The following is a 139309-nucleotide window of genomic DNA, read 5'->3' as shown; positions in this document are numbered from 1 at the left end:
ATTAGCTACTGTTGCTCTCTACCAGTGAAGCGGACGTCAGCTAGTTAATCACAAAGCCCAGTTGTTGAAAGTTGTCCATGAGGACATGCTGTATGTGGTTAGGTCGGGGCAAATTCTCCGCAATTCAGTTACTCCGTTCATGAATGATAGTAAAGGTTAATCAGAGGCTACTGTGGTGAAACAGCATTAGCTTCTGCAGTTATTTTGGTGAAAGTAACACAAAAGGCGTGTCATCAGTCATGCATTACCCTGCACAGACAGTAATATTGTAAGGTCACCTCATCCAACTCCGAGCAAGACTTTGCAATATTCAAAAATCTTTTGTACTTTTAATGTAAATATGATGACAGACTTTTTTAGTCCTACAAAAATAAATGCTTCATAATAAATAACTAAAGGTGTCTTGTGGATACAATCCGACTATGTCTCTGTTCTTTATAAGCATTTTATACGCACCAGTCAATTGCTGATGATTTGAGATTGGAATAGGCACTAAAGCTTTGTTGCCACTGTGCCTCTGTAACAAACAAACCTGCTGAGCTCCTCTCTTGACAATCGCGGAGGAGCCTCATGTAGCACTCGTGGCCGCCCTGTGATAGCGAGAGCTGATGAATCCATGATAATCCCCCTTTCATCACACCCCGTCCCTCTCTCCCCAGCTGCCTCGCCTGTGGCTGTGAATACCCGCCTGTTCCGATGTAATACCCGCCAACCGACCCCCATCTGCTTTCATCTTGGCTAACCGCGCCACCTTGATGTTGGAGTAGTGCTTAATTTGGAGTGGTTAGAGCATCAAAACAAATCTGCAAGTCCAAACAACCCCCCGCCACAAAAGGTCACCTGTGAAGGTGACGCCGGAGTGCGTTCGGGTGTCTTTGTCTGAGCATGCACCTGACAAATTTGTTAATGTTTGCATCACAAAAGATATGTTTAGTGAAAGCTGAACAGAGGGGTATTCCCAGATGTGGTGCACTGCAGCAAACCACTGAAACCACACGAAACTGTGAGTGATCCAAAGCTATATTTCCTGCACTGCTGCATGGATCCCTCCTCTCGGTTCAAGACAGTCAAGGCGAGGTTTAATGAGCAAATTCCAGCAGCTGACATTAAAACTGCGGAAAAGAAGAGTCTCTCCTTTGCCTTCCTCTGGGACACATTGTTAAATGATGGAAAATACAAAGGGATGGCCGCAAGTTTAATGAGACAGAGGAAGTCCTCTTGCCACCCCTATTCATCCTCTCCCTCTCCTCCTTCCTCCTACAAAGGTCTCATCCAGGTCAGACTCACACAAAGGGCCAGCAAATAATGGATCAGGGTGCATTACTCTCCAATCACCTTTCTTTAATGATGACCTCCCCAGCCTCCTCTGTCCTTCTTATTCCACCCTCTTCCAAACCTGTCACTAATCCTACATTAGTTTTTTAGCCTGCTCCCCCCTTTAATCATAAATCAAACAGTGTATCAAAATGGGAGAACAGATGGCGGCGACCGCAATCCATCAAAATACCGGAGCTGAGCGGGGGGAACTGAATACCTGATGAGGAGCCGTAACAACACAATGCAACAATATTTGCTGATCAGGTCCATTTTTCTTTGAGGTGCTGTTTTTCAGTGCTGTAAACCCACTGACCCAGCTTCTCAACGCGACCACACCACTTTGTCATTCAGCAGAGCCTCATGGATTTTGCATCTAATTGGTGAAAAAAGTTTGTTTTTGATAGACTGCCGCAGCGGTGTGTTGATTCGATAACATTGAACGTGGGAAACACGCTCATTAAATATGCAAATTCAATCACTATTCTTAATCAAGTGGATGATGAACCAAAACTCTGGGTTGGGTTTTGCTGATGGGACCAAATAGCAACATATGAATCCAATGACTGTTTGCAGGTATATGGGTGTATATACTGCATTATACAGTATATTATATGATATATAAGGAACAGTTTGACATTTTTGGGAAGACATTTATCTACTTCTTTTACCAGAGCGAAGACAGAGAGGTTCACCACTCTCAGGTCTGTAAAGTTGCTCGAGCCACCAGCCGCTAACTTATCTTAGCATGATGATGGGAAGCAATGAACGAGTTTCAGAGATATTTACACATTTTGTTCTACAACATAAAATACATCACTAAATGTCCCACAGTTAAATTATAAAGCGCCTTCATGTCTTAAATCGTCTTTCACATTTAGGAAAACTCCTAACATTGTCATAATAAACATATAATGGCTACAGACCATCTGTACACAGCGGCCATTTTCCCTCTGACGTAGCGATCAGGATGGGAAGCTCCAATGTCATACTGTGTTAAAACTGGGAGGGACCTCGGGCCATATCTCCAAGTAAAACAACATATTTGATGACCCATAAGGTCACCTGTCAAATTCTTTAAGCAGCTCCAAACATAGCTGCTAACTGCTGCTAATTGTTCAATTAACTGTCCAGCTAGCAGTCGTGTTAGCTGCCTGTACTGGGAGCTCGGAGCGTCAGGGGAGTGTTGGTACTCTTTTCTACTGGGCTGTTTCTTGAGGTACAATATGACTTGGGACAAGCTAGTTAGCATGCTAATGTCAGTCGATTTCTCTGCAACACAAAACATAAACGTCATTGAGTTAATGTCAGGTCTGTTATTTCTTTATTTTGTGTTGATAATTTTATTATTTATTACATTTTCAACTAACAGTCTTACATATTGCACATTCAAATAAGTGTTCAAGATGTGTGTTGATATTTGAGCCATTCCTGTCATATCCTGTAGCGCTATTGAACAGTGATGTTGGCTAGGAAGTGTCTGAATACTAGTAGTAAAGGGTTTTTAAGTGTGTTACCCCAAAATAAAGTCGACTGTCCCCTAGATTCACTTTGCATCATCTTTTCAGCTGCTGATCGATCAGGGAGCCGTGAAATGATAACAATTTGTCACATTCATTTAATTTATACAACTTGCAATCGAGAACATAGCAGCATAGCATTAATCATAGCATTTGAGTGTGACGTCAGAGGAAAATGTCGATATGGTCTATTGTTAATTCTCACAGCTGCCAAGCTACCGTGGTCATGTTGGGAAATTTTGGGTGCACTTGTTTTTGACAAGCTCGCTAATAGCGTTATCGTGTTTGTGTGTGTGTGTATGTGTGTGTGTGTGTGTGTGTTTAGCTAGTTTGACAGACAGATGGGCCGTCCAATCATTTCATTCGGGCTAATTTAGCTCGTTGGATGAGCTTATTGGACACCAGATGTTTTAATTTTAGTTCACTGATTGCTGTCAGAACATTGAGACGAATTTAACAAAGATGCTGCTGAAACTGCTTACCAACTCTTGTTTGAAAACATACGCTCACCACCACAGATGCGTCACTCGGTATTCTCTGTTTTAACAATGTATATCCTCTTGGCGATACAGCTGCCAGTGTTGCTGAGCTTTGAGAGTCTGCCGAGTGCTCTGACTCCGTCCTCCGCAGCGCCCTTTACTGCCCTCCAGGGAGCTCCCTTTGAGCCTCTCTCCATTCAGAGGGACAGGAACCGAAAATGACCCCCTTCATCTGGCAGAATGACAACCACTGACAATGATGACTATCCTATTTGACATGGGGCGGACTCCAAAGACATTTTTTACTCTCCTGTGGCCAGCTGTTGGCCCCAACACTCCTGTGCAGCTTCAAAGAGGGGTGAACAAAGTCTGGACTGGGAGAGGAGGGGGGGCGGTGTGATGGAGAGGTGCGGGTATCTGGTGTGACAAGCCAAAAGGGAGAAGAAAAAAAAAGAAAATGGCACCAGGTCCCTCTCGTTTTCTCATAAAGCACAGCAGGCTTCGACTGCAACATGTCAGCGAGGGACAGCCGTCAGTAATGTCACACATGATATCATTTTAGCAGCCACACAAGGGGTGGACATGCATCAGGTAGCTTAACGCGGAGCAGCGGGAGATTTTTACGCTCCTCCTCTCGCAGTGATTAGTTTTTACAATCAGCGCATGTAAATTGGAATCCAACCGGCGGCCCATCAATCACACACCCCGGCTGCAGCCTATTGAGCTGCTCGGCACGTGCCAGTAGACATATCGTACAGTCAATTTGCTCTCTGACACTCGGATATATCTCTGCAGCAAAGGTATACGGGGCACATTAAGAGCATTCAGCTTCCATCTGCACTCGAGGAGGAGAGCGGGCTGCCTGTCACAGGGGCCATTTGTCTCAGGAGGAGCCGGAGAGCAACTTTCAGCTGTCTCATTTAGTTGAAGAAGGGAAATTACTTTAAAACTAGCGTGTGAGGTGTGTTTCAGGATTAGTGTCTCATGATAAATGAGGTCAAAATGTTTTTTTTCTAATGTGAGTTTAAGGCAGAGAAATTTTTTTTATTTATGTTGTTATAAAATCAGATTTCAGATCTAAATAAATAAACTAAAATTTTATTTTTTTAAAAAGCCAAATGCTAAGTGTGTATCAAAGCAGTGGTTATATCTGTGCAACCCAGTGCTGACCTACATTTGATTTGCCTTATATTGATTAATTCATGAAGTGATAATATTGAGCTCACACTGTGGCAGCAGGGGAGACCCAAGTCATTACTCATAAACCCATGGATCTGGATACAGTTTTTACATAGGTAATGTGTATTTATGTCCTACTTTTTAAAGGACGAGTTCGCCCAAAAGAGAGAGCACCAATGTCAGGATCTACTCATCCCCCCGTGCCGATGGAAAAGTCGGGTGAAGCTTCAAAGTCCAAAACAGAGTTGCAGCATTCTCCTAAGCAACTGAGGTAGATGGGGACTTGTTTTAGTTTGTAACGAGAGAACAGCTTGCAACCTACCAGACACAAGGTACGTGATTTCTGCTGCTAGGGGTCCCTTTGAGTGCATTACTATGTGTTGGTTGTTACTACGCGGTTTAAGGTGAATAAAGGTAGCACGGGAAAGGCTACAGGTACTTTTTTTACAACACTGACAATTACTGACTGCAGATGTTTTACAGATGTGACGGACAGATGAAGGGGCCTTTCACCAAAATAACATCCATCTGCCAACAAGTCCTTGTTATCAAGGTGAGGGGTCAGCCGTTGGAAGTGATATCGCTAATGCTACTACAAACTGCACACACAGCTCGCTCCTTAAGGCGCTGGTTCACTGAGTTCATTGTGTTTAGCAGTCTGGAGAAGTGGATGCAGTCTCTCTCTTCTCTCTCACCGAATCATTCCCCCGTACTCAATACAACGGAATGATTAATTAGTATGGCCGGCAGCTATAAAGGGTCCAAATAAGTTGTCATCACCGGTCCCGGGGGTGTCTCTCTTTGCTGTAGTTCAGAACAGATCACACTGCTATTTCCCTCGTGAAGACCTTGCAGTCACGTACCCGCATATATATATATATATATATATATAAAGCTATCCAGAAACTCAGGGGGGGGTTAACTTAATTTGTGGGTGGCAGAAGCAACACCAGTGATTCCTATCTTTGATTGAAGAAGTAATCAGCGGTGGTGGTGAAGTTCAGTCCTTTAATATTCTGATCACCCTCCGTCTTCACACAGAAATCTGTCCGTTGCCATTTAATAGCAGCACAGTGCAGGAAGGGGAGAAAGTGCAGTCATTATTTTTAAAGGAGGCATTTCAGTCTGACAGCAGGGAAGTAAACTGGGAACCCCCCTCGCCTGGATCTCTGGAGAACTTCAGCTGTGATTTCCCTCATAACAAACTGGCTGCAGCAGCCGCTCGACAATCAATCACAGCATTGGAGCGTGCATGTTTAAAACTTATGACATTCCTCACTGTAGCTCCCTATAAACACCTCGGCAGGATTCCTGATGTTTCCAACTCATTAGTCACATGCAAACGGCAGCGTTTTTGAACTTATTTGATACAAACTGAAATACAGTGTTTGTCTTGTTAATCGAACTTGAATCTCTCTCAGAGAAAATGAGAAAGCAAGAGCAAACTTTACCTCACATATAATTTCATAATTCATCCCCTGTTCTATAAAAGACGATCGGGGGTTTATGGCACAATTAGGTGGCAGCAGAGAATGCTGGACATGACATCCGTCATAATTAGTGACAGTGGTCCCTTAATAGCGGTGAGTAATATGCCGGGGAGGAAGGAGATAATATGAGATTGTAGAGGTGGTGATGACTGAGAATTAGAAAGGACCGATGTAAATTGCTCAGTTTAAGATTCTTTCAGATCCAATCAACATTGAGCCATAAAGGTTGTACAGTATATATAATTGCCTTTTAATGCTGCATAGAGAACAGGAAGGTCTTGTCTGTAAAAGGGTCACTAAATCTGAAAGGGTACATTAAAAAACGTTTATTAGCATTAAATTGAAGTTTAATTTATCTAGATTTAACGTACTGCGATTTTGTGGGGGCGAGCACTGTACAAAATACTGCTGCTGCAGAAGAGGTCTGTTGATAAGAGACCTCATCCATGTTTCTGTACCAAATGTGTCAAATGTTCAATTTCAGAAATGTTCCTCCAGAAAGTGTTTAGGAGCGCGTTTCAAGCCATTTAGAGATGATTTGTACCTATTTGCAGTGACGCTTTTTCCAAAAGTTTCAGATAGTTGGACTTAGTGTTAGTGGCAGTAAACTGACTTCAGTCAATGACTAGACCTAAGATATTTGTGAAAAATAGAAATTACACCAAAATCCAATAAATGCAGGTGCGTCTAATCCCACTAGTAACAAAAGACATTAAGCTGTTAGATTAAGTTGGACCCAAATGCAAAACACTAAGATAGCCAGGGAAAATGTAGGCAAGATAAGGAACTCAAGGTGAGCTTTTGTTAACAAAAGCTGAGATAATTCACAAAGTAAAATCCAAAAACCAGGAAGTGTACTTCTCAAAAGTAGCCAAACAAAAGCTAAACAGAGTACAATGTAAAGCAAAGAACAAACTAGTAAAAAGAAACGACAGACAAGACACAGGTGGACACAGGAAAAGGGCTGGAAATTAAACCATGGGAGGAAATTCAAGCAAAACATGACAGGAGAGGGTAAAACTTCAAAATAAAACGAGAAACCACAGTCACAAAACCAGAATCATGAGAAATGCTGATGTCAAAAATAGTCATCAGCTGTAAGTGAAGCACGCCCAGGTCTCTACCAAACCCTCACTCTTACCTTTTGAATTTTGTATTTCCCTCATTTTCTTTGTCTTTATGTAGGTGAAACATATACACATAAACATTGACATAGTTAATAACATTGTTAAAAATAATGATAAGAATAATAAGAATTTATATCCATACTTTTTTTTTTCACGTTTTTTTTACCAGCACTGGTGATCTTATCATGTAGAATAGATGTATAGGTTTAATTAAGTTGCAGTTTCCCATTCTGACCTCCAGAGGGCGCTGAACAGTCGTGATGGTAAATACACTCTGGTCCAAAATACAGAATAGAATAAGAATCAGTAGAGCTATCTGTATTGTTTCCAGTGAATTTATTTATTATTATTTAAATATAACATAACATTAATTAAAAAAACACATATATACTTTCAATTCACTGGTAATTAGCTTTGCAAATTAACTGTATGCATGTTTTGATACATACACTTATTTTCTTATTTATTTAGTTATGTAGCTCAGTTTGAAGCCACCATACTTCATCAGATGATACACGGTGGGGCTGAGGGTCAGGGTCTCAGACATTAATGGGAATTGTTTTTTTCATGATTTTTTGAGGAAATAATCCAAATTTGAGTTTTCAGTTGAATTCATAAAACAGTTCCACACTTACATAGGGAATATTTAAAAAAAAGTAGATGCATTTTCCCTCCAACCGATTAAAGAATGTGTCACATGAATATGATGATTACACACAAAAGACACTGGACAGCTCTTTGAAAAAGTGAACCTTCAGTCCATGTGGTGAACAGTAGATGGCAACCACAGCACCAACAGGCCTTTTCAGAGTCTTTTCTCATGAGCACTCCAGAAGAGGAAGAAGGAGGAGGAGGAAAAAGGAGGAAGAAGGTGTGTATTTAAACAAGGGTGTGTTGCTCTCTGTTGGAGACATCTGAGGCGACATCAGGACACAGTTTCATGTGTTGTGAGCTGGCAGCTTTACTACACTGATCAGGTTTGTACTTCTATTAACTTTATTATTTGGTTTTCCAGAAGTGTTTTGAGGGTCATGTGTGGTGCTGCACAGAACAGCTGCCACACACTGAACTAAAGTCTTCTGTTACAGCCACCAGTCTGTATATATCTGCTGTAGATTGTTGGATCAAAGCCTCATGTGAGTGTTTCTTGTCGTCTTCAGTCTCGTCAGATGTGTGGATGATGGATCACAGCAGCAACAACAGTGTGACAGAGTTTCAGCAGCTGTGGGGAAGCTGGAACACCCTGTTGGACCGAGTTCATGACGACCCCAGGGTAACGTCTCTGTGCCTTTCCCTACCAGGAAATCAGAGCTTTACGTGTCAGCTGCATCTTCATCTTCCTCTCTTGAACAGGTATCACAGCTGATGAACACAAGGATTGGGCAGTACCTGAGCAGCCACCCTGTATTAGCCCTTGCAGTGATGCTGTTCGGCGCCATGGCAGCACTGCCCGTTGGACTTTTCCTCACTTTTGCTCTTGTGACAATCACAGTGTCTGCAGTGGGCTTTGTTTTCTTTGAAGGTAGGTGTAATCCTGTCCAAACTAATGTTTTTTTTTTGTTTGTTTTTTTATGACACTCTACCTGGCAGTGCTTTTATTCCTCAAATCATCTCTCTCTGTTTCTGTCAGCGGTCCTGTTGTTCGTAGGAGGGGTGAGTCTGCTGTGCGTGCTCTCCGGCATCGCCTTCTTCTCCGTCGTGGTTTCATTCATCTTCAACGTGTTTTATATCGCCGTCTCCACCATCCTCAAATCCTATTACCCCCATCTGACAAAGGTAATGTGCTGGAGAAGAGTTATTTTATTGTAGCGCCAAAGTTTTTGTTTAAGCACACTTGGCCCTTTTTGTGTGATATATTACCATTTTAGACCAAACTAGGCTCTTTTTAGTCACTTGTGTTTTTGACAGCAACCAGAGTGTCTGATATTAAATGAACTTGAGTGGTAAAAGTACTATTCTGGGAGTAAGTATCAAACATAGAAGTAAATCATATGTATATTTAGGCTCCATGCATGCAGCGACTGAGCGTAACAAGTACAAATTTGAGGTACTTGTACTTCAGTTGTCTATTTCTATTTTCTGCCCCTTTTTATAATGGAAGCAAATGGTGCACTTTATACTCTGTACATGTGTCTGATGACTTTAGTTCCTAAATTGCATGTTACATCAGAGCCAAAATAGTGCAGTTTTTAATTAATTTGTTAAAAAATCATCCGCGAACAACAGACAGACATGCAAAGGACGGGACATCAGCTCATGGCATCAACTACAAATGCTCTGCACCAGACCATCCGTTTCTTCACAAGATAAATTGTTCCCCTCTAGACGTATATCCACTGAAGCTGTCCCACTGTTCATCGACCTTGTCATTTTTACAGCTCAGCCTTCCTCGCGTCTTTTCACATGATACATTTTCCCTCATTTTTACCCCCCACATTATCCGTGTAGGAGTCTGAGGCCCCCTCTAACACCGTAGAATCACCCGAGCGCAGTCTTTAATATTCTGAATGCAGATTTACTTAATTTCAGCTCTGCAGTTTTGTCCCAGACGTCCAGAATGTTCCTTCCCATTCTGAGTGCATAAATGTGCCATTTAATTTCTAACATAGATTGTCTTTAATTTGGTCAATTCTGTTGAGTCTTGTTGGAGTACAATAGTTCTTTTGATACTTAAATACATTTGATATCAGACACTTTAAGACTTTAAAACTTAAGTATTATTCATAGGGGCGACTTTCACTTTTACAAAAGTAATATTTGAACTTTACTTTTACACACTGTACATGCATGTATTTATGTATACAATCTGGTCCGGATCTACATCAGCATTTTCCTGATCATTGGAATCAGTGTTGTTTTAATCCGGTAGCTGATAAAAATAACTACATTTTAAAATGTGCTGTTTTGGCTCTGATGCAGCAATCTGCAAAATAACTAGTGACTAAAATTATCAAATAAATGTAGTGGAGTTAAAAAGGAACATTTAGTAGTATTTGCCTCCGAAAGTGTCAGAAAATTTATATATATATAAGCGAAGCAGAGCTGAAACTAATAATCAACTGGGTGTCAACTAATACATTTATCGGCAGCTTCTTTCATAGTCGATGAATCGGTTTGAGTTAAAGGTCAATGATTTGTTTCCAGCTTCTTAAATGTTAGATATTTTATGGTTTCTTTACTCTTCTATGACAGACATAGACTCTGGGTTGTGGACAAAACGAGACATGTGAGGACGTCATCCTGATACTCATCCTCTGCTCTAAAATGGTCATATATCACACACTCATTCATATTAAAATCTGTGACATTGTTCCCACATTGAGTTCCTTTTCTTCTTCTCCAGCGAGGTAAAGTCCAAGAGATGCAGAGTGAAACGTCAAAGCCACAGAAAGAGGAGTAGCTCAATTCTTCTGCTCCTGTCCGTCGGCTCTGAATCACTGAGGCCTCAAATCAGCACTCCTGAACTCCTGACGCTTGATTGATGCGACTCGGAGGACTGTTGAATGTACTGCATGGTGTCCTGCAGCTGTAACATATTTTCTAAGCACAAAGACTCCCTTACGTTTACTGTATCTTTTTATATAAGGTAAAATGCAATAAGTATAAAACGCCTTCAGCAGCCAAAGTTTGGTACAACTTATCTTTCAACAGCTTTAATATTCAAAAAGTTAACTTAGTTTCATCTTATTGGTAAATGTTCTAACTGAACGTGTTTTTAAAAACAGCAGCTTAAAGGAAAATGTCGACTTGTGTACTTTATCCAAAGGAGCCATATGCACCATCCTCATTGTGTATGTTTACACAAGCCAAATTGCACTACAAAACAACTGTTACTTGTTTGTATTTGCTGTTACTTTACATTTGTGATGCAGCCTTGAATAAATTCTCATCAGCATGAACATGCGTGTATGTGCTGTTGTCTTTTTGTTCAGAGTTGAAGGAATGTATTGGCCTTGAATATATACATGTATAGAGGATCCACCTATATACAGTCCCTGACAAAAGTCTTGTCGCTTATCCAAGTTGTAGGAACAACAAATAATAACTTGACTTGTAGTTGACCAAATGGAATCAGAAATGGCTTATATGAAAGGCCTCTAGATTATGCTTATTATACCAAAATAAAGTTGTGTATCATTCATAGAGTTTAATCATTTAATTAAGACAGTTTTTACATGCTACAATAACATCAGAACATAAAGTCATGGTGCCTTGGGAAAAATAATGAATATCGTGTATGATTCCTATGAGTCTGGTGACTGGGCTGGCCAATCCTGGAGCACCTTGACCTTCTTCGCTTTCAGGAACTTTGATGTGGAGGCTGAAGTATGAGAAGGAGCGCCATCCTGCTGAAGAATTTGCCCTCTCTTGTGGTTTGGAATGTAATGGGCAGCAATAATTTCTTGATACTTCAGGCTGTTGATGTTGCCATCCACTCTACAGGTCTATTGCACATCCACATACTGGATGCAACCCCAAACCATGATTTTTGCTCCACCAAACTTGATTGTTTTCTGGGTGAATCTTGGGTCCATGCAGGTTCCAACAGGTCTTCTGCAGTATTTGTGGCGATGGGAATGCAGTTCAATGGATGATTCGTCAGAAAAATCAATCATCTGCCACTTTTTCATTGTCCATCCTTTTCTGCAAGCTGTGGGCCTTGGCAAATGCAACGCGATTTTTTTGTTGTCTTCTGTTTAATGCTGGATTTTAATCCTCTCCTCTTGACGTTTGGGTATATTGAAGATGTCTGCCACCTCAGCAGCAGACTTGGTCTTCAGGCACTTTGGTCTGTGATTGAATCGTGTTGTCAGAGGTCATGTTGCACTTCACATGAAGGTCTGGTGTGCTGGGGTTCTTTTTATACACACCTGGGAATGTCTTCATTACAGTATTTGTCACAGGTGGAGCTCTAATCTGTGATTGGTTGAATTGGTTGAAAGACACAACAAGACATTTGTACAAGCAAAATCTGACCTTTCTGTCCTAATTGAATGATAAAACTCAATGAATGATACACGACTTTAATGTGTATAAAAGCATAATCTAGAGGCCTTTGCCTTTCATATAAGCCATTTCTGATTCCAACTGATCAACTACAAGTCATTAATTGTTGTTCCTACTTGGATAAGCAACTGTACAGTATATATACTCAATGTGTATTTTGCTTATGAGAGGACAGAAGTCATCTTTTTTGGGGATAGATCGAGCTCCTAAGCATGTTATGTTGTGTATATGTGTGGTTGTGTTTCATTATGACCCCTTTTCCTGTCGTTTGTGTCAAAGACGAGGCTTCTTTGGGTGGGATGGTGTCAGTAAACTAGTCGGTACACGTGTTTATACCTTGATAGCAATACACACTTTGCGTGCCTCATTTATTACATGTAAACGTCGCTTACATGGTGAAGGGCACATTTTGCTGCTAAAACTAGCTAGTGTTCCTTCCTGCAGACATATAAACGCGTTTCCTGGCAGATTACTACCACCCGTCTTTCAGCGAAATTGTGTTAAATCTTTGGTGGCAGTGTTTATCACGTAATTACAAACAACTAACAGCTTACAACACAGATCCAAAGCAAAGCTACCATACGTGCTTGCGTGATTTCAAGAATGAAACAACAACACTGGAAGGTGATTCTCATAAAATCTTTAATGGAGGTGATATCATGCAAAAAAAATTTTAAAAAATAAAAAAATTACAGAGCTGAAATAATCCTTTAGCAATAACTAAATTTGAAAAAGGTTGAAGTTAACAATAGAGCTTTAAATTTAATTTAAAAAAATGCACCCATTGAACATCGTGATCACCCCTCCTCAATTATCGAGCAGCGCCACTGTCAGATCTGTTTTAGCTCTTCACACCCCAGACACACAGCCAACATTGATTTGAAATATCACAACCAGTCAAAAAGTGCCGGATGATCCTCCCGCCAAATATCTGCACATTTCTCTGTCCCAGCGCGAGAAGTGTGATCATCGTTCAGTCGTCCATTATTGCTTTACTCTGACAAACAGACGAGTCACTGCTGGGAGGTGCTCATGAGTTTTTGTTACTTGGCGTGCAGCGAAAGCAGAAACAGACTTTGTGCTCTATGTACATCCACGCGTGATGTAACACTGTTTTTAAGATTGTACGAAATCTATATTAAAGCTGCGGAACAATCGGTGCATTTTAGGTTCTTCATACAAGTGAATAAACACATGAAAAATTAATGTCAAATTTAAATGGAAACCTTTTAAAAATACTGACATATATGACAAAGACTGCTGGCATTTACATGGTTTATTTATCTTGTGGGTTAATCTTTATTTTTATCTCCTTTGAACCCTGCTTACAAAAAAAAGTTTAGATTTTTTTTAAATGAGAGTAACCTGTTAAAATGTTGTTTTGAGCAATTCTAGAAAGCAACGCTTTTACAAAATGGATGCGCGTGTTGGTGTGAAGCGCTTGTTGTTGGCCTCCTTAAATGACTCCAAGAGAGAGTACGTGTATTACAGTATATGTGAACGCTTATCTAAACAAAACAAAAAGTAAAAAAAAAAAAGAAAGAAAGAAAAGAAAACATACTGTGAGAAAGCAGACATAATCCTCTTCAGGCACTCGGATACATTACTCTTTATCTCACTCTTTAATAAGACTGTACATTTGTGCATTTCATTACCAAGCCAAACAAGGTACTTCTCAGAGTCGACCCTATTTGTGACATTATAAAAAAAAATAAAAAATAAGCGAATACACCTCACATGTAGGAAAAAAAAAAAGAAAAAAAAAAAAAGAAGCCTTTTCTCCTAGTTGAACAGCAATGAAAAAGAAGTTTAAGGCAAGACGCTGAACACAGAAATCCAAAGGTTGACCTGGCTCGATCTTTGTTCAGCTCTGGTGTTTGTTGGCATTTACCAGTTCCATCAGCAATCATCAAGAAGACTAGTGTTTTTTTCCCCCGGTAGTTGGCTCTCTGTCTCAGGCATCTTTTGCTGTAGGTCACGAGATTCCATGATGTCATCTCCACACCCCCTGAGTCTGCTGGGAGTCGCCGTCTCCTCAACGTTTTACGCCGGCAGGCTCAGCTTCTTGCCTTTCAACACTGAGGGGGTGAGAAATCAAGTGAGTAATCATTTTGGACCTGAAAATTCATTATTTCACAATCATGTATTTAATGAAAAGGAATACTTGTATCCTGAATGTTTCTACGAGCTCTGTAGATGTATTACTTGGTAAAAAGATTGCGTCCTTTAACTCCCGGTGGTTTTACACTACATACTTCCAGGAACTATGAAGCGACGGGAATTAAAACCCTCAGACACCCTCAGACTGTTGGCGATCTCAGCTGACATCACAGTTACACTCATTCTTTTTAAGTGAGAAGTTAGTGGTATCATGTGAAACTAGACAATTTAAGGCATCTATTGGTGCAAATCCGGTCAGGTTCTTTGGATACAACTGAGTCTCCTCTTTACAGGGGGAAATGAGTTTTGAGATTTAAAAGGAGTTTTCTGACTATTTCTGCACACTAGGGTCCCTTAACAGTCTCGGAATAAGATAAACAGGGTGTGACTGGAAAACTGAAACTCTTGCGGCTTCAACTGTATTCATGTTTGATGATGTTAGTCTCTATAGTAGCAATTTCATTGTAATGAGACCATCATTTTGAAACATGTCCTGACTGTATAAAATTACCTGTTGTGACCACAAGGTTAATCACAGCCTCATGAAACTTTCCAAACACAAACTACAGACCTAGAAAACTAAGAGGACATATGGCTTCTCTTGTTAAGCTGACATCAAGGAGGTTTCTTGGCAGCTTCCAGAACAGACTATAATGTTCTTTTCAATTCTTGAGTTGTCAAAAATGCACCCTATCAGTGTAACAAATTGTGTCAACCCCAAATGAGAGGCCAGTTTAAAAGACATTAGTTGAGCATGGAAATGGCCACTATATACTTCCATCATACTATTCTAGGCCCTTATAAATTCTAATCATTCAAAGTTTGACTACATAGATTTCTCACCAGAAAGACTTGATGCACCGTTCTGAGCTCCATCAGTCTCACGTTCACTTGCACGCCATCTTTCTTTATCTCACCCTTTCAGTCCGAAAGCCAAACACTTAACTGTTCATTTTGACTCGTTTGATGTCAATAAATATCAGGAAGAAAAGAAACTTCCTCCTACCTAATACTGATACAACAAAATAACGCCTAACTAAAGAACATTTCCTGGACCATCACAACAACAACTGTCTTGACTTTACTCATGTGCAGTTTTATTTCCTAATGTGGCTATAAGGAATGGAACAAAATCCTCAGTGTACAGTGGTTTCAGGGCAAAAAAGCGTTATTAAGTTGTCATCTTTAATACAGTCTTTTTAGAACATAAACCCCCCTTTGTGTATTTCCTTGGAGAGCATTTCCTTGCTGAGCTACTTTTGGGGGACGGTAATGAGAGAGAAATCCGCACTAATATGACCGTGACTGTAGAAAATAATCACTTTGTTTGTGAAAATCAGACTGTTAAAGCCCCACATTAGCTACAGCTGAACTTTAGAACGAGGCTTTAGCAGCGAATAAAGACTGTAGTTTTTATCTCCCATCTCTTTTATCAAAGTTACTCTAGGAATGGATGGCTTCAGGGCTGGTGTGGACAGGAGGAATCGACACTCTAGTCACGCATACACACATGTGAGTGTTACATAAAGATAATATTTCTTTGTTTCATCTGCCTTATTTTCTGCTTGCCATAACACATTTAAGAGTAAACCCACCTTTAGTGACATAAAGGTAGAAGAAGTCGCAGTAGAGGACAGTCTGGACCACTCCGGCCACAATGGCGATCATGTCAAAGAAGCCTTCAAAGTAGTAACGCCAGATCCAGTTGAAGAGATAGAGGGCCCGATACAGGCCCAGGCAGAACAGGTAGTGGGTGGTGATTGTCTCCGCCTCGCCTGTCTTGCTGATCATGAAGAGCTGAGGCAGGATTGCAACTGACTCCAGGTAGATGGAGAACGTCCACAGGATCTGTAGACGGATAGGTTGAAGTTTAAATGTGCCGAAATGGGAATTCTCAGTTCGTTACCAATGTTTTATGCCACGCTGTGACGAAAAAAACAGGACGTCGAACCCACCTCCAGGAAAGAGAAGTCGTGGTTGATGAGAACAGCGAGACCTCCGACAGGAACGACGAGGAACTCCACTCTGAAACTGTCATGGTTGCCGTCATAGGTGGCCCTGAACTTCATGTAGATCAGGTAGACTGTGGCATACGCACATCCGATGTAGATCACCTGGGTAAACAACAAAGAACAGCTCATCATTTACGGCGCCAAGGAGAAATGTGGGACCAGTACGAGAGCTGAGGCTTGACTGGTGTCTTACCTTCATGCTTGTGTTATAGAGGGAGATGAATGAGGAGAGCAGATCCAGGTAGCGAGTGGTGAACACTATGGCAAACAGGATTTGGCTCTTTCCGGAGATACCTTAAGGAAAAGTAATCAGATTTGCCATTTAGGTTGAGGCTCACCGTCAGCAGCTTCAGAGGAGCTTCACAGGTCATTCGGACAAACATGAGTCACAAAGCTGCTCCGTATTGAGCAGTGACATCTACTGGAAACATGTGGGAGATGTAACTTCAACATCAGCAATCATAGAGCTCAGTCAAAATATGTTTTCTCCCCTTTGGACTTTAATTACATTAACGCCCCTAATTTGCAGTCAATATTAGCTGTTTACCTCCCACAAGTCGGTTATGTTTTCACCCCTTTCAGTTGGTTTGTCAGCAGGATTACACAAAAACTACTGAATTGATTTCCATGAAACTTTAATGGGGGATGGCTCTCTTCCCAGAATAGAACCCATTAACTTTCGGTGCGGATCCAGACAAAGGCACAAATCCTGCTTAGTTTTTTTACACTTTCTTTAACATTGCAAGATAGGCCTTTTTTTCCAACATTTTTTGTGGATTTCCCTGCACGGATCATGATTATAATCTGGCAGACTTAGATGGCTGGTAACTATGAGTGAGAACAATTTTTAATGCTGATCCAAATAAAAATACAGTCTGAGCAGATTCAAATATGTTTTATAGGCAGAAACCGATGACCCCTCAGGTTGACAGGCACAAAAAGCATCTCAAGTGCATGGATTGATGTTCTTGAAATCAAAACAGTACATTTGACATCGCAGGGCATGAAGTGTGTATAGGTTTGTCTCTGGGTCAACCACATCCTCTTACAACATTATCTTGGAAATACAATTACAGGCAGAAACAGACTGGCAAACTGTCCAAAGTGTTCCCCTGATTCTCACCAGTTCGTGCCGGGATTGTCTCCTGCCCACTGCAAGTCAGTAAAGCATAAGCACATCCTGATCCTACATTTAGCTGCACTTGATAGATTTTTGGGTGCATGTGACCAAAATAGTGTCACGCCGGAGCACTGCTTCATCCTCTCTTAGCATCTCTGTCTCTTATTTCCCTCCTCGGTTTGAATGGCATGCTCTGTAAAATGTAGCGTGCAGGGCTTAAGACACAAGAAGAGGTTTTGGCTGGCAGCAAACTCAAAACTTATCATCTCTGATGCATATTCATCAAAAATGTATGCACTTTATTTAGCTTAAACAGTCATTGTGTCTCTCTTTAGTGTAATTCTACTGTTGTTCTGTCATTCTACTCCATATACATAAAATCTACTGCATGTCTGTCTGTCCTGAAAAAGGGATCCCACCACTGTTGTTTGTTGCAAAGCTTTTACTTTATATCAAAACCAAGGGATAGAGGATGTTATGCAAATTGTAAAGCCCTTTAAGGCAAATAAGGCATAAACTGTAGATTTAGCTACAACTACGGGTAATCACGTTCACCTATATCATACGTAAACATTACAACCTCTTCGCTTGACCTTACATAACCTTATTCAACTTTGAACCTCCAGTCATAACTCTGGCTCTGTGAGCTAATCACAGCACCGCTTCCTCATAATAACCCTAGTAGGATCCACCGCTGTGGCCCCAGAAATCACTGTAATCTGTGTGGCTGAAGCTGCTGTTTACTATTAATACATGCCACACGCTTAAAAGAGTGATAGAAACTCAGCATGGGTGACAAAAGTCAACTATCAAAGCAGGTTAGCTACTTCCGTAGCGTCTTCTAGAACGCCACGTCAGAAGCCAGACCAAAAAAATCGAGCACCAACCCACAAATTAACAGAGCAGGAGTGCATGGATGGCCGATGTGGAAAGAAAGCCAAATCAACATGTGAAGCTGTAGAGAATGGTGCCCCCGAAATATGATTAAAACATATATGACAGTTTTATGAATTTGCCTATTTATTTACTAAACAGTAACCACTTAAATGACCACAAACTCCCTCACCCATAATTTAGCTAACATAGTTGACTTACACCAGCTATCAGTACAAAGGAATCTGATGCTATACTATATTTGGATAATCTTGCCTCTAATTTCAATATTTAACCATCAAAGTTAGTGAATATGGCAGTAGTGTAGGAGTGTAATAGGTGCTGATGGCTGTTTCTGGTTTGCCTACTGACTGCTAACGCCGTTAGCCTTTCACTCAAATGAATGAGTAGGAAGCCTTAGCATGTAGCTAACGTTAGCTAGCTCAGATGAACGGCAATAGTAGCAATTTAAAACAGGCAAAGTTCACCGTTAGCGTTCAGGAAACCACACTGTAGCGTATGTAATGAATATTACAGCTAGCTCTCACCTGCACACGACCTGCTTTTCCATATTTTGAGTAGCAGGATGATGATAGCAGCCAGATGAGAGAGGTCCCCTAACAGCCTGAAGATGTTCATCGTTGCAGGTTGAAATAACAGACACAGCTAGGGAGCTAACGCAGGTGTCCCTCTTTTTTCGTCAGGAGTGGATCGTTTCACACCAAAAGCTGCCCTGCGGGAATGCGTCCTGCTCTCAACTTAGTGGCAAACCGGGCTGCGGGATTCACACGATTGAAAATATGGCGAGAGTGCAGGTCGACGTGGAAGGGGGCGTGGGGATACACACGAGAAAGGCTCTGATTGGACTAGAGTCTGAGCGACAGCACCAGATGACCCGCCCACAACGAGCTGTACAGAGGAAAAGTGGAGCCCAGTGGATGAAGGAGGGATGATATTACACTGGGTGGGACAGCAACGTTAGAGTATATTCTTCACAAGGGCACTGCATACAATAACTTCAGAAAAGAAAAGTACTGTATCACAAGTAAAATCATGGTTTCAATCATTTCTTTAATGAACAGGTATAGTACTTTATATTATATTGTTATACTGTTTTAAATTCGTGTTAACTGTGTACAGTATCATGTTCATATGTATATGGTAGTTTATTCTATTCTATTTCTTACCTTTTAATTATATTGTTTATTTTATACTATTGTTATTGTTTTTTTCGTTTGGCTGCTGTGGCAAACACATTTCCCCGTTTGTTGGACAATAAAGGAATACTGATTCTGATTCTGATTATATGCACCATAGCATGATATCTTCAGTGTTCAAAGTACCCTAAAGTAATACTTGAGTAAAAGTTTGTTCAAAATATTACTTTGGTAAAACGGAAAGTCACCCATGTATAGTACTTAAGTAAAAGTCTCAAAGTATCTGATATTAAATGTACTCGTGGGCTTAAAAGTTAATCTTACTTAGAGTATTTTTGTGATTATCACAGTCAGCCTGATGCAGTATGCAATCTGCAAAGCAACTTACTATAACTAAAGTTATTAAATACATCTAGTGGAGTAAAAAGTGCAACATTTGTCTCCAAAACGTCGTTGAGTTGAAGTATGAGGTACAAAAAAGTAAAGTACAAATACCTCAAAATTCTAGTGAAGAACAGTACTTTAGTAAATGTACTTAGTTACATTCCATCACTGGATAGTACACTATTCAAAATGAGTGAGGGATATTTGGATATGGTTGCATATACGCATGTGCATGAATATGAACAGAGGTCAAATTGATGTTTTGCTTTAATTTTTGGGGACCAAAAATGTACATAAAACACAAAATAAATATTCAGCATCTTAGGAGATGGCTCACAGTCTCACCAGTAGCAGTAGTATTGCCTGCTTTCACTTTTGTGAACATGTCCTCTACATTTCTCACTTCATTTCCTAGATTGCTCCATCACCTACACACAGTCTACTTGTTCCTACATTTTCCGAAGTTCGCTGTTCATATTAGGAAATAACAGGCAGATGGGTGGACAAATCCCACAAAATGCCAGTTTCAACATAATGTTGCTTTAAACCTGAAATATGGAAATCACAGTCATCATTCTCTTGGCATTTTGTGCTGAATTCAGGCTGTCTGTGTGCAAATGTTTTCTGTGATTTATCCAGTTGTTTTTTTTCCTGGTAATTTACCGTTGTAACTCTCCCTCGTAAATCTGCGATCTCAGTGTGACCAACCTGGTTAAATGAAGGCTATTTAAAGCAAATAATAAACCGAAATATCTCAGTTTTCTTTTTTCAAATCCATTCAGCTGCAGAGGAGAGGAAGTAGGGAATTACTGTTGAGGAAATGCAATAGACTTACTTCCTATGTTGTCAGCCGTCATGAGAGGAATAATGAGATCATTCACAAGCTGTTGTGGCACTGACATGGAGCGGTTGTTATGGATGTCTCTCCTGCTCGCCAACCAGCCCGTCACAGGTAACACGTCTTTATGTATTTTTCCTATTGTTCAACAACTGCTCAGTGATTTCTCTCACACATTTCGGGTTTTAAATCTGTTCAATTTCTCCCTTCAATCACTCCAGAGAGCATGAAAGAAGCAAAGAGCTGCTTGTCACAGCCGAACAAGGTGATCTGGAGGAAAACAGGACAAGGTGTTACTCTCCCTTGTACCGTAACTCCACCTTGTTCAGACAAAGACTTGCAGTTCGAGTGGTTTTTCTTCAAAGAAAATGTCCATCTTCGTCTTACATCGCTGAACAATCCTCTCAAGTACGTGCCCAACGGAGCATTTTTACACATCAGCTCGCTTCATGTTAATGATAGTGGGATTTACCACTGTGCTGCAGTGACACATGGAGACTCAGCACTCGGCTCACAGCACGTAGGGTCAGGGACAACGCTTGTGGTGAGAGGTAAGAGAGAAAACTGCTTTTAAAAGTCAGGCACTGACGTGTTGATTGAGATGAACTGGGACAGATTTTCTTTTTGGTTTCAGAAAAAATTAAAATAATGGTGAGGGACATTCTTCTGTGGCTGTCGTTTGTCCTGCTATCCATCTACAGCCTGGCAATAGCAACACTTATCATAAAGAAGGTGAATAATGTACAGATTGTACAGATGTAACAGATTTATTCTAAATTGTATGTTTTGTTAAGATCTATCAAATAAGACGAGAGATTTACCCGCTCTGTCCCTCTCTGTTCTAGCATGGCTGCAAAAAGAAACACAAATCTGACAAGGTTTGTACAGAAGAGATTTTCTGTTTTAGTGTGTTTTTTGTTCTGACATAGTCGGGGAAAAGCCAAAAGAAGTAAAAAAGAGGAACAGGAACCAACGCATCTGTAAATAATTGGCCAGGAAAGACCTCTTGCAACACCACAGAGCAGATGTTCTTTGGCTTTTCGAGTACATTAATTGATATAAATGAGTCAAGGTTACTCTGTTTAACAAGAGATGTCTTCTTTCCAGAAAAACTCAACAAAGACAAAACAATTCCGTGACGTGCTGCAGGAAATGTACAGCAGAAGGAACCTGGAGAGGAGCAAACAAAGTGTGAGCAGAAGTCGCTCTCCGGCTGAGGTAAATCTTATTGCGGCAAGTCACATTTAGTCAACAGACAGATTGAGTAAGCGTGGAACTTCTGCACCGCCTGTGGTACAGCATGGATGTGATTGTCCTCTTATTAAATAATAATAATAATAATAATAATAATAATAATAATAATAATAATAATAATTTTCTCTCATTGCAGGCTGCCAGCACTGACCTGGACAGCTCAAACGATGACATCTATCAAAATGTCTGACTGTCGTTAACAGACATCAAACCACAGATTTCGGACCGACATCATCTGGACAGAGAGGAAATTTCAAAGCAATGAAACGCCTGATGGGAGGACGAAGTTATGGGACTAAGGAAATGAGAACTGCTGCAGGGGTAGTTGTGTGCCGTCTCATCTTCTCCCATGAATTGAGACATATCAACCACAACAAAAAGGTCCCGAGTCATTTTCTCTTCATTCGACAGACAGGCAGCAACGGTAGTTTTATCTACATTCTGTTGATTGTGATCAATATTGCAGCACCTTCAGCAATTTCATTCTTTTAAGAACCACAGCAGAGTTTACCGTTCCTTCCGTACGTTTAGGTCAATAAGCCGTTTAATTTGGGAATTGCACTTTCAGGAAAAGAGAGTAAGAAGTAGCACATTACATACATTTACATTCTCAGGACACAGATCACATTGTTCAGTGATGAAAGTGGAAATCAGAAGAAAAATAGTAGTCCAGCAGTGCAAATACAGAAAGTCAAGTAAGATTAGTTCCCCCCCCCCCCCGCCATTATTGAGCAACACATATGGAAATCATAAACATGTACAAATATTATTCTGATCATAGTTCAGTATAGTTCACAGTTCTACAAAACTCTCTTCTAATGAAAAACTTTGGAAACCAAAACTGAGAAGTTCAGTCAGATGTAATAATTGTAAACTATTAAATGACGTGCACATTTCAGATGACTTTATATGACAATACAGCATATGATAAACAGTGTTAAAATAACATTGAGTGAGAAATTGGTGCTTTTTGTAACCCGACACCCTTTCAGCTTTGGAGCGCTAACCAAAATCATTGAATATTGTTATAAACTTGTGTTTCTATGCAATAATCGGTGAGGCCTGGCCCCCTGAAACACTGAAACACTCTGGTCACATTTAGCTTTTTTACCCTCCTAATTCTTGTCTCATTTGTGGTTTAATAAACAGTAAATTCATCACATTCAATGCTCCACAGCGTTATATTCAAAGCTATTCTTCAAGCATATGAATGAGATACGTTGGAGAAACGCATGCTGAGAATACTGAAATAGCTTCTTCTTCACTCCCTTAATTACAGGTATTCAGGGGGGAGGCCTGGAAAATAATGACGCACCGTTCTCTGTGTTAAAAGTCAGTATACAACCAAAATTATTCTGAAGCTGCTTTGTTAAGGCATAAAGTTGCATAATGGTAAGAACGAAAATATTGCAGTCTTGATGCTGGAGTGTTTTTTTTTAATGAGCAATCGTCAACTTATGATAAACTTACATTAAGGCAACATTTCACAACCTGATATGTTTGTGAGGAATCTCTCTGTGTCTTATTCTGTACAAAACTAAATCCAAAAATATTTGTTTACTGCATAGTTTCCACTAAAAGAATCCAGTCAGACAACATTTACAACTATTCATGTATGAACTGTAAAGTCAAAGTGGGTGTTTACATGTCTAGATGCTTTTTATATACATTAAAAGATTCAATAAACTTTTGGCGGTCAGCTGAGGTGTTTACCATTCACACTAACATCGGAGTGAGTTCTTCCCTTTCTGCCGTTCTGTCTCTACTGCAAACTGTCACATAAGGAAACTCCTTTAAGGTTAAAGGGTGACAGCCATGATTTCACATTACAACATGAATGTTTCTCAAGCACTGGTTATAATTTCAAGTAAAACACAAGTCTGTATAAGGCCCCACGGATGTGAGAATACACATCACAGCATGTTTGCAGTATTTGTTCAGTTGTTTAGTTAAAAAGGTGCATTATGTAAGAATTTGCCACCAACTGGTTGAATTCTGCACCTTTTTGATATTAATTTTGGGGTTGTCTTGGGATGCAAGAGAAATCTCAGAGAATCATTCCGATAATAAAAGTGAAATTAAATCAAATATGAGGGACATTTTTCCACCTTGTTTCTTCTGGTGAAGCCCTAGGACTTGAAATTGTATCTGCAATTTGCAAATGACATGTGATGTCACCAGCGACTGCAATACGGTCCCAAATTCATATCTCCCAACATCAAGATATAGCGTGTAAACAGGTTAAATCAACAATGCCCTTAATAAAACAACCAAAATCAACCCTGGAATGTTAAAAGTCCTTGACTGAAAATTATACCCATTAATATTCTCTACATTAACGTACATATCTTCCTCATAACATGGTGTGGCATGTGATCCTGTATAGGAGGTAGTCAGTGGAAAGTAACAAGCCACTTCATCTTCAACATCCAGGTTCCTTTCATCAACTTGTCTCGGTTCAAGAGCTCTGACCTTTAGGTGCTAAAGCTTCATAGACATGATCTTTTTTTCAATTGGCTGTTACAAAATTCTCTGCAGCCAGCTTCTCTATCAGTAGGCCGCACAACAATTTCAGTCAAATTCTGAAGCATTTTAATTTGCATTCAGTTTAGACAAATACAGTTCTTTTCTGTATTTTTCACATGCCTTCTGAGGAATCTGCCCTTTTATTTCAGAGCACAGCCATCATGGCATCATGTTCATGCTAATGACCGGCTAAGGTCAATATCTGACATTTAACAAAGTATCATGATCCCTGCTGTGTTTGGTCCAGTTATCCACTTATGTTTGAAAAGGATAAGACAGTTAGTGAAAGTAAAGTTACAGACTCATCACCAGGCCTTAGATAATGTTTGTAGAAATCTAAAAAGACGATTATGTACGTGTATCTACTTGTACGTGTACTATATATTCTCTAAAATATACAGTAATTCACACATTCATTCAACAGAAATTCCGACATAACAAAGAGAAGTTTCCTAGCTAAAGCAAAACCATCAACCATCCATGTTAGCCGTCAACGTACTTTATGTCAACTGTGTGACTGTTGCGTATGGAGAACGGTGTCCAAGCCAGGGCTTGCATGGCAGCAATGACCAAGGGCACCAGACAAACCAAGTAGAACATGACACTGTGGAGACTCTCCAGATCACTGGGGAAGAAAGAGGAATAATGTTACTACGCTGTCATCACAATTGCTGTTGTATATCAGATGTGTGTATAGACTTTTCCCGTCTAAGATACTGTGTATGACTCCAAAGCAAACGCTGAATAGGATTTGAATTTATGCAATTATATTACCAGTGACCTTTGAAATAAACGTTAGTCAGGACTTAGAGCGCCATCTCTTAATCATTTACATGTAGTCAGTTGAAGATAATCTTGCTGCTGCTTTAAGGTTTCTGGTGGAGAAACAGTAACACAAAGAGAGAAGTTTGTACTTAAAAGGCTAACTTTGGAAACTGCTCACTTAATTTAACTGCGTGCATACTTTGGGCCACAGAGTGGTTGGTAACATAAAGAACACACCTTTATAAAACATACACATTGAAGGCTCAGTGCAGTCTTTATTTTTCAAAGTCTAGGGAAGCTTACAAGCCTGGGTTGATCCTGAATCAAAACCACACATCAAACTCCACAGAATGGTTAACATTAACAATTAGAACGTTAGGTTTCAGTAGGGAAAGGTATCAGTTATAGTTTGAATATTGGGGTTTTGAGGCAAAAAGCAGCAACAAAATCTCTGTACCTTAGATTTGCATCCTTTCCTGCGTCCTTCAGCTGTTCATACCCAAACTGGTTGAGGATATTAAGTGCTAGCATAGGAGCCAGAGATTGACCCGGCTTTGTGAACAAAGCATTCGTCCCAAACACCATGGAAGAGAGGGGGGAACTGTAAGAACAAGCATTTGGTATTAGTATTTGGTTATTAAATGTGCATTTGCCTGATTATCTTGTTTTATGTATTACTGTAAAACACAAATGTTTAAACACAATGGAGCACGATAGTGTTACCTGCGCTTGTACTTCTGCAGGTCTGTGTCAATGATGTCAGCCAGAGGCAAGCCAAACAGACTAAAGGTTGCTTGGATTAGGATCCTGCAGGTGAGTTTAAAGGGAAAAGGGTTGATATCATTCCTTATATTGTTACATTAGAACAAATATTAGAAGTCATTTAATCTCTTACATGTTAACTGTGAGGAAAAATGCCAGGATGTAGTAATGCTGGGGCCCGAGTGCTAGCATGATCACCGCCATTCCAGCCTCCAAGTAGAAGGTGAAGAGGATGATCTTATAGTAGCCAAGACCGTGGAGGAGATTCTGACAGGTCAAGACCAACAGCTGGGAAGGAGACAAGAGGTGAGGGACATATGAATGCAAATAAACCAGATATGTGACTACAGTTAAGTCAGGTCAAGTCAAAAGTCCCAAGACACAGTGGTTGTACCTGCAGTATCCAGTCTAAAGACAAAAGTCAAGATATTATTATCACTTTAATTATGATATTATTGACCAATCTAACTTATTTTGTTCAAAAAGTATGATTAATCGGATTTGTGTTATAATCATTGAGTCATCATGTCTCAAGTCAAGTCGCAGTCTTCCAAGTCAAGTCTTAAAATCATTTATTTACAGCTAAGCTGCAAGTCATCAAAACAAGTCGACTGAAGTCTGAGTCAAAATTACTCGGGTCCTCATCTCTGAAAGAAACATACGATAAAGTAATGCATTAAGGCTTTGTTCTGACTGCAGCCAAATCAGGTTAGTTTCTCAAATCAGATCTTTAAAACTGACTGTGCACACTATTATTTTTAAGTGATCAGTTTGGATTTTCGTGTTCAGGCATCACCAACCTATCTGCCAAAAAACAGATTTAGGCTGCTAGTTTGAACATAGCCTAAGTGTTTCCTTGCTGGTGCATTCAGGTGCTTGATCTGACATCTGAGTGAGCTTGAGAGTGGGCTGCAAAAGAAATCAATGGGCTACGTGAACCGAAACCCTGAAAATAAACAATAAGCAAACAACAACAAGGGATTATACCTGCGGACAGATGAATCCCGCTCCGTACATGATGCTCTTGGCCAGTGATGGTAGCACATCTGGAGGAATCAGGTGCTCAGTGAATATCATGGTGAAGTTATTAAAGAAGGCCAACATGAAAACCTGGAAGAAGTTCATGACCACAAAAAGCTGGAAGTCCCTTTGGGTGAGGATTTGCCACATCAAAGTTCTTAAAGTGGAGAAGGAAACCGCTGACTGATCGGGAGTCCCGCCAACAGAGCACGCTGCATCTTTGTTATCATAGCGGCTTTCGCTGTGGAAACCTGTGTAGATCATGCAGCCACAGCTCAGCACAGCGATCAACACTGTGAAGGCTTGGAAGGCCGCAAAGTCCTCCATGTTTCTGGATAGCACACCACAGAAGAGGATGCTGGAGGAGCCAACGAGAGAAGCCACCTGGGAAATAAAAGGGAAGGGATATGACAAGGAAAGACAGTTGACTGAGAGGCATAGACGGGGAAGATGGAGGTAGTGTTGGAGTCCTTACCTGGTTGTACTTTATAAGTCTTAGACGGCTCTGATGGTGGCTGGAAATCTCTGCAAACAACGCACATTGAGCCAGCAGCACAAAAGTTAGCATGCCGTCGAAAGCACACAGCGCCACCATCAAGTGTAAGCCGCTCAGCAAGTCACCGGGGGCGTAGGCCCGCCACGGGAACCAGGCTAGAAGAAAAGTCAGCGAGTAGAGGGGGGCACCGTACAGGATGGAGAGGCGTCGCTGGGAGCAGCAGGGCATCTTGGAATTATCTTGCAGGTAGCCAAAGAGAGGGTCATTGACTGCATTCCACACCATGTACACCACCTGTGGAGATGGTGGATCATAAGGTTGAGACAAATTAACGACAAACCTAAAAGGACAACTATTTTGATGACTGATCTGACTGATGCACTTTCCAACTTCTCAAATGTGATAATTTACCGCTTTTCTACGATTTTAATGGTTGTAAATTAAGTATCTTCGTAAAGAAATACGAAGACCATTGCACTAAAATATGGAAAACTGGAAGAGCCATTTTTCGCTATATTGGTTGATATTTTATTGACTGTTTATTAATCAATAGTTTTAAATAAAATGACACATTTGATAATAAAAATAATAACCTAAAAACGTAATCTCGTCACATCAGAAAGGTTGTATGTAACAGTTTATAAACATCGGCTCCAACTTTACAATAAACAGAGCGCTTAATTGTTAACTTACTGAAGTTTGATTACTTACAAAATTACAATTTGTTAATTGATGGTTATTTTAAAGTGTTACCAGGAAAACAAATGTAGTCAAAAGACATGTCATTTATAATTTGCAAATATAAAAATCCATTCTATGCAAACTAATATTATCATGATTTAAGGAATTTAGGTAGTTTCAAAAGGGGTCGGACACAGAAACAATGATTTTGGCTAATTTTTCCCACATATTGAGGTATTCTGTCAAACACATGTGATATGTGATTTGTGAACCCTATCTATTGGGTGTGTCTGCCTCTCACTTAAATATTGTTATGTACTGAACAGGGTCCTTAGGGTACGTCATGACAAGAGAGATTAAGAGGGATTCTGGGAACCTCAGACTAGTCTAACAAGAAGAGCCAGTGGGGTAGCCGCCAAATGTCAAAACCTACCCAACATGATATATGATTCACTTGCATTTAGCCAAGTTAATTGTGTTGGGGGAGACATTTTAATCAGAACAGAAAGATCTTCATTGACTCCCTTTTGAATGCCTAAACAAACTAAATAAACACATTATCCTTCACGATAATACATTGAGTAAACAAACTGAGCTTAAAGGACAACACAGTTTCACACTGTTTGAAGCTAGAAAGGTGGCAGGGTCCGCCACATTAAGTTAAACAGTGTTCTGGGACCTTATTTTCCTCTGAGAACAGCCTGTTTTGGAAAAGATAAACATTTCTGAGTTTGTATTATTGCCTTATTAATATTGTACATATCAAAATTCTGAGCTGGAATTTCCTCTCCAAACCTAATCATTCTCACATGCAGCTTCTGTCTCTGTAAAAACAAATAATTTTTTTCTGCGCTGCAAAATACAAATAACAAAAACGCTTGCACATTTTCTTTTTACAGGTACTTCATCCACATTTGCATACATACCACAGCAATATGCACCTGAAGTATTCTCACCTGTGATTGCTGGAAAGCTCCCTCCGATACCTTATAATTGTTAATGAAGAGTTTGACATAGTAGAAGCTGAATATATTGTTTATCATGCCAGCTCCCAGCGTAGTCATAGCAAAGGCAAAAGCTGCAGGATTGATCCCAAAGTAGAGCAGGTGTCGGCCTACATTCATTCTGGAGTAGCGGACACCTGCGGCAGGTTTCTCCTCCATTGTCACGGCAGCACAGGTAACTTAACAACCGTGTTACCTGTCGGTCTGAGAACCTGGACAGAGGCAGTGCAGTCGCTAGGAACAACTATTTCACGTCGTTGTTGTTGTTTAGCATGGCTAATAATTGCAGCTATTAGCAAAAGTAGTGAAAGTAGTCATTATTCCGGAGCAGAAAACTGTCGAGTGCCGAGCTTGCTCTTGTCCCAGCTGTCTCAGTAACATGATATCCAGAAGTCACGATGAGTTAAACTGACTTCATACTTCATACATACTTCATCACCATCTCGAGCAACTGAAATGTTGTCAAACTCGATTTTTGTGTCTACCGGGAGGGGCGGGGTTCCAAAACAACAAACATGCAGCTGATTGGACTAGTAGGGATCTATGGCTCCAATCGCTGCTTTGTGATTCGTCCGAAAGAAATGTCTGTCAACGAAAGCAGGAAGTTACGACAAGAAAAAGTTTTTTAGAAAAAAAGATTTAATTGTTAGTCTTTCCTGCAGATATTACACTGCCAAATGTGTTAAAAGAAGAGAGAAATATTCACTAAAAATTAAGTAAAATGTATTTTCTTCTGTCGCGGTTATCTGCTACCTACCGGATGTCGGGGTGCATTAGAGATTTGCCACGTTGCCGTAGACAACAGGGGGACTTAATGCCTCGCGCAGCACCGGGAGGATGCAGTTGACATTTCTCCACAGACGGGAGTGACCGGCGGACAGCTTCAAGCTGCTAAACAGACACGCACACACAGACCTGTGTGTCAGGTTTCTGACAGGTGGAGAACGTCCTCGCCCCGCGGCTGTACAATGTTAACTGACATGATTTTGGAGGAAGAGTTTGACAAGAATGGAGAGTCTTGGTATCACCCACAGGACCTGGAACACGGTGAGACGCACCCTAGACTGTCTGACTGTGTGGGATGACATGTTATTACTATACAGACAGTTACATACAGGCTGCAGAATAAATAAGGTAGTTATTATTACATCGGCTTGTTGATAAATAAACTTATTTTAGTTTTCAGATTGTGATTATATGATATTTCTTGAAATAACATGAAACAAATCCTTACAAATGGGCTCCCACAGGAAATTAGATTTTAGTATTTTCATTCTTGTGACACAGAAGCACAGTAGTCATGGGGTCAAAGCTGTGCTCAGGCTTTTTCCTGAGGCGGTTACAGCTCCTGTGTTGATTGTTGTTAGATTGCTTTCCATGCATGTTGTCTGTGCTGCTTACAAAGGTGTGTTTGAGATAGAAGAATACTTGTTTAAAGGGACGCGATGTAGTTTTGGAGAAGAAATTCAAAAATTCAGAATTTTAGTATTCATAATTTTAATTAGTTTATAATATAATCTCAGAAATATTTATATACCTCCATAACTGAGTAAACAAGCTATTCTCAGAGGAAAAAAGGGACACAGTACACTGTTTGAAGCTAGGAAGGTGGCAGGGTCCGCCACATAAAGTAAAACAGTGTGAAACTGTGCACTCTAATGCTCAAGATAAATTGCAGTCCCATCAAGCCAGTTGTATAGATCCTGAAAAAAAGATTAGGTAAGTTTACAAGTATGGACATTAATATTAAGCAATAACCAGGCTGTAATAAAACTAGATAAGAAGCTTAGTTTATGGAGCCGATTAAATATGGTATTTAAAATCACAACCTTGGGATCTGGCAGATTATGATGGCCATTTTGATAAATCAATCAGAGAAATGAATAATAAAATGATACAATTATTAATCGATAAAGAAAACAGTGACAAGCTGCCCACAATAATGATTGTATCACGATAAAATGTAATCATTTCTACAGCGCATGACAATCTTATGTCTAACAGGCAATACAAAGCACCCTTAAAAGGCTAAGTGAAGGAATTTTGTGTTTATTCGCTACGTTGTGGTGTCAGTTTAACAGAATTTGACATGAGCTGAGCTGAAACAATGTATAAAGAAGTATTATCTACATTTTAGCTAATGAGTCCATGTCCATGTGTGTCCTCATACAAGTGTAAAATAGGAGTAAAATGACTGACAAAAGGCCAGACTGTGAGAAAGCAGACTCACTAGTTTACAGAAAGATTCAATACGATGAGCTATGAAGTTGTGAATTGCGCATCGATAATCGTAGGATATTTTGTCGCACCCCTAATTCCTAATGATTGACGACTATGATTGTTAAATGTACAAGTGAATGACCGAGCCCTGGTTGCTGGAAGAAAACCTGGAGGCCCAGGTCTGATACAGAGACGGCTCGTTATTCAGAGTAATGGCAGCAGGCAGGAAACACTTCCTGTAGGACTCCACAGTGGAACTGAGTAAAACTGAAATTGTTTGTAGTTCGAGGAAGGGATTTCAAGTGTTTTCCATGATGGATAAATGTTTACGCAGCAGCCTCCTCTTCACTATCAACTTTAAGGACTTCAGAGTGGGGCTCAAGGTTGCTATTTGGCTGCCGTATTGCAGGTTAGAGTTAAAAATCACAGGGCAGACACTGCTTATTGAATTCATTGCTTTGTAAATGACTGTACTTAAAGTAGTCCTAGATACGATATACTTTGCTTCACCACGACTAGTCAACACTGTTGCTGGAAAAGATCCAGAATTCAGTGGGAAAGAGGGTCACAAGGAGTTCCAAACGCATGCCTGAGATTCCTCCGTGATTCACCAACGCCGGACACTATTGGCGTGACACAATGAGTTGTCTGTGTGTGTTTTTATGCCCTTTACACACATCTATCTCTATCTGCTGCCTGTGTTTGGGCATTGGAACTGTCTTGTATCTTGTGTTTACATGTTTTCCTGTCTCGACAGATCTCCATTTGGCAGCGGAGCTGGGGAAAACCCTCCTGGACAGGAACCATGAGCTGGAGCAGGCCCTGCAGCAGATGTACTCCACCAACCAGGAGCAGCTGCTGGAGATCGAGGTAATGAATGTTAGGGACGATCTAAACAGAGCTGGTCGGGCTCCAGTAGTGCAGCGTGTGAGCGAGATGTGTCCATTTCAGCATTAAAAACACATGTTTTTTACAGTAAATCCTCCGCTGTTCAAAATCTGTTTCTGCACAAACGTAGTGATTTTAAATGAATGAGACTACAATTCACTGAGGAAAGTCGATGCGGAGGGATGTGAAAGGCTCTTTTACTGGAAGGGAAGATTCCTCTCAGCTTTAAGGAGATTGGAGTAACAGCTAATCCTGACCAGTCTGACCTAGTGAGCCTTTGGCAGGTCGTGTCCTCTTGGCAGGATGTTCGTCCGCCTAATTATAGGAAAACTTTCACCAGCTTTATTGCAACCTTTCTTGGACGATGATCAACTAACCAAGATCTCAATGAAGTGGTTGTGGTTCTGCTCTTAATCTACAAAAGTTTGTTGTTCATATATATTCTCTAAATCAATACCAGATCAGCAAACTCCAACCTTACAACCTTACTGTAATACAGCAGAGCATAAAGTTTAGGTTTACTTTTAGGTTTTAGACGCAAACCTATAAATGAACACGTCATGGTTTGACCGTTCAGCGGTGAGATGTTTCATTTTGGCACATGCAGACAGTGCTGATCTGTTTGAGTTCGAGGACATGGCATGCAGGAGGTCAACATAGATAAGAGTCTTAATTTGTTTGCGCCAATTGGAGGGCTAGTGGCTTGAGGATTTATCGAGGTTGATATGGTAATCCTCATACATCTCGCTGACACTCATTCTCACGCAGAGTCCGCCACCAGTCTCACCGATGTGTGATACAAGGCTGCAACGGACATGTGGTTGTATTGATTTTTAGCAGAGAAAAGTCATTTAGTTGAACTCAACTACAGTACCAGTTTACGGTTTCTGTCGTTACGGTAAATGTTGTCAGATATGCACTAATATGAAACCTTTTGTTTTTTCTCAGTGCAGTTTACGGTTTCAATACACTGGTGTCATTTTGGATGATGAAGTCTAGTGTTAAACTGCCTCATATCTTGGTCACAAATGTTTTCACAACCACATTCGAGGGATCATTGCAGTTAATGTTTGCACGGCAATATCGCACACGTTATTCATTCAACACGAATACTAATGTTGAACAGCAAATTTAAATTGTTGTCATTCCCTCCCTTGTTCACCAGTACCTGACCAAGCAGTTGGACCTGCTGCGCCAGATGAACGACCAGCACGCCAAAGTGTACGAGCAGCTGGACGTGGCCGCCAGGGATCTGGAGCAAGGCAACCAGAGACTAGTGCAGGACAACCGCCTGGCCCAGCAGAAGATCCACAGGTCCGTCCACCAGATATGAATGAATTTGCCTTTTTACATAGTCCATCACCCAAGCAGTTAGGCTCAATGTGAAGAGGATAATATTAAAATATGCTGCGTTTCGCCTATTTGAATAAGTGTGGAACCTTCTTTCTCTTTCCCCTTCAGCCTGACTGAGACTGTTGAAGGGCTTCAGATCTACATGGAGGACCTGCAGACTCAGGTGGAGGAGCTAAAGACGGCTCAGGCTGAGCGGAACAAAAGAGATCTGGCAGAGCAGCGACGCAGCCTCGGAGCACAGAGTGTGTCCTGTCTCAAAGAGCTATATGACTTACAACATGACAGGTACTACCTGGAGAACTTTGACACAGATTAACAGGAAACATATTCGGGTATATCTGCCTGTTATACCCAGGGCCATGTGGTTAGTTGGTTTTCTTTCCGGCGACAACATGAGACCAAAGAAGTGAAGGGTGGGCTTATAGCCTCCAAACAATCAGAGCTCCTATCTGTTGTCTCAGCCCCTGTAATGCTGTCTGGGCCCCTACAGGTCACCCAGAGCCAGATCAGACCTCCTCCTTTAGACATAATCCAAAAGAAGGAGGCAGGTAATCCTCCTTCATTGTCAGCAGTATGCTAATACATAAGTGCTACTGTTGCTTTAGCATGCAACATGTCATGCCACTTGTTGGAGAGCAACAGAGAGAGCAGAGGTGTTACTGAGTGTTGAATTTGGTGGAATACGTCTACTCCTCGTCTCCCCTTATGTTTCAATCATGTTATTAAAACATACCTTGAATAGTGTAGGCTAGAAATGATATTCAGCCACATCATGTTAGAGCTACACTCCTTACATCTGCAAATTTGTACATTAAAATGCAACTATTGGTGTTTTGTTTTTTTTTAATCTTAAAGTGATATTGTCACACAAGTATTGACGTGGCTCTGTTCCCGGCTCAGGCAACAAGCCAACGACAGTCTGCATGTGGATGGACTCTGGTCACCACACAGCTCTTCCTATGACCGAGACAGACACCAAGACCCAGAGGAGGAGAAAGCAGCTCTCCAACGCTCCATCCAGACCCTTCAGAGCCAGATAGCTGCGGAGCGGAGCCGCCGGGAGGCTGCAGAGCAGGAGATCGAGTTGACAATCAGGGAGAACACAGGCCTGGAGCAGCGGCTGGCCCTGCTGGACGGCTGCCGGGCCAGGCAGAAGGAGCTGGAGGCCGAAGTGGAGCAGATGCGGCTTCTGTGGCGCGCTGAATGTGCCAACAGGTAGGCGATATTGACCTTTTGGAATTGTTTGTTGACACAACTTTTGATATACAGCGCAAGTAGAGATCTCTAACATGAATACTCTCCACTCCACTCCCACCCAGTATGAGAAGACCGAGCCAGCTGCTGGTGCCCGACACAGTATTCTTTGCCTCAGAGGAAAGATCCGGCATGGTTCAGGATGAGATGGAGGAGAGAGTAGAAAAAGATGAGGAGCAGCAGAGGAGATCCACCCGGCAGAGGTGTAACAGCGACAGTGTTTTGAGAGCGACCAACCCAGACGAGATTCGCCGCGGTCACGAGCAGCTGTGTATAAGGCGAGCGGAGGCGGTGAAACAGAGGGGCATCTCTCTGCTCAACGAGGTGGATGCACAGTACAGCGCACTGCAGGTGGTGTATACGAGTCATGCATGTATTTGTTATTTGTCAGTTGGAGGCTTGCTGCAGAATGTGGTTTCAACCGTAGGAGTCTTTCTAAGAATGCTTACCTTGTGAACTGCCGGCGGCTATTTTTCTAAGATGATTTAGTAACTAAACCACTAATCCTAGTAAATGCTTTAAAAACTCAAATGATGTACGGCACTTGATGCTCACTGCTAGAATATGGTTGGAAAAACTAAAGGAATACAAGAGTGCCGGGCGCAAAAATTGTTTGTGTTGAGGGTTAAAAGAGAATGTATGTACTTCCCTTAAATATGTGTGTGCTGTCCAGGTGAAATACGATGAGCTGCTGCAGCGGTGCCAGCAGGCGACAGATCAGCTCAGCCATAAAGCCGTCCAGACGTCCACCGCTCCCTTCCCGAGCGGCCGAACACGCCGCCGCCTGTCCAGCTTGGTTGCCCTGTCCGACCTGACGATGGTTCTGGAGGACGGCCAGCAGCCCGAATACAAGGCTCTCTTCACCGAGATCTTCACCTGCATCCAAAAGACCAAAGCGGACCTCAGTGAGAACAGACATCCAGTCAAAGACAGTGATTCTCAGGGCTCTCCCAAATGATCCAATAATTCATCATCCTGAGACTTGTTTGTGTTTGATAAGGAGAAAATTGGAAAGTGCTATTTGCTATAAAAATATCCAGATGCAATAAGCTCACTCAGTCCGTGTGTGTCTTGCTGCAGTCCTCTTATATCCTGTCAATTTGACACGTTTGCTTTTGTTAGTCAGCACTTACACTTTTATTCCATCCATATCGAAAATTAAGTGTTATGAAAGTGATGGTAAAGAATTATTGTACAGGGAGATTTTTATATTTGGCTAAATACTGTGTGTACTATCAGATTCATGGCTAGTACAAAGTACGTTTCAGTGGTGCTTGGCCTCAAAATGCATTATGCAAAAAGTATTATGTCCACCTCCAGCACTACTCAGTGTAACCCTGTGACTTAATCATTAGGTGCTTGGGAGAGAAACGTTGAATGTTGTTTGCTAGAAGTTTGAGAAGTAGCTGCTCCGTGCAACTTATGTAAACAGAAGTGTTGGAATGTTGTAATAGGATGAGAAGCTGTAGTAAGAGCTGAAGTCTCAGGAGTTTATGATAATTAGCTCAACGGCCAGTGGAAGTAGTTTTTTGTACGTTGGCGATAGTTGGTTCACCGGCTGAGGGTTGTTTGTATGTCACCAGGGGAACTGGACACTGGAAAACTGACAATAGTCTGTGCTTTCTGTTTTCATGCATGTGTGCAGCTTTTGATGAGTGTCTCAATGCCAGTAGGACACATGATAACTCTGCACTTTGTACGACTGAATCACATTTTCTGTTTTATTTATTCTATTTGTTTAGTTTTGTACCTTTTAGAGAAGATTCGATTATATTTATTTTCTTTGTTGCTAAGTATGCAGAGCAGATCAGTCAACTGAGATCGACAAAATTATATATTTTTTGTAGTTGTTAATATTCTGTCTCATGCAGGAGATTGAAAAACAAATAGAGTTAAATTAAAGCACAAAAGAAATGTTACCTCATTTATAAACAATTTCTTTCTCAGACATTTACTGCTCTTAATGTGGACCAGAAATTGTGTTGTCAGGTCAGCATAAACAACAACTAACTATTCTTCTAACCCATTTAGTTGTTGGGAAGATATAATGGGCAATTGTATACAGAAAAAAACTAAAATATTAAAGGGGCACTATGTAGTTTTGGTGAAGAAATTCAAACTCAGAATGTATAAAGTAACAATATCAATGGGGTAATATTTTCAGAGAAAAATAAGGTCCCTAGAACACTGAAGCTACAAAGGTGGGAGGGTCTGCAACAAATAAACAAAGAAAAACAGTATGAAATTGTGTTGTTGATTAAAATTTCTCCCCCAAAACTACATAATGCACCTTTTAAGCCCTCAACTGTTATTGGCTGAACTTTACTAATCCGAAGTTGTTATGTTATGTTCACTTTCCATGAGATGTGATGCTCATGAGAAAGAATATGCTTAATAGACCGTTCTTATGTACTAAAATACAGTATTGTAAAGGCATTTAGCTCTGTGCCGTTATAAAAGCTGTGAAACTGCAGAAGGCATCGCTGTATGATCTGTCCTCCATGAAGACTAACATGTTTTTTTTTTTTTGCAGCTAACTAATAAAAGCATTGCTGCAGGAGCCTGTTCAGTTTTGTTTTTGTCATGTGCATTCATCTAAAACGGAGAGATAACCACATCGTTTGAGTGTGTAGAGATGTTTCAACCTGTCCTGCAGTGTGTTGTTCAAACAAATCAAAGCACACAGCAAACAGCAGTGAAGCACTCGCTCTCCTACAGAACCCAGAGGACTCCTCAAGACCTCCGTCCCCCAGTGTCCTCTGTAGCCCAGCGCACAACTTAATGGGGCTTTTGTATCTTTTCATGATTAGGTTTTACATAACTGCGATTTCGCCACTCTGCTTTCAACTGGGCCCAAATCCATTAAACCTCCAAACAAGGGGATTGCATACCACGCTTGCATAAAGGGACAGGTCTTGGCAAGACCATAAGCATACACACAGAAATGTTACAAAGGCATCAGCAAAGCAATCAGCCAGGGCTGCCCAGCGGAAAGAGGCCAGCAATGATAACCAAAGTTGTTTTGAACCATTACTGTGCAAACAATAAACATGGCTATGGTGGAACGTATCCTGTTTCATAATGAAAATGATCAGTAAATACAGCCCTCTGACAGCTTGTTTGGTACCAAATCACACTGTTTGTGGAAATATGACTTACATACCAGAATTCTCCAGGTGCGCAACAGATAAGAAAATGTCAAACATCACTTGTTTCCTGTCCAACACCCTGCAATGCATCAGGCTTAAAGAGTAACTTTTAACAACAATTTTACACATCAAGGGTTTATACAGGTCATGGGGAGTACTACTTCACATGTAAAAAAAAAAAAAAAAAAAAAGTAGTATTTTTGGCTCAAGGGGAAGCTGCATAAAATCTGATTAATTGCCTCCAAGGATGTCACTCAGTGGCTCAGTTGCATTGTGGGTAATGTAAGCACCAGCTTTTGAATGGGATGAAGAATGCGTGGAATAGAAAAGGCGATTTTTTGGATTCTGCTGTATTGATTTTAATCATTTGCTTTTAAACTGTCCATAATGAGTTAAACAGTGGTATAGGACTACAATGCTACCAAGTGGACTGCTTTTCTGAACCTGGTGCCTACATTACCCACAATGCACTTAGCTACTTAGTGACATCATTGGAGGCAATACATCAAAATTTATACAGCTCTCTAGAGCCACAAAATGCTCTAAACTACTTTTTTTCATAAAAAGTGGTGTAGTCTCGCTTCAAAAATCACAAAACCGTTGTTCATCTGTGAAGATTATCTTGCTGAACAAAATAACAAAGATCTTATTTCGGGCAATAATCCAAAACCCAGGTAAAAAATCCCATTAACCTTTTGACGAGTGAGCCAGAATGATGCTAACTTCCCGGTTAGCCTTGGAAAATACAACATCGCTTCACTCCTCTGTATGATCTAGTACTCCCAAAGAGCTGTAAACACACTTCAATGTGTAAAATTGGTGGAGTTACCACCAACACACTTACACACTCTTGGCACATTGCAAAGTGGGCTAATCCTGACAACAGCCTTGGGCCTGTTAGACGAGTTTATTACCAGAAAACGGACAAATTGAAGTCCATTTATTGACTGCATGCAGACCAACATGCTTATTCCACACTAAATGTCAGCTGAGTAAGCAAGGCGTTACGTGGTAGCGTGGCCGAGTGGTCTAAGGCGCTGGATTTAGGCTCCAGTCATTTCGATGGCGTGGGTTCGAATCCCACCGCTGCCATTACTCTTTCATTTTGTTTATCGATACCGACTCAGTACACAGTGACAAAACGATCCAACAGACCGTACTTACTCAAAACACGTCACATGTACGCATGTTTGGCTCATACTGCTGTTTCAGATCACCACATAACCCACCACTAGGAAAATCGTTCCCAATGCAAGTGCGCTCCCTTGTGGCAGCCTGCACATGTACACAAACATTATCCTAGTACACCACTCAAGTGGTGGAAAGAGAACTGAAAATCTGTACAGTTACATTATTGAAATATTGCTCATTTAACATAAAACTACTGGGATCGAAATACAATTTAGTTGAAAATACAACGTATTTTTCTCAAACACTACTCAGAGCATTAGTTACTTTTTAGAGATCTGTGGGTTTCTGTCTGTATGTCAGAGTTTCATTGGCCCAGATTACCTGGTGTGATGCATACTCATGTATGAGTAAAATTACAGACTTACAGACAAAAAGTACCCAAAAAATTACTCTTTGGTTGACTTTGGTAAAGTTACTTCCAATCCTGAATATGACACACTTTTTGGATAACAAATATAATTAATTTGTTTGAATTTTAAAGGAAAAATTATGCTTATCCTTCATTTAAGCGTGGAGGTACTGACCTTAAAATGCTTACAGGCCAGCCCAGCCTACACAAAAAAATAGCAAAAAAACATGTAAATCTAGGGGGAAATGCCCAATGTCCGGTACTGGGGCAATATACTAATAAACAAATGCCTCTTCCGGGTATGATAAATAAATATGCTCGTACAAGCCCCAGGGAAATAAAATGTCAAACTGAAGATGTATAGGGGCTTGGGGTTTCAAGGGGTTCCAGAATAAACAGTTTCCTTACTAAAATAATGTGGGCAGCCAAGAAAACACTATAGAGCCTCCACAAACAAGAGGATCTGAGTAGCAATCTGACAGGGACTAAAGTTTTAAGACCTGGTGGTGTGCCATTCCCTAACTATTCTAAACACTTCACAAAAAGGGCGTAGTCACACCATGATTGACTGAGAGGGAAATGCCCAAAGCTGCTTCTATCAGGAGTCAGTCTCCCCCACCCTGCTCACAGGTGATCTGAATGCCCTGTCTAGACCGGTTTTGGAAAATCAGCCCAAAACACAGACAGACAGCAAGTCTCAAACACTGGGACTGCTACAAGCATTTTGATCTAAGTAGAAGAAAAGGGAAACGTATGAGTGAACATGACTATTAAAGGCTGTTGGCATGATCATTGTTAATGCTTTTATTGCTAAAAGTGTACAAAATGACTAATTATGTGTAAATCACAACAAATCTTTATCATAGAAGCTTTTAAATACAGTCAAAATTGAAATATCTGTAATACAAAGTTAGATATTTCTTTCCATATAATGACATCACAGTAACTGTAGAGAAAATTCAAAACATTCACACAACTCCGGTTTAATACTTTTCAGCAGCCTCGTGGTTGCACCATTTTCACACACACAAACATACCAACATCAAAAAAAAGTTACATAACCTGACGTTGATGGGACTCATTTTAGGGCATGTTTTTATTGCATCTGGTGGTTTTTCATCATAATTTCATTAATCATTTTTTGAGAAGACACATAACACAAGACAGCTTATTGTGCTGCATTTTCCGCTGAGAACCGTTTAGTCCTGACAGAGTATACAGGATAGCATCACTAGCACCAGGCTGAGACCCATCAGCAGCAGCAGGACGAGGTGTCGGGGCATCTGGGAGGTCAAGGAGAGGTTGAGGGGACGCCAGCCGGAGCGAGGCTGTCTGGTCTTCAGGTACTGCTCCACACAGTCCACCAGGTTGTAAGGCTTTGGACAGTAACCCAGCTCTCGACGGGCCTTGTCGATCTTGAAGGTGTGGCTCACAGCTATGCTCCTCACCTGCAGTGGAAGATTCCGCTCACAAGGTTAAAGGTCGCACTGTCAAGCTAATGGTTCAGATTAACCTCAATTTGGCAAACGCGGTTTTACATTCTGATAGCCCTGCGACTGATGGAGGCCTCCAGTTACTGCATCTTCTTACCGCTCGGGGATTAGGTGTCTACACGTGAGGTACATGCACTGATAGAGGAGTTCAGGGCACTCAGACATCTTAAGAGTGCGATACAGCTTTTCATCCACCCGCATGAGTCACTTCTTCTTCTTCTGATCACGTAAAACAGCTTCCATCAGCACACACCTTGTGAAAAAATTCCTCAGCGTTTCATTGTATGATTCATGCCAGGTTGCTCTTTATTGATCTACCAGTATATCATCTTTGCTAGACACTGTACAGCCACAAACATCTGAGTCCTGCTCATCCTGTCTGGCCTGACAATCATCTTGATTATGTAATCTCCCTCTGGAAGCTGGGCCTTTTTTTTTTTTTTGCTGCCTTCAATTTTCCATCACTTGATACGGATCTGCATTAAATAGTCATTCGCTGCCACAGGCATCATCTCGCACACAGATGATGGTTTCATAAAGTATGTGGTTTGTAATGTGGTAGTGAGCCGAGGCTCCTTTTAATATATCTGGTCGAGGACAAGCAGTAGTGGAAGAATTATTCACATCCTAATAAAGAAAAGAAAAAATACTCAAGAGCAGAAAAAGCAAGAAAATGTGTTTGTGTAGCTTCATTTGTAGATACTTTTATTGCTTAAGGTGTACAAAATGACTGATACAATACTAATTTGTATATAACGGTGTTTACTCAAGACTGAATAATGAACCACAACATTGGTTCGTTGCAGTTTTATAGATTATTCACATTTTTTTTTCATTGTAAACCAATTGAGTTTCATTACTCACCTACATTGTCTGTGGTACACAGATTCAGGTCCTTTCATTCTTACTTAAGACATAAATCTTCTTCTTTTTATTTTGTATATAATTTTTTTTTTTTTTTTGCGGTTTTGCCCTTAAAAAAACAAATTAAAAAAAACAACAACTTAGATACGTTTCAAACTGTTTCCTGAACTAGCCGAGAACTGCAGTGTTTTTGGAAAACATTACTCAAACACCAGTAAATAGAGCCTTTCTTTGGGACTATTTTCAGCTGTGGATGAATACACATTTGGTGCTCTAGTGAGTATTTATTGCAGCAGGAAGGTAAATGTACGTCAAGCAACAGAGTTTAGCTCCAAACCTAAACAAACAGTATATTTTGCATCTTTGAACTCTTCAAACTCTGTCATTGCTACTTAAAACACATTAACGCCAGCATTGCAGTTTAGCCCCCAACATTACCAAATACCATATTTTGCAAATTAATCGAGCAACACAGTTTAGCCTTCAGCATTCACAATGCAATTTGTTTGGAAATTATGATTCTCTAGCTCCTTCTGGTTTTTGTGTGCTTTTTTTTGTTGTTTTCTGTGTGTTTGTCTCTTCGTCAATCTAACTTTACTGCGTGCTGAAATGCAAATAGCCTCTCTGGGTACAGTAAAGTTTTGATGACTAAACTGAGCTAAAGCTTATGGAGCACTTCAAGTTAAAAGACGGTCGAGCGCTGAACCTTGCAGATGTTCATCTGTGTGTTTCAGTTGGTTTAATCTTCCATCGTGTTCTCAGACTTGGAAGTTATCTACGGGAGGCAAAAAAAAAATCATCTGCACGTGACACGCTGGCTAAACCTGAGAGATTTTGCAGGATCATCCGAGCCTGGCCCGAGAAGGCTGCCCAACTATGCTCACCATGACAACCGCCACTGTACTGAGGTCACTTCCTGTAAACTTCATCTCGAACTTCCTGTTCTGACCCACAGCAGTTTATGTTTTATTCACAGGGCAATCATCGATCCCCCGGCCAGCAGCTGTCTGACAGAATGAGCTCCAGGTGCAGGCCCACGGACTCAGCTTTGGTTTCTGCCTCATCACACATTCATGAGGACCTTACAGGACGCGATCAAGGCTCCTTAAGATGCGTTGTGAGGTCCCTCCCCGGGAAGTATTAATGGAAACAGCCCTCACCTTGATACAGTTCTCGTGTTGTTTGATAGTGATACAGACCATCACATAGATTAGAAGGTTTTCAGCTTCAAGAACGTCGGGATTTAGTTATTTGGCAGTATTTTTGAATAAATACAAGACTAACGTTTTTTCCATAATTCATGTGCACGAGATAGCGTCAGACGAGAGAGGGGCGGGGGGTCTGAGTGGAAAATCTCCGCCCTAATGAAGTCTGTCTTCACTGTTGCGGGCGAGACTTAAACAAGGATCTACTACATCTGAGAGCATGTAAACCATCTCCAGCACAAAGACTTTCAATTAGGTAGACACACACAAAGAGCTCCACAGCGTTGTAACTTTCAGCATCACAGACGCGTCACCATGACCAATATGCACGTCACACTTAAGTTCATTCAGGTCAGGAAAACACGTTTTTTTAAAAGTCACAGGAGCATAGTTACCTCGCTTTGGGTGAAGAGGAGAGGCAGATCTATCACAGGTCTCAGAACTACATGTAAATATTCTACCAGGCTGGCTGAACGTAGAAGAAAAAACACACATCCAGTTAGAAACCACTCACACAACATTTTAAAACATATATCCAAGTGTTTACATTTTAGGGACTACCTGCTAAATAGACGCACGAAACAGGAACGGTTATGGACGGTCGGCTGTAGCCCAGATTTTCAAACTGGAATGGGAACATGAAACAGAGGGAAGAGCAGTTCACTCCTGACAAAAATGTATGTCAATGAAACTGTAAATACATTTATAAGGATGCAAAGGAAGTTATCTTGTCAACGTCAACAAATCCCACAATAATCTTCTTTTTTAAGATATTATTTCATCAGACTGTTTGACTATATATCTTTAAACGTTACATTCACAGCTGAAAATGACAACACATTTGCTGATGGATATATCTATCTCTACTTGATAGTATTCATTGTGGTTTTGGAGTTTTCGTGGGATCTGTTGACGGTATAATAAAGACAGAATATCCCCAAGTTTTTATTTCACTCACCAACGGCGTCAGCCACTCAAACAGATTGACTGAAACTCCGTCATTTATAAAATAGACCTGTCCACTCTGCAAAAGAAGAGAAAAACAATGGGGACATTCAGCGTCATCCTTATTTAAATCAATGATAGTAGTAGCTAGCGTTAACGTGCACCTGACAAACAACTGTATCCGTTCTTTGGTCGGAGTTTGTGATGTGTCATAAGCATCAAGTTTGATGTATCGGACTAATTAACTTCAGTTCAATGAAGCCAATCTTCAACATTTAAAATGTATGTTAAAGCAGTCTAAGTACAGAGATCTGTGGGTGTTTTCCTCCTGACTCACAGAGACGTGGCTCCTCTGCAGTGTGAGAGCCTCGGCTGCCAGCGTGTGCGCCAACACCAGGTTATCTACGTGCACCCAGTTCATCCTGGCCCGCGGGTCACCAAACCTGAAGGTGAACAACCGGCGCTCCACATTCATCTGAGTGGGAGGGAAAGACAGGGACAATAAGTCAACGGTTTTTACTTTCCTTGTTTTGTGGTGACGCTTTTTTTTTTTCACTAGCTCCGCCGGTTACAACAATCCCTTTTTACTGATTTTTCATTGTGTTGTGTGGCTGTGTTGTGTTGCCTTTAATTCCATTCAATTCAAATTCTTTATTTGTCTCCGAGGTAGTAGTTGTTGACAGAATTGGCCTGAATTTAATAGTTTTTAAGCCATTATGACTAAATATTCATGCATTTCTATAGCCCCCGGTGTAACTTTTCATGTATTTTGGGTTCTTTACACTTGGTTAAATCGTTAAATTGAAAAAATAAAAAGGCAGACCATAAGCGGAGATTGTGCTGAAAGAAAAGGATGTCATACATGTGGAGTAAGGACAGTTCAAAAGCAGCTTAACAAAGAATGAATGCACAGAAACCGGGCAAAACCAATGAGGCTCCTGAGGATTATAAGATGCTTTTATAAACTCCAGATGGAATGGAGGTTGAAGACGATTTTCACAATAGAGTAAATTAAAAGTCAACCGTCGTGGCCGACAGTGAACCCGCCGACATCCAGCCCTTCAGCAGGCTGCGCTGCTGCCTCGCAGACGACAGACTGGAAGAAAAGCCGGGTGTAACTGGATGCCTGCAGAGCTCTATCAATAATGCAAACTCTTCAGTCAGGGACACAGTCTGCCAGGGAGGCTTCAGACACTGCAAGATGTATATTTTCTCCAGTGCCAAGGCGAAAAAGGAATGAACCCTGATCATAAGATAATGTATATGTGCTTCCTCTCACCATCACTCTGTGGAGGTGTCTCCTCTCATCTGGTCCGTAGATGCCGCAGGGCCTCAGGACGCAGGTCCGCAGCAGGCCTCCACCTTCACAGGAGAGGGTTTAAACCTTCACTGAATACATGCTTTTATGTGTATAGTTCAAACTTGATGCTACATACCAAGTAAAGGCGATTAGCAGCAAACATCTACAGTTGGGTATCAGCACGCTTATATATTTAGCTGCTGGATAAGAGCTTTTTCACATGCATCACACACTTCTGATTCATCAGTGAGCGGCAGTGATGGAAGAAGTACCTCTTAGGTACTTAGGAAGGCAAAAATGTACATTACTTTTGTTCATTTGTCACTTTTGAAATGTCGGATAACTGTAGCTATTTGGCGCAAAGGAGGAAGCCAAGGGACGTAGTATAAAGAGCAACAAAGTCCGTATATCTAGAGGCGGTTGGAGTGGATGGATGTGTCAAAGATACCATCAGCAGGGGACTTAGTAGTCTGTGTCCTGTGTGAAACCAAAAGTCAGCGATTACTTATTTCAACTCAGGCAACGTGACTTAATTTACATGAAGTACTTAACGTTGCTTTCACCTCCAGGCCATCCTGCCTTCATCCCTGACTTCTGACGTGTCTCTATGCCATCAGACCTTTTAGCCAAAGGCAGTGGAAAAAAAAAAAGACAACATACTCCTGTGGCGGATATATCCACTTTAACCTGGGTTCTATAATGAGCCAGCTCTTGGCTCTAGACGTAATTGGATGTATACGGTGATGGTCACCAATGGGGTGTAGGGTAACACCGAAGAAGGGAATGGGAGGCTTCACACCTGTTAATGTAGAGACCACGAAGGAACTTGAAACCCATTACAATGTATTAGAAATCGTAAAATAGTCACGTTGACTGCTGCACTACATGCTTGTGCTCTCTAAATTCAAACTGGTGCCACTGGTGTTGAAGCTAGGTTTGCGGTCTCCTGTGCTTTTTCCATGTAATTCTGTGCTTGCGCCGCCATTACACGCTGAACGCTTTTCACACCTTTCATCAAGCATCCGTCGGCAGAGAGGACCATCTGCTCTGCAATCGCTTTAGTTCTGGAGTAGTGGTCGATGTGCTGGAACAGGCAGACACAGGGTTGCATTATATCACCGTCTCAAGCGCAGAAAATCATTTATTGTTGGCAAACGCAAAGGACATTTCTAAATGTTGGTCTTTCGTTGTGATCTTAGGTCCAAGTTTCGGTCATACATGGATGGATGGGACACTTATGGGTGTCATTTCAGCTGATGTGTTTACTCACTACTTCAGGGGGCACATACGGCATCGAGGCCTCATCACACTCCTCAATTGGTTTCCCAGTAAAGACCACATTGATGGTACTGGTATACACCAGCCTGGGGATGCTCCTCTCCTTGCACACTGAAAGAGAGCAACAGAGCAAAAATGATCACATCAATTTTACATCTAAGACTGCCAGGATGTTTAAAACAATAAACTTTTAATGACAGTTTTAAGCCTCTTTCGTGCAGACATTAACTGTATGAAATATTTAAAATATCTCTGCTCTGGTATTCTAATGTTTTTGCTAAGGGAGCTCTGAAAATCTTAATTAGAAAACACAACAGACGAATGGATTTTCACATGTAGAAGTGAATTAGGTTATTGTTTTCAAATTTCAAATGACGCTTGCTTGTTGGTCATAATCACGTGTGTCCTCACCGTTTATAACATTACTGGTCCCTCCAACGTTGACTGACTCCACCTGCTCTTTCCTCAGCTGGCAGACAGTCAAAAAGGATAGAAAAAAATGTAACCCTTACCATGTTGAAGGTAATGCAGCCATTTTTCTTTCACTTCCTGTGACTTTCTTTTCACGCTTCGAGCAGCTTACTGTATGTACAACTCATCGGCATTGTTTTATCGTGACGTTGGGTGACAGCTCCTGTCAGATGCGCTTTGTCTTTCAACGCGACTTCTCGCTCACACAGGCGAACTCACAAAGATTGCAGTGAGGTGTGTTCACTGCACTGTCTCAGTAAGGGTCAGCCTTAAACACCATCGATTTTTACACATGGCAGTCAGTTTACAGGTCTTTTTGAGCCAGCTACTTGGCGAAAAAGGTTTCTCAAGTGATGTCACTGAAGACTATAAGTTTAAAAATGAAAATAATCTGTAGGTGTGGAAAACTCTGTCGCTCATTCTCTGTCTCTGCTCTAGACTAGGCTTTATACATTAGCCGCTATTTCGACTAAACTGTCTGGGGTCAAGTTGCATTGTGGGTAATGTTGGCGCCAAGGGCCACCTCAGGGAAATGCCCTCAGTCTAAATTTTCATTTATCTCAGTTTAGGATGAGATTTGGAGTTTTTCTCATAATAGAAAACATGTTTCCTAACTGTGTACTAGCAATCTTAATTACCTTCTTCAGAGCTGTCCTAAGGGAAGTTTTTTCTTTACTTACGATTATTAAAGACACTTAAATGAAAATAAAAAAAAAAAAACACTGCCAAAAATGGCAGCACCACTGTTGTTAGATCTGTAAGGTAATGACAATGAAGACGGGGAACAACATTAACACTGAAATCAACATGATTATGGGTTAATAAGACTATATATGTGTTAAAAATAGCACATTTTTTTTTGCAATTTTTACATATAAAGAGGTATTTATAGGAACATATCAGACACTTGTTTACAGCTCATGGACTCTATGCACATCTCTGTTTCTCTGACTTTTCTCTGAATGATTACTTGGTGAGCAGATGGTCAGGGGGACATGAGGGGAGTTCACCTGTTCTGGTCCAGACATGCCGTAAGACGCTGTGTGGAATATACAGTCGACTTCCTCACACACCTTATACAGGGAGGAACTGTCCCGGATGTCACACTGTCGGAAAAAAAGAAAGACAACTTGACACACAGTTAAGAAATACCAACTTGGAGGAAACTTTTGTCATTCAAAAGACAGAAAGTCCTGACCATATCGTTGTCTCAACGGTTCGACAAGTTGGGGGTGGTGCAGGGTCACAGAAGACATGAGAGTGCGAGTCAATAGTTTTCCTATTGTAGACAGTTGTAATTAAGGTAAGTGTGCCATGAGGCCTGCAGGTGTAACTTGAATCATGTCTCCACCCTCTCTGACCCAGTCAGCAGCTGGCGCTCTGAGGAGGATCACTCACTGATGTGTGTCTGTTTCCAGCCAGCACGAAGACTCACCACAGAGACACACTGACAGTGGACAAGCCAGGGAATTGATTTCAAAGTCTGCACGGAGCAGTGTAAGTTAGAAGAAAGCACAGGGTGTGAGTTTTTGCTGCAAGCCAAGAAAGTGTTTTGTTTTTTCTCATTGAATGTGAGACAATAAATATTATGTCCCACGTCTGTTACAGTTGATTTAAGTTTGAATTTTGGTTAAACTCCAACAAGTGACACAGAAATAGCCATGAAGTGAATGTGCAGGGAGAGAGTAAATAACCAAGATCTGAACAGCATCAGGTCACTCTCTGCTGTCTCTCACCTGATAGAAGACTGCTCCATCAGGGATATCACAGGGAGGCTTGTTTATGTCCAAAAGGATCACTGACATCCCCTGACTGGCTAGTTCTCTCCCGAGCCTGAACCCAAAGTATCCGCCTCCGCCTGTCACTAACACCTTCCCTGTGGAGCCGCCCCGGGCCAGCCCTGCCTCCTCTCCCAGCCTGGAGGCTGCACACTCCTGGCTGCTGCTGCTGCTGCTGCCACCGCAGCTCGCCGTCATGGCTCCATTCATCCTGTGGCGGATGGCCAAGGCCGGGGTGGAGGCCAAAGTCGGGGCTGGGTGGCTGACCCACGGCTGGTGGGTGAGGTGGGGGAGGTTGTGCATGTGGTGTCCACCGGCCTGCAGGCAGCAAAGGGGACCACTGTGGCGGGGAAGCTGCTTCACCTGGCACAGAGAGCCTCCATTCTCACTCATGTTGGAACCACACAGCTCCATAGATATCCTGACGGAGGGAAACAGGGTGAATATTGGTTCCTGTAGCGCGTCTTTAGTCTGCTCCAGCTACCTTCTGTTAACACCAATCTCCTGTGTCTCTTGTTGTTCAAGGCTTGAACAGTAAAGAGTTCACAGAGTTCACTTGAAATTGGGCTTGTCCCCCTTACAGAGGCTGTGTCCTCACGGCAGTGGCCCGGAGCTTAAATCCCACCTGTGGCCCATGTCATCCCCCCTCTCTTTAGCATTTTATCATCTATCTATCTATCTATCTATCTATCTATCTATCTATCTATCTATCCTCATGAAGTTAAGATTGACATCAGTATTGAGTGAGCTGAACGTTTATTGACTCCACTGTAAAGTCACTAAATGTTTTCTAGCAATTGTGTGAAAGCTCACCAAACAAGTTCCACAGGCTGCCATCAGTCGCGCATCAGAGACATTACTTCAAATACAAGTAAAGATACGCAATTTAAAGTTAATTGCCATCACGCGTTCACTTTCCTAATATTCAAATCCACACTGATAATCGATAACTTACCTTGTTATTCCTCCCGGCCGCTCACATCCATACCTGCGCCTGTACCTGACTGATGAGGATAAATAATCCAGTCCGTATCTTCTCTGTACTCTGCCTATCGATCACCTCCTCTACCTGACGGCTCTCCTACCGTACTGTCCGGATGAGGCGCGCACTTAAAGTGTTTTTTTTGTTTGTTTTTTTATGTGCCACAGCGTCACGCCAGGGGTTGGCCTCTAAATGCCACTGGTACCTTGAGAAGACATAATTTTTGCCACATGTATTAAATGAATGTAATAATATATGATTCTCATTCAACCTTTAACCCATCTGCAGGTGATGACTGTGTTATATTAATTGTCAATGAAGCATGCACTGATTAATTATGGAGTATATACAAAGAATGGAAATATGTAAGATGTGAGAGACTCTATAATCATTAGTAGTAGTAGTTTTGCTCATTATTCAGCGTAATTCAGTGTAATCAATGTTTAATAATTCATGGTATTCTTATAAGAAATAACATCATTAAATAACTTATTTTTGTAACTCCAACAGACATCTATAGATCATGAAAAACAGCAAATTGGACAAAGACATGTCAAACACATTGTGATATCCCAACAGTTTAATATATGAAACCGCTGGGTTGTAACCTGGTCTGTAAATTTGTCATGAAAAAAAAATTAAATGTGGACAAGAGAGACAACATTTGTCACATCAACTAACAGGACATCATCAGGATGCTCCATCTATTAATGGTGACGTCATACAAAGGTTCTGATAAAAGACAACTTAAAGGAGGATGTTTGGTCCAATCGATCAGCTCCATTATCTTATATTATATTTATAAGAATACGAATTTCCTTTAATAAATTAACACATCAAAATGGTGTTCACCTATCAGCTGTGGAAGAAAACATGACGTCATTGACCAGAGCTCAGGCATCACATGATGTTACTGATGGATCTTTGACATGACGACAGGGCAGGTAAACAGCAGCATCTGACACTTCCTGAGCACAGTGTTTTCTGGAGAGGACAGAAATAGACGCTTCATGTTTTATTTAGCAGACAGCAGACAGACTGCCAAACCCGAGCCGACAGTTAAACGCACTGCACGTAATTAAAGAGGGAGGGGAAAAGTCCTGAGCAGCAACCAAATGACATAGAAGCAATTTGGAGATAAACTGCAGTCCAAAAAAAAAACTAAACACAATTATGTAGTACTTATGGAGCATTAAAAGGGAGTTTTAAGTTAAATTTGGCTATCAATAATAATTAATGATTATCATGGATAATTATTAATTATGATCAATAATAAGATCCAATTTACATTCGATCACCTCGGGGCACCACCCTTGAAGAAGGGAAAAGATAACCAATTCAATAATTCAGTCTCATAAAAAGTTACTAAATTATTGTGACTCTGATCAATAAATAACTTCATAATTACCGGTACAACCAAAATTATCGTAACAGCTGTAATGGTTGAAGGATCCTGGAGTTCTTGACAGTGAAGAGGTCAGCAACATTCACTCTTGTACAATATTAAATAAGAAGGTTCAAAAGTCTTTATTTAACTCAAGATGGAAACACACAATCTAACCAACATGTACTATATACAGGTGTATGTGTGTGTGTGTGTGTGTGTGTGTGTGTGTGTGTGACGTGATGCCAGGTTATAGACGATGGTTAGTTGCATGCAGAGACCCTGAGTCTGTGTGAATCATCATTCGACTAACGTGGATTTAGCCGTCTAGGAAAGCCAACTACCACTAACCTGATCTGAGATCACTATAACACCCAAACAGTGAACAAACACCTACATTGTACACATATGCAGTACATCAACCAGAGTATAAAGTCCTGTGCTTAGCCGTGCTATGCTACGCTATCTAAGCCCAGTTCAACGATACCAGTCTTTGAAGAAAAGGTGCTGGTGGCTGCAGGAGAAGGTTGGGATTCCAATGTTGAATGATGTGCTTGCTGTCTAAGGACTGATGAAAGTCGGCAGAGGAGGAAACAGTTTGCTCCTTTCCTTTGCAAGGATAGCAGCTCGGTGCTAACTTGCTTGGTGTTGTGTAGAGTAAGAGAGGAAAAACGAGGGACGCGCTGGAGTTTTGACTATCTGGTCATAGGTGGGGTCTGTCACCCTGACCAATAGTAGCTCAAAGCTGAATTTCGCACCTTGGTGTGAAGAATGGGGAATTCTGGGACACTGCGTTCAGTTCAGAGTCCATTTTGAAATCCACAATGAACGAGTTCATCCGTGGGTCCCAACATTAGATTTACTCTCCTTTTCTCACCAGAAAGTACATTATGTGCATATTTAAATCCAATAATAGGTTAGTTGGTTTAGGTTTTTGGTTTATTTCCTGTTTTATTTTGTAGATATATCCTCTTGTGTCTTCTATTATTATGGTCACTTCCTGTTCACCTGTGCTCCTTGTGTTCCTCCCCAGACTGATTCCCCCCACACACCTACTTTTTACTTCCATCAAAGAGACATAAAGTTAGTGTCCACAACTTCTACTTTAATTATTGTTGAAGGTTTATTACAAAGTTTTAGCAAAGGGCAAAGCATACAGCTCAAACTGATCTCAATTACTATCATTATCAATTCAAGAATACCTACTGATAAAAATCACAATTTAGAATATAATAAAAGTCAATCTAAAGGAGCTGATGCTTGGTTAAAACACTTAGATGTAGTAGAGATCAAGAGGGTCGAGCCTTCCGCTATGCCTTTTCCTTCTTGCTTAAAGTCCAAGTTCTTGAGGCAATTCACGACCCCGTCTGAGGCCCCGCATATTTTCCTCAAAATCCAAACTTCAAAAGAACTCCAATGTCCAAATCATAATCCACAGCTGGTTGGTAAAAACGGTTAATCCTCCGTTTGCTCTGTTATTCTTGGATTCAACTGTGAATCTCTTGGAAGTCCATTCTGCGATGATAGGCAGCTCACATATTCCGTCTTGTACGTTAATCCAAGGTAGGAGAGCGGAGGAAGAACATTGTGTTCTCTGTTGCTGCATTATTTATTTTTTAAAACTCTCTCAGCTGACCATCTATTGCTTAAAAGGGAGATTTTGCTTACTTCCTTATAAGGCCATGTAGACGCTTCCAACAGCATGAGGACATACTGTTCATCTGATGTTCCTCTTTTTCCACGCAAACAAACTGGGAAATCTGGACGTTAAACACACTTTAGCTTCGATTTTGTAACTGTTTTTCATTTGTTCACTTCATTGTCACTTCATTGTAACTGATATGCTAATAGAAAAACAGGTATAAAAAAACTAGGTATAATGTCCTGTGTGTAGAGATCTCAACTCTTGTGACACCACCACCACACCTCTCCTAAAAACCCATTCTGACGTCTCCATTGCTCAGTGAGTTCCCTTTCCAACCTCAGAAACCTAAGGATAATGTATGTTATCCTTAGACACACATATTCTACACACACACACACACACACACACACACACACTCATCTGCTTGTGATGTCCGGTGCAACAGTGCTGTGTCCTAAACACAAGCAACTTCAGTGCTTCACCAAAACAGCAGATAGGTGGAAGCCACCTTGAGCCAGCCTCTCAAAGTGAACCATTAAACAGCAACAAGATCGTTCCTAACCCCGCTGCCTTCTTTCCTCTGTTAGTCATTTGTTATTTCAGCGCTCGCTGTGATAAAAGGCTTGAGTTACTCTCTCATTAAATGCTACCCGGCACTGCCATGAATCACAGTCAGCAGGGAGCCGTCACCTCGTCTGACCTGCAGCAGTGCTTCCCTCCCCTCGGTGCTGTGGAAAATGCAGACCCCTCTTGTCTACAACCTTGCCGAGCCCTCGCCTGAGGTGAACATCTGGACTGGAAATAGGATGGAAGGCTTGCCGTGATTACCTGGCGACTCATCTGAAGTCCCAGTGCAGTGTGGAGGGCGACCCCGGCTGCTGCAGTGATCAGAGACACAAGGAGACATAAGAAAATGAAGGAGTCGCAGTGTAAAATCATTATTTCAACTGATCTGATGCTTATTTTCTTGAATAATTAATGAATCAATCAATTAACCGTCTGAGAATATCAGATAGCAGCACCCAGCACAAGTTTCCAAAAGGTGATGCCTTCAAATGTCTTTTTTTTTAACCAAACCACAGACAGAGACAAAACAGCAGACATGGAGCGTTTTTGCAGGAAGACTGATTTGTGCAATTGATTAATCATCTGTCCTTTGATTAACTGAATCAGCTCTAACATGAAGCAGTAATCAGCCAATAAGCAATCCAACTCATCAATGGTATTTCCTACTTATCAGAACGCTGTGAGAGCATCTTCTACCAGCTTGTGCCAGTGTTTAATGAGTAATCAGAAAATAAATGAGTTGTGTAATAACAGACACATTTTATGGAAAGCAACACAATAGCCTGCACAATAATTGCTGCTTTGGCCCAACATTTTAGCATTTAACATCCAGACACATAACATTTAACACTACAAATCTGCCTGTTACTGTCAGAAAAGCAAAAATTAGAGCCCCGATCCTCTGAACTCGACACATTTATGGAGAAGCACATTGAATTTACTGTGTTTCACAGCTAACAGGCTCTGGGAATAGGGATCCGACAGACAGCAGGTGGCGCCAGACGACAGCATTTAAATACACCCTGAGCATCACAACACTGCAGATTACCCTTGAGGTCAAAGATGGTTTGTATCTGTGAGTCAAAATAATCAAGAGTCAGCCTGCTGATGCCGGATGAGCTCCTCCTGGTCATCTTTAATCTTCCAGTGAGGCAGAGGTTCATGTTCTCATGAGCTTCAGCATAATTTGAGGTTTCAAACAAACAAAGCCTGACATGTTATATAAGTTCTTGTACAGCATGAATAAGACAGAGAGAGAGGGTGACGTTGACTCTGCTGTGACACCTTCAGTGGGGATCCATGGCAGACGAGTTGGAAAGACTCGGAGTGATGAATCTGGCGGAGGAAGTGTGTGAAGATGGAAGGCAGACAGCTGAGAGCAGGTGAAGGGGTTCAGGAAGAACTGCGAGCGTAGAAGGAGAAGAAGAGCTGACAAAAGGAGAAAAAGAAAAACACTTTGCATGCAGCAAACCTACGTGCACATTGGGTGACATGGCAAGGGGTGGGTGGAAGGTTTTCTGAGGTAGAAGAGCCATCCTTTTTTCTTTTTTTCCACACAGTGTCATGCTGAACCAACCTGTCAGCAAAAGAGAAAAGAGTACTGTAATGCACACTTCAGGAAATACCAAAGAGATGCCAAAGATAGACTGAAAACGTCTTCTTGAAAGGAAGAAAAATGTGACAAATTACCTTTAAACACACCAAATAAATAGTCTAAGACTCGTGCGACGCTGCCACAGGCAATCATGCATGCCATGCAATTAAGTCATCAAAGAATATTATATGTTAAGTGAGTTTTAACTCGTCGAGGTACAAAATAGAGCAATTACCCAGCAGCCCCGCTTTTACCGCCCCTCAGTGAAACTATGTTGGCAGGTATATTTTTTGCCGAAATGAGTAATTGAAGTGGATTAGTCATCTCATTTCATGCTCAATTTTAGGAAGCGGCAGCTCTGAGGTCACACTCCTGAAAAAAGACGAGCTAATACACTGAGGGGATTTGAAGCTAAATCAATTAGCTTGACTTGATGTATAACCTCCCCGAATCACTTGTGTGATAAAGTAGGACACTCCGAGAGAGGAAGCTGCGGAGAGGAGAGGAGAGGAGAGGAGGATGAGATGAAGATTATGAACTGCTTTATGGACACCTGAGCTGTGATTGGACTGAAAGTAACTATGTGTGTGTGTTTTACAGTCTGCTGGTGCTGCTTCGAGCTCCATCACCTCACAGCTAAATGGTCAAGCTAGCACTTGCCACATGGTTACAGTGTCAATGGGAACATTTCTGGAGCTTCGCGGCAAAACAGTGCTGCAGCAGTCACCTTACATCTGTAGTAGATGGGGACTTTTTTAAAAATGTAAAGAAATGAATGAATAAAAAGGCTCCATACAGTTTGTCCAGCCTAATCTAAGTTTGTGGAAGCCCAGAGATCTCACATTGATCTGCAAAGCTCCCTGTGGAGCTCGGTCACCCACTCCAGACAGTGAAAGCTTTTAAAGGGTGTAAATAACATCTCAGGGCTTCATTCACTTGACTTCTTCTTCTTCACAGGTCATATATAAGGTAACTACAAGTTTGACTACAACACTACATGCTGGCATGCTAACCAGCAGGGATTTGCTAACCAGCGCCAAACACAGATTTCGGCTGATGGCTGATGGGAACGTCAGTAGCTTCGAAGGCATCCTGTCGCAATTAAAAGTACTGGACACATTTCAGTCTTGACCCGATGACTTGACGAAAGCTTGAAGAATCAGCAAAGTTCATTTCATCCTGAGACCAGACTGAATGTGTGTGGCCCACTAAATTTTAAAGCCATCCATCATTTACAGTAGTCGTTGAGACACTTCACTCAAAACCCCGACCCAAGACATCATCATTACAATTCAGAGACAATAAGCTATTAGCTCCAGACTCTGAACCATTTCATGGCGGTCCATCTAATAGTCCTTAAGATATTTCAGTCTGGAGCAAAGTGGCGGGCCGTCGTTGCTATCCATAAATAATGGCTTAAAAGCAAAAAGGAAGAGGAGTGTTACTCTCTTGCAATTAGTATTCAAACACGAGAGGCTGATGTGGTGGAAACTGTGGGAGTCTCTGAGTTTTATCCACATTTACTGTGCTCATTAGCTGTTCCCACCGCTCAGTCACAGGCTGCTCTACAAACACACACACCGCTAAAGAGACACAGGAGATAGGTGTGAAAAGAGGGAAGCTAGAGGAGACAAAAGACGGCGCCACTGGAAATAAAAAATTCAGTCCTCACTATTATTTCCCTGAAAGAGAATGCGAGTGGGTGGTAGCACGACATATTGCCAGAGGAGGATTGATTAATTGATTAAAGTTAATTAAATCTTTTACAAAAAGAAAGCTTGGGTGTTCCGCTCTCTTTCCTGACCTACAGGTTTAATAAATAAAGTGCCGCTCCGAGGGCTTTGGGCACTGCAGACTGAGACGGGAGGGGAGAGAGGACGGACAGAAGAGGAAGTGTTCCTCACCGACCTTTAGTCAACCTCAAACACAAAGAAGGAAATTACAATCAGACACCAGCCGCTTGACCGTGGGTGACCGCAAACGGGCCAGAAATCATAATACAAGTTCCCAAAAGCTCAGTACTGAGCAAGTTTACTTCAGAAAGTACAGAAGAGTCACATTTGATCACTTCAGTTGTAATTGATGTATTCAAAAAAGTTGAGTAAAAATGTTTTGTGGCTCTAGGGAGCTGCGTGAGGTCTGAGGAATTGCCTCAGTGATGTCATCTGAGTCATGAGCCTGAAGACTACAAGTTTGAAAAAAAAAAATAAAAATCTTAGGGTGAGCTGACCCATTCCTCAGCAGCCTGCCCTCCATCTCCTCCCAAGGGTAAATTAGCTGCTGCTAGCATTAGCATTACACAAGCTGACCGAGCTGTCAGTGGTTAAGTTGCATTGTGGGTAATATAAGCAGCTGGTTGAATTCGCTTAAAAATATTTACAATATTAATGATCAATAACACAAACTCAGAGATATTATTCTATCTTTCCCATAACTGAATCAACAAGCTGTTCTCAGAGGAAATTAAAGTCCCCAGAACATAGTTTGAAGCTAAAAAGGTGGCAGGGTCCGGCACGTATAAACAAAGTTAAACTGTATCAAATTGTGTTTGAGATCGTTTTGTTGAGCTAGTTTGTTAAGGCATAAGAAGAAATTAGCCAAATGAAGATCTTCCCCTTCTGATTGAAAGCTGTCCTCCTTATGACGCGCAAAGCAAACGTCCTGCAACCTGTCGAGTGCCCCTTTAAGATTATTTAATGTCTCAAACATAGCAAAAAATATTGAAAAATAACCAAAAAATAATAATAACCAGAATATTTGTGTAAAAACGTCCTTGTAAAGATTGCTACATATACCGTAGTTTCAGTAACGTGGCGTGTGTTTATCTGGACATCAAAACACTACACTAACTCCGAGAATGGAAAGAAACACTGATCGCACTCCTGATTATTCTCTTCTAAAATGAGCTCCAAGTGTGATAACGGTGGTTAAAATGACGTCTGTGCAGCTGATGAATTTCAGCTGAACGGGCCAGCGAATGACGCCTGCTCGCTTCCTGTCTTGCTTGCGGAGAGAAAGGACAGAGAAAGTGAGAGAAAAGAACCATAACTCCTCAGAGGACGAAATTGGAAGCTTGGGACAAGGATGATGGCGGTGCTGCTGCTTCAAGGACAGATAGAAAACAGAGAGGAGGGGAGAGACTGAGTAAAAAGAAAACAAAACAGCTCAGTTATGAGAGAATATGATGGGCAATTTTGTGAGAAACATTCACTGGGTGAACATTTTCTTCCAAAAGCAACAAGGACCTCCTAATTTTATCTCCAGTTTATTATCTTAGCTTCCGTCTGGTACTCGGCGTGATGTTTTGTCAGGACACTTTGCTCACTTAATCACCCTGAGTCAATATTTTGTAAAAAAAAAAAAACAAAACAAAACAAAAACAGAAGGCTGAACAGCAGCGCAGATAATATCTCGGCAGAATTTGACAAACAGCTCTACTCTGAGCGTGCTCCCGTTAAGGTCAGAGGCTCGCAGGCGATCAATATTTGGCAGTTAGCTCTCAATCAGCCGAGCAGCTGCACTGATGCACCTGATGGCTCCGAGCAGAGGACGGACGGTGGATGGAAGGTGAACAGCTATCTGCATTAACTCTGCTGCTGAGAAAACGAGATATGACACGAGGGAAAATGCACGAGCACGTGATGTGTAATGGCAAGGACGTACGAGATCCAGACAAGAAGGGGACAGAAAACATCCCAGTCACTTCCTTTGTTATCACAGTGACTAGTCTAGGATGTCCTCCAGTCGTCCCTGACTGAGACAGTCAGTCTGGTCTCCCTCCACAAAACACCAGCATCTACCACACACACAGTTAAAGGCAACAACAGCTCGAAGAGTTCATAGGTTTAAGTCAGTCTGAAGTTGAAATCTCTATTCGAACCGGGGCCTCATTAATCATTCATTTCCACAAGACAATATTTTCTTTGTGTATTCAGCACTTATTGTTTGGGACACAGAGGTCTATTCATGATAACTGCGACTGCAGTCCCAGCATGCACCGGTTCACAGACACAGCCACAGACAGTGTGCGGAGAGCTGCATAAGAGGAGAGAATAATTAGATGATAGGTGAGAGAGAGGGAAGAAGGGCTTAAAGAAAAAAGGAAGAGTGAGTGAGTCAGCAAATTTATATTCAGTATAGAGAGCCGAAGCCACCCCCCACCCCCATCCCACGGATTTCAGAATAACATTATACGGTGGTGAAGAGAGAGACACACAACTTTTTGATCCTGTTTGAAATGTGACAATTTGAAAGATCATATTTCATCTTGAGAAAGCTGCTGATGGTCATAAAACTAATGAAATATAAGACTATAAAAACAGGTGATTATAAAGACAACACTGCAAACAGACGTGTCAGTGACGTCGTCTAATGACAACTGAACCTTGTAGAGCTGCTCCTTTTTATTAGCAGCTCACAAAACTGACAAACTCTCCTTTCACATAACTGCAGTCGTCAATATGAGCAGATTTATTGTGATTATCATCTTTTTCAGTACCATTTCTGCGTTAGTTGATCAGTCGACGAGTTGTAAAGTTAGAGTTAGAATTAGTTTGGAACTTAAGTCCTGTTAAGACGAACTAGTGAGTAGGTGATTCTCCGTGTTCAGTTTGATGACGTTTAATGTCCCTGACAACTTCTGTACAGCCACTTGCAACCGTGTCTTTTTTAAGATATAAGACAGATGGAGGTCAATTTGAAGTAAGGAGGTGATTTACAGTGGTACCATGATTCTGGGGGTGAAAGACAGTGAGGATGATAGGTTTAAAAACATCTCCTTTTTTGACATTTTAATTTATTTTGTTTAGTTATTAGACAAAGTAGTGAAATCATTGCTTTTAGACCTGAACGGGGCCACCAGACTATCCCCTCTTGAGGGGGCTGCTTAACATGCTCACTATAGTATATCTCTGCAACCCAGTACATAGACGTCTTTAACAACTTGGCCTTTATAAATACTTCTGCACTTTGACCTGAGCACATCCTGACTTCAGGACTTTGTTCTTGTAATGGAGTATTTTTAAACTGTGGTATTTCTACTTTAAGGATGTGAGTACTTCTTCCACCACCAGTCATTTCCAGCTCACTGACTCTTCAGGGCTTTTTCCGGCCAATGACTGGGAACAACGACAGCCGGCCAGATCCAGGCCTCTCTTCAAAAGCCTGAAAATTGTTCCTCTCCCTCCTGAGAGTCCCCCATCTCCCCCTCCCTGCCCAACACTGTGGGGGACAAACAGAGGCTACAGACAGATCCACTGTCTACCTAGCGAGCACAGAAGGTAATGAACACGTACCATGAAGCTTATTTTGCCACAGCAGTATTTAAAGTGGACCATCATGTAATGTTTACACAGCTCAAAATGTTTAAATGCGGAACACATGAGACTCTCACACAGTCTATTCTCATCTCTATGTAGCGCCGTTAACTAAGGAAACAAACTACTCTGCTCCACAGGATACAGTCCTCATATGAGTGTGTGTTTTCAGACGCACAATCCTCTCTGCTGTGTGTGCATCTCGATGGCCCAGCACAAGGCACAGACTGTTCTCACATGTACCAACACATTCCCCAATGACTCATCTAAAACAACGCAAGAGGCATATCAAAATAGACATTAATACCCTCGTGAAAATAAACGGTGAGGCCCGGCAGAAATAAACACCGGTCAGAGGGCTCGGTCTGCGGGGCCGTGAGACTGCGGCGCCTGCAGCCTCTCCTCCAGCTCCTACTGTTACGACAACACACCAAACACGCAGACGTCCACGAGGAGCTCAGGCCGAAGTGACCGAGATCCTCTTCAGGATACCACAAGGCTGTCTGATGAAAGCGGATGATTTCACTGAGGGCAGAAACACCTGAAGGGATGTGCGGCAGCAGTAATATCCTGGGAGAGGCTCCGGTGGGCTTTTTGGAGATTTGTCTGATTGGACTCATGTGGAGCAAAAGGTTAACAGCTTTAGAGGAAATCAAAAGTAGCACATTTCTGAGTGTCAAGTCGAGCTCGGTCACCTTTTTGAAATCTCAGGAGCAGCGGTTCAAAGGAGATAAGATCATTTCCTAACAGTGTGGCGTTTGTGCCTCTACCTCACCAGACCATAAGCACAGTCTTTCTTGATCCCTAAAGAAAGTCACAACATAAAAAAAAGCTTGTATGAATAAATAGCACACATTTAGAAATTTAGTAATATGATGTATGTATTTAATTGAACTGAAGTGTAACATCGGAGTCACGTCCAGCGTCATATTGTACTTTTTTTTGTTTGTTTTCTGGCGCAGTTGAAGCCGCCGTCAGTCAAAATATGATATAACATCTGAGCTGTTGTTTGTGATTCATTTCTGTGTGTTTGTCTGGCGCGCGGAACGAATCCAGAAAACTGCACAACAGTTGGCAGATCCAGCTTGTTAATGATGGAAATAGAAAGACTAATGTTTCTAATTTGTTATGTTGATCTTATAACGAAGGAATATGTGGACAGGCTGACTTTTGACTTTATACCTACTAATGACCAGTGGTGGAATGCAACTAAGTACATTCACTCAATTTGTGGTGCTACTTTTCCCTCTAATGATGCTTTCTACTTCCACCAATGTGTTGTTTTTACTTAAATATATCTATTTGACCATCTTAGTGACAAGATACTTGTGATTTTACAGACAAAGCATATGAAATATGAAGAAGTACCGCTAGATGAGCTCATCAGTCACCTGACAGTTGATCAAGTGGCAAATATGAAAACACAAAGTAAAGATTTTAATAAACTTGGGGAATGATGCAACTTGCCACAGCGAGTATCGCTGCACAATTTGTCAGTGGGATTAGAAAAGAAAATTTCAAATGACACATCTAGACATATGAACAGGGCCCTGATTCAAACATCATACCCAGAATGCAACGCTATTCACAGTATAATGTAGTTTTTTTTTTATGGGAAACGGCAAACTGCCACCAAAATATTGCCCGGTATGCCTTATTTCTGACAGCACATTACCATTTTAAAAGCAAACAGTATGTTGCTGTCAGAATGTGTGATGGTGTGTGTTCTGCTGGTTGAATCGTCTCTGCCCGCAATGTGGTGTGTGTGTGTGTGTGTGTGTGTGATGTCAAAAAACATGACACTGTAGCTAACACACCAGTCACAGGTGCACTCTGCAGAAACCCTGACAGCTGTGTTAGCTACATATGACAGCGCGTGTGTGTGTGTGTGTGTGTGTGTGTGTGTGTGTGTGTGTGCGCGCGTGCGCGTGTGCCCCTCAGCAGCATCTGCTTGTATACTTGGGTACACCTAAGTGACAGCAGATGTCCTGAGCATTCCAGTGTAGATCATGTGGTGGTAACATGTGTTTGTGTTTACTCGTTCAGACCTCTGTTGTTGTCAGAGATACACGGTGAGAGAGCAGCGAAGTCCAGCTGTCGGCCTGCAACTCGTCCCGAACATGACAGCAACACGGAGACGGAGACAAAGTGGAGAGACGAGTTAAAAAATAAACATTAAAGCAGCAGTAACAGATTTTGTTCGGCAACTCGGGGATCGGGGAGGTGGCTAAAAAAACCATCCTCAGCCATCTTATACACAAGCGTAAAGTATTTTTCTCTTCATCAAATCCTGAGAAGTATGTCCGGCTTTTCAACTTCGCGATACGCCCCACTGGTCACCTGCAAGCTTTGTCTGTTGATGATGCACAGGTAGTGTTCAGAGGGGTTAAAGCACCAGAATAAAATTACTGAGACAGATTAAAAATAGTAATGTTGACCTTTAAAAACCAAAACGATGAGCTTAAAGATGCCTAAAATGCTGCACAGAGCTGAGAGGAACTGCAGTGATGTGGATGATTCATCACACTGAGTATCTATCATATCAAACCAGTTTTTTGATCCACTGTAATGAAGATAAAATCAAGGTGTCACAGATGTTTCCACAAATTTGGGGGAAAATGTGGGGAAAAAAGCCTTCAAGTTAACTCATTATATCCTCTCTCATTACGTGTTACGAAAGGACCCAAATGCAGACACAGAGGCAGGCAAGTTAAAAAAACAAAAGGTGATAAAAACAAAACAGGATCCAATAAAAACTAAGAATACAAAGCTAAAAACAAACCGGCGAGCCACGGGAGAGTAAAGCTAGAACGCAGGGGTCAGACAGACAAAGAAGAACAAAGACTTAAATACACAGGGACTAAACACAGGTGAGGATTGAAAACAGGCCGGGAAAAAGACAAACACAGGAAGTGTCAAGTTAAACCTGACGGGAGGTGACATAAAAAACAAAATAACAAAACTAAAATTCACAACCACGACACCTTACTGGTTCAGTAAAATACTACAGTGTAAAAATACTCTCACAAGTAAAGGCCCTGCATTCAAACGCTTCCTGCTTAAAGTACTATAACTAGAGTGCTCATCTTGCAAAATGGTCGATTTCAGGATCATGCAATGAGTTGAGTTAATAATTTGAAGTAATCATCTGAATCTGCAAAATAACTAGTAACTACAGATGTCAAATAAAGGAGTACAAATTGCAATATATGCCTCCCAACTGTATTTGAGCAAAAGTAAAAAGCAGTTCTGTTGATAACTGTTGATAATATAACTGTTGGCCACCTTCACTACAAACCATTAAATATTACAAAGAAATGTAATAGTAGGTTAACCCTGATGTCTACACACTGACATTCAAGCTTTCAAAAAAAATATCCACAGGAGAGTCAAAACAAATCATAAAACCTTGAAACAACAAGAAGAAGAGATTGTGTTTAATATTATCCTCAGTGACTCAGCTCCTCCACACACAGCACTTTGCTGTCTCGTTCCGTTTTCTCTTCTTGCCTCGGCAGCAGCTGCTGCTGCAGCGTAATGGATGCTGACGAGCAGCAGACAGACATCCGTCTGTGAGGAAGCATCACTGCATCCTCTGCTGGGCTTCTATCTCCCACCTACTGACCGATCGATGCTCAGCAAAGACAGCTAAAGTTAGCACCAGCGAAGCTTCCTGGAGGAGGCCTCACACCGTCTCACATCACTTTGAATACAGCATGTGTGTTTGTGTGTTGCACTTTCACGGCTTACATTTTGAGCTTTCATTGTAGGAAACACACAGGTGTCACTAATACAATTAAAGTAAATAGAATTCAGCCAACATTAATTTCATTATTTTCTTTTCCTACTGTGTCATGACAACATTTCTTATTGAAGCGTTTTTGTAATTATTTCTGTAGAGACAAACAGAACAGAGAGGCAGAGCTGAGAATACCTGGCTGTGAACGGGCTCACTGAAATTAACACATTTGAAAATGAATACGAATCAGTGAAAATATCATCTGGCATGAATTAACATGTCCGATAAGGAGCCAAAGATATAACAGGAATGAAGGGTGTGAAATGGGCAATTCAGAATAAATCTAACGTGCTAAACTACATTTAAGATAAAACATGGGACTTGGAAATCTTTTTAAAAAGAAGGAATATTTTGGCTTATAAACCATATTCACATTAATTTCCATTTCCCTCTGAGATCACGCTGAATGTGGGAAGCTCAAATGCAGCACTTTTGTTTCCAAGTGCAGGTTGCGGCCTTTAAACGTGGGCTTATTGGATAAACTGTCAGCTAACATCAGCATTCAACCGCTTCCTAGCTAACGTCACCATTTAATTACGTCCAGTTTCTTTCATTTCCAGTTTTATATAAATGATTCCAAGCTGTGTGTTGATATTTTAGAAATAATTTACCTTCTGTGTTGTATTGAGTAACAGTATAAAATAGTAATGTCAGCTAGGAAGTGGTTGAATGCTAACGTTAGCTAGTGGGAGGCTCAAATGTCGTACCGTTGTGTCACCGGCTGCAGGTCGTGGCCTATAAATGTAGACAATCTGATAAATGGTCAAAATTTCACCACCTCACGACTGATTAAAAATATTTTAAACGAGAATGGATAGTGAAAATCAACATTTCAAAGGCAAAAACAACGCGTTCGATGACCCGTTAGCTCCAATTAGACAACAGCTAGCGTTAGCGCTCAACCACCTCCTAGCTGCCATTACCATTCAATAGTGCGATAAGATACAATAGGAAAGGTGTGAACTAATTCCAAAATAACACACCTTTATTTAACCTCGGAGGGGAAAATTACATATATTACACACACCCACGGCCATACTAGTACCAGGGTAATATAATGTTTTACCTTGAAAGATTTTCACTACCGATAATCCCTTTAGTTGCAGATAGAAAGATCTGGTGCAGCCTCTCGTGAACAGATGGAGGCCATATTTCCCTGTAAGTGGGCTTGGCAGCGGCATGCTGACACAATAATCTATCTTAGCGGGCAGGAGGACACCACAGCGTAACCCGCGGATGCAGTTGTCACGGAAGGAGCACAACACACACGATTTCAAATTGGGGCTCTAGAATACAGGAATATGTTCCACTGCAATATATCTGCTCACCACTTCTTTCCACCCACACAACTTATGCCGTCACACCTGTCAGTGTGTGCAGAGTCAAACATTGTGTCGCATCAACGTTTTTTTATCAGGTGATGGTTTCAACGCATTGTTGTCGGTTTTAAATCCGGGATTCGGCAGACAGAGATGTGAAACAAACAACAATAAAGCAGCCTTTATTAGAAGATTTAACAAAAGTAATGGTGCTGATTAAAAACAAAGGGAATCGTCGGCAGGAAATGCCAAATGATGCACAAACCGTCGTTTGTTCCTTGAGTCGGTCCTATTAAGCAGCTCCGGGGCAGTTTTTTATGCCTTTATTGTCTCTGTAATTTTGTGAAAACACAATTATAAACAGACCTAGAGCGGCAGAGTCCCTCACTACATCAAGACTCGGTGCAATAAAAGCACATTGAATGTGCTCTGAAACACCAGTCGGGCCAACGGTTCAGCAGATGGCAGACTCCTTGTTGAACAACAGGCATTTGCACAAAATTAGAAAGGGATCAGTGCTTGATGATGTCCCGTTTAACACATTGAGCTCCCGGCAGTAAGTCTAACATTTGCCCAGAAGAAAAATATAAAGATAACACGAATAGGAGCCGTTCTGCCGCAGTTCATCTTTATGCTCTGCGGTGCTTCTCAGACAATCCTCGCAAAGCTGATAACTTTCTTAATTAAGCCTTGAAGTCCATCCTAAGCCACAGTTTATTACCGCCAGACATACAGTATATTGCTGCAGCTAATCGTCACACGCAATCCTTTTTTAGCAGACTGATCGGTTAGTCATACAAAAAAAAAGGTTTTTTAGCCCAGAGAAACGTCTAACCTCCATCTGGACTGAGAGAGAACTGTTCTTGGGTCCGTCAGTGCTGATCTGTCTTCCAATAACTCACTATTAAGCGCCTGCTGCCGATCAAGAGGGCCCGACTAAATCAAGACTAGCAGGCTCATCTGTGAGTCCTCCGGGCCAACTTTATATATAACTGCAGGACATATGCAGGCTGATATATGCACAGACACACACAGAGACAGTAAATTTGGGTGAAAGCAGGAAACCACTACAGGAGCGTCAAGTTGAACTAAGACAACAAAAAAACCTGTTTATGTATTTATTCTGCCTGTGTGGTATGCTGTTTTCTGATGACTGCGTAGACAAAAGGCATTTTGAGGATTTCTTATGTGTCATATCACGTTCAGGTTTCATGTATGGAAGCCGAGAAGGTGATAGTGGTGGTGGTGGTGGTGGAGTGACAGCTAGTTGACTGAATCGGCTGACAAGCCAGAGACCACTGTTCAAGACGGTGACGTTGCAACATTCATAAGCGCTAAGCCACAGTCAGAATAATTCAGGGTCGCTTTTTCTTTTTGTGAAGCTGATACCTATAACAAGGAGCTGCAGCTTCACAGCATCACTCAGATGGTATAAGTAACACAAGTCAAACTACAAAAGCCGTCACATGTGTTGAGAGCCTTTGTTTGACACTTGAGATCAAATATTAATCCGTGTGTTTTTTTCACCCCTGTATTCTGCTCCAAGCTGTCCTCAGAGAGCAGAGCGCCGCTGGTTGGACCGATGTGACCAGCTGACCTCCTGAAAATCCCGAATGGAAACGCCACCAGCGCTTGACTCCACGCTGCAGGTCAGCGAGAGGCTAATGGAAGGTGCAGTCATCCACCGTCTTATCTTCAGCTGCACACCGACAGTGAGAAAATTACAAATACATGAGACCGACTCGTCCAACTGAGTGTGCGACAGACTCATTTTACTGTAGACATGTGAGAAAAGGACCGAACACTCGGCCCTCTGTGCCTGTATGTGTAAAGTGGGAGAAGTCTTGGGGGATGCTGAGTTTGAAATGGTGCAGAACGTTATTAGTGAAGGAATAATGGGTGTTAAACATTTCTGTAAAAGTTCATTAAAAGAACCCATAAAGCTAAAACACCCCAGCTTCAAAGATTTTCATGTTTTCTCTGCAGCTGAAGGCGAAGAGCCAGTTTCATGAGCCATTAATGCAGTTGGGCTGTAAAGGTTGGGATCTAGCACCATTTTGCATTTTAACAATACATGTTTGTCCCACAGCCAAACTTTAATTTTTAAAGGGAAAAAGTGTGGGCACCCTGCTTAAAGGAAAAGGCATTTTGTGATATCTGTTATTCACTAGATTGATACCACTTTAATGCCCGTACACTCAATATGAAGCTACAGCCAGCAGTCAGTTAGCTGGGCTTAGCTTCCCTAGAGGATTTACAGAGTCTGGTTTGACATTTCCCTATTTTAAGTTTTGATGCTAACCCACGTTAGCGGGCCCATTTAGTATATAGACATGAGAATGGTATTATAAAGTGGTATCTTGCATATTCTTTGTTGGGTTTTTTGGCCATCTCTGCAGCGAGGGTGAGACGAGGGGTATTCAGTTAGTTGCAATCTACAGCCTCCCCACTAGATGCCACTAAATCCTACATATTGGAGTCATTTCTTTTTTTAAATCACAGGTTTTGGCAATCTAGGAATGGCGCTACTACTGTATGTTATCGACCTGCAAAGTCAAACTTTTACCCTGCATCTATTTTCCAGAGTATCAATCCTCTGCCGGGGTTAAAGCTATGCAATCACTTCTTTGAAATTGAGCTTCATAAAGGAAAAGGTTTACTGTGCAAATTAAATTAATCAATCCACTTGGCCCAGACGATACTATTCCAAAAATAGATCTGAAGGTCACTGACGTACAAAAAGAGAAACTGCCTCGATTGCTTATCAGAACTGAAGCACAGGAGGATTTGTTCCTGTCAAGTGTTAAACAGATGTACTCTTAAAACACAGCTCGCCCTTCCACTGAAGCATCCTGGGTGGCTGCCCTAGAACCACAATAGGTCTGTGTCTCTTTTTGTCAGATTTAATTACGTGGGAGTGGAAGAACATCCTACAGAAGTACCAATGGTGATCTTTACGATAAATGGGTCTATCTGCTCTGTTTTGTCTCTCAACTCAACTGCTGATTAGATTGATACTTCACATCCCATCAAATAAGCACAACAAATCATACAGACTGTCACAGTCCCGCACACATCAATTTTTTCTCGTTTTATTCAGTGATAAATAATTTCCTATGATCATAGGCTTTATGTGAAGACATCCGATCAAGGCAAGAGACAAATTAGAGGGCACACATTGCCACCATTAGAAAATAATAGCAGAAACAAAAACAATGAGGTAAGAAGTTCTCTTTTTTATACATTTGTGGTGCTTCTATTTCTGTTACCTATACTGTTTGAATGCACAGTGCTTCCTAATACAGAAATTCTGCCTCTTTGTGTCTGTACATTATTAAACAAAAAAACATGTCATCATGGCACAATACTGAACCAACCAAGACAGGGCACTGCAGAGTGTAGAGTTAGCAGTATACATCATCAGACCGAAGGTAAGAAAAGCAGAGCAGGAAACAGAAATACAAAACAAGGACTTAGTGAGGGAGCTCCGTGATTGATTTAACACACAGACACACATCTCCAAATTGTTGTGAGTGCAAGCAAGTACACACCTACGAGAGCCGAAACGATTAGTCGATCAAAACTAAATTAATCTGCAACCATGCAAGCATAAATGCCAAACATCAGACATGCCATTTTTCTTCGTCTTTTGTGAAACTAAATTGTAAATTCACAGGTTTTGAACTGTCAACAAAGGTGACAGTTTAGAGTAATTTAGTTGAGGGGTGGCTGCATTAAGGTTTCACATAATTAACACAAATGTCTATTGTGAATAAACGTACATAAATCTGCATAGGAATCAGAAGAAGGGAGGAAGCCCCTTTTTGCAACTCCAGAACTTGCCTAATAATCGTCAAATCAATCAATTAATTTCAAGTTTTTGTCAGTATTATATCGTGCAGTGATAGTGTCATATGGCACAATTAATAAAAAAAGGAAGGGATTAAGTTATTACCCACAGCTAACTCACTGCCTCCATCATACTTCCTGTTTACATCCCCAACATCTTGGAGAAAATAATCTACAACTGATGAAGCGAAAAACAGACGATTACTTCTGATGAGCCAAATAAAAGTATGGTGAGCTATGTATATAAGCCAATGACGTCCCTGCTTGCTATCACTAGTGGATTCATTTGTCACCCCACAGAGCCGTCTGCATACTGACAGTCCACTCATGAATCTTTTTCTCCTCATAAATTATCTCATTATCTCAACAAATATGCCTTTTGTTTTATTTCAAGATGAACAACTTGCTATCATGAGGAAATAAGCTTGGTTGTCTTGAGATAAAGAAATCATTAACATATGATTTCACGATAACAGCACTGCAATCATGACTGTTTCTCAGCTAAAGTAAGTATGAGTTGTGTGGCCTGTTTTTTTTTTTTTTTTCATTTTAAAGGATTTGCCTTAAAGCTCATACCGATATGCACCGTGCATGTGTGTTCTTAAAGTTAAAAGTGGGTCTTAATATAAAACAAGCAATTTAAAGATATCACTTTTCACCTCTAGGAACTCGTAATGAGCAAATTATCGAGTTAATTGGAGTTAGAAACCATGAAAATAATTAGGACTATAATAAGCAAAGAAAATAATGGCTAGTTGCAGCCCTAAAATGTGTGTGTGTGTGTGTGTGTGTGTGTGTGTGTTTTACAATCACAGGCCTCAAGGGCAGCACACTGAGGCACAGCCCCATGCATGGACCTGACCTGCAGTCCCAGTGCCTTCACTTTTGTACAAAACAAGACAAAGAAAATACTCCTGGCTCCAATCTTTCCCATCCACTATTAAAAAGGAGAATACCACCAACTTTCAGCATTCACATATGTTATTATCAGACTTTTAGGTCAGGTCAGCTTCTATTTATAAAAGTCAATACTGTCTGCGATAATTAGCGATATATAAAGGGCCATCTCAACCCCACAGTGATGTACAAGAATACCTTGATAAGGCCACTGTGCTTGTGGCTGTACTTAGCAGGATTAAGAGCGTCACTACAAATACAAGAGATGTGTTACTGTTCAGATGATTGTTTCCTAAATTCACAGTCTTCTATTTATTGGTAAATGATGTGTTTCAGCGTCATGGCTTTAGCTTGTGAAAACTCTGTTGCTGTCTTTGTAAATAACATGTTGCAAGGTCCTACACATTGAGTGGCATTCTCCTTTACGGTGCTTAACCTCCTGTTCTGCTGCCCAAGGAGGACACCTCTCGTTGCTATCTGCTCCTGAGCTGCATCTGGTTGTGAGAAAAAGGCACGGCACACCTGTACCTTTCCTCCGGTCCACAGCAGCCCGTGAGCTGGACCAGACAGCTGGGTTCACAGCTGCTCTACCCGGTCGCACACCTGGGGCCTCGTGAAGTGACAGGTGAGAATAAAACCTGCTCTAAAGCCAAGCTGGCAGAAAAACCCTCCAGTTCCCCTCAAGGATTCAGTTCAGTGAACCTCAATTACACTCGAGCTACTTCAGTGGAAAGGCATCGGGGGGGGGGGTGGAGGAAAAAAAGAAAAGAAGAACACAAAATGTACAACAACAGAAAAACACACAACTGAAATAGCTAAGAGAAGCCAAAAATAGCAACAGGAGCGGTCGTGACGGCGCAGATGTGTGCTGAGGGCAGGCGGGCGGGGGTCAAGTTGAGGAGCGGCTGTAGTGGTCCTCAAGAAATGTGCACCAGCATTGTGGCCGCAGTTGCCATGACAGCGGCACATTAAACACCCTTCTCCCAACAGAACAACAGAGAGACGGCCATATTTTAATCAACAGTGGCAGGGTGCTGCAACAGCCTCGGCTGCCCTCTCTCTCACACTCCTCCACCCCTTTGTGCCCATGTTCCCCCTCTTTAGTGTTTTGTTCGTTTATTCATTTTCATTTTTTTAAGTTGTTAGGTTCTCCACGGTGCTGCGGTCCCTCGACACATAATCAAAGACTTCCCTGTATCAGGCTTCTGGCCAGAGTTTGTTGTTTTTGATTTTCAGTCATTGTGTGTTTTTGTAAATCCCATTACATTTTCAGAGCCTCTCGTGTCAGTCCAGAGGCGGGCACAGTCAAGTCCTCAGCCTGGGAGGCAAACTTTGCCTGCAAACAGAAGTCCCACTATGGTGAAGAAGATGGAGAGGACAAACAGCACATACGAGGATCCGACCACCGTGTTGTTAGGCAGCTTGTATGGCTGTCCTCCCACCTCGTTGATATAGAAGCCTATGGGGAAGATGAGTGCCGCCATGCAGAACAGGATCACTGGAAGGAAGGAGCGAGAGAGATAATGTCAGTTCACTTTACGCTTACATATACACCTGTGTTCATCTTGATGTGTCTAAATCAAAACATGTAAACCAAACTCAATGTATTTTGGAGTCACACTCCTTAATCTAAATATAAAAAAGGTTTAAGAAATAACTAAGAGCATGTTTTAGCCTTTGTTCTCGACACAAGATGAAAAAAAAAAAAACATGAACTCACTCAACTGCTCAAATTGAATTGAATTATAGCAAGTTCATTAGTAAAGTACAATAGTGCCTTTCAAATGGCTTTGAAGGAGCAATTACACATTGCAGACTCACGGTATGCGCTGTGATCAGCATGATGCTGCCTCTCAGGCATTCATGTAACCTTTCAACATTTCATTTATAAATAGGTTCATTGTCACAGATTACAGATAATTCTGGAGAATGTACAGAAATAAGAGTTAAAGGAAACATATCCGAGTTGCTCAGCTGAACCAATATCTGTGGTAGTATATCATTTATTTTCTCCCAGAGTGAAATGATTGCTTATTTCCCAATAATGTCTTCATTAGAAGAGGATCTGAAAGTTTAACTTCCTTCAGTTTCTTATCACAATAGATGAAGGCAAACAATGATGAAAACTTGACGCACAGACGATTTCATCAGCACTTTAGCTGACACTGTCTAAAAGCGTTGGGAGAGAGCTGAAGTGCAATCTGAACGTCATGGTTAAAAAAATATGGACCGGATCTAAGTTCCCAGGGTCCTAAGTATCTCGAGTCCTAGGTTCCAAGGGTCCTAAGTTCTTAGGGTCAAACGTTGCCAGAGCTCTATGTTCCCAGGGTCCTATTATTTCAGGATCCCAGAGTCCTACAGTTTGTTCCCAGTGTCCAGATACCCTAACTGTGTATTTTACAAGAGATGAACATAACATGTTCAGGCCCAACCTATACAAAAATCCAATTAATGTTAAAATGTTTATGTCTTCTGTCCCTCTCCTCTCACTAAAAATGGCATGTCCATAATTATGTTAATAAACAAACATACAAAAATATGCACTGTGTGTCAGTATGAACATGGAAAGCCATTATCTACTGTGCACACAACCAGACAAATAACGAAAACACAAAATTCAAAGACGAGGCCAGACTATTTGCAGAGCACAACTTGATACACAGAGCTAAAAACTCAAAAACTGTTTATACAGGAACAGCAAAAAAAAAAAAAGGGTTGCATTGAATGTTATGTTTCACTTAATGTGTTGACTTGTTCCTTACACTCTGGCAGATGTAATCTGTTTATCATTAACGTGCAACGACATGCCTAATTTATGCAGAACTGCTTCCCTGCAACTCAAATATGACTAAAAAAGAATAACTCTGCGATGTTTACTGGTCTGTTGGGTTGTTTATTTATTTCAATCTTTAAATTACAATATTTCTGACAGCACTGGAGGGCAGCATGTTTTCACGGTCAAAATGTTTTAGTAAATCATTGAAAAGCATCCCTGAGGTATGTGATTTAATTTCAGCTTTGAAGTTTTTGTGTGACTTCGGGCAATTATTTGTTGGTAAAACTATCAATATCAAGTACTACCTCTTGACTGTGCCATAAATTTACAGCGTTTCTGACACTACTTGAATGCAGCATTAGTTTCAGTAAATGTTTCTCCACGAACCATAAATAAGCTCTTTATGCCACCTCAGGGGGATTAACATTTTAAAATGTCTCTACACCCTTAATGGTTCAAATCAGTAATCAGATTTCAAGCTTTCTAAACAGCCACATCCAGCTCTGTTTATTAAGTTAAATCCTGAAACAGAATTTTCTACATTAGCCAGAAGACAAACATTAGGGGCCGTGGAGGAAACATGCGTATGCTGATGCTGTCGTAGTTTCCTAAAGCTACCACTAGATGTTACATAAGAGACATAATTTGATGATAAAACATTTACGTCATGGGACGGACACATTATTCCAAAATTACTGTGCATCTATGTCCTGTTTGTTCTGACTGTGCCCGACAGAAAAGATACGATTTTTGTTGAAGAGGAAGCAACTGTCACTTTAACGAGCGTGACACAAACTGAGAGAGAGCATGTTGTGATCTTCTGCTCAGCATGTGTCGGGTTTGTTCACAGCTGCAGAGGTGCAGTCATTACTAAGTCTTACCCAGGAAGTAGGCGTCTGTGATTGGATAACTAATTGTTACTAATTAGACCAGCTCCCTTTTCTTCTGTTCCCTTTGAAGATGTTATTACTGCAGCTTTTGGTCCAGCTCCAGTTTTGAAACACACAGTGACGGTGACCAGCAAAGCCAACTGTGTGACTTTGTCAATCACAGATCAACGGCTGTTCAGCATTTAAAAAAACCTGGTTTGTTGTTGCATTTAAAAAGGGACACAGTCACATGTTTTTGAACAGCTTTATTCCTGGACTCTGTGTGGTAGTGTGAATTCATACTGAAGTTGATGTACCATTTTGTCAACCAGACAAATACGGATATTAGGATTAAAAGACAGTTTGTGGCTTACATAATTAAGTAGGACGTTCACACAAATCTCCATCTCTAGAGTAACGCTTAATTAACAAAACATTTTTGGGGGCTAGGGTTAGGATTAACCATTTAAATACCTGACAAATTGTAGTTTAATACAATTTAAAATGAAATGATATAAAAATCTAGGGCTGCAACTACATTGCGGTTCAGGCCACATTTTTTGTCTGGACCCAACAGAGAGTAGTAACACAACAGGCATTCAAGTTTTTACGTCTGAACCCGACGCAATTAAAGCGCAGACCAAAACTATGCAACGAAACAAGTTGAAGCTTGAAACTACTCAGGACAAGATGGTGTATCATCTCCACTACAAGAACTTTCTGTACCTCTGTGCTGACTTGTCAGGTTTTTCAATAGCTGGATATAAGTTGGAGTACTTTAAAATATTATCATAATAATAATTACTTAATACAATCACATTTCTAGTATTGATGAAACGGCAGAAATAACAGTTGTGTGCATAGTGAGTGATTAATCGATAAACGATTTTAAATTATTATTTTAGGAGGCAAGGAAAAGGAGATGGTGTCACTTCCTGTTATTCATCCTGTGAGCTACACAAGGCACATTGCAGGGTTCTCCCCAAAATTGTTAGTGTAGCGGCGCACTATCTGTCCGGGGGGGGGGGGGGGGGACACGGACGGACAGACGGACGGACGGACATACGGTCATAAACTCCGTCAGCCGGGGGACGGACGGACGCTCATCGCCCGAGATAGTCAGCCGGGAGCTCCTAGCCGTCAACCGGGGGACGGACGGACGGACGGACGGACGCTCGTCACCGTCACACGCGGAGTATAGCGGCGCTGACCTAGCAGTATAGCGGCGCAGCGCCACTGTTCCACCGTCTGGGGAGAACCCTGCTTAGGCGGGAGGCAAAAATGCTCGGGCGCCGCGCCTAAGCCGTATAATGGCAGGGAAAACCCTGCATTGACTGGCTCACTAGCACCATGTTTGGAGACGTCACCAAATCACATGCAGTGCATCATGACATGGGCCCAACTAACCAATGATGAAATTTGTTGCCAACTATTTTTATAATAGATTCCTCTCCATTAAATCAATGTGTAATATTAAAATCCACTACTGCCATCAATCAGTCCTGTTCATTTATCTCTATTATTATTCACAATGTGGTTTTAAAACCACAAATTCTAATTTAAAAAATTCCTGCCTTATCTGACATGTAAGCCATCACTCACTGTATAAATTCAGAATTACAGTAAGTTCAGAAACAGTCCTCGAATAGTCAATCAGATGTTGTGCTGACTCAGAGAAGCCAAAAGTCTCTCGTCTGCCAGCAAGTATAAATGAACAATGTGTGGCAAGTCTGCATCACAAGGCGTGCACAAGCAAATATTTATGTCTGTGATTTTGCCTGCTCTTTGCTCCGGCTGTGTGTTTATCTGTGAGGGGGGCATGGTTTCAAAAGGATGCTGTGAAAGAAAAGCTAAAAGTGGAGCCAGAAAAACATGGCTCAGCATTATTCCAGCGTGCCTCACCAGTGAGTTAATTGAAGTGATGCTCAGGGTCCGCTGCTTCTCTTAAGTGCCTCGACTGATGACATGCGCTTAATCTGAAGCTATTTTGATCATCGATTAATCCTTTAAGTCCCTTTTCATACAAAAACATCAAACATTCTCCGGTCCAGCCACTTCAATGTGAGAAATGTAGAGAATCTGTACATCTTGTTTCTACTAATTGCTACTGTAACAACCCAATGTAACTAGTATCATTATGATTCTTTTTGATCAACAACATATGAGAAGATTATTGTGAAGCTGATATACCAGGGCCTGCAGATGTCCCAACACAGTCTTTCCCTTACATAAAGCCATTTGTGATGCACTGCCACATTTTCAAAATACAGAGGAATTCATCCTGAAAATCAATTCATAAAGTTGAGGAATAGAGCAGGTATGACAGATGAAGTGAAGAGCTTTTTAACAAGATGGGAGCCCAGAGGCATGCCCTACCTCACTGGTGTGTGACCACCATTAAAGTCATTACATCATTTCTAAAAAAAGACTATCTCATAAACAAGTTTAATCCAGATCAGCAACGTTAACGAGAGCCCCAAGAGTGGCGCTCCTCGTTAACAACACTCATCGTTCTAGTAATATTACACCAGATGGCTCTAATTGACGACACCTGGCTATAAGACACCACACCAAATTAGATGCAGCTCGACATAATGAGCTGATATCTTATCGGAGATATATATTAATCAGTTTATATGGTGGCTGTCGCTGATGTATCATTACCATATAGACGGGCCAAAGTTTTGTCAGGTTAGTTAAAGGGATATTCCGGTGTAAATTTAATCCATGGTCTAACACACCGTGATACTGTGTTAGACTCCCTCTCGAGAGATAAAGTTTGCAGGCCGCTAGCTAACATAGTTTTAGCATCCTCAGAAACGACCGCACGACAACAATACACTGCAGTAAATAGGTCCAAATATAAAACCGCCATCAAAGAGCCACAAATAATGCTCAGAACAGCACCAAACTTCAGCAACATTAGAAATAGGGTCCCAGCACATATTTCGAGGTATCAAACATTTGATATAGTTGCCGTATTTGTCGGAATAGATAAACAAATCTCACCACCCGAGAAGCCTTCCTTGTTGTGGGGAAGCCCTGTGAGTCGATTACCGAGTGCAGTAGAGTTCCGCAGCTCAAAGATGATCATTACTGCGGGACTCTACTGCACTCGGTAATCGACACAGTTTCACGGTGTGTTAGACCATGGATTAAACTTACACCGGAATATCCCTTTAAAAACAGAGGAACAGTCAATTTAGCTTATAACCTCTAAATTTTCGTGCTGTTTACAGGCCTCCTTTAAGGGTTCCTAACAAGTCATGTAAGCCAAAACACTTTTTAATTGCCAATTCATCCCACGAAGTGCCCAGAGCTTAAATTAACAATTTAAAGGTGCAAATACTAAGGAGATCCAACTGTTTGATAGCACAAATTCAGAAAATACATTCGAGCATGGTCTTGTGGGTGTCATCCAAGGGTACATTATAGATTTTTTTACAGATATTCAAGGGTTAAAATTGAGGCATAATTACTAGATTCTCTCTACACTATGAATAAATATTATTATGAATTGACTGCATTAGGCTTGGGCTGATATTATATATTATCGAACATTGCCATATTGGCCATCATATGTGATATTTTTCACAATATCAAACAGCTGCAGAAGAAAATGGACTGCTGCAGCAAGGCAACACGCATTGATATTTGACTAGGCGATAATGAAAGTGAGTTGGCGGAGGTTAGTACAGATTAATTGGTTTGGCTTTCACACACAGACATGGAGGACTTCATTTCTCAAAAGAACGTTTGGCATTATTTGGGGTTTAAAGTGGGAGAAAATGACGAGCCGAGGGATTTGACTGAGGCTTCATGTTGGCAGTTTTTCTAACTCAAAAAAGAAGTTTTAGCGTCAGGTTGCTCCTTAAAATAAGATCTGTGTTCGAACGATCTCAGCTATTGTGGACAAACTATGCGTGCTTTTGAAGCTGTAAACAATACCTGAGAAGGGAGGGGATATTATACACATAATTCTTTATTTCTATTTTGTAATTTAATTAATTACCACATGTACAGAATTATATTTATGATCACCCCACCCGACCCCCACGGTTGAGGGTCACACCTTGGGGAAACACTGCTGGCGTGTGTCTGCGTACAGAGACACAGAGGCGGGACTGTGCTGGTCATACAAAGCTGTCCATTCAGGTGCTGGTGGCCTGGAGCCAGTTACTCTACAGACTGCCCACCTTCCGTCGACCTTCATCACCTGTTTGCCTTGAATGAACCTCCCCTGTCTCCTTACGACCAACTTCACTTCATCCTCCCCCTCCGCTTGTGTCTTTACATTGGCACCCATCTCTCACTCACAGTTCTTGACCTCTAAAAAACATGATTATTCACTCAGCTCGCCTTCTTTACTCAACTTCTCAAGTCTTCTTAAGCCCCCACCCTTTTTTGTTTTCCTCACTTAACCTCTCACCCTCTCCCCCGCTTGGCTGACAGCGGCGAGGTGTTTGCCATCGCTTAAGTCCAACAACATCAGGTGGAAAAAAACATGCTTGCTAGTCGCAATTTTTCCTTTTTCCGTTGCTCTGCCTCACTTTAAACAGACTCTTGAGATACAGGAGGACCCTCAGAAGTGTCAGCTAATGGAGGTCTTAAAACAGATTAAACTGATGATTTATCATCTCTTCTCTTCAAACAAACCACATCACAAGTATTCCCCCCTTCCCCCCCACTTTATTTCCTCATTTCAAGTGATGATAATCATCATGCCTTAAACATATTTAAAACAAAAAGAATCGGTAGTATTAATATACCTCTTGGTCTAATATGGCCAGCAGAAGCTTAGCAGGGGGACAAGGGTGGCCACTGCACACAGTTGCCGTGGCAACCGTCGTACTTTCCTGTGCGTGTGCTCGTTAAACAATGACTCAATGCCTTCCAATTTAGCGTATGACACAGATTTGTGCTCACCGGACAGACAGTTTGCGGAGAGGCTCAGGGATTCTGTAAAGCGTTGAATCATCGGATATTTGCAAGTGATTAGGAAGAGTTACAAGACCTAAATATGAAACTGCATTTGGCCTGGTAGGCAAAAAAAAATAAAAATAAAAAAATGAGGAAGGCGCTGTGCATAGTGTCTTGAAACATACACACAGCTTTTAAAACAATAACACACAGCATTGTCGCTTCACAGTTTGCACCATCTGTACAAGTGTGCTTGAGGCCATCTATTCCCTTAACTAACGGACCAATCAAACTCTGCCCTCCCACACAGCCTTACGAAAGCAGCCACAGCGCACGAGATGGATGCAGAATCATTATTGAGTGCTGGAAGTGAATCTATACAGAAATCGTGTTGGAAAAAGAGTGGCGTGTTCCAGGCAAAGAGAGTGAAAACACTAGAGAAACGCTGTGGCACATAAGCCACCCACTCGGGTACCAGAGGAGCTGCATTACTCAATAAATCAGCTTCAGGGAGCAACAGTGGTCATCAAGCATGCAAAACAACACTCATAGATGTGTAAACACAACCAAACGCACACACCCGCATTTTCCCATCACTCTCAGAAACAGAAAAACACACAAAGGTCTTGTATATAGCCTCGGATGTTACTGACGTCACACTTATCTGCACATGTAAATTGGCATTGCAGAACTGAGCTTAAACCAATTTGCCACACTCATATAACATCACCACGTCTCTTTTTATGATTTCCTGCCTTAGAGTGGGTTTAGGAAGACACCAATGTAGCAGAGGTGATTTTCACTTGAGGTCACATCACGACAGATGCTGTGAGACAGAGAAGATCATGCTCCAGGGGAAATGTGCTGACGACAAGGTCTAGTGAAGCTAAATAATTTCATTCACTGTCAAAGTCAATGTCCTGTTCACTTACTGCCAGTAAAAGCGATCCAGCGGGCATATTTGGTGGCTTCTCTGCGCCAGTGTGATGCCACCAACAGTCCACAGGTGACTGTGAGGGAGATGATGCCCATGATGATGAAGAAAAGTGTGGTGACCCACTCTGGAGGCAGCCGTGGTGGAATACATGTCCGGTCTCGTCCATGGATGGTCTGACATTGCCGGACTAGACCGACTGTAAGGGCACCTGCATAGAGAGGTTCAATGTGTATTAAGGTTTCATTTCAAATGATTTTTATTCACAGAGCACATAGACACAGTGAATATAAAGAGATCTATGAGGTCTAAAAGTGCAATATCTAAGAATTTTAGTCAAACACATTCAGAAAATACACAAACTTTCTCAACAGAAAGGTTTTTAAGACATTTTTATATGTCAAACAGATTTATTAGTCCCACCCAGGAATCTGTGATTCCGCGAACGCGGAATTTACCGCAGATTTCTCGGCCGTCCGCGGATTCAAAGACCCTCCGCGGAATATCACATTTTGCATATAGTTTTCATTCCGGCCACTAGATGTCGCTGTCAGATAGACTGGGCTCTAGACTCACGGTAGAAGTACACGTTGATAATGAAAATAACTTCATTATCAACGTGCAGTGAAGCGACATACTCAAGTTTCCATCCACCAGGTGAGTGAAGAACACCTGAATCATCGTCAAACAAACGTGTCGCAGCTCTGACTGTACAGTCACAGTTTGAACTGCTGTCGAGCTCGTGTTAATCACATGCTGTCAATCACTCCACCGCAGGAAGGCTGACTCAATGTGTAGAGAAATGTTCTGACGAGCAGCTCAGTCTGGTTCTGTGTTCACTGACACCAGCTCTCCTGCAGTGACACCAGAACTTCAGAGGAACTGGTTTCACTGCTAGTTCCTAAACCTTCACCCATAGTTTGGTGAAAAGTTTTGCACTTTTTATGTTGCAAATAAATCTGCCCAACACGGACAAAGAAAATGTTGATGTTAATTATTTTAAAACCAATAATAGTAGGTTCCACAGTGTTTTACAGTGTTCTGGTATTGCAATTAATTTCATAAGAGAATACTTAATTCATTATTATATTAAAAAAGTATGTTTTTTAAAAGAAAGTATGTTTTTTTGTAATGTTTGCGGAATTTTAATTTTCAAGCCGCGGAATCAAGAATTGCGCTCCGCGGAATTTAAACTTTTTCTCTGCAGATTCCTGGGGGGACTAATTTATACATTGTGTTGCAGGGACATCTACTCAAGTTAGGATGCTAACAAGGTAGCTGCTTCCCAGCCACAGTTCACCTGTGCTCTGAGTTGCCCAACATGGCAGACTGACTCAGAAAGATGTATTGCCTACCATAACTGAATAAACAAGCTGTTTTCAGAGGAAAATCAGGTCTGCCGAAAACAGTTTGAAGCAAAAAGGTGGCAGGGTCCGCCAAATGTAAACAAACTAAAACACTGATATGCTCAAGTGTTTTGTCCACAACCCAAAGACATTTAGTTAAACATAAATTAATAAAGAAATTACTCAAACCGATAAATCAACTATCGAAATAGTTGCCAATTAGTTCAACCATTTACAACTAATCGATTAATCATTGCAGCTCCAACAAACAGCTAATAAAAGGGCATGAAATAAACACGTTCACATTGCACAATATATTGTTTCAACATTGACACTGCATTGTACGCATGCAAATTAGTCACATCGCAGGATGTGCATTGTCAAGTAGGTCAAATTGATGTAATATGACACAAAAGGAGGCTTGCTCAGTTCAATTTAGTCCCATTAAAGACTCATTCTGATTGATTATTTCCAAATAGAGCTATTAAACTTATCTGTGGAAAATTCCTGTATTTCTTCATTGAGTAATATATAGATTACAGAAAACCAAAATATTGCAGTGTCCTAATCAGTAAATTGCACACTGCATGCACAGAACAAAATTGTCCAAATACTGCAGTTTATTTTAACTGCCAACTAATCTTTTATTTTGGCCCCTGAGACACACTGGAAGCAGCTCTGTCTACAAGTATATTACATCCATGGATCGCAGGACAAATGTCAAAATGTAGAGAGGCAGTTTCGTGGACTACATCTTTCGGTCTGACAGTGTGTCTAAAAGCTGAATACAAGCAGAGACAAATCGCAAGTGGGGAAAAACTACAAGAGCCAAAAAACATTACGGTCTTGTGTTGGAGAAAAACAGCCAAGCTATGACAAATTAGTGCCTCAATCACCGACAAGGTTTGGTGGGCAAAAGCCCAAAGTGTGGCAGCTCAGCTTTTGACAGAGTGAAAGAGGAACAGGTGAAGGAGGAGCAAATAAAAAAAAGACATTTGCACCAATTCAGAGCTGGTGAGGAGCTGGGGAACTGTTGGGAACCAATTATGCCAGTGAGTGGCCAACATTTTTTCATGTGTTTTCACACTGAGGGAGAGAGGGTGAGGACTAAATCAATCCTGCCAATTACTGAATCCATCCCACGCAGGTATCTCAATCTCAGACATATTTACACAGATATAAGCTGCTGCAAATTTGTCTGAGCCTTCTGTACTTGAATATAACAATCATCTCCTGTCTCCACCTCTATTCTTTGACTAGGCTCTTTTGTAAATTCTCACATCTGCATCACAAAACATGGTAGAACATGATGTTCTACTGTACCAGCTATCAGGGATCAGACAAGGAGACAAATAGAGGTTGAGCCGGTGTGAAGGCCAGTGCTCAGAGCAGGAACATGCTCCAGTGGTGCAACCACTCTGGAGGGACGCCATTCAATTAGAGCCCATCCTCAAGGGGAATTTCTACCTGAGTAAGCAGAACAGCGTCGCATCACTCAGTCCTCTGCTGATCACAGGTCTCAGGCAAAAGAAAGGTGGACTATAAGCGATAGTCTGTAGGAGATCAGAGGCGTTTGTTTGAGAAATAATAGGGGGCATCGGCGTGATGGCTTTTACTAGTGCACACTTGGATGGGCACACTTCATGCATTGACACTTTATGTCTATAAAGACAAATAACAGGAAGCTGTGTTAAAAACGGACCTGCCTCCTTTTCTCTTTTGCAAGGTAACAACATAGGACACACAGGTGTATAGTTTTCTGTTTTTTAATAAGCCTAAGACTAATAAATCTAACAGCTGAAGCACCTGAAACTTTTGGTCTGAACCCCCGTCAGTGCTGAAAAGCAAAACAATTCTTGAAATGGCAGTAGCTGTACAAGTCATAATTAATTACTCTCACACAGTAAATAAAACAAACATTTTCTTTAAAAAAGGTGCCCCGCAGAGTTTTCCTGTAAACAAACAAAATATTTAGTTTGAACCGTGGGAATGTACGAGCTCTAACAAACACATTAAATGCATTTCCTTATTTATATCAAATGTGCAAAGCTGATTTTAATTTTAGTATTTTAAATCCTATATCGTTTACATCAATGCAGTCCTCTCCTTCCTGCCTTTGCTGGCATGTGGCAGAATATCTGACTCACTACTGCCGCCTGTTGATTGGTGGCAGCCCACAGTAAGTTCACATTATGTACATGTCATAATCCATGTTGCACATATCTACAATACTTGTCATCTCAAGTTCACATTACATGTTTGAGATCTGACTGTCAAATCCAGAGGTGGAGGGGATGGTGATGGAAACAGAGACGAGAAGGTTGCTAAGTCAGTAACACTCGTGTGACACAGATCGCAAATGCATTTCAACATTTGCAAGTGTGAAATCACTAAATATTTTTAAAGACCGCAAGTGAATTTCTTGCCACATTTGTGGCGACCATAGCAGGTATTCTAAGCCAAATCCATTATATTTTCCTAACAAGAATTTTTTGTGCCTAAACCTAACCAGACCATTAGCGCAGCACTGTCACAACACGGAACAGAAAATTGAACCTAAATCAAAGTTGCAACATATACAAAGTTTCAACATGTTCATGGTTTGAAGAAACGTGTTGCCAACATTCTGACATGAGGGTTGTGTAGCATGTTCTCACAGCGTTCAAAAATGCCTTAGAAAGCCTCTGAGTTAATTTCTATCTATCTATGAAAAACAGCTACAGATATACAGTACGAGGCGAAGATCATTCTAAATACAACAACATCATTTCTTTCACATGTTTGAGGCCTAATCTGGAAAAAGAAGAATTAATGAGTGGTAAGCACTCATTCCACTGACCACAAAATAACCCATTCACTGAAAAGGCAGTGAAAAAGCAAGCCTGTGTGGGCAACATCATAAAAGTTCAACAGTGGCTCAGCAGGTGGGCGGACGTGTGCATGAGACAAGTATGCAAGCTGGAATTTCAGAAGGTCAAGCGTGTTACTTGCTCAGTCTGGCACCCGAATCCAGACATTTCATAACCTGTCCATTTATAACCTTTGTGTATTTACAGGATGAAATGTGATGCTGCTAACAAGCCTATTGTGTCTAAAGCTCAAATACATGAATCCAAACAGAAAAGCAAAGCCTGTGTGAGAAAACTGTTCCTGTTGCCGCGGGGGTGTGGTGGATTCTTCAGGCTCTCCAGAGGAAATCCTGTCCCCTTTATAACACCCAGTGAGAGCACTGCTTTTACAGTAGCAACCCACACAAACAATTTCAAACAATGCTTTAAAAGAAGAGAGTCTGGAGTATATATTGAACTGCAGAAATGAGGGCTTTAATATCTACTGTCAAAAGCTTCAAGAAACCTATTTTTGAGACCACACACACGCAGTAGTGATGTCATTTGGAAACATGTGTCATTACAGTGAAAGAACAAGTAAAAACTATGTTATTTGCCTTCACTTTTACCTTATGATCTACCCTCACACAGCAGAACACTTATGCAAGAACAGTTAAAAGAAAAATATGGAGGTCATGGCTCATGAAAAAAAAAAAGGCACCTGAATGCCTCAGAGGCTTTCTCAGCTGCCTATTGCTAAGTCGTCGCAGTATTACAGAGTAACCTTGAGCAAGTTAAACAACCAGAGGCAAGCAAGGTAAAGACAGGAGAACATGAGGTAAAAAAGAAAACTGCAGTTAATGGCAGAGGTTTATGACCATTTCCCCTGGAATCTGTGGCCTCCTGCTGTTTCATTAGCTCTGTGTGGAATTCCTGCCCTACAGCAGGCAGGCACGCTACGGTACACGGGAACAGGTAAACAAGTCAACAAGCAGGCATGCACACAAACAGTGATACTTCAAGTCTGGTCTGTGTTCATGAAGCTTATTTGTCCTAACATTGGACTGACTATCTCAACTTACTAACACACAACCTCATGAAAGGATTGATAGATGCAAGAATATGCCTGGCGATAAATTAAAGGAATAGTTCCATATCTTGAGAAGTGAGTTAGTGTGCTTTCTGGTGGAGGGTTACATGAAAAGATCAACCGCTCTCATATCTGTGTGTTAAATATAAGGCTACAGCCAACAGCTGGTTAGCTCAAGCGGAAACAAGGGGAAACGGCTAGTCTGGATATGTCCAATGGTAACAAAATCCATCTACAAACACCTCTAAAGCTCACCAATTAACACTTCCCGCTGGTTGCCTGGCAACTGCATCCAGACAAGAAATGTTCCAAAATAAAAGCCCCATAAAATGTTGAGTTTTCATTGATACACTTCCGGCTGTTGTACAGATTATCTAAACAAGATACATGTGTTAATAATTGAGCTACCCAGCTAAGCTAACCAGCTGCAGCTGCAGCTTTATATTTCTCAGACACATTTGGGTCATTTCATGCCAGCTCACACAGAATTCATAAGTTTTCCCCTTTCATGTCATGGATTTTATTGAATAAATCCATGCAGACACTTCTTTTAAATGCATGGGACTTCACAAAACTGAAATCTAACCTTTTTAGTTCTGAAAAGAAAAATCTTCTTCGGGAAATATACGGCCCAAATATCTATATCTCAGCTCGGAAGCTATATTTAGCAAGACATGTATCACACATTTTTTTATGCATGTGCAAAATAACTTCTGGATGCGATAGAACATTTGGTTGCAAGAAAGTGAAAACTTGCGGAGATATTAATTCTTGAAACTGACAGATTCTTCTAAAGGCAAAAACAACTTGGAAGGTCCCATCAATTTAATAAAAGCTTTAAGAAGTGATTTTTGTTTTTTAAGAAAATCCATGACATGATGTGGGAGCAGTCTACAATTGTGGGTGAGCGGAAACTGAATAACTCTTTTGAGAGAGGTATCAGTCGTCTCTGTAAAACTCAGAAAAGGGTGAATAAGCCTTCTACAGTGATGTAGATTGTACTTAAAGGGGCTCTGTGGAACTTCTGTGTTGTGCTGGAAGCTGGTCGTTTATGTAAGCAGACTCCATTACTATACTAACGTGAGCCACTGTTGCTCTCTGTTAGCAGGGCAGAGAGAGGCACTGTGACTCGAGAACTGCATTAAGTCACATCCTTTGGACTATCATGGAAAATCCGACCCGAGTCCTTCACAAAGAAATCCACAGTCCAGCAGCATTTAACAACATAAACAAATCATCCACGGGCTTTTGTAGGCAGCTGAGACGGATGGGGAAGGTCTAAATTTAATGTCACATTACAATCTGCTCACATAAGGCCAATACACATGTGATTAATATGTGTAAATTACTACAAATCTTCACATACAGCCCCTTAAAGTCACTAGAGTGATGACTTATCAGTTTCCAAACACAATACATCAGTGTTTTTTTTGGCTAACTGTGCACATCTAGAGGGGGAAAAGGTAAATAAAGGTGAACTCTGACCTATGAATCAACTTGAGGTCACAGTGAAACAGGGAAAAATCTATGAACTCATCTGTTACACTGAGCAAGTGTAACCAAAATGAATGAGCTTTAGCTTAAAAATAAATCACATCACTCCTTTTATAACATACAGATAAACGCCTCCATCGTTGCCTGTTACTCTACCGTCAGCTCCGTTCTCACTATGATCAAACTACCCCTCTCACCACGTCTCGGCCAATATGAGCGGAAATGAGGTCCGTGTCTGCTCATTTTCAGCATGATGATGTTGTCATTAGCGGAGCACAGGGGGTGCTGCTGTTTGAACACTCCGGAGGGATGAGTCAAACAAGCCTCTGAACTGTGGTGGGCGGCAAGTAGGCAAGCTACACCGGCCAACAGCTGCTTCTGCTGCCTCTGCTGCTGAAGCTAGAGGCTTTTACAGTTCCCACTTACACTATAGGGACACTGGAGCATAGCCACTGTCCATCACTTATTACTATCATTACCTCATTAGACTATGGTTCATTCTGTTTAGTCTAAACCAGTGCAGAACTAACTCCAACTAATATTATATTTCTTCCAAAACCTTACACCAAGCTTTATTACACAAAGATAGACAAACTACACACTCCTTGAACTTATAATCACTCTGTTTGGGCAATGACAAAGCATCGCTCTTTTACTTTGAAAAGTAAAAGAGAACCTGAGTTTTTTTGGGCCAAATGCTGCCATTTCTTCAAGGCTCAGTCTGGGGTTTTTTGAAGTTGGGATGTATGAGGAGCTTCTCAATAGTAAGTAGCTCAGCAATGCACTGCTGTGGATGTATTTAGTAAGCTAAAAAAAGACCCTCTTAAATAAATAAACAAACAAACATCAGTTTAAGTGCACTTTATATTTAGAACATTTTCATGACTTTACCTTTCTTTTAAGACAGCTCTTTGATGGCAAAGTGGAGCAAATAAGTCACCTTCTTCAAAGCCAGCAGACTACTTTCAGAAAAAGAGTCATTTTTATTTGCAAAAAAAGGAGTTGCTGGTTAGTTCTCATCTGAACTAAAGCGCTAAAACATCGTTGCTCGATAACGCAAACAAAGCAATTGAGGCAGTGGTAGACCAGCAGATCCTGTGCCTTGCACAAGGTGGACCAGAACTGCAGGTCAAAACTGCTGGCTCTGCAGCTCTGCAAATGGATGATATTGGCTGGGCGCGGTTTCAGATGCTTTGTATCAATGACGCTTTGTGTCCTTGTGCTTTGAAAAGGGATACCAAAAATAACACTATTTAATATGCTCCTATTTCATCTATTTTAGATCATGTCAGTTTAAAACTACAGTAGCATTTCTTGAGCATCAGTGGTTATTCACTGCAGTTCTGAAAAAAGCTACTTTAGTCTTTGTTATCGTTTCCTGTGATCTGTGATATGTTCTTTTTTCAGTCAGGTTGTTGCTTAAAACAGACAAAAAAGTATAATCTTGCAAGTAAAAATCAAAAAGTATAGAAAACAATATGTAGCAGCATAGTAGAGCAGCTCTTAGTAAATCTGTCTGTTTATTGGAACACAAGTGATACTGAACAGCACGCACAGATGATAAACATCTTCTGCTGCAAAGGAGAATGTCTTGCATGTGGCAATTATTCACAATGAATGATGACAAGATGCAAAAAGCATTTTCTTGTGTCTATAGAAGCCGTTGGTTAGAAAAGAGAAGCAGTGTGGCATTCTCCTGTCCTGACTACCACCGTGTGATCTCCATCAACCTCCATTGTTTTTCCTCATCCAGTGACTTACTACATATATTAAAAACAATTTGCCAATTGCAGCGTAATGCCAGGCTGAGATAGTAAATGCCAATACTTTATTCACATATGGATTGAATTTCACCCTCATGGCATATAACTGGAGCCTAATATTCTGATTTACAAATCATTTTAAAAGACCAAACTGAATAAAAATGCTTCATTTAAACTCCTCAATCAGAATAAACAAGCCCAAAACTGGATGAAATTTCAATCGGTTGCAGAGGTATAGTTTAAGATGTTCATAAACTGATCAAAACAAAAATTCCAAATAAAACTCCTTGCCAGAAGCTATCATTAATTTTGACTGGGTAAAAAAATTACCTGAAATCTTCAATCAGTACACTTTCTGATATATGTAGTATACTATACTTAAATAACTGTAATTACGAAATACTGTCCATGTCAACATATTTACCCTTAACATCAAGATGGTTATGCGACCTCTGACACATGTGCAACAGTAAAGACAAGGAGGATAAACTATGGTGTCCAAAACTGGTTTTGTGAAATGGTAAATTTTTTGTTCAAGTCTAGAAAAACTACATGGAAAGATGGTATCTGTGAAAATCAACACTTGATTTGGATACAGCAGGGTTGCAAAGGCCAACTTGTACCTGGACGTGATTTAGCATTCAGGCCATTCACTGTGGTGACAAGTTTCTATAGGGGGGCGGTCGGCGGCAGAGCTGCTGAGAATCACAGTTTGTGTCTGACACTGCAGCAACAATGGCTTTGTCTTGAAGCTCAGCCCCAGAAATCAATTTCAGAATGAGGATATCGCTCTCATGTCAGGGATGAACATACTGATTCTGTCTGTTGGTGCTACATGTTTTCCTCATAGCTAGCTTTGTTTGTTTAGTTTTTCAAAACAAAAACTGTGTTTCAATCACCTGATCAAAACAGGAAGCAAATAACTCCACACCCAGTGAGTCAGCTTTTATAGACGCTATCTGCCCTTGGGAAACATGTCTGTTTCTCCACACTCTGAGTACAAAGAGGACACGCTGAGGTCTTACAAGGGAAGGTTGTCAAGCACAGAACCTCTCTGATAAGACAAAAGCAAAGACAGAGGTCAGCTGATTGGAGAGAATACAATGTGGGGAGTCGTCAGGGGCTCTTACACCATAATAACCTCATACAACCTCTGATGAATGGGTGAGAGAGAAAAAAAATAATGCAAACAGCTCATGATAAATGAAATAAATTAATCTCCAGTACAAACTTGCAAAAAATGTTGCTCTTATTAGCCTGAATCCCATTTAGCGGCATGTCAGCTGTAATAGGGGCCTAGCAATCAGCAATTTAATTGATCTGCAAGTGTTCCAATTAACAAAAGCCACCATAACAGAGCTCCACGAAGAATGGAAATTAAAAAAATATAAGTATGTCAAGAAGATCTTTAAAGTCAAGACATAACAGGCCACAGACAGACAAGCTGTATAAACAAAGCTTGAGCGAAGGTCACATGTTGAAACTGTGAAATGTGAAATGAGTAGGCAACATGAAGCGGGGTTGGCAAATAATGTGGAATGACAACAATTGTCACCCAAATTTACAGCACTGTAAGCATTGCAATATTGAGTTGCTGCCAGAAATTTGAAATCCTCTACGAAAATGTGTTTATGTTGGGTTAGGGTTAGGGTTATCTTAACAAACAATTATTTGACTGGACAACAATAATGTATATAGAAGAAAGAAAATGGAACAATCAAGGTCCAAACTACACAACTGGCACTCGAACCTGAAACAAAAATCCTGTTGTTGACTAAAATAGGTCAGTTTACAGTTTGAGCTACAGCCTGGCAGAGAGTGTTCAATGTAAGCAGAGTTCAAGTTACCACAAAGTTTTACATTTAACAAAACTAACTACATCAAAACTGTTTATTTCACTGCATAGTTTTTGCTTTAGGTTTTCCATCCTTTGCAAGCTAAAACTACATGAATGTTTGTCATCTCGAGATAAGAAATAATCTCTGTGTTACGTTCAAAGTGTTGTCACGTTAAAAATAATCCTCGGGATTTAAGAGGACATGAATTGTGCTCAAACTTGGACAGTAGGTCCATCACTTATTATCAGTTATCAGTTTTTACACAGGTTAAAGGCTCTGATTTGAGCTTACTTTATCCAGCGAGCAACCTGACTTGATTACCAGTACCACAGAGGAGAATTTCACGCTAAATGAAAATGAAGTCTGTGTCAGCTCTTTGCAAGAGTTAGACAATCTAACAGGAAAAAAGAAGAGCACAAAGGAGGTACTGTTGAAAAAAAAAAAAAGTTTTTTTTTACAGAAGTGGTGCTTCACAGATGTAGGCATGAGAACGGCTTGGCGTCTTTATGACAGCCACGCCAACACAATGAACCGCAGTGTTTGTCACAGGTTCTCGACAAATAGGACCAGCTCATTTGTGGTTTGTGTTTACAACGACACTGTATCTTATGCAGTACAAATACATGTTTGCGTGTTAACTAATGTGCAGTATTTGTCGACAATTGTCACTTCTCCTATGAAGACACATTTCACAATTTAACAGCTGAGTTTTAATATATTGTCATTCATTGTCTTTTACACAAGTCTCCACTTATGAGTGCCCACAGAAGGAGTTATAGTTGTTGACAAATACGTTAATAAACACTCATATCTGCTTCACACTGCATTATATTGTGTAGTAAATTATTTATTAGATGCTTAATAGGTACCGCAAAAACATGTTTGTGGTAGAGGCGGCACACTCCGCTCATAAAAATAGGATCTTTTATTGACACTGACAAGCACAAAGCTGTGTCACAAATAAGTTCTAGTACATTGGGCATTTAAGACGCACATAATGCTGGATTACTTTTTATTCTCCCATTGACATAATAAATGAAAGAGGCTGTTATAAGACTACCATGCCACTCAAGATAGACAGAATCTGTGACCTACTGTCCAAGGTGACTCTGAACATTGCATAAAGGAATCGCTACCTCTCTTGACCAAAGAACACTACAGAAAATTAATTTAAACCTACATTAGTTTACCACTGAATATTCTACAACAGTAACTGGTCTCTTAGAAATGATGACGGGAACAAAAAAGGTGTGACAGAAATGTGTGTCAGTGTCTCATAAAAACATCCAAGACAAGTCAAAACAGAATGATCAAAGAGAGCAGTGGAAGCTGCGAGGCAAAGTGAGAATAGTGACAGTGATAGGAAGTCAGCGACTGTATGACACCCACTCTATAACAACACCCACACTCACCACAACACTGCGGCTTAAATATAGCATACGTTCAACAACTTTCTGTGCATGCAGGAACTGAACTGTGGATCTCAAAGGGAAGCTGACGTGCACTTTTCGGCTGTAGCTCACTTGACTGTATGTGAACTCAGCCAAAAAGTCTGGAAGCTTGTATCACACACAGCTTAAGATCCATTATTTGCTCTCCAGTACAATCAAATGGACTGAATTGTAAACAGCGCCCTAATTTGTTTCGAATCCCATTAGTACTTTTGTACAGATTGCTCATTCTCTTGGGCTAATACAGCCGGGATGTGTATTAGTGGATGATGGACCCTCCCTGACCCAGTTACTAAGCTGTCATCCTGTAGAGGGAACAAAGAGGAGCAGCTGTCTATCAATAGCCTGAATGTGTTTTTTCAGGACTGACACAAATAAATGAGAGGACTCACAGCACGTGCTCCTGTCCAAAATCAGCAGGGATGCCATAAATAGGCAGCTGCCGTGCATGGCAAAGTGATCGCTGATTAAATTGATCACACGGAGGTCACCTCAAATGTCAGGTCACCAGGGAAACACAGCAGCACAATTACCTTTAGTCGCTTAATCGATAAATTGCTTGAGGAAGAAGGCTGCAACTAACATTATTTTCATGATTGATTCATCTGTTGATTGTGTTCTTTCCCGTTAAATAACTCTTGACTTCTGCAAAAATAGTTAAAATAGTGAAAATGGGCAATCAATCTTCAACTTGCTCGATTTGTTTTAACAGTGGCTCGAAACCCCAGAACATTTACTTTACAGTAACTTAGCAAACGCAGCAGATCAAGCCAATGTTTGGCTTTATTGGCTTGATAAATGCATTAAATCCATTAGTTGGTTCTCTTCAAAACTAATTTCATGACAATATAGTAGTCAAGTAAATGTTTAGGCAATTATATTCAGCATAAATGCCCCAAACTCTCTGGTTTCAGCTTCACAATGTGAGAATTTGCTGCTTTTCTCTTTTAAATATCACTGCAAATTGAATATCCGTTAGTACGTTTTCTGACATTTTACTACTCATCTTCTGACCAAAAGTGGTGATATTTAATCATTAGATGCAATGTTACAGGTCCATGGTGCTGATCAGTCCTAAAAACTGTAATTGCGGGTGATATTTTGCATCAAAGAGTCAATAAGAAAACAACATGAATATGCACAGAACAGACAGCCCTGGAGGACAAAAGATGTGGCTGCAGATGAAAAAAACCCTCCACACAATGAATCGGATCTTTGTTGTGGGGATTATCTGATGGCAGGCGCTCCTGTGTGGTGTGCGGGACAGTGGTTTGAAAAAAAAATCCTGAGATAAAATCACACAAACAGACACGAGTGGTTCTGAGCTGCAGATGTTGCTCGCTTCATTTACCTGCTGATTCACCAGTGTTGATCCAGTCTGGGTTTGCAATGCTGGCTATTGCAAAGATATCTGCTGCCAGGAACAGGCACCCTGAAATGATCGTGAGTTTATCCATATCGCCGGCTGATGAAGCGGTGTATGACGTGGGGGGGAATAAATGTGGTGGTCGTTGTCCAAGTGTGACCCCCCGAGTGTTGAGAGACACAGGGTGGGCTGTTATCAGTCTAACCTCGCCCCCTTCAACAGGACCCCGCTGTTGTGGTTCTGCTGTGCATTTTGCAGCAACGTTAGCTCCTTAGCGAGAGCCTCCAGCTACAAAAGGCTCAAATGCGACGCGCAAAAGCATCACATCTCAAATGGTCGTAGTAGTCCAGTGGGGTAAAACAATAGCTCACTCAGCGCCGAGGCCCTGAACCGCTCGTGTTGCCTTTCGGATCCGTTTAGCCGCAGCAGCAGCAGCATCGGGTACAGCTGCGGCTAGCAGATAGCTAGCTAGCTATTTCCCAGATTCGGGCTCGGTGTGCCGAGCTGCGGCCCAGAGGCTGCTCGACGGCCGAGACCGGGACTGCGCTAGCATTTCAAGACACAATGTCACCCGGGCGGAGGTGGAGAAGGAGCACAGCGAGTTCTCCTCACTCCGTAGTATCCGTGTTTTTAGCGAGGGGTCTAACGTTAGCCGTCGGGAAAACGAGAACCCATCACCCTCTCTTGCTTATTCGAGCCCGTTCTCCTTCTCCGCTGGAATAGCATCTGGTACTTTGAGTCCGTTAGCCAGCCAGCTTCACCTCCTCCTCCTCCTCCCTCCTCTTCGTCTTCTTCTTCTCCTCCTCTCCTCGAGCAGACTGGTCTCGGGCTTTTTTTTTTTTTTGAACGCTGCGTAATTTAAATCCAAAACGAGACTTTTTAAAGGTCCTAAACCGGGACGGTAGCGCGGTAACGTTATTGTTATGCTTTCCAGCCCGTGCGCCCACCGTTAGCTCAGCCTCCCTCTCTGCCAAATGACATCAGGCGGACACCCCCACGCAGCGTCGCACACACACACTCACACACACACTTACAGCCCAGCGTCTTCACGTTCGGTGAGGAGGGGGGCGTTCAATTATCGCGATACTATATCTGCAGGAAAAAAAGGGGTTCACGTTGTCCCGAGTTGAGGGTCATTGATGTCGGCTAATGGGCGCATCTTTAAAAAAGTACCAATGCCCTGTAACCTCACACGACCAGGATTATTTACATATATATACCGATATAATCCCGCATTATGTCAGTAACTTGGGGCCACATGTCAGGTCTTTATTCTAGTGTCAACCAAGGTAGGTTCTGAAGCCATTTTTGAGACCCTAAAAACATAATTTAAACACTTTTGTTGTGCTAAGGTGATATATGTAAGAATTTTAGTTTTAAACATAGATACATTGAAACAGAATGTGAAGAAATAAGACTTTTGACGTTATTTCAAAGACGGCCTGTCCTTCAGCTGGACCGCTAGCTGCATGGCTTACTGAGCTAACATGCTAACTGCAGCTACACCTAGCAGCGGTTAGCGGTGACTCTGGTAATACGCTGTCATACACTGTTTGTTTGGAGCATGAACCAGACAGGTCAGTTCATACATATTGCACCTAGAGTGCTCACATGAAGCATAGATTCCCTAAATGCAACATATGCAGTTCTTGCTTGTATGCTGTGCAATCCAATGAATCCAATCCAATTAATTACTGAGGCATTTACATTTAACAGGGAAATATTGTAGTTTTGACAGCGGTTACTGCTACATTTAAAACCCACTCTGTATATTAATATAGTATAGAAAAAAAATATATGGTCAGTTAATAAAGGATAATGCATTGTTGTGATTAAACTACAGTAAAGTGGTTGTTAGAATTTGACATTTAAATTCTGATTAATAAAATAGTAATAATAATAATCCTAATATTCATGTCATACTGAGAGGGGCCAGTTTTCTTGATTCTTTATGTGCACTTCAAACTAAATCGGGGTTGCTTGAGCCTAAATTTAGGATGTTCAACATTGGACTAAAGGCAACTTTCATTCCTTCATTACGTCTGTGCCTTTGGATCCCCCTATTGGTTGATGAATGGAACAATAGGATCTAAAAATACCTGCTGCCTGAGCAGCCTTTTTGAACCACCACACTCCTGACACAGCACTAAAACCTACAGTAACTCTGGATTCACTCCAAGATACAAAGTCAAGCACCGAGCAAACTTGGTTTATGTCATTACTTTAATTTACATAGATATACAGTTAAATCGACAAAAAATACAATAGAAGAATTGCATTATGGTTCTCCGGCTCCCCGTTGTGGTGCTTACAGTTACTGCAGGACAAACTACAGATGATTGTTGACATCAAATGAATTGCTGCAGGAGGCTGTGGCTTTGAGGTCCTCTTTCCTATTTAAGCAGCATGGCACAGCATGCCCGAGTTAAAATCACCAGTTCTCATACTTTAGTTTCATACTTCATCCACAAACGGTGTATTCTTGAGGTGTCCACTAGCTGCCATGGTCTTGTTGCTGTCCACAAATTTTTTGGCGGCCTGTTAATTAAGGACAGAGGGTTAATCAGATGTGGGTACTAAAACAAGCAACTTTCATTGTTTACGACAGAGTTATGGACTACGTTCAAGATGGCCATTTTGCTGACGGGAGTGTGTGAGATTATTTCAGTTAGATGGTTGTTTTTTTTAAGTATTTCTGAATATATTTTACAGAGCACCGCTGATGTGTGGTGTGACATCAACTGAGTTTGTGATATATTGTACAGAAGGCCCTCACCTTGATCACATCGTCATGGGTGACGGTATCCATAGCCTGGATGACAGCGTTGGGGGGCTGGTACGTGCCGGTTGTCAGAGCCTGAGCACCGATCTCCTCCAACAAGATGTCAGAGCTCTCAATTGACATCAAGTACTCTGTTTTCACCTGGGTCCTGCACATGGAAGAGATATCAGAACACATCAGCATGGCAGTTCCAGTAGAACTTCACCACGGAAATCTGTTATCAAATGTTACTCTGTGATCTCACTTTGCTCTCGAGACGTCGGCCTCCGATACATTTCCCTCAGCCACACCTCTCATTTGAGCAACGGCAGCTTGGATCACCTACAGAAAAGGACGACAACAAGGAAGAGTTAAGTGAAATTTAGATGCTGACACCTTTGCACATTTTTAGATAAAGTGAAGGTTGTCTTGGAAGGAGTAAACTTGACAATCACCTCTCCTGCGGCGTCAGCTTGTGCAATGGTATAGACGCCGAACATGCCGGAGTCAGAGTATGTGGCATTGAAGGCTGAGGCCTGAAAGACAGCCAGGGGTCATATCACATTAGGAGGCAAACTATGGTTTATAACAAATACAATATGCTGTCCTATATAAAAAAAAAAAGTAAGAAATGATGCCAAAGAATAAATTAACTCTTAAACTCACATCAAATGGCTGTGTGGTAGCTTTGGCAATGCCCTGGCTCAATTTGCTGGTGAGGTTGGCGCCCCTCTTTACATGTGGCCCAGCTCCCAGGACCCTTTGCAGAACGCTGAAGGCATTAGCCTCCGCACTCCCTGCCACACCGCCCTCGCAGGCGATCAGTGCATGAACCAGGCCATCGTTGTTGTGAACGCGCATCTCACCTACGCGCCGACACACAACAGCATCATGAGGACGACACATTCATACATCGAGGAGCGTGATGTCGTAATTAAACACTAGCTTTACCTCCACGGTACAGAGCCTTGGCCGCTGGTGCTCCGGCGCCACTGCGGGTGCTCAGGATCCCCTCGCCCACTTGACTCAGGATGGAGTGCTTTACACCTGCATGCATAAATTAGACAACACTCGCGTCAACATTCAGTGGAGTCCCTTCATGAAGTGAAAAACACAGCACATTCCTAGGATGGGAACCTCCGAAAGAATGTGATGTGTCAACACTGAGGCATGCCGACACCTGCAGTCAGTCACATGTTCACACATCAACACACAACAAAAGCCTTAGGAAGCATCGGCTCAGTGTCTCTGCGTCTTTGGGAGAACGCCAAACGACTTTTGACACACATCTTATTCACATCAATGAGGCTTGCAATGACTCATCATTAGCAAAACGGAGCCTTGAAAAAATACAAAGCTCGAAGGGGAAGGGGAGCAGCTGTGACGAGACTAGCAGACACTCACCTACTCCTACAAGAGCCATTCTGCCAGTGATGAAATTCTCCTCAACATACGACAGCAGCTACAAGGGGAGGGTAAGCAGGAAGAGAGGTGTGTAAGAGCTATATACAGACGAACAGAGAATGGCTGAATCTTGACTACCGGCATACTGACGCTGGGAAACAAATCAAAATGTCCATACGTGGTCATTGGTGATGTTTCCGACCATGTAGTCAGGGCAGTACAGAGAGTTGGTCAGGGCGTTTTTGTACGCCGCCTCATGCAGCTTCTCAACTACACCTGCGGGTGAAAACAGAAAACAACCTGAGTTACAGAAAGCTTAATGTGACATTGTTAAATCTCCTTAAAAGTCACGACGACATGAACATTAGAGCCTCTTTAGCTCAAGTAATGCGACACCTTTCTGTTTACTTCTTTTCCTAACCCACATTTTTAGAGGCAGATGATGTGGGCTAAATTATTTAACATAGGAGGCCCAAGGCCAGAGCTTAGAAGATGTTTTGAGTTTGGGTTTTTGTCTTTTGGTTGGACGACAAAAAGCTATTTAGATCACGTCACTTCAGCCTTTTTTCAAACGATGTATATTCCGTAGTTGCAGACCTACATTTTGCTTACTAGTTCAGAGTCCAAACAAGAAAATTCCTGGGAAATGACGGACCAACATTCATCAAAACGGTCTGATACTGGACAACTGTGCGCCAATATGCCAACATAAAAAGATATAGCAAAGTCACCATTAAACCAGACGTTATGTCACATTCAAAATTTTACTCATTAGCAGCTGAAGTGTTGTTTCTGCCACTGACCTATCTGAGGACTCTGCTGAGCCAGAGCCTTGTCGATCTTCACCCTGGGAGTCAGGTCGGACACCTCCCACGGCCGAAACTCCTGAGCTGCGGTCACGTTGACCAAATACTCCATTAATGTATCTCTGGGGACACACACACACACGGATAAAATACACACAGTGAAGCATCAACGTGAGCTCACGGCTTGAGGTTAAAACGGGAGTTAAAGTAAAAAACGACATTACAGGCTCGACATAAAGACGGCAGCACTTACACATGCTCTCTCAGGCACTCCATGGAGTAGACCATGGTCTCTCTCGATGATGTCACGCTGCAGGTAAAGCAGATGACGACACAGTGGGTTCAGAGTGGTGGCATGATGTTACACTTGTATTCTTGTATTTATTTATAGCAGGGGAAGACTGTCAGCATGTGTGCGTGCAGAGTATCCACACTGACCTCAGGCTGGCCCCCACAGATTCCAAACCGCGACAGAGCTTGAAGGCAGACGCCCCCTTACTGGTCTACAAAAACAACAAGCGTTACAATAAGATCCAGCATGTCGGTGTGATACACTACAGACAAAAGTGAGAGCCGACTGTCCTTAATTCTGACAAAATCGGCTGAAGTAGATAAACATTTTTGAGCACGACAACGGCCAACATGTGGGCAGAAACTGAGGAGATTCTGAGCCTCACCGATTGCCTGAAATGCCTTTTACTATGTCGCAGACTCGTAAGGCATATCATTACATGCTGACAACTGCAACAAAGACAGAAGTCTAGGTTTTACCAGAAGGGATCATCAATATTTGTTGCAATCCACCACACAAATTGCTCTCAAGGTACCGGTACCGAAAATTACCAGGTTTGCCGCCAGTCGTAGCACATGAGAGACGCCCTGGTTTTCCACGGTCTCATAGCGACTTCCCGCTTTCACAAACACGCCGATGTTGGACAGGGGCGAGTAGTTCTCCAGCGACGCTATCACAAGACCGTTTGGGAGCTTGGACACCTGAGGCAGCATAGGAAAATGTTAAAAGGAAACCTGCAATCGGACTCAAATGTGCATGTTTTTCTCTTTTAATCACCACGCTGAGCCCCGTATGATAACAACACACCTACCTGGACATCTTGGGCAGGGAGGGAAGCAGCTGCAGGCAGTTTCAGGCCTGCGAGGGGTTCAGTCAGAGATGCACTCCTCCTGGCCGCGGCATAGCAACGTTTCTGTCGGAAAAGTGACGACACTGAATTTAGGACAAGTGACTTCTTCTGGCAGCAGTTTAAAATGTACTCTTTGATGAAAATGGGCAACAAGAGCAAGAGGGACCAGACTAATAGCCAGTTAAAGGTGCACTGTGTAGTTTTAGGGATTAAATTTGAATCAGAAGAGAAGGATCTTCATTGCCTGAATTGTCTTTATGCCTAAACAAACTTAAACACACAAACTCTTTGTTTTCATGACTGAATAAACAAACTGATCTTAGTTTCACTTGTAGATAACTCAAAATAAGATTATTTTTGTTAATCAACTAGTCCAGTAATGACTTAATTCAACATTAATTCAAGGTGCTTGCACTGTCTGATCACTTCCATGTCCACCAGCTGTCACAAACAGTGGATCGGGTCCGATCTGAATGAGGTGTCCTAAAGTGACCCAGGGTGCAAATTTAGTACATGCTGGCATCAAACACACATTACTTCCCTTGCCAACAAAGACCACAGTTACTGTATCAGGTTATGAGTAAACTATATGGAAATCATCAAGTTATGATGACCTTGGGGATTCTGTTCGTTTCGAGGCGCCTCGATCCAAAAACTTGTGATACGCGAGTTTGGAGATGACCTTCAGGTTGCATCCAGCTCAGCCAAGAACCATAAGAAGCTACGACTAGCAGCGAAGCTAAGCCACATAAAAGGGCTGTTTCACTGCAGTAGTAACTCGTGTTATCAATCCCTGTATGTCAATGATTCAGGGATAAGGTGTCACTTAACTCTACTGTGTAATAGTACAAGCAAACAGACCTAATGTTAGGTAGACCTGAATTAGCTACCCTTAGCCACCTAGCAAGCTAACTAGCCGGTAGGCTAACTACAGCTAATTGCGGATTCACTTTTCAAGCAGATGAACGATCACAGCGATCACAGTTTAGGTCACGTCGGTCACACAGCTCAGATCAAACCGAGATGAGGACAACACTCACGGGGATATTGTTCAGAGAACGGATTCCTCTCATGACTCCAGACTCTCCTTCAGCCGCTACAGAAAGACAGATACAGCGGCGGGTTGACGTTTTACCCACAATCCACCGCACCGTGAAGCCGAACCAAAGATGATGTAGCATGTCAAGATAAATCTTATCCTAAACCAACATAACTCTTTGTTTTGAGGTCGATAAACACTGGGGACACTTAACCATGTCGGTTTATTATGGAAGCTCATTAAAACAAAACAAATTTCCTTGCCATTATTCCCTTAGAAATTAATTAAAACTAAGAAAATATCTCAACATTAAAGAATTACATTACATTAAAAAAGCAAAAATAATAAATAAATGTATGCATGCATTTTGTAAGAGTAGGCACAGTTTAAACAAACAAAAATTCAACATTCAAGGTGGGAACTGAACACAAACAAAACCATCATTAGTGTAACTTAAGTTCATTACATCATCATCACGTTTTCTGAACAATGCGTTTTTGTTGAACCAACCGTTTTTCAGGCATCGTCTTAAAAAGGAAAGAAACACCAACATTTACGTTAAAGAATCAAACATCTTTATTAGAACCCAACTCCATTTAAAAGTCACTAAAATGCATGGTGTACACTACATTACAAAAATATACTCGACATATTACAGGTAGTAAAGACAATCGTTTAGAACTTACAAAGTTTAAATACAAAAAACACTGCTCACGTATAGACACTTTTTTCACAGGTAACCTTCGAAAATATTCACGATGCAAGTCTTTGGCCCATAGAGCATCTTTTCACAGAGCGAAATGTTTACTATATATATTTTTAAAGATCTTTCTCACAGCTAGTCAAACCCCAATAAATACACCAAATAATAATGATACAAAAATACACTATGTTGGCAGGGAAAATCTTCACAGATTTGAGGTGCTTGTACATTAAAACAGTACCCTAAACACGTTCACATAATACAGACAGTGTTTAGATTGCTCACTGAGTTGTCAATCAGTCAGTCAACCACTTGAGACTCATGTACAACGCTTCCTTTGCAACAACGATGAGTGAAACCGGGTTTTCAAGCAGTCACCGATTATGATCAGCTGATTTCTGCCGACAGCTCAAACAGTGTTGTGCCAATTTCAGGCATCACTTCTCAGTCTGCCGTTCTCCACAGCGCTGAGCTTTGTCGTTCACCATCTCCCAGTGAGGGTGCGAATAATAACCAGGACAGATTCCTTCTGCCAGACGCCCTCGCTCAATTGTCATTCGGCGTCCCAGGACAGCTGGTCATGTGAATATCCTTCCTCAGCTGGAGAGACACGCAGCTGAGCCAGCTGCGACTCGTGGGCATCTCCCCGACGATCTCCCACATGTCCGTCTCGTCACAGTACCTCTCGATAGTGTCATGATATCTGCAAGGTAACAGCAATCAGGATTAAATAGCTGTAAATTTAACATGCCCCATGTTGCGTGCCCTGACAGCTCCAAGGACCAAACAACAATGTTTCTAAATTATACCAGATAAGCCCCTCACCTGTCCCAGCCTTCTTCTCCTCCCAGGACGTAGATCTTTCCATCCACCACAGCAGCGCCGGGCCGGTAGCGTCGCTCTTTCATCGGGGCGCACATGGTCCACTGGTTGGTTTTAGGATTGTAACACTCCACCTTATCTGTGTTCTCTGTCGAGGCATGCCATCCACCTGTGAAAACACAAGATGTAACATCCAATGCTTGATTTTATTAAGGAGGCTACTGTGTTCTCTGTTGCGTGCCATAAAGCATGTTACATACCTATGACATAGAGCTTTCCTTTGAGCGTACATGCAGCTGAACCAGAGCGAGCAATCTGCATGGGCGCAACCTCTGTCCATACAGAGGTTTTAGGGTTGTAGGCCTGAGCGAGGTCTGTGCCGTCGCCGTCTTCTAGAACTGCACCACCTACAAGAACACGAGAAACAAATACAAAAATAATTTAAAAAAAACGTAACTCCTAATCTCAAGAAAAATCTGCATGTGTGTAGTCTGTGTTTCCTACCAGTAACATAGAGCAATCCGTCCAGCGCCACCACAGCAGGACTTGTGACGGCCATCTTGACAGATTCAGTAAACTGCCAGGAGTTCGTGTGAGGGTTGTAACACTCCACTGAGTCAAGGCGAGACCGTCCCTCCCAACCCCCCACCGCATACACAAAGCCATCCAGCATCACCAGGCCTGAGGAGAGAGTGAAGTGAAGATTAACACGTCACTAATGATTGCAACTTTTTACAGCTTCAGGACCTTCAAAAAGAGTGATATGTAAGAATTGGTCACCTGTTGAATTTATACTCAAACCAATAGGGGGCAGAATATTACCAGAGTAACCACTATCTGCTGCTAATTAGCTCATTTAGCAAGGAAGCAAGAGGGCCTGACCGGGAACTCGGACTCTTGACTTTTGTACTTTACAATGCCCTGGGCATTATTGGAAATGTTTGGAGCACATGCGTTGGAAACAATCCTATGCAGCCACCGCTGGAATCTAAATTCTCCAAATGAAAAAACTAAAATGTTGCACCCTGAAGCTGATTAATTTTTTTTTGACAGCTTATAGAGTACTTCGAATGAGCAGATGGTGGAAAGGCCATCTGGAGTACTTCGTAGTGAGGTTAATATTTTGTGCATGAAACTGCCTCACCTAACTCGGAGCGAGCCACATTCATGGGAGCCATCTCGATCCAGGAGTCGAAGCAGGGGTCATAGCGCCACATCTCCCTGCTGGCCGAGCCATCGGGAAACTCTCCTCCTGCCAAATACAGAGTGGAGTCTGCAGAGAGAGGAGGAGGAGGAGGATGGAAAGAGACACGTCATTTCAGAGAAGACACAGTATGGGAGTGTGATTATTCTAATTTGAATCCTGTAGTGTCTCCTCACCCGACACGACCAGCCCATGTTTGCTCACAGCGAAGGGCAGGCAGGCCAGATTCTTCCACTGATTGGTCACAGGATCGAAGCTCTCGACGCTGCGCAGCACCACCTTGTCATCCTCGCCGCCAACTGTCACTATCACTTCTGCTGTCCCTGTTGCCATGGCAACGGGTGTAGAGGAACAGAGGAGGAGTGAGGTTGAGCGAGATACAGGCTGTGAATGATAATTCTCCTAATTGATCCTCCTTTAGCTGATTAGTTTGGCGACAAAATGTCAGAAAAAAGAAAAAAAAAATCCAGGTTTCTCAAAGTTAATGTACTCAATGTCTTGACTAAAGCCTGAAGATGTGTAGCAATTTAATAACATAAGAAAACCCACGAAATTTCACATTTGAAAAGCTGGAATGTGTGAAAAAAAAGACAAAGCAGCAGAAAAGGAAAATGTTCAGTTGAAAAAGTCGAAAGATAGGCATGCAAGATACCATAATGAAAATACATGTAATTACCTCTCAGTTGATGTGAACATGCAGGCATGAGTGGGCTCACCTGTGGACCTGCGTGGCCTCGCTCTGGGGCAGTACAGTTCTCCACGGCGGTCCTTCAGCAGCAGGTAGTCCTTGGCCTCTGAGATGAGCCTCTGGCAGCTCTGGTTCTCCTTCACCACATCTAGAGACTCGATCACGTCGTGGAGGTAGTAGGGGCTGATGAGAGGCAGCCGGATGTGCTCAAGAACCTTTTTAGGATCGGATGGAAGAATGGAAATCCGATCTATTACGACTGTGAGTGTCCAATTCAAGTATATACTTCAAACTCAATTTAGGATTTCTTATTTGAGAGGCAAAAGTTCAAAAGCCTCATTTTTCCCCAGATCCTTTACACGTATTGGCTGAGTTTTAGATTAACATTATCTTACCTCACACAAAGACTGGAAACAGCTAGCCTGGAGTGAAGACACTCCCTGGAGTGTCTGAACAGGCTAAGCTAACCAGCTGCTGGCTGTATCACATCCTCACCTAACTTCTAGTGAGAATGTGAAGAAGCAAAGTCCCAAAATACTGACCTAGTCCTGTAATATTGCAGAGTACTGAGTATCTATTTTGTGGAGTTAAGCGTCTGTCACAATCGTCTGTGGCAGGACATGTTTGTAATTTATTTAGATTGCATTTCTTTATCTCCACCACCAGATAAATGAAGATAAAACTGCAAATATCCAACGAAATGGACAACAAACAGCAGCGGTGGGGTGGGAAGGTGCTCTGGGAGGTAAAAGAGGGCTCCTTTTACATGGGGGCCCACTGTCTCGTAATCTCCATGTAGAAGTGTCCGACAGTGGTGCCATGTCATCCTTGATTTACGGCTGTTTTGCAGCCTAACAGCTGCTGAGTTTAAGGCTCTTTTACACTGCACCTTTAACCCCAAAAGTGCAGTTCTACTGGATGTGCTTTGGATTACAGTAGCACGAGGACTGATAGAAAAGAAGAAAAAGAGAAGTGCCTGGTCTTGGGGAAACTGACCTTTTCAAAGCTCTGTTTGCGAGAGAGACATTTATTCAACCACAACATGGCTGCCTCAAACACCATCTCCTCTTTAGGCACGTTGAGAAAGTCACTGGCGAGGATTTCTGTCAGTTTGTCCACACACAGAGACAGGAACTCCTCCTGTAAGGTAAATAAAAACAAAAACAATGAAGTGCACATGAGAGCGCACTCTAAAAGTTGTGTAAACAGACTATCTGTGGAGTTAATTGGTTGTACAAATCGGTCCAACAGGTGACAGACGGGTAAGCTTATCACCGCTAAGCTCCACACACGAGAAACACAACCCTGTCCAGCTCTTTGTGCTCTTTTCTAAGAACATTTAAATGATGGTTTCACCAATAAATACCACAGCCCAATAAGCATTATTAAACTTTTATTCATCTTTAAACTGTGGAGTCCCCCCTGTAGTAGTTGGGGTGGTATTATGCCATCAAAGGACATCATTCAAATCAGCAAACCTCTTAGTTTTTCAATTATTTAATCTAAGCTTGAATCTGTATTTAATTATCAATTATTTCCTCTCTAATAATCATGGAAACACTGAATCTACACAATGTCAAAATTAGTCAAATATGTCCAAACAAATTGCGTATGGTTATTATTAAATGGTATGGTTATTATTGAATGGCATGTTTTGTGGAATCACATCAGTATGTCGGTCTGCTGATATTATTGACCATTCACAGATGCATCTGTATTTTGTCTTTTCCTAAATGTACTGATATATGTCTTTATACAGAAAATAAATAATGCAGAACTTTACATTCAAGCAGCAAATGCCTCAGATTTTACAAGCTTAGAAGGAGTCTCAGACACACTATTTTCATCTGATATTATCTAAAGTAATGAAGGTATATATGCATGCAAGAAAGAAAAACAGATCTTCAATCAGATTTTCAACTCAAAGCTGAAGAGATATTAACAACAAAATTAACAAAAGAACCTTTACAAAATAAACCTTTTGAGAACCTTTACTGCACCTTTATTTCTGTTAATAGTCATTCAAATAATTAGTTAGAAGAACAATTAAATGGTGTTATTGTGTTCACCTAGTTAAGTGCACTAGTGAATCCACTGTTAAAAGTTAGTCAGTTAATTCTGATGTCATGACTGTGGATTTAACCGAATAACACACAGCTCCATCAGCCCCTCACCTGCTGATGGACACTGTTGAAGTGCTCGAGGATGTAGTCCATGCTGCGTTTCTCCAGCACCTTACAAGAATGGGCCTCGGCGAAACAGTGAATCCCCACACAGTTCATCTCGTCCATCTGACGCTCCATGAATCGACAACAGGCCTCCCTCACAGCCATCACGTCCAGCAGATTGGCTGCTGCCAGCAGAGCCTGCATCAGATCACATCAGTTTTCAGCACACATCCTCCTCTGGCAGGGTGCCAGCGGAGAAGAAGAGGCGAGCGACATTACCTGCACGTTTGCTTTGGAGATGTAGACCTCGGATGTGTAGGCATAGCTCACCAGCATGCCAATCATCTGAGGCTCGACTCCATTGATGGCAACCCTCTCCTGCTTGGACTCGATCAGGTCAGTGGAGAACATTGCCTGAGGAGACGAATGACACATTTCACAGTCATTCTCCAGTTTACATACACCAGCTTGGGCTCATAGATAGGTAGGTAGATAGGTAGATAGGTAGATAGATAGATAGATAGACTTTATTTATCCCCAAGAGGAAATTAGGTCAGCCTAGCAGTGGTACAAGTACAATCAAAATGTAATGGCAAATATAGATATAAAAAAGTAAATGGATGTAAGACAGGACCGTGGGATATCTAATAATTTCTGATCAAATAATTGCCAACAAAATCAGAACGTTTTTCACCACAGCAGACTGTAATCTTAAACACCAACACATTAAAGGTCAAAGCAGCCACATCAACTACAGCCAACAACAGCAAGGAGAGGAGGAGGGAGAAAAAAAATCCCAAGATTCCCGTGAAAATCGCTAAAATTTGTGAGTTTTTGAGTTAGGAGAAACTTTATAAAGTCTGTGAAGCGCCGTTTCTGGCAAATTCTTAATGATTCGGGTCTTCTTGTAAATTCGGCATAGTTTCATCACCCCTGACTCCCGCATCCATCGTCACAGAGATGACTTTAGGGTTTACCTGGAAGTAGGAGCTGAAGGAGGCGAGCACAATGCGATGGCAGGGGAACTCCTGTCCTCCGCAGCACAGGGTCACATCACAGAAGGCGTTGTTGAGCCGCAGGCTGTTCAGGCCCTGCAGGACAGTGTTGGGGTGCCTGGACTCCACGAACAGGTAGTCCTCGCTGCTCAGCGGGGCTGCAGGAGCGGCGGCGGCGGAGGTGGCGGCGGCGTTGGGGTCCTCCTGGACCGGGAAGGTGACGTTTATAGGGGACAGCAGCCCGGCGTTGACTTCGATGATTTCAGCCATGTCTCACTTTTGCAAGCCAACCCTGGGAGGCAAAACAAGACAGTTAGGGCACTTCAAGACGATGAACACTCCCTCCGGGTGACAACAATTATTTAAAGAGAAGCTAGTCGAAGTAGCCCTCGGTAAGCTAGCTCCAACAAGCTCCCATTTAAGAGATACGTTTGTAAAGGAGCAACAAGGCGGCGGGAGCAGCTGAGATTGTCTATTAGCTCACTAATGAGGCTTAGCTCTCGAGTAGCAACTTCGGCGGCGCAGACGAGCAGCTTCCCATCGAGTCGAGCTACTCCGTGGTTTTCCGGTGAAAACACACCGCGGACAGACAGGTGACAGGGAACACTCGGCAGCTGTAACAGTGACACATATTACCTGTCAGACATAATCGTGACCGATGCAGTGCGAACACGCTCCCTCACATCTCAGCCCAACGTCAAACTGGGATCTACGGCAATTAACGCCTCTCACCGGAAGCTCCTCCTACCTGCGCGGCACAGGTCAAGAGACGTCACCCTCGAGCACTTCCGGCTTCGCTTTTAGAAAGTGTTTTTATTGGAATGCGTGGGAGTCACTTGTAGTCACTGACTGGACAGTGATGGGGGAGGGAGTCATAAGTGTAATAAAGCAATACCCTAGTGAAGAACGGCTCTGATAGACCTACAAAGAAGAGTCCAGCAAGTAATAGTCAAAAAGTCTTGCATCGATGGCAACGGCAGCCGATAGCTCCTCTAAATGATGCTACATTTTTGTTTTTTAAACTGTGATTTTTTTTTCTGTTTTGTTGCTGAAACACTTCCTGCTTATGGCAGAAATGTTGTCATCATAGTTTGGAGAGAAAAGTTGGGTGGACTTTGAGGCATTACAGTTCTTGGTGTCTTGACCAACTGGACCGGCTGGACCAGCCCAGGGAGGAAGAGAGTTGGAATAAGAGCCACGCTAATCTAGTTTAGTTTGGCTGCTCCTGGATCTTGGAAAAGGAATTCAGGTCAGGAAATCAGAGACTGTTGTGCCCACAGAGACCTTTTCTCCACCACAAAATCTTGGATCAAGCTGCTGCAATCGACGGGTGGGCCCGTGTTCTGAGCAGACAGAGTGCAGGACTACAGCTGGACGAGGAGAGTTGGACTCTGTGTTTATCACACTGATGCTCGGCGTTCATAAACAGTCAAAGCCGATGGACAGTGTTTCCCAGATGTCAAACTTTTGATTTGAAGATCTATAATCATCATGATGCTGCTGCTTACATACACCCTGTGTTGTATAATGACAAATCAGTTACCTTGTACCTTGTATCAAAATATACTTAAAGCTGCATTAAGTAAAATATTTTTTATTGAAATAAGAATTATAGTGCTCTATCCCGGAAGTTAGCTAAAATGACAAAAACACTCACAGCAGCTTTAAAGTATCAAACGAAAACGCTTCCATCACGCAGAATTGTCTTTTTAGGAGTAATGTATATTATATTGTTGTGTTATAATAAGCAATGCTTTAATGTACTTTACCATTGCAGCTGGTAGGGGTGGGGTTAACTTTAAGACTTTACACAAGTCGGTTGCTAAACTAGTTAAACCTGACCAACTTTTTATCATACAAAAAGAAGGCGAGACCCCATGGAATGACTGTGACCATGTCTAGATTTATGACCCTTCAAACATGCAGCACACACACAGACATACATAAATGCATCAGAGAATATTAAAGTGGAGAAATATTTTTTCACACAATTGATTTATTTGACAATTATGTTGTCAACAGTCAAAATGATTAGAGCAAACATAAGCACAACTAAATCAGCCACTGACTCTGTTAACTCATTACTGGAAAGAAAGTCACCAATTTTGTCCTAAGACATCTTGATTGGAGATCAAATCGCTGGCCACATGTCTGTCCAAGAAAGATGTCGATATCCTGCTTCCTGACTCCCCGGCCTTGCCGTGATTTGGTATACTACTATTATAATGTATAAACAGAGCTGCTGGGAACTGTCATTGTTGAATCATCAAGATACAGATTCATTTCAGGTTTCAAACAGGATGATAAATTACTCTTCATATTTTCTGATCACAAGCAGCTGTCCTTCATCACGCCAGGCGTCTCCAGTGCGTTCTTCCTGCGAGCAACGGCCTCAAGGATCTTCTTCCTGGGTCCCAGCTGGATGCGAATGCCTTTCAGGTCTTCATCCGAGCAAAGCATTAGCGCCTCCAGGTCCAGGTGCTCCCTGCTGAACGCAAGGGCGAACTCTGGCAGGGAGATGGAGGACAAGAACGCGTCTAAAGGAGAGGTTTCCTCATTTTCATCATCATCCAGTCCCAGATCTTCCTTTTCCCAGGGCAGCTCAGTGTCGCCGCTCCCGTCGAAGCCTGCGGCGTCTTCCTCGAACTGCTCGTTCTGAACGAGGAAGCCGAGACTTTCGATGTTCCCACTAGGGATGTCGTCTGACTCCAGTCCCATCTTCTTCATGAAGATCAGACCTCCGAGGCCGGGCCGGTTGAAGATGGATTGTTTGACTTGGCCTGGTTCGTCATCGTCGTCTTCATCTTCGTAGCCTCCCATTCCTTCTTCGTCAGACATGCCCTCATCCTGCTCACTGAAGACATCCAGAAACTCTGGCTTCTCAGACTGTCCGTTGTCCTGTCTACGGAAAATCACATTCCCATCTCCTCCTGATTTCTGCAGCGTGCCTTTATCTTTCTTCCCGAGCTTCTTCTGGAGTGTGCCTTTAACCCTGGCCGTAAGAGAGCCAGATTTATCGGCAGCAATAAGCTTGGAGAACTGCTCATTGACGCTGCTCATGGTACCACCGTTTGAGAAAGCTGACGACACGCTGGCCTCGGAAACCGACCCAGTCATGCTCGCTCCACGCTGCAATTTATCCATCTTGTTCTGGTGCCTTTTCTTCACCTTCTCACAGAGTTTCACGCGTTTCTCGGCTTCTTTGACGGCCTCCTTCTTTAGATTGGCAACCTTCTTGGGATTTTGGTTGGTCTGCTGCGAGGCAGCAGCGTCCAGGAAGCGCACACAGTCCATGCGGTCGCGAGAGGCGGCAACGTCCATAGCTGTGTGGAATTCATTGTCCATTGCAAAAAGGTTGGCGCCGAAGTTGACCAGGAAGCTGAGGATGTGCATGTGGCCGTTGGCTGCAGCGTGATGCAGGGGTGTGTTTCCCCAGATGTCACTCCTGTTGGGGTCTCCTCTGTATGACACAAAAGAAAGATCTGATTAATCGTCGACAATTTTTCCGCCTCTCTCCATCACTAATTGAAACCATAACAATGATTCCTCTTTAAAGTTCATAAGGGTTCGTCCTCAAGAAAATCTTAAAGCTGATAAAGTATTTTGCTGGATAAAGAGACAAACTGTGTAATTGAAAATGGTCTCTCCCACAGAAAACACTGCTCCTGAATGCCTCGCCTTTAATTCTGTGACTTTGTGATAATATAATATAATATGATATAATATAATATAATATAATATAATATAATATAATATAATTATTACAGCTATTATTAAACAGCTTGTTTATTCAGTTATGGAAAAAATTAAAAGGTTTGTATTTATTACCTCATTCATATTGTAGATTTTAAAGTTCTGAGTTTGAATTTCTTCGCTAAAACTACATAGTGCCCCTTTAATTAGTGCAATAATTGCAAGGTAGGCCTACAAATTAAGGTTAAATCCTTTATATATGAAAATAATACTCAACAGGGCTGAAGATAATAGGTAAACCATTAAGAATTAAAGTCCTTCAGTGCTGTGCCTCCTTGTCACAGCCATAAAAGTCTTGATTGCTGAATTCCTGCAACAACTTGTCATAAATCCCAACGGCGGAAATGCGTCAGTGAGTTCTGGCCACGTAGGTTGGCTGTGCGTTGCGTCCTAAACAATAAATAACTTCCAAACATCTTTTGCGAGCCTCACTTTTCAGTCGGATAAGCTGTGCTAGATTTTAGCCTGTCTTTTGTTGTGTTGAATGAAAGATGGAGGTGGGGGCGGAGGGGGAAGATAAAGGGCTCTTTTGTTTTATAGGAAGGCTATGGCTGATTAAACATTTGGCTCAGCTCATCATGGGAGAGAGCAGCAAAAACAGTGAAATTAAGTTTTAACTAATTATGTTCCGCTGAACGACCCGCAGCTGCTCTCAAAACTCTCAATAAAGCAATTAATAACTGATGTATTACAATGCAGAAAACATATTTTTCATTAAAAGATGGTAACAATTGCTCATTGAACACTGAGTCTATGGCTCTATTGGTGAATTTAGTTTTTTGTGAGCATTATACGGACCATATTATAGAACATGCCTTAGAATATATACATTTCTATGTCTTAGTGTAACAATATAGCAATACTGATCTGTCAGGCAAATATTTAACTAAAATGAAGAGCACTGATGTAATAATCGTGGATCAGCTTACTTTGGCTACAGGTTAGTACAGTATCTGGTTACGCTGTGTGTGAGATGAAGCAGAGGTTATAGAGAGGAGTGTATAATGCTTACTCTCGGCTGCATATGAGCTGAAGAGCATCGACATGTCCATGGAAAGCAGCCAGTAAGGTGGGAGTCATGCCATCCTCATCCGCAGTGTTGAGGTCCTTCCTCGTGGCCTCTTTCAAGAGGTCCAAGTATCCATCGGTCGCTGCCTTGTGGTACCTAGACATCTCTCAAATGAACAGAAAACAAATCTCTCACTTTCCTTCACTTTTTCCCCCCAGGAATCCCGGCGGATGCACAAACTACTGACACGACCGCACACCAGAGCAAACAATGTGATCTCTGGGCGTCAACAGCTCAGAGCCATAAAACAAAAGCAAAGTCCAGCTCTGTTCTGTCAGCTGCACATGTTTCCTCAAACACCATTACTGCTCGAGACCACTCTCGGTCACAGCAGTGTTATATGCACAATTCTGAGGCAAATTCTGCTATTTTATTGTACATTTCAAATTGTTTATTTGGCTACATATAAAACGGAGATATAGTGTTTTTTACTCCACAGCTTCTGTTCACAGATTGAGATTTAACATAAACAAAAACAATCACCTTACAAAAATATGATTCTTTCTTGAGATTAACAGCATATAAAGTAAACGTTATAATTACCCTGACCACAATGCCAAAGTTCTCCTGAAATGAAACAATAATAATCTACCATAATGGAAAATATAATAATATAACACACTGCATAATGAGTTTGTTTACATTCGATACTTTAACTCTACAAATATGCAGATGCTTTTTTTTTATTGAGGAAAAGATTTGAATAAGAAACTTTTACATTTACATACTGTTGCCATGACAGAAGGAGCTACATGGATATGTTCCATGTTAATGTGTTTTAACAAGATATTGTTTTACATTTATGATGGGTATTTTCATGTTCTTACATCATACAAAATGATCACATCATAACAAATGTAACTTGTTACAACATAAAACTGTATCATATGTAAAACTTCGATGTCATTATGGTGATAATATTATTTTAAAAGACCTTGTTAAAATGTGAAGCATTTTCTGTCCAGGCCTGTGACAATAGATTATCTTGTTGCAACATGAAACGTTTAATGTTGTAATTTGATATCTTGTAGGTTATTGTTATAACATGAAATATTTCATGTTATATAACCTAATAATAAAGCTTGAAATCACTCTCTTTCAACGTGAAATGTTTAACCCTATGACAAGATTAAGACTGTATTGCTATTAACATAATGTAGCTACATATGTGTGTCGTTCTTTAAATAAGCTCTCGAAAACAAAAGTGTGATTCTCATGCTTCCACTGAGCTCCAAAAAGTTTATTGTCATATAAATATGTTTGGTGTCATTTCCACGTCCATGTTTTAAAGCCACTGATGTCCTCCAGTCCAGTTGGTGTCGTGATCGATTTTCATGGTTTTATAAACAATAACAAAAGAAGCAGACGAAGAAGAAGAAAAAAGAAGCGAAGAAGAAGAAGTAGCTGTCAGCCCGGCTCGACCAATGAACGAGGACTGGGCGGGAACATCGTTCGACAGTTGTCTCTCTGTCACAAACTGTCTTTCTGGTCTCATCTGAGCTTGTTAACAGCATGAAATCGACGCAGTGGATGTTTATCTAACTCTCCAGACAGCTCCGCAGCTAGAAAAACCGGACCGACCGCGTTCAGCTAGCTCTCCTCCCCGCGTCGCTCCGTGCTTAACGTTACTTCCCCGGTGTCTGGTCCGCAGTCTGACCGGGAGACGCTGCAGAGATGTCCGGCAACGGCGGCTCGCTTGTCGACCTTCTGTCCTACGAGACTCTGGTCCATGCTGTGGCAGGTGCAATGGTGAGCAGAGATAAAGCACCGCAAAAAGATGAGATGTCACGACTGTACGTCACATTCGTGAATGCTCATGGCCTTGTCTTGCTAGCTTGATGTTAGCAGCGCTGGTGTTTAAAGAAAAGGCTTATTAACAAACTGAAAATGGCGAGTGAGTGAGCCTTTTGTCTTCTGTGTTTTTTTTACATCTTCAGCTGTCAGTATCTTTACAAGACATTTTTCTTTCAGGGGAGTGTGACAGCCATGACCGTCTTCTTCCCTTTGGACACGGCCAAAAGCAGACTGCAGGGTGAGTTGGAGGTCTTATCATCTTGGGCAGAGGTTACCTGATAGCAGAGGCTCTCAGGGACCTCAGTATGGACTAACAACAAGATGTAAAGGAGTGATCCACTGATTTAGTCTTGCACTTATATAATGATGGAACCAAGATGTCCTGCCTTAAAGTCCAGGGAAAGTTTCAATGGGGTGGTCGTTTTGGGTTGGCTCAGCAGCACCATGAGCTCATTCTCTATCACTGTGTCATCAGGGATACAGAGACACAGACTGATGCATAGTTCACATTAGATGTTTCTTTAATCAAAATCTGATTACATGATACAGTGTGTAACCAATACATCATAATCAACATATAAACAATAATAAACACATTTTGGCACCTGTGTTTTTATTTTTTGTTCAGTGGATGAGAAGCGAAAGTCGAACTCTACCCCCATCATCCTGGCTGAGATAGCCAGGGAAGAAGGCCTGTAAGTATAGTGCCATGTTAAGTTGAACTGTTTCTTGTTGCGTACTTAAATACAAACCTCTTGGTTTGCTGTGAACAACTCAGTAAATCCCACTTGGTGTGTAACCACAGCAGACGTTTATGATCAGTTAATACATCTAAACTAGAGAAATAACTATCAATGTATTAGTTATTCCTTTTGCAGACAAAACAAACAAAATATTGCGTTTTGGACTGTTGGTCAAACCAGTCGATCTATTTGAGAAGAAACTGAAATGTGCATTTTCATCCTTGAATAATGAAAATAATTGGTAGTTTGAGCTGAAACTATCATGGACACCATCATGCTAAGGGCTGAAGATGTGACCGCGTGAGTGAACGCTTACTATCAAAATGACTGTCCACCACTTTTCCCAGTCAGTCTCTGTACAGAGGCTGGTTGCCAGTCATCTCCAGCCTCTGCTGCTCCAACTTTGTGTACTTCTACACCTTCAACACGCTGAAGAAGCTGGCGGCATCTGGTGCAGGCAAGTCCAGACCCAGCAAAGACCTGCTCATGGGCGTTGTATCAGGTAAACACATGTGACACACAAAACCAATCATCATTAGTGAACCGATGGCAACTATGAAGTATGAAGGGTACCGACCTGAGGAGTTAAAGGTGTCCTGTGGAGTTTCCTTGTGAACAAATAAGAGTTATGTACAGGTTAGTCAAAGTTAGTATCTATCGATGTCTGAAATTTGAAGATCTTCTATAAACAGCTGCTCCATTACAGCGAGTAGAGGTAAAACCTCCACAAGGCGCCTTTAACAAGGCCTTTAAGAAAGCTAACCATCTGTTTTTCATGCAGGTGTAGTGAACGTGCTGCTGACCACTCCCATGTGGGTGGTCAACACTCGGCTGAAGCTGCAGGGAGCAAAGTTCAGAAACGAAGACCTCCATCAGACCCAGTACAGGGGCATATTTGGTGTGTGATATATCTGTATTCTACTTTACCAGTTCAGACATGGTTTTTTTAATACATTTTTTTTATTTCCGCGCTGTTGTAAAACCTAGATCTTTTCCCTCCCAGATGCTTTCTCACAGATCATAGCCAATGAGGGAGTGCGAACTCTGTGGAACGGCACCCTGCCCTCTCTAATCCTCGTCCTCAACCCGGCTGTGCAGTTCATGATTTATGAGGGCATGAAGAGAAGGGCGGGAAAAGGAGGGAAGAAGGTGAGAGGACACTGCACGATCACAGTAATCAGTCAGCCTTGTCTGCTTTTGGACTGTGTTGACTCGTCGTTTCTTTATAACAGGATGACGTGTTTAGTTTGCAGGTTTTACATAAACTGAAGTATTCTACAAGTTAAGATTTAGACCTGCTGGCGGCACTAGATTAAAAGTCAGATGATTGAGGAAGTCAGTAGGATTCATCTTCTGTGGACCATGAATGATTTTACAAGATTTTATCGCTATCCATCCAATAGTTATATACCAGTTATTTTATCTATTAATTATAGTTTGAAAGCCAAATTGTATTTGTGGGAAAACTTCAATAAATCAATCACTAATTTTGTAAAAAAAAAAAAACACTGGGTAGTTTGTTAAATCTCTGTCTCCCTCCATAGATATCCTCAGCAGAGATCTTCCTCATTGGAGCCATTGCCAAGGCCATCGCTACCACCGCGACATATCCTCTTCAGACAGTTCAGGCCATTCTGAGGGTAAATATTATGTTATAAAAGATGTCACCCTTTTTCTTTACTGTTCCATGCTGTCTCACCCACTGATATTTAATATTGTTTGATTGTCAACAAATCAAAAAAAACAATCAGCAGAAACGGCAGGATAATCCTGGTTTCCGACCAAGTAATAGTTCGGCCACATCACCGTCCTTTTAAAGCAGTGATTTCTGAGCTGTAGAAATGTAAATCTTCAATTGGAGCTAAGGCTTTTGGGTTTAAGTGCCATAGACAGAGTAGAAAAGTCAGAAAGTATTGAGAATTGTGGTAATGAATTGTTTGTTTTCTGCTTTTTCATGGCATTTGTTGACAATGAAGGAAATTCTGACATTTTTTCCATCCTTGTCATTTCATTATCACGTGCATGGTCATCTACTGTATGCGTGTAGAAACCATTTGTTGATGCCAAGTGGAGAATATATCTTTTTCTTTAACTGATTAGATTTAACTGGGGATAAAATATTCATGTTTTTGTTTTTCTAAGTATGCATTCATAACAAGTAAAAATCACTCAAATCTCGATGAGGGAAAGAAAGATAACCCATTTTATGCTCTGCCACCAGTTTGGACAGTACAAAGGTGATGGCAAGGGCGGCGTAATCGGAGGCATCTCAAACATTTTCTCTCTGCTGATGGACAGAATCAAGTGAGTGCATCTGCTAACATAAACACATTCACTGACACAGTGAGCAAACTGGTGAAGATGTTATAAAAGCGGGTGTTTAATATACGCCTGTTCCCTTTATTACAGGAGGTACGGTTTTCTTGGGTTGTACAAAGGCCTGGAGGCCAAGCTGCTACAGACGGTGCTGACGGCCGCCCTCATGTTTGTCGTGTACGAGAAAATCACCGCTGCTACTTTCAAAGTCATGGGCCTGCACAGGACGCTGAAGCAGTGAACACCTGTTTGAATTCAGCACTGCATTAGAACGGTAGTCGTCAGTAGGTTCAATCAGCGCCCACAGATGATACGTTAATGCCAGGAAAGAGATGGGATTGGTGCCTTTAGGGGCACAGATTCCCACACTAACCAGAGCTGGGTGTGATACGTGTAATACCAGCTCTATATTAACCTTTAACCGGATCCATTTGTGCAGAACGACCTCGATTTTCTCTGTTCCGATGGTTCTAAGAGATCTCACAGGAGCTGAACTAAGTTCAGGCTTCAGGGTAAATTGAAGCAATTTAGTGTGACATAACCCGAGGAAGTTATGAAAATGCATTTCTTCCTCGATTTGGCTGCATTCAAAAATTCTTCATTGAATGCAAAAGCTGAAGCGTATCCAGTCTGAATGAAATGGAGCAATTTGGAGGCAAAAGGAGTCGGAGAGTGCGTTCATTCGCACTGGAAGACGTCCAGTATCATCAGCTTTTTTAAAAGACATTCACCCACCTACAACTGAAATCATATCTCATTATGAAATAAAAAAAAAAAGACATCTGCTGAGTATTTAAAACTTGGAAGAGAGAGTTACAGCCGGCCCAGTAGATGAGAAGAGTGATACCACTACCAAAGTTGGTATTAATCATCTCATCCCAATCTTAGCAACAATGCAAATGTCATAAAATGAAATGTCAGGCTATTTTCTTTAAAGGGAAAGTTCACCCCAAAGTCAAAAATGTATATTTTTCCTCTTAACTCCTTCTAGATAGTTTTGGTGTGAGTTGGAAAGTTTAGAAGAAAATGGCCGCTGAGATGAAAATGGCACCCTGCTTGAAAATCTCAACAGAATTCATGACCCAGTCACTCGCGATAATCAACAGACCACGTTTACGTTCAGCTACTTGAAGAAAGGCTCTCGATTTTCCCGTTTTCCTCGTTTTTCACTGCCCCCTCCCAGGTGCCTCCCGGGGCCAAAATTCTTCTGTATTTGTCTCAATGTTTTCCCTTCTCATTATTATCATAACCTGTCTCTTGCACTTTACAGCATGTAGTCTGCTGTACTGTTCGCCTCATCCTCCTACGTGAGTTTATGGTAGAGTGCGAATCATTCTGGATTGTTTTCTGAGAATTTAAAGTAAAATTAATATTGCCAATAAAATATTTCATATTTTGTTATTTTCATTCTTTTTAAAAGTAGCCAGAATGCAGGAACACATCTCAAATTTCTTGGGAGTAGGATCCCAAGAATCCTGCTTCGGTGTTCCTATTTTTGAGATCTCAAGGTTGGCGAGGATGTCCCTTTTTGGCTGACCTGTAACGACTGCTAGCTTTGTTAGCTCCTGTCCATGTGTAGATGCTTATTTCCTTCTGCTGGTGGTGCAGTTGAGACATTTGAGAGAAGGCAGATATCTCCAAAACTCTGCAACTCACACCAAAACTCTCTCCACAGATAAATGGCACCACATTCAAGTTTATCTTGGGGTGAACTGTCCCTTTAAATAATACCTACTTAAGCAGCATTGCCTTGATGTAAGCTAATGGACCATTGTTGTTATGTTTTAACTGTGAACTTAACAAAGTTTAATAGAAAACCTCACAAAATCCCTGCCAGAGAAAAGTGCTGACTCAGACGTCACTATTACTCACAGAACAGAACAGCTAAACGGGAGAGAAGTAAAGAGCTCCCATTAATATTTATAGATTTGTGTGTGAAATCTACTTTTCAGAACCGATTTGATTTTTACATTTATAATATATTGAGTAACAATGAATGTGATACAAATGACTACTTAACCCTGCATAGTAGAGAGAGAGAGAGTTTAAGTTACATGTGTACAAATACTGCAGTAGGTGCTAAGTGCCTCTGAGTTATATCATGAACAAACTGTACTATGAACTGATGTTGTAGATTTAATGACTGTTGATTTTTACACAAACACATGATGCACTTATCCGCCTGCTGTCTTCATGTCGGTCAGTACAAACCTTTTATCACGCAGGCGTCTTCCATCGGTTACCTCAGTGTCCTGCTCTGTGTAGGGAGTTCAGGGCTTGCAGTAACTTACAGTATTTGTTCATCACGGTGTCCTTTCTCTGTTTTCGCTGCCTTTCATCTTTGAAACCAAGTTGACTTACCACTTTTGTTAATCTGTTAAACGTGTGAGTTTTGACCATGACAGGATGCAGTCTGTATTACTTTGTAGCATCATGTTGAGGAGATCAAAGCCTTTTGACTGGTGCCAGTGGTGTAGATTTTTCTTTTTAATTTAATGTTATCAAGTACATGTGTATTTTAAGTTAAAGAAAACAACATTTAGCTTTCACTCGTTTTTGTTTTTGTTTGTTTTATTATATTTGCCTTCCACCGAGTGCAAGGCAAGTTCAGGTGTGGAACAAAGTGTTTATGGGGGAGAAAAAGCAGAGTCGGGTAATAAAAGTCCGGTAAGTCCAGAAAGATTTAGACTGCCAGTGAAGAAAATGCATGATAGCAGGATGGCATGTGTGGAGAAAGCTGAAAGCTCAGAACAAAGAAAACGCTGGAGGGCCAAATGAATTTAGGACTCCAGTCGTGGTTAATGTGAAAAGGCAGTGACACATTTCAGCTACTAGACTACACCACTGGTACCATTAATTATGGCCTTCTTTATAACTGTATTTTTTTTTCCAATGACAAGACTTGACTTTCCTGAAATGTGTTGTCTTTACAGTTTACATGAAAACACTGTGTAACTGCTGATGCAATCTTTACTTGAAGTCATCTTATTTACATCACAGTTTTCTTATTTTATTTTATTTACTTTACATATATTCTTTTCTAATTTTGTCTTGATTAACTTACCAATGTTTAGGGGTTAAAATGATTGTTAAAACCAATAATAAAGTTTGGCAAATACTATGGACATTAGAAAAAACTGTTTTATTACACCACATGCAAGATTGGGAAACAAAAACATGCCTCAGTACACACTCTTGAACAAACATGGATCATCTAGTAGTAACAACATGAATGAATGAATCAACATAGCCTCTCACAGAGGATGAACAAAACTGTATATACACCCTCCATTGGAGGTCTGAATTAACAGTCCAAACTAACCATGTCTTGGTTGTAAATCAGGACTAATGGTGCGAGGCTTGACTTCGGGTTATCTCGTCCACATACCAGTGTGGCAGGAAGGAATACTGGGAGTCCCTGTGGATGGAGTAGGTCACATCTCTGTGGGGCTCGAAGGAGAACAGGTACACCACGCTGGAGGGGAGCAAACAGGATTTATGAACACATGGGGCTTGAAATAAATGCTGAACAGTGTGGTCTTTTAATGCAACTCACCCTGGATCGTCCTCAGTAGCTGTTTGCTTCACAAAAGACAGGAAGTCACAGCAGAAGTTCATACAGACGGTTGGCTTCCAGCAGTTCTGTTCACTCTGTTCAGATGAAATGCAGAAAAGAAAATATTTGAATTCATGTAAATAAAAACAGAACTGAACAATCAATCAAAACGTTACTGAAATTGCAATATGGCTAAGTGCAAAATCCAAAGAGCTGCACATGGGGCCACAGAGATTAAAATAAAAAAAAAATTACCACTACCACTACAATAGTGGCTTATATCACAATGTCCATAAAAAAAATTACAATGATTACATGAAAATACTCAAAATTGGCTTCGCAGTGCTTTGATACATTTTTGAAGAGTTGTTAATTGCATGCAAATGACTCTGTACCTTAATGAGTTGTGACATCTTAGAGACGGGGAACGTCTCAACAGCGACAACCACTCCGTCATGATCCCGAAAACCTGCCACAACACGAGGGACTCCAGGGAGGAAAGACTGGGCCCACCACTTGATCAATTTGAACCTGAGGACCACGAACACCAAAATGTGGAAAACGTACTTTAAAAACTGCTAAGTGTGTGTGAATCAATTATTCAACAAACAGCACAGTGTGAAAGGTTTATTATGTGACGTTTTGTCATTTAGTCTTCTACCTGTGGAAGTTGCTGCGCTGTTTGGGAGTAGTGATCTCTAACGAGGTCTTCAGCTCCACGTAGCACGCAGGAGGAGCAGGAGCTTTCGGATCTTTATCGCGGCAGTCAACCTCACCGGAGAACAGAAGTCTGTGATCCGAGAGCCGAGTCTGCACCACAGTGCAGAAGCCCTCATTAGTGTTAACCACTCCTCCTGGGTCAGGTAAACTGTGGACATTATCTACAGGGATGGACAAAGGTGAAACGTTATCATACCAATCTGCTTATCACAGTATCCACTTTATATGGTTCGAGTGTGTGCGTCCGATGTAATATAATTAGACAGAACATTGTGCCTAGAAGATCATTAATGCCAAGAAGAGGAAAAATTTGAAATGTTCAGTGTTAGGAATAACAAAAATACTCATTGCATTATGTCAAAAATGTGGCCTTTTCAAGTAAAATATTCATTAAAAGTTATTTTGCTAAGTCAAAAGAACTTAGTTCATAAATATCAGCTACAAAGTCACAACTACGAGACATGAAGTCACAATTTTGTTTTTGAAATTATGTGTTTGTATAATAACTTAAGACAAGTACTACTATGACTACTACATCAGACTTATGAGGAATTATTACATAAACTCATTTAAAACTTCTACTGAGGTAAAAAAATGAATGCAAAGTTTATTATTTTCTAAGTTCAGAAGACATCATATTCGCCTTACAAGTTAAAAATGTGAGAAATGACGTCCGAATTTTGAGAAAGTAAGTCAAAACGATGAATATATTATAACACTACATACTGACTTACATACTATCTCATAACTGCTTTTACTTAACATTTACTAATTTTGCGTCGATATCTCAAAGTGTTGACTTTAATTCTATTTTTGAGAAGGTGTGGAAACCCTGTTTTGTTTTTGTAATTAAAAACATTAAACATCTTGTTTTCCTTTCCTGGCAGAAACCAGCTTCCATAGATAAAACAACATGTTAAACCAAAGGTGTTTTTCTTGTGAGGTTTTTCAAATATCATAGCTATGTTGGTCTACGGTGTTCATTCAATATCGTAACTGATCAGTAATTAAGGTTTGAAAGAAAATGAAGTTAACAGCAGTTATAATACACCACTATATAAACCTGCCTACCTGCACATGTGTATTGCTCAAACTTGTATCCCCAGTACATCATCTCTGCGTGCCTCTCGGTGCGGTTCTCTCTCTCCCTGCGAGAAGCCTCTGTTTCCACTTCACTGATGTAAAGCGTGCCCCTAAATCGTGTGACTGCCAGCAACCAGCCCTCCCGCGCCTCATAGGGAGTGGTTAGCAGCTTGGTCAGATGACCACGCCACGTCACAAAGTCGACATCTAAAGCACTGAGAAGAGCAGAGGTTGATCAGAGAATAAATGTCCAACAGGGACAGTGACTCTTTGACTAAAGACTATACATAATGGCAACACTTACCATGATGAGGCCGTGGTTGCCTTTGAGCTGAGCTTTGATCTGTTGGCCAAGATCCAGCGTAAGATGTGGTCCAGCTTCTCCTTCAGATTTTCGTCTCTCTTTACATAGCGGTCCTTGTATCCATCCTTCAGGTCAAAATGAGGGTTTCTGTCAGGTTCTGCGTAGTATCTCAGCTGCCTGCTATCATTGAAGAATCTCCGCTCAGAGTCGAGGGAAAAACATCCCACTTCAACAGGCTGTTTGTATACAGGAAAGTCTCTTTCATACAGCTCCCTTCTGGTACTCAAACCTCGCGAGCACAGTGGGTTTTGCCAAGGAGTTGACCCAGACTGAGACTGGTGGTGGTTTGGTCTTCTTCCAGTGTCATCTCTCCTCCTTTTGTGTGCTGAATGGCGGTTTTGTTGGCCGGAGTTGGGGTTGTGAGATCTGCGGTGGTCCATTGCTGCCTAGTGGGGAAAAGAGCAATGAAAAAGAACAATTACATTGATGATTATTTATTTCTTTTGGATTGTCTTACTCTCTTGAAGGAAAGACAAATAAGAATGAAAATAAAAAAGCCAGTGCTCGACTCTTTTATGCTACTAACAATTATTTCCTTTTCCCATCAGGTAGCACGGTTACAAATACACTTAGTAGTTATTATCTTTGGCTTGTGTTTGCGTAGTGACCCTTACTCTTGCTTGTTATGCTTCATACTGAACTAAATAGATGCTTATGGTTTCAAAAGTGTACTAGTTTTAAAGGTTAACAATGTTTTTTCTCATTTCACTTTAACTGCAACACAATGAAATACATCACCTAAGTACCTGTGTAAACATTTTTCTGTTGTGTGTATATGAATACCCACATAGTCATTATTTAATTTTGTTCATGTTTGCATTAAACACTGTGTAGAAGTGAGAGTCTGCTCTGTGTGAACAGGTGTGTATTGGATAACCAGTGCTGTACAAAAGTACCCAAAAGCCATACTTGATTTCATGTTTAATATTACTTTAGTGAAAGTGAAAGTTATCAATACGAATAGCACTTGAGTAAAAAGGAATATTCTGTCAATAAATGTACTTGGGTGTATCAAAGGTAAAAGCAAAGAACAGATGTATTACTGCAAAGTAACTGATTGATTGATGATAACGGTAATCCGAAAGGATGACATGCAAAAGTGTACAACTTATTTCCAGCATGGTCCTTGGTGTTTACACATAAAACAACTAAACAAGAGGCAGACACAACACAGAACACAAAGAAATACTGAAGTTATCACATAAATGCAGTGGAGTAAAAAGTAAAATATTTGCCTCCAGACTGCAGTGGTGTGGAAGCATAAAGAAAAATGCAAATACTCAAGTAAAGTACAAGCATCTCAAAACTGCACTTAAATACAGTACCTGAGTAAATGTACTTAATTACCCTTCATTACTGAGGATTACCAGTGCATGCGTGACTGTTGTATGTTAATAAAGATGTCCAAATATAGCTGGTTTGTACACCTTGCCTTGCCATAATTAGTCAAATGACTTTGTAGAACTAAATTACCAGTAAATAAATGAAAACCTTTTTTATTCAGCATTCATAACAAATGTAGCTAACGTTAAGCTAACGTTATGCCGAGTCCGACACAATTATAATACCAACGTCTTTGTGTAAACACATCTATAATGTGTTGCAGCATTTTTTCTTATAAAAACAAAAAGTCAAATTGCAGTAAATTAGACAAAATATACATACAGTGTGTTTGTTCCATTAGCTGAGTAGCTAGCTACCATCACAGGTTAACGCAACTTCCGCGTGCTTGCTTAGACCCGCCCTACGCTGCCTCCGATTGGTTTCCTTTGTTGGCTGGGTTGTTTGATTTAGGTATGAGGAGTGTGATTGCTTTAGAGCTTGGGGGAAATATCAGCGTTATCCAATCAAACGTAGAAGAGGAATAAGCCAACGAGTGCTAGCCAATAACAGCTAGAGGAGGGCGGGTCTTAGCGATAAATCGAGAGGAACCGTCGGACACTTCCTGCCCAGAACCGGTTAAAGATTTTTTGAGTGGTTGGGTGAAGCTGTGAACGCTGTGTGCTGTTCAGCGGGACCCAAGTGATGTGAAAACCAATAGTATTGCTACAACTAGCTATCAGGTAAGTGTTGAAGTAGCCTGACTAGTCAAATATTTGTTATTTGTATGTTCGGAGTGCACACAAAGTAGCATTAGCAGCATTAGCTTAGCGACCGAGAAAGACAACACCACGATTGAACGGGTGGTTGATGTGACAGGGTATGTTTATTTTATCTCAGAGCTATAATTTGGGTTAAAATCCTTAACTTGAAAATGTTAGCTGTGTTCCTGCCAGTGGTATAATAGAGCCTACATTTGACCACTTGTTTGTCCCGATTCATTGTGTAGACACTGGAGTTTGTGTAGAACAGCAGCAGCCCGTGAACAGGTCAACTCTGCAAGTCATGAATTCTCTCCATTATTTCTCCTCCAGGTATGAACAGGAAACGGGCTCTGATTTCCGACACTTTCAAGGTGAAGAAAAGAATAAGAATTGGCACAGAGAAGTTTGGAGCAGTCAGTAATGGAGATGGTAGGTGTGGATGCTAATAACAACTTTGAGAAATCTTGTATAAGGATGTTTATCTCATCTATTTCTTCACCTTTAAGGACCAACTGACATCAAATTCACCCTGGAGTACCTCATGACACTGTTCCCCAGGAAGCTCTTCAATGATGCCTTACCCCAAATTGTTCTTAAGCACCAACTCTACAGCATACACCATGACAAGACGTTGGTGGACAAGGAGCTGGTAGGATGGCTCTTGAGTGTCTGAAAGATTATAGTTATTGGTCTAAAATGCAAAGATACAACCCACGTCCCTCCTTGTTTTTCCACAGAATAAGCTGCGTGAGCGAGGAGAAGTGCTGATGTTCCAGCTCGGGTTTGATGCAGAAGCGTTCGGGCTGATTTTTGCTTCAGATTACAAGGCCAAAGTGCTGGCAGCCGAGGAGGGCAGAGCGACTCGAGCCACGGTGGAGAGGTTCTTGGAGAAAGTGTTGTCATCCTCCACAGATCTGAGCTTCAGCAAAGACCAGATGCTCAGGGAGTTCCTCTTCACAGACTCTGAGATAACGTACGAGGGACTGTTTTTCTTTTTTTACCTTTGCGTTGTGAAACAATTAAGTTAAAACACCAGAGTTTCCCACTAGGATGAATCATTGTTTAAAAGATGTCATAATTGGCTTTAAATAAGATTGCTTGCATGAAACTAAAATGCTGTATTTTGCATTTTAGTGGTAGTTCAGCCATGAAAGCCAGCGTTTTATCTAAACCATCATGGTGTAATTTCACTAAAAATGGTAAAAAACAAATATAGGTGCTGTACATTTAACTCAGTTTAACTTTATGTTTTTCCTCTTTGCAGCTTTTCTTTTAAATGTGCTGTGTTTTCTCACCATGCAGGCAGCTGGTTAAGGCAGGGGTCCTGACGGTGAGGGACGCAGGCAGCTGGTGGCTTTCCATTCCCAACTCTGGCAAATTCACCAAGTTCTTTTTACGAGGTGGGTGCAAAGAAGTCTCAACAATACTTGCAAATTTATACCCTCATTTTAACAAACAGCGGCTTGCTAATTGGGAATTGAGTGTTTGTTTTTAACCACCTCACCGCTTTTCCTGTCAGGTCGTAAAGCGGTGCTCGGCATGGTGAAGAAGTCCAAATATAGCGAAGTCTTACAGGCAGAGCTGGAGGAGCGCAGAACAACTGTGCACGTGAAATTCCACATGAAATACCACGTCCATGACATTGTCGGTGCAGAGCTGGTGGAGAGGTAATATTTGGTTGTGTACAGATTCTGAAAATGGTTGATGTTTTGATGTTTGTCTGTAGGTCAGAGTTTGCCCATCTGTCAGATGAAAAGGTCAGGGACTTCATGCAGCTGCTCTTGCGTTTATGATCCTCTCAGTTCAGTAATTGAGGGGTTTTCTGTTACAACCAGGCTAGATGCTGACTCTCAGGTGTTGAAATGGCTGTGTGCTTGTGGTTGTTGTCAAAACCTTCAAAAGCCAGTAAATAAAACACAGCCAAGATCTGTTCAAAATGTCACCTAAGAAAAATAAAAACATTTAAACTTTGATCCACCATTTAATCTGGACCAACTCGACATGTTAACTCATCTTGAATACTGATTAACACTTTTCTTTCTTCTCAGCATACCCACAACTTCAGGGACAATGTTGCGATTTGTCGATTCCTGAACCAGAGCAACACGACTGACTGATCTGTGCTTGCTGGAAGACAGCGAGCGACTGAATATGATGAAAGCTTAAGATGTTCAAAGATTGTGGTTTGTATGAGAACTGAAGAAATTAAGTTATGGTTTCAAGATTTAGGTTTTGTGCCAACTGTATTATAAAACCTTGTGGGTTTATGAATTGTCAATTATGTTGACATGACCTTGTCAGGTTTTGATTTATCTTGTAATAAAAGTATTTGAAATGTTTGTCCCTCATGTGAGTATTTGTGACTGACGACAATTACTCAAACCTGCCCAACTGTCATTAAACAGCTGGATTGTTTATTAAGCCTCTGATAACCTTGACTGGTGAAACAGAGTCTCCTAACATAAACCAACAAGCAGCTTCAAGCAAAACACAGAAGTTCCACAGAGCCCCTTTCAATCCAATACAACAGATCTGCCCCTGATTGTGTATGTAGAAAAAATATACTGGTCAATTTGTCTGGTTATGTCACTTTATTTTGGTTCCTGCATGCAGAGGCTATTGAACTCTCTGCCCAATCTGTGTAAATGTAACTGATATTCTAATCTGGCAACACTAAATGTAATCTGAGCGTCCTGAGTCACCCTTCACATGACCATTCTTCCCCAGTATAGTCTTGGCTTTGTTTCACACTTAAACAAAGTAGATGTTACTCAATTGTAGTGTCACAAAATTGGACTTTCCGAAATTGATACAATACATGGAACAATACTGATATTCGATACCATGAGGAAAAATTGACAAAACATTGAGGACATAAAAATAATAAAAGGCTTTTGTACTGCAAGTTGAGCACAACAGCATCTAATTAAATTTGCTTCAGAGCAACAGCGGTGTGTGCTGACTCACTGTTGGACAGGAGAGCGGGAAAGGGCAGCCGGTACTGGTGCATCGATATTGCAGAAAATCATAGGTCTAATTCGTAACATAGTTTATTTTAAGGTCTTATTCCCAGCTCATCAAATACTTAAGCTTTGGGATTGTATGTCAGTTCAGCCACCATCCAAAAGTATCCGAACTTGATGAATTGGGAATGAGACGAAAGCATCAACTTGTCTTACAAATACACCTTTAAGTCATTTGAAATATAAGACATTTTCAAGAAAATTATTTTTTATCACTCCTCAATAGCATTTTTTCCTTTCTGTGATGAATTAGGAGAAAACTGAAAGAAAAAGACAGAGTAGAGTCAGTTTTACTTGAATTTATTGGCTTCTTCAAAAAGTGACAATAGCTTTTATCCATAAAACTAAAGAGTCACAACATTGGCTTGAATTAAAGCACAGCTTGATGTCTGAATACAATACAGATGAGCAACATGTACTTAACCCCTGATCTAGTAGTTCAAATACATTTCGTAAATAGGCAAAAAATATAACTGTAGCGATTCTAATCTTAGTTTTCAGTATATGTTGCACATACATGCTATCAGCATTAATTACAAAAAGCTAGGCATTGTAGGGAGATTAAGGTAGCGTTAACTGTAGAGGTAATAAACAAAAGAATATTCATAGTGTTAGTTTAACAATACAGTGAGTGAAGTGTAACTTCTGTGAAGAAAGATACAAAATAGTCAAATCACATGATTATAACAAAAAGATGAGTACACTGTATACTACACCATAACCGACAGTAGCTTTGTTACTGTAATTAGCAGGCATTAATGCTCTTAGTGACATTGCTTAGCCAGTAGTGATGCTATTAAAATCAAAATGTGCTGCACAAAAGGTTTCTGATAAATGCCCACAGAGCATTAAAGGTGCTCTTGTTCCCCGCCACCAAAACACCTAAACAGTTCTAATCCGATATCTAATAAAGTTTTCAGCTTCGCACTCCCTGGGCAGCCACACAGTTGAGACACTTCTAGGGGAAATATTGCAGAAAGGAAAAATACCATGACAGGTCCAATTGGAGCCAAACACATAAAATACTGGATCATTTTGATTTCTATGGGTGTAATAGCACTGTTGGTGTCGGAAGATCTGTTCCCAGTCTGTATTGTCAGTATGTCTCAGGCGTCATTCAATCCGTGTGCTCTGACTGAAAACAACTATCTATTTTGAGGCAAAAAAGAACTTCACAGATGGTTACTTCAAGTTCCTCGTTGACAGTGCGGTGACACATGACCAAAAAAATGCAACTCAGAACTGATAAAATGCCATTGGTCATGGAGCTGAACAAACAGCGGCACACAACAGCAAATTGTCAGCTGTACATCGAAGGTTTAAAGGTTTGAGACAATAGAACAAACGCTCTTTTCTGCTAAAGTACGGCACATCTGCAGAACGCATTTGGCAATATTTCTTCCACTCAAAACAATCAAGACTGTAAACAAAAAAAGGTGGACAAGCAGTGGAAGAACAAAAGGAATACAGTCCATGGTCCATTTTTTACAAGACATCCAATCTGTTTTAGAAGGCCTCGAGAATTTCATTTCGCTTGTCTATACAGTATATGTTGTTGGGTAAGAACTAGGGTCTATGATCTAACCCACTTCACCTAAATCTAACCCCTATGTCAAAATTGTCATGGAAACAGTTGGTAGAACTGCTGTAGCTACACATATGGAAGGAAAGAATCTGAAGTACATTGTATTTGTGTGTATACTGGTGTGTTTCTCCTGTGATTGTTAGCCACCCTCACCACTAGCGGTCATGTTCTCCTGTAACCGTTCCAGTGGAGGAAGTCTTAGAGGAGAGAGCACTTCTTCCCCTTCTTCTTGACAGGTGGAGGGCAGAGGACGGCCCGGATGGCCTCGTCGAACACAGTTTTAAGGCCACGCTGAGTCAGGGCTGAGCACTCCAGGTACTTGACGGAACCTGAGGAAACAAAAATGTGTCTTCTTTAAATATATTGCACACAAGAAGGGAGTAATGCTGGATAAAAACTCAAGTTGACAAGTGTTGTTACCAATCTCTTTGGCCATTGCCAGTCCTTGGGGATATGTAATTGGAGAGAGTTTCTTCTCCTTCAGCTTCTCCATAGTGTCCTTGTCATCTCTAAGATCCAGCTTGGTACCCACCAGGATGATAGGAGTGTTGGGACAATGGTGTCTCACCTCTGGATACCACTGCACAAAGACCACAACACTGAGAAGTTAGGAGTTTTACTCTTCAAGCATGTCTATCCCAATTTCACACCAAAACTAGCACTTGTACACAGATTTTAAGCACGGGTATACTTGCAAGAACTATTCCGTGTAAGTGTTTGCCTTTCTGTTTTCTTTTGTCACACATCACAATCGCACGGTGGCTAATATGACAACACATACACAGCATTTAGGAAATGTGCTACAAATACACAGAAAACAACCAAATATATAAACACGCTACAAATATCACAAAACAACACACTACAGAATAGCAATACAGTGAAATCAACAGAATTTGTAGAGGTGTCAGTTCCCAGCTTGGTCATAAACAATGACACACTGACTAGCACTGACTAGACTTCAATAACGTCATCAGTCACAAACTCTAGCAACAAATGATCAGCACTTCTGTGTTCTGGTGATGCTTTGAATGTTTTTATCTGTATTGCAGTGGGTCTGTATTTAGTTTGACTGTTGATGCATTTGCAGTGTTTTTCCAAAATGCTGCAAATGCACTGATGTTTTCTAAATCTGCTTTCATTTTGTCTATTTGCATTTTCAGTTGCGATGCGTTTGCCTTTGCTTTCTCTATCGTTTTACCTCAGTCACATCTTTCAAACTCAGTGCTAACTGAACCTATTCAAGCGTTGCTTTAAAAGGAGAAGAATGGAAAACTATTTTTTGCCAACGTCCTTAACTTCAACGCTAGGGGTGGGTAAAAATATCGATTCATCAGTGCATTGCAATATATTTTTTCCCAATTCAATATCGATTCATGAAATCCTCTGAATCGATTCGGGCAAGCGACCACCTGCTGTCCCTCGCCGGACCTCTCGGTCCCTGCCTCAAGCAGCTGGAAGCGTCTCGCCCGTGACCTCGCTCGAGGATCGGAGGGTGATGCGCCGCGGAAACACCGTCGGAGCTGCGGAGGCGGGTAGCCGATGTCTGACGCACCGCTCTTTCGGAGACAGTAAACTCCCAGCGCAGCCGGACTCACCCTGGCCGCTGCACCGTGCGCCCGCAAGTAGCACTCTCCTCCAGGGAGAGAGAGGGGGGTCAGTGTCAACGTTTTACCCCCTCGCGTCTAGCCGGAGGGCGGAGGGACGGCGGTCATGTCTATGTTTATGTCAGACAAAAGTGTACCATGCAGTCCCAGAAACAATGGCACTTTCTCAGCTTAACTATGGTTGCTCTATTTTATACCTAAACACATTGAGTACCTTTGCTTACATTTCAATTCGAACGAGAACTTCCTAGAGGAAAGATTTATAATTTAAGATGACTTTTTTAAATAAAAAAATTATCAACAGGTACTCCAAAGAATTATTTGTTTATTACTACTTATTACTGAATCGATATCAAAGCATTTAAGTCAATATTGAATCGAATCGATATTGAATCTAATTGCGACCTAAAGAATCTAAATCGAATCGAATCGTGAGGTTCTTGACAATACCCAGCCCTATTCAACGCACATCATAGCATTGCACCAGAAAAAGGGTCACGTGTGCCACGTTACCATCACTGCTGTCAGAGCCGAAGCCGATAACCACACAGGAATACTGCAGATTCACCTTAAAATCAATGCCAATCGTGCCCTTTCCCACACTGATAATCTTGCTGCGTTTCGATCTGCTCAATCAAACCGAAATGTCGCATTTATAATTTATTGTGAACTAATGGACAGGGTGCAGATAATGCTCGGCTGGCATATTCCTCATCTGCAATCATCATCTCATTGAGTCGATAAAGATTTCATCCCCACAAAGTTGCCTCATGTTGCCTTGAGCTGCAGGGGTAAGTAAGCAGGGACCCAGACCGGAAGCGGTCCTGCATTAAAACATTGCAAGAAGTGCTTTCCACTCTGACAGAGGTGTGTGCAGCAGAGTCGTGTTTGTGATGTTTTCACCATTCTGAACGAGGCTTTTTGAAAATGATATTTATATAGATAACCCATTCCAGTACGTTTGTAAAGCACAGCAGGAAACCTGTGCGGCGCGAGTTAAAACAGGGTTGTCCCACAACATTCAATGCATGATACAATCACCAGCTACAGTGGTAAAAATATATATTTTTCAACTGGAATCACTTTGTTAAATAGGACTCATTAACCAAGTTAATGTTAGCCGGAAAATCTGCTAAATAGGTTTTAACCGCAGATTCTCCAAACCACAGTAAATGTGTTTCATTGCATCCCTCCAGACAAGCAAATCAAATAATAATAAAATAAATAACTAAAAAAACCCAATACTACTACTTTTTAAACAAAAGCAAACTTCTGCTTTGACGTGGATAAATACTCAGTTTTGACAATTAGATCATAAAAGTTAAGGTGATAATAACTGCATTTAGGTTTGAAACCAGTAATTAAATGTCCAGGTGAAAATAAATGTCAACATATCCAAGTCATCCCTGGAGAAAAACCATCATGCTCCGTCATAAAACTGATCCACAGACGACTTTACAGTCTCTACTCACCTTGGCACGGACGTTTTCGAACGAGGCAGGACTCACAAGCGAAAAGCAGATGAGAAACACATCCTGGTGAGAAAAAAGAAAACAATGCAATCAGAGCCCGTAACTATAGCTTCCTGTTGACAACAGCAGAAACTCTTGTTGTACAAAGGTGTGGTGTTTTTCTTTCCCTCTAACTTCCTTATTCACTCTTGGTAGCCAAACTTCCCAAATGGATTATGAAAGGGCACCATTGACATCAAAAAGATCACAATGGGTGAAGTAAAACACAGCATTGTCTTTTTTTATTATCATACCGTCTGTGGGTATGAAAGTGGGCGGAGTCTGTCGTAGTCTTCTTGTCCCGCTGTATCCCAAAGGCCAAGGTTCACCGGTTTCCCATCCACCATTACATTGGCGGAGTAGTTGTCGAACCTGAAGGAGGAGACGATGTGGAAAATGAGCTAAACCTATCAGGATAGATAAACTAATAAAATATTAATACTGAAATAAAATGTGACGGGAAGAAAAATGAAACTAAAGTCTTAAAATGGAAAACAAGTTCTTCATTGATCTGTTTTACCTCTTCAGCGCTCTGGAGAATGACTCATCGCTTATTCAATCTGGCTCTTCTCAACCCAAATCTGGTTTATCTGCCTACTGAGCCACGCCAGGCCACCATGCTGGTGATATAAATCAACACAGCTTACATGGCTGCACTACAATTAGATGGGGTTTTTACTTTAAACTTCCTCCATTGTCACAGTCCAGGAAACTTTAAAAAATAAAAATATTTGGCTGCAGTTTACAGCAGAGATTGTAACCTGTTCCACAACATATTGCATTTTCATCTAAAAAAAAACAACGGATGGACAAGATGCCACCCTAATTATGCAGTGACTGTACAGGGAAAAAGGGTGGAGACTAATGATGGGTGGCCAGTGTTGATAGATTTCTAGTCTTGCATAAATAAATAAACATAAACAGGCTGCAGTCTCTCATACTCACACTGTGGGGATGTACTCTCCAGGAAAGGCATTGGTGGTATAACTGATTAGCAGGCAGGTCTTACCCACAGCTCTGGAAGGAAGAAGGAAACAAAAAATGACTTTGTGTTTGTGATTTAAACATGATGATAGTTCAGTCATCAATTCCCCTTCTGGGAATTATTTGAAATGACTTCCTCCTTTGTACGACTGCGCTTGTAGCACTTCCGTAGGGGTGCAACTAATGATTACTTTCATTGTCAATTAATCTGTTGATTATTTTCTTGATTATTTGCTTTGCTGTTCAGTCTGTAAAGTTTCCGAAAAAGGTGAAAAATGATGGCCGGTGTTTCCCAAAGACCAAGATGACATCCTCAAATGTTTTGTTTTGTCCTCAAATAAGGACACAACTTTTAAGCAATTTTGTTTAGTTGCTGTCAGCTGCCTTAACAATCAGCCATTAGTTAATCATTAACAGGTCTCATACATGACAAACATTCAACGTTTTTCCATTAGAAAACTGTGTTAGCTGAGGGGTTATGAGTTGAAAGAACAGCTTAAGTAAAGTTTCTTGAATGATACTAAACTAATTGGCACAAAATATCAATGGTTATTCATCTCCAACAAATTAATCCAACAAAATCCAAAACTAACTGTGCTACTCAATTCTACAAATATCAGTTTGTACAATTTTTGTATCAGTTTTGTCTCCATTGTGGATTACTACATTTCTAATCAGTTACATTCTCTGCAGCAATCAATCGATGAATGACAATTCATTAACATCCCTATCCACAGCCCAAATATATTCGGTTTACAGTCATAAAAGGAGTAAGAAAACCATTGAAGAAGCTGGAAAATAATAAGTTATCGATTATCCAAATAGTTGGTGAATAGTTGACAACTAATTAAATTATGGTTGCGGCTCCAAGTTATGTATCTGGTCAACAAAATGTCAGAAAATAGTGAAAAATTGCCCTAATGAGAGATATTCATAGTCCTCTTTCGGACCGAACTATGGTCCAAAACCAAGGTAGAGTGTTGCATAGAATAGTTATAAAAAGAAATGATAATTTTGCGATTATTTTGACAGCTAACATGATTTGGGAATTCATGGGAATCAGTTATACGTCACAATTTTCATTTTCAATGACGACACTATTAAAAACACGATGACTTTACATTTATTCGGGGTTGTCTATGTTTTCTTACACCAGGAGAACAAGCTGTATAGAGCAGAGCATCTCTGTAGCAATACAACACTTCATTATGACTGATTTGTCACATATTTAACATTTAAGAAAAACATTTTTAACAATTCTAGGTATGGATATATGACTTTGAGTTTTAGTATCAATTAATTGTGCAGCCCTACAAAAATATAATCAGCTTGTTATCATAATAACATAAGGAAAGAACACAATATCCATTTTTAAAAGGCCGGAACCGAAATGATTGTTACCTTTAATAAAATCTCTGGATTTCTGTCAATCTGCTAACTGAATCAAATCAACTCAGCTCTACTCAGGCCTCCAGGATGAAAACAGATGCTTAAATGCACCCTGATCATCCTTTACTTTGGGGGAACACACTTAAATGTTGTATTTTAGTGCAGACAAGCCCACCAGGGCAGACCTATTTGTTATATATTGAACTTAAATCGTGTGCTCTTCATTATGATTCCCTGCCTGCTGCAAGGTCCCCCTCTTCCAAATCGAAAATAATAAATTAAACACAGCCACAGGCCCATGGATGACTGCGCTGCTGCGGTATCCACCACACCCTGAACAAGAAGGTTAGGAGTGCGTTTTCCTCCCATAGCTACATATTGTGACACACATGAAAGTCAGTGAGGGCTGACCAGTCTGTAGCTGCTGAAGACAAAACCTTCACAGAAAACACGCCGCATGTGTCACATAACAGCGCATTACACAGCAAGTCAGGTCAACACCCACGAAACGACAAACACAAACACAAACTGAGCGCTCAACTCTTCAAATTACTCAATTTATGAAGCGATGTTTCCTAAATGGAGTTTGAAACTGCGGCGAAGAGGAACTGGAGAGCTGCCCCGGTGATGTCTGAGGAAAACACTGTAACCGGGATAATGTAGCGTCAGGTCAAAGATTAGCCTTGCATACTAGCTGTTTTGTAATAGTTTGCTGTATGACTAATATGATACATGATTAATGGTGAGTGACTCCTATCAGCACAAAAAAAAAAAAAAAAAAAAAATGAAGTGAACTTTAAACAACACACCGGTAAACAGGTAGTTAAAGTTAAAGCTCGGTTGCTAACTTTACCCGTAAGGAGGAAACAAACTAGCAAACAGCTTTAATGTTAGCTAATGTGGCGGCGGCTGAGTTTTAAGCTAACTCGGCTACTTGAGTTTCACCGTTCAGTGGGAAACAGAAACTTAAATAGTCAGCTCGGTTAACAAACTCACCCGTCTCCGACAACGACACACTTTATGGCCTGCATTGCGCCGCAACTAGAGGAATGCTAAGTTAGCCCGGGAGTCAGCTAACGTTAGCTCACAAGTCTCTTTTCCTTTGTCCCGCTTTGCTCGCCGGTGAAATGTCCCAACAGCGTTTTCTCTGCCGGCCTTCGATGGTGCAGCGGAGCTCCCGGGGTGTGGAACAACGTGTGGGGGAACTTACAGGAACTTATCTAGCACTTTAACACAAGTTTACTCAGAGATTCCCTCGCAACATTCCCATGCTTTCGTGGGCTGATCTAGAAGCTATGAAGCAAAACAGCGGCCACCACCCCTGAGGAAAAAAAAAATGAAGTTAGCCACCGCCACCACCAGATGGTGCATCCGGTGCGCTGGGTCGATACGCCCACACAAACTTTCAGACGGCTGAAACAAACAGCTGGCGATCCGGCGGGATTTTTCTCAATTCAAACTATGTAACCAGACGAAGTGTGTCGGGAAGTATTTGTTCATTTAAGATTAATTTAATTTAATTTACACCTTAAATTAATTCAAAGAAATGTACCGAGCAAGACGGACGATTTAGAGTGATACACTGATTGAGGAAATGGATGTTTGTACAGTGATTTCTACCTGAGCGCTGTCTCACAGGCTCTTCACTCAGCTATAACAATTTCAATCTCAGTGCCATAAAATGAAAATGAATACATAATGAAAAAGCATCATCTTTTCTTCATCCACCAAATGGGATGCAGACCAGAATAACATAAGCGCCATGTCACAAACTTCCATTAGCATTTTCTAGTTGTAATTGTAAGAAATACCAATTTGTCTGCCGCCAAGTGGGAACTGCGAAAATTCGCATTTGTTTTATTTTAGATTATAAATTTGTTGTATGCAAAGTTGTATAATTTTAGGATAATGGCTGGGTTCATATTAATAAGGAACATTTTTTAAATACTGTGAAAATATCAGAGATTTTATACAACATGTTCTAAACTCCTGCATCATCTCTACAGAGAATTTAATTGAAAATATACAGCTTCTTCTTTATGAATTTTGCTCTACTTCCTCTAGAAATGTGTTGGAGAGGTTAAGACTGGACAGTTAATGTGACATTGATCTTTCATTTTATATAAACAACAATATTCTGGATGAGCCGTGAATATTCTATGAGAAGAATGCAAATTGTGTTGTCCTATAAGATCAGTTTGTTTATTCAGTTTAGTCAGCTATGAAAACAAAGAAAGTTTGTTCATTCAGTTTGTTTGGCATGAAAAATCAGTCAATTAATTTAACACTTCCTCCTAACTACATAGTGCACCTCTAATGAAGAAATTCTACACGCATCAAATTAATTAACTTACTGAAGTGTTATGGGCACAGTTATTATGAACATTTCAATATCAGCATAAAAGACGGCTGTGAAAGCTCATAATGAACTTTTTGGGGAACTACTTAATACATTTAATCTAATATATTATGCTTACATCATATGTGTACAGTGTATTTTTATATAAATATATATTTTTTTATATTAATTTTGTATCTGCCTGAGAGTCAGAAATCAGAGCAAAAAGTGTCCTCTACCAGTTCCACTTCCGGGTGTGTCACAGCTTTATGAGTCCTCCCTTCATTGACCATAACAGGACTCGGTAGAGAAGCTGTCGGGGTGGAGCAGCTCTGCCAACACAAGCAGACGATTTAAAAATGGAGCTCGGCTTCAGTCAGCGATAGAAAATATGAACTGTCACACAGCAGGAGTCACCGCACTCGTCCGCTCTCAATCACCGTAGTCACAGCCGGGCACACTTCGCCTGTATGGCGGGTCTGTCGTATTTAGTGCTCCGTTTTTCGGGCTCCGCTGGTCGGACTTACGGAGTGTTCTCAAAAGGCTTGACGAGGACTTTGTTGATATTTTTTGATCTCGCATGGCGCTTGCGAATCAGATTCCCCTACATCTACCTCGTGGCTTCGATGATGTTCAACGTCAGATTACAGGTAATGATGCGTTAATTATTAAGTACAACAAGGCAGCCAGCCGTTAAACTGCCAGTTAACGGCTGGCTAACGTTAATGTAAATAAGACATCAGCTGATGGGAAACGGCCCTTTGTGTTGAGCTACATATAAACATGATGCTGTCTGAGGTCAGGTACATTTTAAAAATTTGTCCTCCTGAGATAAATGAGATTTAACACCATTTTGGAGCAATGCCAGTTTGTTATACACCGAGCTAAAAAGTAATGATACCCAAAACAGAACTGATGATCGAACTGAATGATCAGCTAGCTGGCTGCAGTTTGTGTTGCTGTTTATGTTATTATATGACATGTGTGCCCCTAAACCCCACACACCGGACCTTAGTGTGTATGTTTTAGGGGCACACGTGCAATATGATATTGTCAGAAAAGGAATTTTAAAAACTGATATTCAGCTAAAACTAAGGATTGTTTATGTTTCTGTTACCGTAGTATCAGAATTTTATACAGAGGCATGTTTCTTCAGTAGCCTACAAACAAACCAAAAACTGGCGTTTGCGTTTTTTCACATCTTAGAAGACACCAGTTTAATCCTCCTGAGGGGTATTCAGTTGGTCGTTTTTATGACTAACTGGTATGTGAACAGTTAAATAGACAATTACTTATACACAAACTAATGTTTGACCTCTGTTAACACTGGAAGTAGTTAACTAACAGCTGGAGACTAAAACCTGAACGCTGTGGAAGTTAAATTGTAAACAATGTAGTTTCAGCTGAATGTAAAGAACAGACATTAAAATGTCTGTTGCCATTTCAGAAGTAAATATTATCAATTGATGTCCATTTGTGGCCAATTTCATGTTTATCATCAACTAAGTCACTAACTGACTTAACTGTTTCAACTTTAAATGCATTTACAGTTCAACAGCATCACACAATGAACCCAGCACCTAATTCCTTGACAGTAACGCTGATGATTTGAACATGCAGATCAGTGACCTGTTATTTATATGCTCGTCATTGCTGATATCTGTCCTATCCATTCATTGTACCTGTCCTGACAGCCTCCTCATGTCTTTTCAGGTTCACATCGAAATCCACTGAATCTTCAATGCCTGCGTTCGGACTTTTGATTTCGAGCACTGCCGTGTTTCAGCCCTCCTAAAGAAAAAAAACCAAAACAATCTGTCCGGCAATGTGGAGGAAAAAGAGAAGTGATTCTGCAGATTGGCGTGACGATGCCAGAAAGTGACACGGCCTGTCGTCGCGGTCAGCCCTCGTCACATGAGCCCAGTGCCTTCGCAGGGGAGAAGGACGGCAGCGACGTCTGCAGAACTGAGCCGGGGCGAGCAAGTGATGTGCGAGGGTGAGAGGAGAGGGGGAAACATTATTTACTGGAAATGTACAATGTGTTATTGAAGTGCAGCGTCTGAGGGAATCACTGCATGTCTTCTTTGTGTTCGTACGCACACGTCGTCACACCCATCGTCGCGTTTTCTACATATCTGTGGCACTTAGGAAAAAAAAGGCGTCATTGGTGAAAAATGTTACAGGAGAAATGTCGGGGTTTTTATTAGCTGCATTTGTCACAAGTTTTAATTTCTGTGAAAAATGTATTTGCGGGGTTATGAAGTCACAGAAGTTGGGGGGGAAGGATGATTGAATGTGGGAAAGAATAAATGAATGAAATCACCATTTTAAAGCCTTTTCTGTCATTCTTATAACCACCATTTTCCAATAGCGCTGGGCAATATGTTGATATTATATAGTTATATGATATGAGACTAAATATTGTCTTTGATTTTGCATATCACTGGTTTTAAGACCGCATTACAGCAAAGTGATGTGATTTTCTGTACTTGTTCCAATACTTGCCTTTACCCTCTACATTAGTCATTATATCAACAATAATGTTGGTTAGCATAGATCTTATTTTGTTTATATTTTGTGAAAGTACCAGTAGTCATCCCTACAGTATTACGATAACATCAATATTGAGGTATTTGGTCAAAAATGATGTGATATTTGACTTTGCCGTCAAGTCTTTGCCTTGATGCATTATTCTAAGGAGATTTCAAGATATTAAGATATATATC

General features: G+C 41.3%; 15 protein-coding genes and 1 non-coding gene across 18 annotated transcripts; 7 read left to right on the top strand and 9 right to left on the bottom strand.

Annotated features, from left to right (window-relative positions):
* Window positions 1-7947: 7947 nt before the first annotated feature.
* Window positions 7948-11008, top strand: LOC115574958 (promethin). Of its 2 annotated transcripts, XM_030406657.1 has the most exons (6): window positions 7948-8086; window positions 8270-8382; window positions 8463-8631; window positions 8740-8885; window positions 10302-10335; window positions 10453-11008. In XM_030406657.1, exons 2-5 carry the CDS (start codon window positions 8287-8289, stop codon window positions 10305-10307), a joined length of 417 nt encoding a protein of 138 aa, XP_030262517.1. In that variant the 5' UTR covers window positions 7948-8086; window positions 8270-8286; the 3' UTR covers window positions 10308-10335; window positions 10453-11008. The 2 variants fall into 2 exon arrangements, with proteins under 2 accessions (XP_030262517.1, XP_030262516.1); XM_030406656.1 differs by lacking the exon at window positions 10302-10335.
* A 1732-nt stretch (window positions 11009-12740) lies between these two features.
* Window positions 12741-19114, bottom strand: LOC115576369 (ER lumen protein-retaining receptor 2-like). Its single transcript, XM_030408943.1, has 5 exons — window positions 18830-19114; window positions 16482-16582; window positions 16232-16390; window positions 15872-16124; window positions 12741-14194 (listed from the first exon to the last, which is right to left on the bottom strand). The coding sequence occupies exons 1-5, from the start codon at window positions 18918-18920 to the stop codon at window positions 14160-14162; spliced, it is 639 nt and encodes a 212-aa protein (XP_030264803.1). The 5' UTR covers window positions 18921-19114; the 3' UTR covers window positions 12741-14159.
* Window positions 19115-20670: 1556 nt separating this feature from the next.
* Window positions 20671-23633, top strand: si:ch211-139g16.8 (immunoglobulin superfamily member 6). Its single transcript, XM_030407922.1, has 6 exons — window positions 20671-20774; window positions 20882-21211; window positions 21295-21392; window positions 21506-21538; window positions 21768-21878; window positions 22051-23633. The coding sequence occupies exons 1-6, from the start codon at window positions 20678-20680 to the stop codon at window positions 22102-22104; spliced, it is 723 nt and encodes a 240-aa protein (XP_030263782.1). The 5' UTR covers window positions 20671-20677; the 3' UTR covers window positions 22105-23633.
* Window positions 22437-29682, bottom strand: mfsd13al (major facilitator superfamily domain containing 13a-like). Its single transcript, XM_030407920.1, has 7 exons — window positions 29121-29682; window positions 27463-27777; window positions 26955-27371; window positions 26101-26255; window positions 25929-26012; window positions 25663-25806; window positions 22437-25065 (listed from the first exon to the last, which is right to left on the bottom strand). The coding sequence occupies exons 1-7, from the start codon at window positions 29325-29327 to the stop codon at window positions 24924-24926; spliced, it is 1464 nt and encodes a 487-aa protein (XP_030263780.1). The 5' UTR covers window positions 29328-29682; the 3' UTR covers window positions 22437-24923.
* A 159-nt stretch (window positions 29683-29841) lies between these two features.
* cdr2a (cerebellar degeneration-related protein 2a) lies at window positions 29842-36521 on the top strand. The gene is made up of 7 exons (XM_030407921.1): window positions 29842-30215; window positions 32146-32258; window positions 33442-33590; window positions 33738-33914; window positions 34530-34844; window positions 34949-35234; window positions 35557-36521. Exons 1-7 carry the CDS (start codon window positions 30137-30139, stop codon window positions 35839-35841), a joined length of 1404 nt encoding a protein of 467 aa, XP_030263781.1. The 5' UTR covers window positions 29842-30136; the 3' UTR covers window positions 35842-36521.
* A 2521-nt stretch (window positions 36522-39042) lies between these two features.
* Window positions 39043-39124, top strand: trnal-uag (transfer RNA leucine (anticodon UAG)). Its single transcript has one exon. It is a non-coding gene; the product is annotated as a tRNA-Leu (tRNA).
* Window positions 39125-40485: 1361 nt separating this feature from the next.
* Window positions 40486-49977, bottom strand: sdr42e2 (short chain dehydrogenase/reductase family 42E, member 2). Its single transcript, XM_030407895.1, has 12 exons — window positions 49862-49977; window positions 48865-49327; window positions 48139-48234; window positions 47069-47126; window positions 46650-46768; window positions 46388-46463; window positions 45359-45441; window positions 44417-44554; window positions 44093-44158; window positions 43696-43759; window positions 43530-43603; window positions 40486-41020 (listed from the first exon to the last, which is right to left on the bottom strand). Exons 2-12 carry the CDS (start codon window positions 49318-49320, stop codon window positions 40772-40774), a joined length of 1479 nt encoding a protein of 492 aa, XP_030263755.1. The 5' UTR covers window positions 49321-49327; window positions 49862-49977; the 3' UTR covers window positions 40486-40771.
* An 18610-nt stretch (window positions 49978-68587) lies between these two features.
* mosmoa (modulator of smoothened a) lies at window positions 68588-93947 on the bottom strand. Its single transcript, XM_030407896.1, has 3 exons — window positions 92918-93947; window positions 79755-79967; window positions 68588-71755 (listed from the first exon to the last, which is right to left on the bottom strand). The coding sequence occupies exons 1-3, from the start codon at window positions 93021-93023 to the stop codon at window positions 71571-71573; spliced, it is 504 nt and encodes a 167-aa protein (XP_030263756.1). The 5' UTR covers window positions 93024-93947; the 3' UTR covers window positions 68588-71570.
* A 1190-nt stretch (window positions 93948-95137) lies between these two features.
* Window positions 95138-100208, bottom strand: uqcrc2a (ubiquinol-cytochrome c reductase core protein 2a). The gene is made up of 14 exons (XM_030408956.1): window positions 100086-100208; window positions 99007-99108; window positions 98747-98896; window positions 98342-98406; window positions 98157-98213; window positions 97901-98025; window positions 97276-97373; window positions 97098-97155; window positions 96645-96740; window positions 96360-96559; window positions 96149-96229; window positions 95959-96035; window positions 95709-95862; window positions 95138-95470 (listed from the first exon to the last, which is right to left on the bottom strand). The coding sequence occupies exons 1-14, from the start codon at window positions 100116-100118 to the stop codon at window positions 95387-95389; spliced, it is 1380 nt and encodes a 459-aa protein (XP_030264816.1). The 5' UTR covers window positions 100119-100208; the 3' UTR covers window positions 95138-95386.
* Window positions 100209-100636: 428 nt separating this feature from the next.
* On the bottom strand, window positions 100637-107408 carry LOC115576162 (kelch-like protein 20). Its single transcript, XM_030408630.1, has 12 exons — window positions 107301-107408; window positions 106647-106956; window positions 105949-106083; window positions 105676-105867; window positions 104498-104641; window positions 103530-103716; window positions 102990-103136; window positions 102754-102882; window positions 102114-102290; window positions 101870-102016; window positions 101613-101778; window positions 100637-101490 (listed from the first exon to the last, which is right to left on the bottom strand). The coding sequence occupies exons 2-12, from the start codon at window positions 106932-106934 to the stop codon at window positions 101334-101336; spliced, it is 1869 nt and encodes a 622-aa protein (XP_030264490.1). The 5' UTR covers window positions 106935-106956; window positions 107301-107408; the 3' UTR covers window positions 100637-101333.
* Window positions 107409-108551: 1143 nt separating this feature from the next.
* anks4b (ankyrin repeat and sterile alpha motif domain containing 4B) lies at window positions 108552-111726 on the bottom strand. Its single transcript, XM_030408631.1, has 2 exons — window positions 111430-111726; window positions 108552-110124 (listed from the first exon to the last, which is right to left on the bottom strand). The coding sequence occupies exons 1-2, from the start codon at window positions 111588-111590 to the stop codon at window positions 108993-108995; spliced, it is 1293 nt and encodes a 430-aa protein (XP_030264491.1). The 5' UTR covers window positions 111591-111726; the 3' UTR covers window positions 108552-108992.
* Window positions 111727-112881: 1155 nt separating this feature from the next.
* slc25a17l (solute carrier family 25 member 17-like) lies at window positions 112882-119457 on the top strand. The gene is made up of 9 exons (XM_030406472.1): window positions 112882-113235; window positions 113458-113518; window positions 113909-113975; window positions 114371-114525; window positions 114805-114921; window positions 115027-115172; window positions 115568-115663; window positions 116245-116327; window positions 116433-119457. The coding sequence occupies exons 1-9, from the start codon at window positions 113161-113163 to the stop codon at window positions 116578-116580; spliced, it is 948 nt and encodes a 315-aa protein (XP_030262332.1). The 5' UTR covers window positions 112882-113160; the 3' UTR covers window positions 116581-119457.
* A 5-nt stretch (window positions 119458-119462) lies between these two features.
* Window positions 119463-123834, bottom strand: dxo (decapping exoribonuclease). Its single transcript, XM_030406471.1, has 7 exons — window positions 123728-123834; window positions 122003-122448; window positions 121687-121913; window positions 120557-120776; window positions 120291-120426; window positions 119896-119990; window positions 119463-119814 (listed from the first exon to the last, which is right to left on the bottom strand). Exons 2-7 carry the CDS (start codon window positions 122440-122442, stop codon window positions 119685-119687), a joined length of 1248 nt encoding a protein of 415 aa, XP_030262331.1. The 5' UTR covers window positions 122443-122448; window positions 123728-123834; the 3' UTR covers window positions 119463-119684.
* Window positions 123835-123970: 136 nt separating this feature from the next.
* LOC115574849 (serine/threonine-protein kinase 19) lies at window positions 123971-126485 on the top strand. The gene is made up of 7 exons (XM_030406473.1): window positions 123971-124125; window positions 124477-124575; window positions 124653-124795; window positions 124884-125119; window positions 125449-125546; window positions 125666-125813; window positions 126195-126485. The coding sequence occupies exons 2-7, from the start codon at window positions 124479-124481 to the stop codon at window positions 126238-126240; spliced, it is 768 nt and encodes a 255-aa protein (XP_030262333.1). The 5' UTR covers window positions 123971-124125; window positions 124477-124478; the 3' UTR covers window positions 126241-126485.
* A 968-nt stretch (window positions 126486-127453) lies between these two features.
* rac1b (Rac family small GTPase 1b) lies at window positions 127454-135599 on the bottom strand. The gene is made up of 6 exons (XM_030406474.1): window positions 135242-135599; window positions 132818-132889; window positions 132127-132244; window positions 131834-131896; window positions 129175-129334; window positions 127454-129083 (listed from the first exon to the last, which is right to left on the bottom strand). The coding sequence occupies exons 1-6, from the start codon at window positions 135274-135276 to the stop codon at window positions 128953-128955; spliced, it is 579 nt and encodes a 192-aa protein (XP_030262334.1). The 5' UTR covers window positions 135277-135599; the 3' UTR covers window positions 127454-128952.
* Window positions 135600-136842: 1243 nt separating this feature from the next.
* Window positions 136843-138915, top strand: smim10l3 (small integral membrane protein 10 like 3). 2 transcript variants are annotated; one of them, XM_030406598.1, is made up of 2 exons: window positions 136843-137233; window positions 138297-138915. In XM_030406598.1, exons 1-2 carry the CDS (start codon window positions 137054-137056, stop codon window positions 138315-138317), a joined length of 201 nt encoding a protein of 66 aa, XP_030262458.1. In that variant the 5' UTR covers window positions 136843-137053; the 3' UTR covers window positions 138318-138915. The 2 variants fall into 2 exon arrangements, 1 of the variants encoding a protein (XP_030262458.1); XR_003982585.1 differs by lacking the exon at window positions 136843-137233 and adding an exon at window positions 137257-137381.
* The last annotated feature ends 394 nt before the right edge of the window (window positions 138916-139309 follow it).

The sequence above is a fragment of the Sparus aurata genome, chromosome 23, assembly GCF_900880675.1.
Source record: "Sparus aurata chromosome 23, fSpaAur1.1, whole genome shotgun sequence".
NCBI classification, from domain to species: domain Eukaryota; kingdom Metazoa; phylum Chordata; class Actinopteri; order Spariformes; family Sparidae; genus Sparus; species Sparus aurata.
This window is presented reverse-complemented; position numbering and strand designations above follow the sequence as displayed.

Excerpts from the sequence above, each read along its gene's own strand:
- rac1b (XM_030406474.1), bottom strand. The coding sequence starts at position 135,276 with ATGCAGGCCATAAAGTGTGTCGTTGTCGGAGACGG. Across the intron at positions 132,890-135,241 it reads TGTGTCGTTGTCGGAGACGG|AGCTGTGGGTAAGACCTGCC; the intron begins GTGAGTTTGTTA and ends TCTTCCTTCCAG. Across the intron at positions 131,897-132,126 it reads CACTTTCATACCCACAGACG|GATGTGTTTCTCATCTGCTT; the intron begins GTATGATAATAA and ends TTTTCTCACCAG.
- uqcrc2a (XM_030408956.1), bottom strand. The coding sequence starts at position 100,118 with ATGAGAGGAATCCGTTCTCTGAACAATATCCCC. Across the intron at positions 98,214-98,341 it reads TCTGTGGGGGCCAGCCTGAG|CGTGACATCATCGAGAGAGA; the intron begins GTCAGTGTGGAT and ends CTTTACCTGCAG. Across the intron at positions 97,374-97,900 it reads TCAGCAGAGTCCTCAGATAG|GTGTAGTTGAGAAGCTGCAT; the intron begins GTCAGTGGCAGA and ends TTTCACCCGCAG.
- si:ch211-139g16.8 (XM_030407922.1), top strand. The coding sequence starts at position 20,678 with ATGAGAGGAATAATGAGATCATTCACAAGCTGTTGTGGCACTGACATG. Across the intron at positions 20,775-20,881 it reads CGCCAACCAGCCCGTCACAG|AGAGCATGAAAGAAGCAAAG; the intron begins GTAACACGTCTT and ends CAATCACTCCAG. Across the intron at positions 21,879-22,050 it reads GAAGTCGCTCTCCGGCTGAG|GCTGCCAGCACTGACCTGGA; the intron begins GTAAATCTTATT and ends CTCTCATTGCAG.
- LOC115576162 (XM_030408630.1), bottom strand. The coding sequence starts at position 106,934 with ATGGCTGAAATCATCGAAGTCAACGCCGGGCTGCTGTCCCCTATAAAC. Across the intron at positions 106,084-106,646 it reads CCTTCAGCTCCTACTTCCAG|GCAATGTTCTCCACTGACCT; the intron begins GTAAACCCTAAA and ends TCGTCTCCTCAG. Across the intron at positions 104,642-105,675 it reads TCAACAGTGTCCATCAGCAG|GAGGAGTTCCTGTCTCTGTG; the intron begins GTGAGGGGCTGA and ends TTTACCTTACAG.
- mosmoa (XM_030407896.1), bottom strand. The coding sequence starts at position 93,023 with ATGGATAAACTCACGATCATTTCAGGGTGCCTGTTCCTGGCAGCAGAT. Across the intron at positions 79,968-92,917 it reads CAACACTGGTGAATCAGCAG|GTGCCCTTACAGTCGGTCTA; the intron begins GTAAATGAAGCG and ends CTCTCTATGCAG. Across the intron at positions 71,756-79,754 it reads CTGGATCGCTTTTACTGGCA|TGATCCTGTTCTGCATGGCG; the intron begins GTAAGTGAACAG and ends CCTTCCTTCCAG.
- LOC115576369 (XM_030408943.1), bottom strand. The coding sequence starts at position 18,920 with ATGAACATCTTCAGGCTGTTAGGGGACCTCTCTCATCTGGCTGCTATC. Across the intron at positions 16,125-16,231 it reads ACGACTTCTCTTTCCTGGAG|ATCCTGTGGACGTTCTCCAT; the intron begins GTGGGTTCGACG and ends ATCCGTCTACAG. Across the intron at positions 14,195-15,871 it reads CTACCTTTATGTCACTAAAG|TGTTGAAAGGCAAGAAGCTG; the intron begins GTGGGTTTACTC and ends TCACCCCCTCAG.
- anks4b (XM_030408631.1), bottom strand. The coding sequence starts at position 111,590 with ATGTCTAGGTACCACAAGGCAGCGACCGATGGATACTTGGACCTCTTG. Across the intron at positions 110,125-111,429 it reads CAGCTCATATGCAGCCGAGA|AGGAGACCCCAACAGGAGTG; the intron begins GTAAGCATTATA and ends TGTGTCATACAG.
- LOC115574958 (XM_030406656.1), top strand. The coding sequence starts at position 8,287 with ATGATGGATCACAGCAGCAACAACAGTGTGACAGAGTTTCAGCAGCTG. Across the intron at positions 8,383-8,462 it reads GAGTTCATGACGACCCCAGG|GTATCACAGCTGATGAACAC; the intron begins GTAACGTCTCTG and ends TCTCTTGAACAG. Across the intron at positions 8,886-10,452 it reads ATTACCCCCATCTGACAAAG|CGAGGTAAAGTCCAAGAGAT; the intron begins GTAATGTGCTGG and ends CTTCTTCTCCAG.
- dxo (XM_030406471.1), bottom strand. The coding sequence starts at position 122,442 with ATGGACCACCGCAGATCTCACAACCCCAACTCCGGCCAACAAAACCGC. Across the intron at positions 121,914-122,002 it reads GCAACCACGGCCTCATCATG|TGCTTTAGATGTCGACTTTG; the intron begins GTAAGTGTTGCC and ends TGCTCTTCTCAG. Across the intron at positions 119,815-119,895 it reads GCTACTGAGGACGATCCAGG|CGTGGTGTACCTGTTCTCCT; the intron begins GTGAGTTGCATT and ends GCTCCCCTCCAG.
- LOC115574849 (XM_030406473.1), top strand. The coding sequence starts at position 124,479 with ATGAACAGGAAACGGGCTCTGATTTCCGACACTTTCAAGGTGAAGAAA. Across the intron at positions 125,120-125,448 it reads TTCACAGACTCTGAGATAAC|GCAGCTGGTTAAGGCAGGGG; the intron begins GTACGAGGGACT and ends CTCACCATGCAG. Across the intron at positions 125,814-126,194 it reads GGTGCAGAGCTGGTGGAGAG|CATACCCACAACTTCAGGGA; the intron begins GTAATATTTGGT and ends CTTTCTTCTCAG.
- mfsd13al (XM_030407920.1), bottom strand. The coding sequence starts at position 29,327 with ATGGAGGAGAAACCTGCCGCAGGTGTCCGCTACTCCAGAATGAATGTA. Across the intron at positions 27,778-29,120 it reads GAGCTTTCCAGCAATCACAG|GTGGTGTACATGGTGTGGAA; the intron begins GTGAGAATACTT and ends CCATCTCCACAG. Across the intron at positions 26,013-26,100 it reads TTTTTCCTCACAGTTAACAT|GATCCTAATCCAAGCAACCT; the intron begins GTAAGAGATTAA and ends ACTCACCTGCAG.
- sdr42e2 (XM_030407895.1), bottom strand. The coding sequence starts at position 49,320 with ATGGAGCTGTGTGGTTCCAACATGAGTGAGAATGGAGGCTCTCTGTGC. Across the intron at positions 48,235-48,864 it reads ATGGAGCAGTCTTCTATCAG|TGTGACATCCGGGACAGTTC; the intron begins GTGAGAGACAGC and ends TTTTTCCGACAG. Across the intron at positions 47,127-48,138 it reads GCATGTCTGGACCAGAACAG|CTGAGGAAAGAGCAGGTGGA; the intron begins GTGAACTCCCCT and ends ACTGTCTGCCAG.
- slc25a17l (XM_030406472.1), top strand. The coding sequence starts at position 113,161 with ATGTCCGGCAACGGCGGCTCGCTTGTCGACCTTCTGTCCTACGAGACT. Across the intron at positions 113,236-113,457 it reads ATGCTGTGGCAGGTGCAATG|GGGAGTGTGACAGCCATGAC; the intron begins GTGAGCAGAGAT and ends TTTTTCTTTCAG. Across the intron at positions 116,328-116,432 it reads CTGCTGATGGACAGAATCAA|GAGGTACGGTTTTCTTGGGT; the intron begins GTGAGTGCATCT and ends CCTTTATTACAG.
- cdr2a (XM_030407921.1), top strand. The coding sequence starts at position 30,137 with ATGTTAACTGACATGATTTTGGAGGAAGAGTTTGACAAGAATGGAGAG. Across the intron at positions 30,216-32,145 it reads CCCACAGGACCTGGAACACG|ATCTCCATTTGGCAGCGGAG; the intron begins GTGAGACGCACC and ends CTGTCTCGACAG. Across the intron at positions 32,259-33,441 it reads AGCAGCTGCTGGAGATCGAG|TACCTGACCAAGCAGTTGGA; the intron begins GTAATGAATGTT and ends CTTGTTCACCAG.
- smim10l3 (XM_030406598.1), top strand. The coding sequence starts at position 137,054 with ATGGCGGGTCTGTCGTATTTAGTGCTCCGTTTTTCGGGCTCCGCTGGT. Across the intron at positions 137,234-138,296 it reads TGTTCAACGTCAGATTACAG|GTTCACATCGAAATCCACTG; the intron begins GTAATGATGCGT and ends ATGTCTTTTCAG.